Source organism: Myotis yumanensis, unplaced genomic scaffold, assembly GCF_028538775.1.
Source record: "Myotis yumanensis isolate MYYU_CA2020_CCGP unplaced genomic scaffold, mMyoYum1.0.hap1 SCAF_4, whole genome shotgun sequence".
In the NCBI taxonomy this organism is placed as follows: Eukaryota; Metazoa; Chordata; class Mammalia; order Chiroptera; family Vespertilionidae; genus Myotis; species Myotis yumanensis.
In genome coordinates, this window is record NW_027223755.1 from 494,043 (window position 1) to 635,092 (window position 141,050).

Here is a 141,050-nt window from a genome sequence, read left to right on the forward strand (position 1 = left end):
GCGTCCTGTCCTGGGGAGCAGGGCCCATCCCGGGGAGCAGATCCCATCCCAGGGAGCAGCGTCCTGTCCCGGGGAGCAGGGCCCATCCCGGGGAGCAGATCCCATCCCGGGGAGCAGCGTCCTGTCCCGGGGAGCAGGGCCCATCCCGGGGAGCAGATCCCATCCCGGGGAGCAGCGTCCTGTCCCGGGGAGCAGGGCCCATCCCGGGGAGTAGATCCCATCCCAGGGAGCAGCGTCCTGTCCCGGGGAGCAGGGTCCATCCCGGGGAGCAGGGTCCATCCTGGGGAGCAGTGCGGTCCATGGGCTCCCTGCTGCCCACCGCGTGGCCCGTCCCTACGGTGACCTGCACCTGCTGGACAGGAAGAAGGACACGCAGTGGCGGGATCATGTCACCTAAACACCATTAAAAACGGACCGAGGACAACACGAATGTAAATCAGCCACATGATCCAAAGCCCTAGACTCCTGGGGAAGACAAACAGACCTGGGGACAGACAGACAGACAGACCCGGGGACGGACAGACAGACCCGGGGACGGAACAGACAGACAGACAGACCCGGGCACAGACAGACCCGGGGACAGACTGACCCGGGGACGGAACAGACAGACAGACAGACCCGGGGACAGACAGACCCGGGGACAGACTGACCCGGGGACGGAACAGACAGACAGACAGACCCGGGGACAGACTGACCCCGGGCACAGACAGACCCGGGCACAGACAGAGCGCAGGGAGAGGTGGAACCTGGTGGTTGGAAGGAGGAAAGACTTGGTGGCGGAGAAACCGCCCACCTGCCCCGGAAAGGCCGGGCCCTGCGTGTCGGCCCTGGGAGAGGCCCCGCCTGACAGCGACTCCAGGACAAGGTGCAGGCTCTCCTATGAACCAGGGAAACTGTCCTTTAAAAACGCAAATGTGGGGAAAGAAATAAATAAAAATACAAATGTGAGCCCAAGTTGGTGTTGCTCAGTGGATAGAGCGACGGCCTGCGGACTGAAGGGTCCTGGGTTCCATTCTGGTCAGGACACATGCCTGGGCTGTGGGTTCCATCCCCAGTGTGGGGCGTGCAGGAGGCAGCCAGTCAATGATTCTCATCATTGATGTCTCTATCTCTCCCTCTCCCTTCCTCTCTGAAATCAACAAAAAATATATACATATATATACATATATATAATATACAACTGTGAGATAAAAACAACGATTGTCCCTGCATACAATTTAAAAAATTTTGTCCAATGAAATACAAACGTGGGAAGCAGGTGGCTGACTGGGAGAAGATATTAGCCATGACTAAAACCCGCAGGGCGTTCTAAGTAGAATACGCCAACGGCTCCCACAGCCAGCAGAGAGGAAATTGGAAGCCGTCTGGAAAGATGGATAAAAGATGTGAACAGGAGGTGGACAAAGGCTGGCAAATACTGAAGAGACACTTGCCTCACCAGGAGGCAGATAAATAAAAATTAAAGCAAAGGTGACACCCTCTTCACACCCATCAGATTGGCAGAGTGGCAGGGACACGGGAACCAGCGTCCAGGACATTCTAGAAAGCGTTCCGGCCAGACTCGGGGATAAGGAGCTAGTGCCCGATTCAGACTCAGCTGTTATCTCAGAAACTCCCGCACGGGCAGCCAGTCAATGATTCTCTCTCACCATTGGTGCTTCTCTTTCCCTCTCCCTCTTCCTTCCTGTCTGAAACCAATAAAAATACTTTAAAAATAAACATAAAAAAGAAATTCCTGCACAGGTATGAAGGCAGGTTACACAGGATGCTCATCCCAGTGTTGACGGTAGTGTGAGCCTGACATGTGCGAGGGGTGGGTGTGCAAAATGTGGTGGACGTGCCCTGGCTGGTTTGCTCAGTGAATAGAGCATCGGCTTGTGGACTGAAGGGTCCTGGGTCCGATTCTGGTCCAGGGCACATACCTTGGTTGCCGGCTCAATCCGCGGCCCCAGTCAGGGCACATGCAAGAGGCAGCCGATCCATGTGTCTCTCACACATCGATGTTTCACTCTCTCTGTCTCTCCCCCTCCCTTCCTCTCTGAAATCAATAAAAATCTATTTTAAAAAATCAATGGAAAAATATCCTCCAGTGAGGATTAACCAAAGAAATAATGTGGTAGCTGTGGTATGCTATGCAGACAGAAGCAATATATATATTTAACATATATGTACTCAACGGTATAGGCCTATCATAAAAATATAATGCTGAGGAAGAAAGAAGTAAGAACTAGAATACATGGCACATATCATTAATGTAGATTAAAGCACAGAGACATGCAATGCAAAACGATATATTTTACAAGAACATGTGCATGTTTTATAACCTGGATCAAACATATTAAAGTGATGGAAGAAAAATAAGAAAAATAAGATGAGTGAGTAAGGTTCAAAGAAACTAAAATGAACGAACCATTAATAGGCATTACAGAGCAGCTCTTGATAGTAAGCAATGAATTGAGAGTATGAGTAATTAATTTTTCTCCAACTGAAGCCTAATATGAAAAGTTAAAAAAATATAAAATATATGCTTATCTAGCATTAACCACCTTGAAAATATTACAATAAAAGTAACGATAATTGCAAAAAAAAAAAAAGGTAAAAATACACGTAAGGGACAACTGAAATTCTGGGTATTTAAAATTGGCACGAACCCTGGCTGGTTTGGCTCAGGGATAGAGCGTCGGCCTGTGGACTGAAAGGTCCCGGGTTTGATTCCGGTCAAGCCCAGGCTGTGGGCTCAATCCCCAGTGTGGGGCGTGCAGGAGGCAGCCGATGGATGATTCTCTTTCATCATTGATGTTTCTATCTCTCCCTCTCCCTCTCCTTCTCCCTCTCTCTCTGAAATCAATTTAAAAATATTTTTCTAAAAAAGATGGATGAGCTGAAGGGTTCAGAAGGGGATAAAGAAAAACAAAGCAAGTGCCATAAATATGTTATTCTTTCCAAGCCAAGGTGTAACTTTCCATCATTCCAATCAAAACACCAGCGGGATTTTCCTTAGGAAAAAACTGATAGGAAGTCCACTACATATAAGGACAGATTCTATCAAAGAATAACTTCAAAAGGAAGAGCAAAGCCCGCTGGTGTGGTTCCGTGGTTGAACGTCTGCCAGTGGAAATATATTAAAAACAAACAAACAAACAAACAAACAAGACATTTCTGCGGAATCTGTTCTGCGGGAAGCACAGGCAAATCCGTCTCCTGCAGCACCAGCCGGAAAGAGAGGCTTAAAGCAACGGGGCCACGAACGATGTAGGAGAACAGTCACGCGGAGCATGAGATGGGAGCAGCGCTGCTGTGGGTCACGGTGAGCTGACAGGACTGTTCTATTCTCTGTTATAACAAAGGTTCGCAACCTCTTCGGCTGCAGAAACCCACCTTCAGAGCGAGGTCCCGTGTCTGGGGCTCGAGCAGACCCATCTCGGCCCTGGGAAAGCCCCAAGAACCACTCTGGTACTGGCCTCGCCACCTTCGAAGCTGCTGAAATGGGAGTCCCGGAGGCCCCCAAGGGCGGCCTGCGCCTCCAGGAGGTTCTCCCTCCAGGCTGAGCCCGGCCTGTTGGCATGATTAGTGCCCGAACGAAAGCAAGAAGTTCCTTCATCAAGTGGGCATGGACGGAAGAGAACTTTAGGGAGAGACTGCCTGTAATTTCAACCAATGGAGGCGTCAATGGCACTTTTTTAGCGGGGTGGGGGGGGGGGGGCGGGGGGGGGAGACAGAGAGAGTCCCAGGTTCAATTCCGGTCAAGGGCACCTACCTAAGTTGCAGGCTCAATCCCTGGTTCTAATTTGGGAGGCAACTAATTGATGTGTCTCTCTGTCTCTCCCTCTCCCTTCTACTCTCTCTAATCCTTGGGTGAGGATTAACAACAAAAAATAAAATAAAACCAAGGGAAAAGTATCTTCGAGTGAGGATTAACAAACAAACAAAAGAATTGATCTAAAACTTAGTCTGAAAGTAAAAAGAAGACACTGCGCTGTTGAATGAAGACAGATGAACCAACGGAATAGCGTAGGGAGGCCCAATGGAGCCACACACACTGGGCTCCCTGATTTACGAGTCACCGGTGCAGCCCAGTGGAAAAGGATGCCTTATTCTGAATGGTGTTGGAACAACTTAATATTAACATCAACTAAAAAGACCCCAGTGACATACTCTGCCTTATAACACACTCAAAAATTAATGTGAGGTTAAATCACAGATCTAGATGTGAAAAGTAAACCTATAACACTTCTAAAAAAACACGTCAGATAATATCCTCATGGAATTGGGGCAGGTCAAAACGTTATACCGGGGGCACAAATGAATTAGCCATAAAAGAAAGGAACGTTGGCAAATCACACTTCGTCAAAATTAGAAACTTCTGCTCATCAAAAGCCCTGTAAAATAAAATCATATGTCTACAAAGAGAATCGTACGGGGTATTTATAGCCGTTTCACTCGTAATAGTCGAACACGGGAAGTGGCCCACGTGTCTGTGAGCAGAAGGGATAAATAAACCATGTACGTATGGGCGATGACTGGGCAGCTTTTCTATATTTTTGAAATTGTTCGTAATAAGATGTTGGGCAGAAACGTACAGAAGAGGAACCCACACCGAGGGGTGCTAAGAGCTTCTGCGTTGAGCTGGGCATTTCCATCTGGAATGGATTCATGGGCTGGCAAAGACCCGCATCACATTACATAACATCGTTTCTATGTTGTCTTATATAGCATAGCTGCATATTTTCAAATTTAGCATGCATTTTATTGATTTCTTTTTAGAGAGAGAAAGGGGAGGAGAGAGAGAGGGAGAGAGAGGAGCATTGATGTGAGAGAGACACATGATTGGTTGCCCCCACACATGCCCCAACCGGGGATCAAACCTGAAACCTGGACACGTGTCCTTCCCGTGCTGGGCCGGCGCTCCAACATGCTGAGCCACAGGCCAGACAGCGCTGTGTTTTAATAAATCATGAATTTTACTTGATCACATGGTGCCCGTGAGTGGTAGAGCCAAGGCCAGGAGACATTCGATGAGATTTTTAGGGGGATGTGGGGTTGTCTGACTTTTTCACAGTTGCTCTTTGGGTGCAGGTTACCAAGAAGCATAGTTATTTTAAAAACATGGGAAACACAAAAATAACTGTAGTCAGCAGTTAAGTTGGAAATTTCTTATATTCCTGAAACTGTTTCTACAATTTCTTTTCTTTTCTTTTTTTTTTTTTTACCCCAAATGCAGGCCGTATTTTCACAGAAGTAGATGTTAAGTGATTTGAAGTACAAAAAAAGAAGGTAATGATTTCACTTATATGCGGATATAAAACGGAAAGCAACCAATGAACAAACATAAAACTCCCATAGACACAGACCACAGTGGTGGTGACCAGAGGAAGGGGGTGGGGTAGCAAAGGGCAAAGGTGTGAAACATGGCGATGGACGGAGATTGGACTGTGGGTGTAGCATAGAAATGTGCACTTGAACCCTGTGTCATCTCATAGCCAATGTCACCCAAATAAATGTAATTTAGAAAATGAAGGTAATGGGTGGCTTTCCAGTAGGAAGTATGAAGACATTCATTTTTTTACTAGAGGCCCGGTACATGAAATTTGTTCATGTGGGGGGAGGGGGGTCCCCTCAGCCCAGCCTGCACACTCTCCAATCCAGGACTCCTCGGGGTATGTCCGACTGCCGGTTTAGGCCGGGGGATCAGGCTTAAACCAGCAGCTGGACATCCCTTTCACAATCCGGGACCGCTGGCTCCTAACTGCTCACCTGCCTGCCTGCCTGATCACCCCTAACTTCCCCTCACCCCCGACAGCCTGGTCACCCCTAATGGCCCCCCCTGCCGGCCTGGTCGCCCCCAACTGCCCCCCTGTCAGCCTGATCACCCCACACAGCCTGCTGTTCAGTCGTTTGGTTGTCCCTCACGAACCCCCCTGCTGGCCTGGTTGCCCCATGCTGTGTGCTCGTCGTTACTGTTACTGTGATGGTGTCCTGGACAATTTGCATATTCCTCTATTATAGGTATAGATTAATTTAAAATACATTTTTATTGATTTCAGAGAGAAAGGGAGAAGGAGAGAGAGATAGAAACATCAATGATGAGAGCAAATCATGGATCGGCTGCCTCCTGCATGCCCCCCACTGGAGATGGAGCCCGCAACCCGGACATGTGCCCTGACCGGGAATGGAACCATGACCTCCTGGTTCATAGGTCGACGCTCAACCACTGAGCCACGCTGGCCGGGCTGAAGACATCCTTTTAAAAGAAGATGAGGGTCACAATTGGGCTGTGGGGACCGAGGCACTGGTACTGGCCAGGACAGCACAGATCTTTGGGGCTGAGTGACAGGTAGACGGAACAGCCCTTTGCGGGGAATGTTCCCTCTATTCACATTCCCTCCCAGGCCCCTCCCTGAGCCCCAGGGGAGCAGTCCCACCCGGCTGCTGCCTCCATGACTGCAGGGACCTCCTGGACCATCCGCCCCAACCAATCGACGGATCCTCACTCTTGGGGAGTTCGGAAAGCTCCCAGAGAGAGCTGAGTAGCTGTGGTAGGAGCTAGACTCACCAAGAGAAAGCCTCATGCAGGTGCTGCGAGGAGTGGCAGCAGGAGGCAGCCAACCCAGGCATCAGCAGGAGCCAGGAACGCGAGGAGGACCGTGGGTAATTGTGACGGGAGGGGAGGAAGCTGTGTGCATGGAGCTCAGAGGGCTGACAGCTCGTGGGGAGTGTCCTGAATGGACATGTGAGGAAATCGAGGCAGAAAAGCATGAAGTCTCTAGGGCCCTCCTTTGGGCCACTTGACCGGGCCACCTGTCCAGCCCCTGTTCTCCTTCCTGAGGCCACCTGTGCCCCATCCTGGGAGTCTGTGGAGTCTGGCTGTGCCCGAGGGTCCCAGTTGACCCCAATGTCCTATAATTACTTACAGCCTCGGCCCGAGTCGGGACCAGTGCAGGGGTCCCGGGGTCAGCAATAACGGCGTCCCTCCGGGAATGTAAGGCCTCAGGCAGCCGAGCCACGTCATAACCATAACACAGACAGTGAGTGTGCGACCACACAGGGCTCACTACCAGGCTCAGTGGTTCCCAGGACCAGCACGACCGCCCGGCGATGCACGCCGACAAGGACGTGGACGGACGGACACAGAGTCAGCTCGGTCACGGGCCGAGGAGTCCTTCAGGTCGTCACGAGGAGTGACATCGAGTCCTCCTCTCTCGGGGCAGGAGACACCGCGTGTCAAAAGTCCGGGGTTTTTATGTGGCCGAGTAAACCCGCTGGTCCTCATCGGAGGCTGCCAGGCTGTGCCTTCGGGGCTGGTGGGATAAGGTTCTAAGGCAGCGGTTCTCAACCTTCCTAACGCCGTGACCCTTTAATACAGCTCCTCATGTTGTGGTGACCCCCAACTTCATTGTGACAAATCGAACATCATTAAAACATAGTGATTAATCACAAAAACAGTATGTAATTATATGTGTTTTCCGATGGTCTTAGGCGACCCCTGTGAAAGGTCACGAACCACAGGTTGAGAACCACTGTTCTAAGGGTACAGGTCTGGGCGTTCGCTCGCTTGGGAAAGTAGTTTGTTTATGTCACTTCACACAGTTTACAATATTCAAACTTGGGGGGTCTTCTGGCTAATACAATTGTAACTAACACCGAGGGTCCTAGCGCATAACCCCACGGACAGAGGAGAGAGAATGTCCCCCAGAGAGAAAGAGCTGCAGTGAGTTGAGGCTGGAAAACCAGCAGGGACCCCACCAGAAAGGGCCTCCCCAGCCACGGGGCGCCTGACCTTTGTCCCCAGAGCAGGGGTGCACTGAGGTGCTGTCCCCAGGCGAGGGGGTGGCCATGGTGAGGTCTGCATTGACAGAGAGTGCCCTGCGTCTCTGGGGGAGCCACGGGAGGCGGGGCTGGGGGGCAGGGTGATGGCAGCCTGAATGGGGCGGCAACCAGGGACCCAGGGGTGTGGACAAGGTGGAGAGGTACTTGGGAGAACTCAGGACTTGGTGATGAATTGGGTGTGAGGGGCGAGGGAGAGGAAAGACTGGAATGACAGCCTGGGGGCTGGGTTGATGCCCCAGTGGACAGGCCGTGGAGGGAGCCCCTCAGGTGGAGTGGCCTCGGGCGGGCGTGTGGCCTGTGCAGCCTCACAGGGCCCTGTGCCCAGGGGCCCGCTGCTCCTGATAAAGCAGGGGGGCCCCCAAAAATGTCTACACACCCAGTAGCCGATAGCTCAATTGATGTGTCTTTCTTATCAGATTTAACGCATTGGAATTAATCATTATTCAAAGTGTGTAGGCCCGGCCAGTGTGGCTCAGTGGGTGAGCGTCGACCTATGAACCAGGAGGTCAGGGTTCGAATCCAGTCAAGGGCACATGCCCGGGTTGTGGGCTCGATCCCCAGTGTGGGGTGTGCAGGAGGCAGCCCATCCATGATTCTCTCATCACTGATGTTTCTATCTCTCTCTCCCTCTCCCTTCCTTTCCGAAATCAATAAAAATATATGTAAAAACAAAGTGTGTCTACATTTTGGGGGGGACGCCCTGTATTTGAACAAGGAGCTCCACACTGGCTTTGCACTAGGCCCCACAAATTATGGAGTTGGTCCCGCTGTTGTAATGTACCCCGCGAATCACACAAGGACGCCTCAAGAAGTCGAATTAAGGAGTCACATTTATTGCAAATCCGGGACTACGAGGGAGCATTTCTCTCTCTCAAATCTCGTAGTGATAAGATGGCCGCAACACCAGATTTATAGGCAAAGATCACAAAGGTATCAATTACATCTTTGGGTTTGGAATGAGGACCTGGTTTGCACAAAGCAGTTACAGAAGCGAGATTGAGCCGATTAGTTATCTACAAAGATTAATTATAGTTTTGGGTCTTTGGATCACTGAGAAAGACATGATCTGGAGCCATCGAGGCAATTTAGAGTAATTGTGCTGTCCTGGTCTTGGGACCACTGAGTCAACCGGAACGCATTATCTGTGGCCACTGAGGCAATTTAGGATAATTGTGCTGTCCTGGTTCCCAGGTACAGAAGAATGTGCTTGATAACCAGTAAGATCACATAAGTTCAGAAAATCAAAGTAACTTTTCTATTGTTACACAAAGCAAATAAGTACAGAAGCCAAACAGCAGGGTTAAAATATTAAACATTTACCCGAACATGGTTGCATTTGCGGGTGCGGCATTGGGTGGAGCTCAGAGAAATAAGGGTTTGGGGAGGGTTCCCTAAAGTGCTTTCTCAGGGGTGCTGGCAGGTGTGGTGGGAGGGGGAGCAGAGCCCACACAGTGGGGCGTCATGGTCAAGTGAACGGAGGAAATGCCAGGGGAAGCAGGTGGTTAACATGATGAGCTGCACTGTGAACGGGAGCCTCTGGGCCTTGGTCCCTGGCAGTCTCAGGAGCCTCTGGAATTTTGGGGGTGGATATATCTATTATTGCTTTCAGAGAGAAAAGGAGAGATAGAACCATTGCCCAGCTGCTCCCTGCACGCCCCACACTGTGCCCTGACCAGGAATCGAGCCTCGACCTCTGGTCCATAGGTTGCTCTCACCACTGAGCAACACCAGCCGGGCTGCATTGCATTCTTTATAATAAAACTGTCATCACACGTGTAGGGCTGTTGGTGAGTTGTGAGTCACCCTGGTGAAAGGTGGACACTGAGGGGGGAGGAACCCCGTTTTACAGCTGGTCAGAGGGAAGAGCAGTGGTCCCCCAGGCGTGCGGCTGGTGTGTGAGGGGGCAGCCTGAACAAGGGCCTCACCTGGACCTGTGGGGCCTGCACTACCTCCGGAGCTGGGATCAGCGATGGACTGAATTGTAGGTGGTGCTGAGCAGCGGCGTTGTGCAGGGTAGAGGGGTGGCACCCGCCCAGGCCATGCTCCCAGCGGAGGGACCCGGGAGCTGTCCCACACTGTCCTTCCCCTCACCCCTGGCACAGCCTGCACCGAGGCCAGAGCAGCGTGCCCCCCGCCCCCACCCGCCCGGGCAGCTCAGCTCTATGGGTCTGCAAGGCCAGGGCGCCTGTCAGTCGGTCGGTGGATTGGCTCCGTCTGTCCTGCTCCCCTCACTCCCTCACAGGTGGCGCTTCCCAAGCACTCCCCTCCAGCCGCCTGCACACACCCCTCCACTTCCGCCTGTGCCCAGGGAACTGGACCTGGACGGCACCAGGACCCTCCACCCAGGGAACAGCGTGCAGCCTTCCCAGCGTGGCCTGTGCAGGGAGGGTGCGGACTGGCTCTCAGAACCAGGGCCGGGCTGGCAGGGGCGGGCGGGGCCTGCTCTCCCGGCTCGTCCTGCACGGGGTGCAGGGCCTGCACTGACCCTGGCGGCTGCTCACCTCTCCGGCTGCGGAGGCTTCGCGGGGGCTCCCCTGGGAGTTTGGCACTTACCTTTACGCTCTCGAGGAGGCGCTCTTCCTCTTTTCCTCTTTCTTCCTCTTTTCCTCTTTCTTCCTCTTTTCCTCTTTCTTTCTCTTTTCCTTTTTCTTTTCCTTTTTCTTTTTTTGTTAATCCTCACCTGAGGGTTTTTAGAGGGAGTGATGGGAGAGGGAGAGACAGAGAGAAACATCAATGAGAGACACATGGACTGGTTGCCTCGTGCATGCACCCCGACGGGGGCTGGGGATCAAGCTTGTAACCCAGGTACGTGCCCTTGACTGGAATCGAACCCGAGACCCTTCAGCCCGAGGGCCAACATCCTCTCCACTCGGCCAAACGGGGTAGGGCAGGAGGTACTGTTGTTACCATCACTGGGCGGAATTAGAAAGAGAAGTTTAAGGAACTTGCTCGAGATTTAAAGTGGCAGAGAGAGAGGATTCACGTTTCCAGGTTTTAAAAGTTACTACAAAGCTGCAAGGAAGCAAGACAGCAAGGGACTGGCTGAGGGCAGACGGAGAGATCGCTGGGACAGAACTGAGCCCAGGAATAGGCTCTCTCCTTTCTGGTCGACTGACTTCCTGACAGGGTGACCGGACAGTCCACTGGGGAAAGAAGGGAGGAAGCGACGATGAAGCCACGTCAGGCCCACGTGCAAAAGAACGAAGTTGCTATCACAGAGCACAAGCAATTAATTCACAATGGATCACAGGCCCAAGGGCAAGAGCGAAAGCTATAAAACTCTCAGAAGAAAACGTAGCAATAAATCGTCATGAATTTTGATTAGGCAGAGCCTTCTGAGATGTAATAACAAACACATGCAACAAAAGGAAAAATCTATTTAATTGGATTAAGCTGGATTCCCTCCAGATTTAGAACTTTTGTGCTGCAAATGACACCATCAAGACAGTGAGAAGAGCCCAGCCGGTGTGGCTCAGTGGCTGAGCGTCGACCTATGAACCAGGAGGTTGCAGTTCGATTCCTCGTCGGGGCACATGCCCGGGTTGCGGGCTAGTCCCCGGTGTGAGGTGTGCAGGGGGCAGCTGATTAATGATTCTCTCTCATTATTGATGTTCCTATCTCCCTCTCCCTTCCTCTCTGAAATCAATAAAAATATACTTAAAAAAAGACAATTAAGGAAGAAAAAAATACATGTGATCTTCTGGCCCTGGTATAACACTGCTAACATTTGGATGAATTTCCTTCTAGTCTTTCCACTGTTAAAGACAACATCTCCATGTACTCAAAGTGTACGAGGGACCAGCATCTCCGTGGGTTTTGTTGCTGTTTGCTTGTTTTTACTGTGCGTCTCCCCAGCCTTTATCCTAACCTGCTGCCCAGGGCTGGCACACGGCCTTGAAACAGCAGCCACCTGTAGTGGCTGCTGTAAACCAGCAGCCCGGTCGGGTGTCTGGGCCTGTCGGTCACAGCTCGGGCCACGCCTCGGGGAGCAGGTGCTCGCGGTGAGGGAGCTGGAAACATGTGGTAACTGGCACGCCCGAGGCCCATCCCCTCCTCGGCAGAGAATGCACCTGGTCCAGCCACGCTCGGTAGGAGTGTCAGGTGCCAGGGACGTGCCTGCCTAGGCCATGGCACCAGCATCCACGGGGTGTGCTCTAAGAATCGGTGGTTCCACCCGGCCGGGTGGCTCAGTGGCTGAGCATCGACCTGTGAGCCAGGAGGTCGTGGGTTTGATTCCCAGTCAGGGCACATGCCCCGATTCAGGCTCAATCCCCAGTAGGGGGCGTGCAGGAGGCAGCCAGTCAATGCTTCTCTCATCATTGATGTTTCTCTCTCTCTCTCCCTTCCTCTCTGAAATATCTACACTAATAAAAGAGAAATATGGTAATTAGCATACAACCGCTACCCTTTTCATTGGCTAATCAGTGAGTATATGCAAATTAACTGTCAGCCAAGATGGCGGCCGGCAGCCAGGCAGCTGGAAGCGAACATGAGGCTTGCTTGCTGCAGTGACTACGGACTCCGACTCCAACGTTCCCCGCTTCACTTGCCGGCCTCTGAGCTACAACTCTAAGCAACTATGTACTATGTTGCAAATAAGAAGCTAAACAAAAGCCCAGAAACCGGCTTTCAGTCAGCCGGGCTTTAGCAACCCCCTGATCGGCCCTGCTCTGTGCGTGACAGGGGGTGGCGCCGCAACCTCCCCATCGACCCTGCCTTGAGTGTGACAGGGGGCGGTGCCCCAACCCCCCAATTGGCCCTACCCTGAGCGTGACTGAGGGTGGCATCGCAACCTCCCGATCCGCCCTGCTCTGTGCATGACGGGGTGGCACCCCAACTCCCCAATTGGCCCTGCTCTGAGCCTGACCAGGGGCTGCACCTAGGGATTGGGCCTGCCCTCTGCCCCCCGGGGGCAGGCCTAAGCCAGCAGGTCGTTATCTCCCGAGGGATCCCAGACTGCAAGAGGGCACAGGCCGGGCTGGGGGACCCCCCCCCCCCCCCCGCAGTGCACAAATTTTTGTGCACCGGGCCTCTAGTATATATATATATAAAAGAATCCGTGGATCCTGTGGAACGTGGCACCACAGTGGTCCAGCAGGTGCCCAGGGAGCGAAGGGCTAGTGAGTCACCGCCTGAGGCTGATATTAGCAACTCAGAACCTGCTCCTTTGTTGGGCTCAGAAATGGAAGCTGAGGGAAAAGAAAGAGCGAGAGTGATGGGGGGGAGGGAGAGACAGAGAGAGAGAGGAGCGTGCCCCTGTCTCGGGGAAGCGGGTAAGTGACTGATTGGAGAGATCCTGGGAGGTGAGGAGAGTGAAGGAGACAATTCCCTGGCAAGTGAAAGGGCTGAGCTGAGCCCCCTCCTCAGCCTGCAGCGCAGGTGCCTGTGCCCAGAGCCACCTGCCCCTGTGAGAGGCTGAGCCAGGGCTGGTGGCAGCGAGAGAGGGAGAGGGAACCGTGATGGGCTGGCCGTGGCCTCCAGTTCCTGCAACGGGAATACACGGACACACACACGCACACGCACACACACGCTTCTGTGCCTCTCCCTGGAGGACGCCATCAGGGTCAAGAGCTGGTCGGTGTAAAATGCCCATGTCCATGGTCTCTGCCTGACCACTGGCTCTGGTGGCTGGAGGGACCAGAGTGCCCCTAGCGGCCAGGACTGGGAGAGCCGGCAGCCTCGGGGTGAGGGTTGACATTGCAAGGTGACCCCTGGGCTGGTGGACGGGTCCCACCCGGAGGTGAGCTTCCCGGGGCAGAACCGAGGGCGCAGGGAACCAGGACAGCCGCCGACTAGCCTGGCGCGTGAGGACAGGCTCGAAGCAGCTCTTCCCAGCACAGCTCCCCGGTCAGGTCAGAACCAGATGCAGGGCTAAGACCATAAAATCAAGGCCTGGGGCGTGGGCAGGGCTGGGAGGAGGGGGGAGGGGAGAAAATGGCCGATATCTGTAACACGACAGGCCCTAAAAGTAAAGGGGACAAAATAAAACGGGCCTGTGGGCGTCTGGGTGCCGCGGAGAGAGCCCGTGGGAGTCCTGCCTCAGGAGGGGTGAGGGCGCCGGTGAGCAGGGGGCAGAGTCACTGCCTCTCCTGCAGCCTGTGGCGGTGGCAGGTGCTGTGATGAGCCGCACCGAGCCAGGCAGGTGCAGCAGGTAAAGCGTCAGGACGTGGCCCCAGGGGACACACACACACACACATACACACAAACACACACCCACACACCCAGAGCCACTCCCCAGGCCCTCGGGGCACGAGGTGCACGGCACAGCCTGAAGCAGGCACAGTCCCCTCCGGTTAGGCCACCGAGCCACCTGCCCCCAGACAAGGAGGATGCGACCCAGAGAACGTGACCGTTGGAGTCCACACCTCTGTCCTTCAAACCAACCAGGTCCCTCACCCCAACGCGCACGCGTGCACATACACACACTCACACTCACACACTCACTCACTCACACACACTCACTCACACACTTACATACACACTCTCTCACACACACACTCACACACACACACTCTCACACTCACACACACTCACATACACACACACACTCTCACACACACACACACACACACTCTCACACATACACACACACACTCTCACTCACACACTCTCACACTCACACACACACTCACACACACACACTCACACACACATTCACTCACACACACACACTCACACACTCACATACACACACACTCACACACACTCTCTCACACTCACACACACTCACATACACACACACACTCACACACACACACTCTCACACATAAACACACACACTCACACACTCTCACACACACTCACTCACACTCACACACACACACTCACACTCACACACACACACACTCACTCACACATACACACACACTCACACACACACACACACACACACACACACGGCACCCAGTCAATACTGGATCTCACTAGTGACTAGTAGCTAATTATTCTACGGAGGACAGGAGTCCTGGCCAGTTTTCCAGAACATCTGGGTGAGAGGGATTCCTTGTCCAGCCTCTCCTTTGTCCCCGTCAGATGTCTACGCGCGGCTGTGCTCTGGCGCCCACCAGCTGCTGACACACCCCGTTTACTGCCCTGGCAGCTCTGGGAGATGAAGGGCCTGACAGCCCAGTCTCTGCAGGAACCATTAGCGGCATCCACTTTGGCAATTACGTTTACCGTCTCCCACCTGGGACTCGGCCGCGCCTTCGCTCACATGAACGTGTGAGTAACTTATGGATCTGCTGTGTCTGACGCCATGGCTTCTGCAAAAACCATTAGCGGCGTCGGCCTCCGCGGCGAGGCCCAGGCTCGGCTCTGGGAGGAAGCGAGGGGAGACGAGCGATGGGAAGATGACCTAATGCGCAGCAGGAGGCAGCTCTGGGGAAGGAGCGAAGAGGCAGGTCGCATGCGAGCAGATGGAGCGTTAGCTGAGGTTTCTGTGAACGTGAAGGAGTTCTAGGGCGCACCTTCCTTACGATGGCACCGTGTTTGAAATAACGATTCACTGAATCACTGCAGCCATCCAGAGAGAGAACTTTCTGTTCATGGATAAGGAAACTGTGGGTCAGAGAAGTTACTACTTGTCCGAGGTGACCAAGAAAGAGGCCAGGCGGGGTCCACGCCTCGGGCTCCCTATGCTCATGGCCTGCACGGTGCGCGGATTGTCAGTGTCTAGTACAGAAGCCGAGCGCCACTCACTCATCCCCTCGTTCGTTCACAGCTGCATATCGAGTGAGTGTGAGACATGCTCACGTGTCAGGATTAAAACAACGGACTCGGAGACAGACTGTGGCGAAACGAGACTTCAATACGTCCTGCAGGAGCGGGTGTCCCTGTCGCTGCACGGGCACAGGGAGCAGCCATCTCGGGCTCTTTGCCCCTCGGGTGCGGGAGTCCCTCCTCCGGCTCCTCATTGGCCGAGCCTATGGGGTTCAGTTTCCTCACATCACCTGGGTCTCATGGTCCCCCACTGGGCCGGTTAAAAAAGGGGGCTGAGGCCTTTTCTGGTCGCCTCCACGCCCCCGTCTAGCTGAGGCAGCAGGAGGTGTTTCGTCCTGGGTGCCTAGGGGGCTTTCACCGTGATGCTGGCCCACGTCCACAGTTCTCTGTTCTTATATCCTCTCCCCTCCTCCCCTGGGGAAATTCAGTCACCGTTTCCATTAACCGTGGACTCTGCTGGCGATGGATCCCGGAGGCCTAGTTCCTGCGTCAGTGTCTGCCCGGAGCTGAGCCCCGAGCTGAGTACTGGGGATGTTACAGCGAAGAGACGCCTCGCACCTCCAGGACCACATGAATCACCGTCATCCGACCACGTCAACACCTTCAGGAGGCAGGTTCCAGACACGCGTGCCCCCAGAGCTTCGTGGGGAGTCCTGTCCCGAAAGCTGGAATTGCTGACGTGTCTTAGCCGTGGAAGGAGAATCTGCTGTGAGAAGCCTGGTTGACTTGACCCCCCGGCTCCTCGCTGTGCTCACACCAGGTCACACTTCTCAGCTAGCCACAGAGACACCTCACAGGCCGGACTGGAACCTTCTTAGACCTGCCTTGCAACTGACAACCTCGGGTCCGGGCTGCTGTCACTACCTGAGCCAATGAAGCAGAGACGGGGCTGAATCCTGTGTGAGCGTTCACTCCAGTCCTGCCGGCAGCAGGGAGAGCAGCAGGCCACCCACACACGTCTGCTCTGCCCCCCACCATAGGCCAGCTGCTTCTATTGGGCAGAAGGACAGAGATTCCATGGGAAGTGGGAATCTCGGACATGGGACTAGGCAATGGGGCCTGGAGTGGGCTCCGTTGTTTGTGCCAGGAGGTGGTTAATCTTTCCATGATAATAGGCCGTTCTTGAATGAGAATGGACCACATTCCAAGGTTGACTCCCAGGTCCTGGGGGCATACAACTCCCAGGCCGGTTAGAATGTCCTTTCTTTAATCAGACCAAGGCAATCACGGCTAACAGGGCATGATTAATATTTCTTGTAACTATAGCTAGTCCCCAATATTCTATTTTTGCCCCTAACAGTATGGCAGTCTGAGACTCTTCCGATCCATCTCCTCGCCTTCCCCTTCTTATTCCACGTGGCAGATGACATTGTGATCTAGCTGTGCCCCACACCTACGTCTCCCTCCCCTTTGTCCTTCACCGATGTTCCCCCAATAAATCCTTGCACATCGAATCGCATCTTGATGGATCCTGCTTGGAACATCTGAGCTACCACATATGGTCGCTGAAGGCACAGAAGTGGTGTAGATTGTCCAGTGGAGAAAAGAAGGTGCCCAAACCGAACCCCGATGTTACCAGTGAGACGAGGAGACCCCGTTCTTGTCTTCTTGAAGGAGAGACTTCAATCAAGAGACAACGTGTAGAAAAGCAAGCAAGAGTGTATTGACTGCAACAAAAATACGTACCTAGGACCGTGAAACAAGGACCATTGCTCCCCTGGTTGCAAGTCTCATGGGGCCCCTTAGAGGTGAGGGGGTACGTGCGGGGGGGGGGGGGGCTTATTTTTAGGGATTTCAAAGACTGGGCCTTTAGGGGAGGTCTTAGGGGCAGATCAATAGGCTATTCATCAGCTTTATGCTGATGTACCAAAATGAGATTTATTCTCTCAATTTGTCCGTCCTTGGGTGTGGTTGCCCAATGGCATTTAATCAGGTTTCTGTTATCTGTCTCCCTGAGGAGGACGACTTAGGCTATTTGCTCTCTGGTTGGGGAGGAGCAGTGCAAACCGTGTAAGTGTCCTTGGGTTCGGGAAGACAGGGTTCACCCGTGTTAGATTAGGTGGCTCAGGAGGCGGGGAAGGAAATAAAGAGAGTTGATCAGAAAAGGAAGGAAGGAAAGTTTATTCTGCGTCCCCGGGAGACCCAAGGACAGGGCACGTGGATTCACGCCAACAGGGAGGGGGGCGCTTTTTTTATACTGCGGTTGGGTGAGGGGCGGGGACATGAGCTGAGGTATTCTCTGCCGCAGGGATCATCACAGCATTCAACTAAGGAATTCTCTGCTGCAGGGGATGGGCGGGGGTTTTCAGAAAGAAGTCAGTATCTGTGTGGGGGTATGTGGATTCAGGGAGAAGAAGCCGGTATCTGTGTCTGGCACGCTGATCTGTGAAAAATTCCAGGGGGAGTTCATTGTCTCATCACATGTCTGCACGTATCCGATCCTGGGCTCTCTCCGACCTAACAACCAGGTGGCTGCAAACTGCTCACTACCCGTCTTAGTTTCCCTGTTCTGCTTGGGCTGGAGTCCTCTAGCTTCTCACCGTTCCTACAGCACTGAGGGTCACCACTCACAGGGTGGGCAGCGCAAAAGCCTGGAGAAAGAGCCTGAGAAGAAGTGGCCACAGGAGCGAGGTGGGAGCCAGGAGAACGTGGCTCCCCAGAGAGAAGTTTCCACAAGAAGGACAGGGCTGATGCGGCCGAGGTGGACTTGGACGTGTCCTCTGGGTGTGACCAGTGGGTGGAGATCTTAGTGGGGCCACTTCAGTGGACTGAGAAGCCAGCCCAGGGGAAGAGGAGATGTGGGGTGCAGACGCCTCTCCAAGAGCCTGGGCTGTGAAACGGGGGGAACAATGCCAGGGGACATGGAGCTGGGAGTGGGTTTGTTTTTAAGGGGGGGCCACTGGGACGATGAATGACTTCAGGAAGGAGGCGGTAGCAATCGTCTCAGGTAGAAACTATGGTTTAGCTTGAACCCTGCTGTTTGGCATCTGTTCTTATTTGCTTTGTTTAATAATAGAAAAGTTATTTTAATTTTCTGAATTATATAAATCACCCCATTCGATTAAATACCCTATTGATTATAATGTGGATATCCCATTGGTTGTGGTCATACTGGTCTTAGGAAGCACATTTTCCTTTACCTGGGAAGGACAGCACAATTATCCCAAGGTCAGAGGGCTCCAGTTGAAGTATGGTACCTATTTGCTTTGTTTAACAATGGACAGGTTATTTTGATTTTCTGAATTGTATAAATCATCCCATTCGATTGAATGACTATCCCATTGATTGATATCTTACTGGTTATCGAAGCACATTCTTCTGTACCTGGGAAACAGGACAGCACAATTATCCTAAATTGTTTTAGTGGCCACAGATGGTGCGTTCCAGTGGACTCAGTGGTCCCAGGACCAGGACAGCGCAATTACTCTAAATTACCTCTAGATAATGAATTCCTGGCAACTCAGTGGTCTCAAGACCCGAGGGCTCTAGATAAGGTGTTTCTGTCAATTCAGTGACCCCGAGACCCAAAACTGTACTGAACATGCTTAATTCTGCTTCTGTAAACTGCTTTTTTGTGAACCAGGCTCCTCATTCCAAACCCTGGGATGTAATCAATACCTTTGTGATTTTTGCCTATAAGTCTGGTTTTGCCACCATCTTATCACTATGAGATTTGGGAATGGCCCCTCATAGTCCCGGATTGCAATAAATGTGACTCTTTAATTCGACTTCTTGAGGCGTCCTTCTGTGATTCGCGGGGTACACAGTTAACGTGTCCCTGTTACTCAGTGTTCCGAAGACCCAAAAGCTGTAATTTAGATAACAGGCTTAAGTCTGACCAGGTTCCTCATTCCAGACCCGAGGGCTCCAGATAATGTGTTTCTGTCAGTTCAGTGACCCCGAGACCCAAAACTATAATTTAGATAACATGCTGCTTCTGCTTCTGTAACTGCTTTTTTGTGAACCAGGTTCCTCATTCCAAACCCTGGGATGTAATCAATACCTTTGTGATCTTTGCCTATAAATCTGGTGTTGCGGCCATCTTATCACTATGAGATCTGGGAGAGCGAAATGCCCCTCATAGTCCCGGATTTGCAATAAATGTGACTCTTTAATTCGACTTCTTGAGGCGTCCTTGTGTGATTCGCGGGGCACATTACAACATTTTCTCTCACTGGTGCCCAACAGACGAGCTGTAAGGCACAGAAGGCAGGTTCTGCAAGGTTGGCATCTTGCTGGGCACGTGTGATGAAAGAGCCATAGGGGGCCCAGCCAGCTTGGCTCAGAAATGATGATTCAGCTGGTGGGGTGTCTGGAGGGTTAGAGGCGGAATCATTTTAGGTGGCATTGAGAAGCCCAAGGTGTGTCAATTGAAGTAGGTGAAGTGGTGGTATTTGTGGTTGAAAAGGTAAAGAACAAGACACTGAGGTGTTTGGTGGGTCTTTGTGGACAGCGAAGCCAAGGTCAGTGATGACAGACTGGGGAAGAGGGAGATGGTGGACGAGAAGCCCGGTTCATCGTGAATGATGGGAAATCTGGAAGAGTTAGACCAGTAACAGGTGGTGAAGGAAAGTCAGTGAAGCCGGGGGTGGGCCTCGCAGGAAGGGGATTCTACTCAAGGAGGAGAACAAGGCCCCAAGGCATCGTTGCCGGAGGAAGATGCTGCCGAGCAGCCTTGGATCTCAGGTACATCCCCAGTGAAGAGCGAGAAGCACCTTTCCGAAGGCGCACAGTGTCTGCTGGGAAGGCCGGGGTGCAGCTGGGCGAGGAGACCTCAGGGAACCCTCTGTGATGTTGAAAATGGGGTCGATTTTGAAAACAGGGGCTCCCAAGAGCACGGTGGACGGATTTGGGAGAGCAAGGAAAAGCAGTGGTGGAGGCAGGACAGGAAGAAGGAAGGGTGTGGGGAAGAGAGCCTGGGAGAGAAGAGAGCGCAGAGGCTTCATCTCCACGGGGGGACGTTGCCATGGAAGGTGATCATGATGCATAAAGTGGGGTGTCTGGAGGACTTGGCCTCATGAAGAGGAGAGACTCGCCCAACCAGTGTGGCTCGGTGGTTGAGCATTGACCTATGAACCAGGAAGTCAACAGTTTGATTCCCGGTCAAGGGCAGGTGCCTGGGTTGTGGGCTCAATCCCCAGTAGGGGGTGTGCAGGAAGCAGCTGATCGATGATTCTCTCTCATCATTGATGTTTCTACTGCTCTCTTCCTTTCCCTTCCTCTCTTAAATCAATAAAAAAATATATTAAAATTTTTTTTAAGGTAATCAAAAAGATCTATATATAGACCAGTGTTAACGCTCCAGAGAATGGCAGTTTTTCATCTACTTTTATACATTGTAATCAAAGGAGGAGACATAAGTGGGTGACATGAAATCCATTGGTGATAGATTAGGGAGGCGGGAGAAAGCAAAGGGGGGGACCACTGGGGTTGGATAAAAAGTAAAATGATGGACACAGGATTCTTTTACTGGGGTGGGTACAGGATAGTTAACAGTCAACAATTAACGTGATAACAATAACAATGAAGGGATTTGTGTCTCTGTCCTGGCACCCAGGGCATTTGGTTGTGCCCCAAGGGGTCCAGGAAAAAGGGAAGTTACAAGTTACCCTGACATCTCAAGGATGTTATCATAGCTGCAAAATGACAACAGGCTCAGTTAAGGTAAAGGTGACCTTGTCAGGGAAGATACCAGCCTAGGAGGTGAGTCCCGCCATAACTGCGTTTAGTTAAAGTTTAATTTCAGACCATCCCTGTGGTTACTTTAGGTCTTAGAGTTTGCAAGACCACCATGCAGGCCTCCCCTGAGCTTGTCAGGTTAGCCTGTGGCCCCTTTCGTCGACATATTTCTTCCATAATTCTTGTTTGTGTCATAATTCAGCCAGTTTGGGCCCTTGCTTATTAGTACCTGGGAGAGCAGTTTCGTGTACACGAGGCTTCATTTGTCTTTCTCTGACACTTGCTTCTTTAAATCCTAAAATAAGGAGTTAACCAAAGAAATCCCCTGCGTCTTCCTCGGTCCTCGGTGCGATTTGCGTGCTCCGGGAGGCAAAACCCAGCCCCTAGTTGGTGTAATTGACTCAAAAGCCTGATTCTCCTGGAGAAACGGGCTCTTTATAACTCCATTCAAGTAACTGCTCTGACTCAAAAGCTTTTTATGAAATTACCATGTACAACCAAATTGGTGCAGCTGAATCAAATGAATATCGGAGCTTAACATTCTTAATCGCAAACCTTCAATTTAACCAGCCATTTATCATCATCAAAAAGCAATCAATATGTTGATTGTGGTGACAGGCAAAATGGAGATGGAATTATTAGTAATTACCCTGTATTTGCAGCGCAAAGGGATGAAGAAAGAACTAAAAAGAAACTTTAAAGGCCGCTGCAGGGAGGGACTGGCCGCTGTGTTTTCAGAGTCGTGAGCTGTATTGATTGTAGTCTTTAAATAAATTGGATAACACAGGTTACTGTCAAACACGTGCATTATTCATGAAGCAGAGGCTTATGAATATGCAGATGTGGAAATGCATAAACGACTGGCCGGGCGCTCACCAACTCTCGCAGGAAGAGAACGGCTCAGACCCGAAGTGGAAATCAGCGAGGCAAACGCACTCACGTGGGCCACTCACGTGAAACATAAAGAGCATGAGAGATGGGGAACAAAGCCCGAACCCCAAGGCAGGCATTCGGACAAGGAAGGGGGCCCTGGGGGCCTTTTTAGCCTGGGAGCACTGGTGACCCCAGAGTCCTTCTTTTTTCTCTTAAAAATATACTTTTATTGACTTCAGAGCAGAAAGGAGAGGGAGAGATAAGAAACATCAATGATGAGAATCATTGATTGGCTGCCTCCTATACGCCCCCTACTGGAGATTGAGCCCGAAACCCAGGCATGTGCCCTTGACCGGAATCGAACCCGGGACCCTTCAGTCCGCAGGCCGACGCTCTATCCACTGAGCTACACCTGTTAGGGCAACCCTAGGGTCTTTCCTGCAGGCTCCAGGGGCCACTGAGTTTCCATGGCATTTCTGGTGTGGCCCTCGGACCCCTTCCGATCACGGTTTGGAGCTGGATATCGACACCTGTGGTTTGCTTGCTCAGGCCCATGTATGAAAGGATGAGAGAACATTCCGGAGCACCCCATTTCTTTTCTCAGCACGTCTCCACAGTGGCTATAAACTGTATTTTTAAATATTTATGAGCCCTACGTAGAAACTACGTAATCTTTGATATCATTGAGTCTCAGAATGACATATTTCAGTAAAAAATAAAATAGAGCCCTGACCGGTTTGGCTCAGTGGATAGAGCGTCGGCCTGCAGACTGAAGGGTCCCAGGTTCGATTCCGGTCAAGGGCATGTACCTTGGTTGCGGGCACATCCCCAGTGGGGGGTGTGCAGGAGGCAGCTGATCGATGTTTCTCTCTCATCAATGTTTCTAACTCTCTATCCCTCTCCCTTCCTCTCTGTAAAAAAATCAATAAAACATAAAATAAAATAAAATAAAATAGAGAATTTGTCCGAGGGCATCACAGAGAGAGTGCCATGAGGAGGCAGTGATTGGTGACCAGTGAGGGTGCCCAGTCAACGCAGCCGCCTGGGCCTCGGGGGGCTCCTGGGACAGGGGACCTTGAATTTTAAAACATGGGACGGTCTCAGGCAAACTGATGAGCTGGCCACCCTGCGGCAGGTCCTCACTTGAGGGGAGGCAGCTCCTGGGATGTGGGACTTACAGTGTTAAAGGCCGGGAGGCCCTGGGCCCACGGGAGGGTTGGTAACTCTGCCCAAACCACAGAGTGAAAAGCTCAGACTCCCAGGGGGGTGGGGGACCTTCTCATGTTGATCAACTTCCTAGAAGACTAATCTGCGACCTGAAAGCTAACCTATTGATTCACAAATTGTCTACATTTACCTGTGAGTGGGATCTTATGCATGCCCTAGGGCAGAGGTCAGCAAACTGCAGCTGGCGAGCCACATGCGGCTCTTTGGCCCCTTGAGTGTGGCTCTTCCACAAAATACCGCGTGCCACGTACAGTGCGATTGAAACTTCGTGGCCCATGCGCAGAAGTCGGTATTTTGTAGAAGAGCCACACTCAAGGAGCCGCATGTGGCTCCTGAGCCGCAGTTTGCGAACCACTGCCCTAGGGTACCCTGTTCCATTGTCAACATGGCTGAATTTTTTTTTTAAGAATACAGTATACAGCTCTGACTGGTGTTGCTCAGTGGATAGAGCGTTGGCCTGCAGACTGAAAGGTCCCGGGTTCGATTCCCGGTCAAGGGCACCTGTCCAGATTGCAGGCTCGATCCCCAGTAGGGGGCGTGCAGGAGGCAGCCGATCCGTGATTTTCTCTCATCATGGAAGTTTCTATCTCTCTCTCTCTCCCTTCCTCCGTGAAATCAATAAAAATATATTTAAAAAAAAAAAGAATACAGTATATAGCCCTGGCCAGTTTGGCTCAGTGGATAGAGCGTCAGCCTGTGGACTGAAGGGTCCCGGGTTCGATTCTGCTCAAGGGCACATGCCTGGGTTTGCGGGCTCGGTCCCCAGCGTGGGGCGTGCAGGAGGCAGCCAGTCAACGATTCTCTCTCATCATTGATGTTTCTATCTCTCTCTCCCTCTCCCTCTCTGAAATCAATAAAAATATATTTAATAAGTAAACAAATAAATAAATCATTTTAAAACAACAGTGACAAGCAGGCTGGGCTGTCTGCTTGTTCGCAAAGGTGCACCCTCACCATAACTGGTTTGGCTCAGTGGATAGAGTGTCAGCCTGAGGACTGAAAGGTCCCAGGTTGGATTCCGGTCAAGGGCATGTACGTTGGTGGTGGGCACATCCGCAGTGGGGAGTGTGCAGGAGGCAGCTGATGGATATTTCTCTCCCATGGATGTTTCTAGCTCTCTGTCCCTCTCCCTTCCTCTCTGTAAAAAATCAATAAAAAATATATATATTTTTAAAAAGGTGCACCCTCCACTTCGGGGTTCCTTTCCAGCTGCTCAGTCACCAAAGCACATTCGCGTCTCCCCGGTGTCGTCTCCCCGGTGTCCGGCGGGCACGGGGAGCGCCACCCTCGCTGTGTGTTTACGATGACAGCCTGCTCTCCAGCAGCTCCAGGTCCCTTACAGCAGGTCCTGGGGTGTGAAGTGTTGGGTAGCACGTAGACCCGAGCAGTCTGCGGCTTTCAGCGGGGCCTGTGCCCAGTGACAAGGCAGTAGCTGTTCTGACGCTGAATGCCTCGGCTCAAGACAGCAGGAAGGAGACTGCAGTGGGCGGCCGTGGCCGTGGCCGTGGCCGTGGCCGTGGCCGTGACCCTGCTGTGGCTTCAGAAGGCGTTTCCATGGTCGGAGGGTTCTCTAATGGAGATCAGGTATTTTGAAACGGAGCCTCGCCTGATGGATGTTCCCGATGATGGGCATCGCCCCAGGCTCCTCTGGAGCCCGGAGTTGGCCCCCAGCCCTGGCCCCTCCTCTCCTGCCAGCAGGTCCTTCGCCCGCTGGGGAAGCTCTGTACTGGCCGGTGAGCCTGAGGATGAGGGTAGTTGGCAGGAGGCCTTCGGAGTGGGGGCAGACCCATGGGGTGATCCTCGGCCCGTCTTCCTCTCCACCAGACCCTCTGCCCGATTCTCTAAGGCAGGGGCTTGGCCCTGAGCAGAAAACCGTTGGCTCCCTGACTGTCAAGAAGAGAGAGGAGGTATTTCTGAGAAGCCCGAGCCCCAGGTCTGAGCCCGGGTCGGCCGGGGCCAGGCTGCTTCTGTTCCCGCTCTGGCCTCGCTCTAAGCGGCTCCGCCAGCACGTCCTCCCCCGGTCCAGGTCCAGGTGCGTCGGCCGGGAAAGCCGCACCAGGTGCCCAGTGCCCGTGGGGACAGATGCTGAACACCCGACGGCGGGGCTTCGGCCTCCAGAGAAGTGGGTGCAAGTGGAGGGCGGGGCTAGCGCGGGGGCGGGGCCAACTCAGACGTGCAGTCCGCGCAGGGGAGGGGGCGGGGCCAGATCATGGGCGGGGCCAACTCAGGTGCGCAGGGGAGGGGGCGGGGCCAGCTAGGGGCGGGACCAACTCAGGTGCGCAGTCAGCGCAGGGGAGGGGCGGGGCCAGCTAGGGGCGGGGCCAACTCAGGTGTGCAGCCAGCGCAGGGGAGGGGCGGGGCCAGCTAGGGGCGGGGCCAACTCGGGTGCGCAGCCAGCGCGGGGGCGGAGCCAGCTAGGGGCGGGGCCAGCTCAGGTGCGCAGCCAGCACAGGGGAGGGGCGGGGCCAGCTAGGGGCGGGGCCAGCTCAGGTGCGCAGCCAGCGCAGGGGAGGGGCGGAGCCAGCTAGGGGCGGGGCCAGCTCAGGTGCGCAGCCAGCGCAGGGGAGGGGCGGAGCCAGATAGGGGCGGGGCCAGCTAGGGGCGGGGCCAGCTCAGGTGCGCAGCCAGCGCGGGGGCGGGGCCCGCTCAGTTGCGGAGCGGGAGGTCCGCTATGAGGACGACGCTCTAAGTAAGTGGGCTCCCGGGACAGGCGAGGTGGTGCCCGCGGGTGAGGGCGAGGCCGGCCGGCCGGCCGCTGTGATGCGCAGAGCGGGAGCGGGAGCGGGAGGTTGCGGGGCAGAGCGGTCGGGACGGATCCCCGGGAAGGGCCTTGCATGGCGCTCGCGGGCCGGGGCTGACCCCGAGGAGGTGCTCGCTCACCCCAGGCCTTCCGCTCACCTCGTCCGCGTGCCTGCGGCCGGCACTCGTGCTGGGGGCAGCCCGGGCCGGTGAGGAGCTCAGGGCTGGAGACACAGCGGGAAGGGACGCCGTCCGGCGGCCGGCGAGGCGGGGCCTGGGCGGGCTCCCCCCCGGCCCGTGGGCGCCTTGTGCGGGGGCGGCCGGCAGCATCTGTGCCCACCCACTCCGCCTGGGTCCCGTCTCCAGGGGGCCGACCAGGGTCTCGGACCCACAGGGTCTCCGGCGCTGCCAGCTGCTCCTGTGGGGCGGGGGGCGGCGGGGACCGCTGGGCACTGGCCGGTGCCGGCGGGGTCAGCACACCAGCCACAGGGAGAAGCGCGGACACCCCCGAGCGGACCCGGGGCTCCCCCTCAGGTCCTCCGTGACCCGCGGGGACGAACCCAGGGCAGTGAGCGTCCCCAGCGAGCGCTCCGGGGACCCGGCACCTCCCTCTCCCCCTGGACGAGCCACCAGCTCCCCGAGAACCGTCCTCGCGCTCAGATCGGTCTGTGCTGGTGCCCGTGTGAGGACCGTGCAGTCGGGCTACACGGCAGCGCAGTGACTGAGGACGTGGGGAGTGGGTACAAGTGGGACCCTCTGGAGCAATTTGATAAAAACACACCCTGTCAGTCTAATGCGGGCAGGAACGATCGTAACAGGTAGAAAAACTGTGAACATCTACAAGATGTACGTTCTCGCTCTTCCTTAAAGGATCCCCAGCTGGAAATTGTTGGCAATGCATTATGGACCTGGATTAGATTTTTTTTTTTTAAAGTCTGTGAAGGCCCTGACCGGTGTGGCTCAGTGGATAGAGCGTCGGCCTGCGGACTCAAGGGTCCCCGGTTCGATTCCGGTCAAGGGCATGCACCTGGGTTGCGGGCACATCCCCAGTGGTGAGTGTGCAGGAGGCAGCTGGTCGATGTTTCTCTCTCATCCATGTTTCTAGCTCTCTGCCCCTCTCCCTTCCTCTCTGTAAAAAATCAATAAAATATATATATTTTTAAAAAGTCTGTGAAGTACAGTCTCCAAAGGGAAGGCCTGAGCTCTACACAGAGATGTAGAAATAAATGCATGTTGGTGGGTGTTAAGTTAAAAGAGAGTGTTTAACCCACGTGTGGCCTTTATGATTCTCCATTTCGAGGTGATGAGCTCCATGCCCCACTGCTCCGTGTAGGAAATGGGGCATTTGGTTCTTGCTGGGATTTTCCGAGCTCAGAGACAGTGTGCTGTGGGGTAGGCAGTGAAGGGAGAGTAATGTTCATTTGTGATTTTTTCTTTCCTTCTCTCTCCTGACCCTTGTCAAATCATGCTCTCGACGGAGGGCTCTGTTGAGGGCAGAGTGAATCGTTGGCAGGAAATACTCAGCTATTTAAGGTTAAGCCAGTGTGTTCAACTATCCCCACACTCAGCTGTGGAGCGTGTCTGGGAGAGGAAGCTGACATGTTTCGGAGACCTCGCATTTCTGTCGACACCGGGTGAAAGCACCGATAAAAACCCTCGTATGCATCCCTCGTGTGTTTTTCCTCTTCCTGTTAGAGATAGGATGAAAGGCTAGCTCCTGGGCTGGGTGTGTTTACCTTTATCTGTCACCAAATGTATATGAGAAAAGTTTCAACACAAATGAAATCAATGGATTATTTCCTATTTTTAACTCATAATTCTTTTTAAAATATGTTTTTTTATTGATTTTAGAGAGAGAGGAAGGGAGACACAACAATGAGAGAGAAACATGGGTTAATTGCCTCCTGCACGCCCCCTACAGGGGATGGAGCCTGCAACCTGGGCATGTTCTCTGACCAGGAATAGAACCGTGACCTCCTGGTTCATAGGTCGACACTCAGCCACTGAGAAACACCGGCCGGGCTGCTCATGATTCTTATTTCCAAAGCAAATACCAGTGATCAATAGTACATGTGACACGTTTGCCAAAGGAATACTATGCCTTTTATATTCCTTGCAATATAAATAATGTCAATTTTTGCTACACATCACAGCGAATCATAATAAACTAAGTAATGAGGAGCTAAATATTGATTTCTCTTATTTTTATAACTTATTATAAAGTGAATGAATTATCCTAATCTTCGGTTGCCTTCTTTAAAGTACATGGTTTGTAATTTACTTGTCAATGGCTTTTAATATGCTTCAAAATAAGATTCAACGTGCTCATTAGAACTGAAAGATGAAGTCAGACTGCTGAAAGGAAGTGAGCCTGGCTTGGCGCTTAGGTTTGACAAAGAAGAGTCTTTGCTCGTTGGGACAAATGTACAGCTCCAAGATTTTGACAAAAATATTATTTTATTTTATTTTTTAAAATATACTTTTATTGATTTCAGAGAGGAAGGAAAAGGGAAGGAGAGACAGAAGCATCAACGATGAGAGAAAATCATTGATCGGCTGCCTCCTGCACACCCCATACTGGGGATCGAACCCGTAACCGGGCATGTGCCCGACCGGGAATTGAACTGTGACCTCCTTGTTCATATTAGCCACACCGGCTGGGCCAAAAATATATTTTAAATGTGTGACACAATAAATTTTACTTAAAAATACTATATTGGCAAGAAAGTATTAAAATTAATAATATTTTCATTTCCCCTCCTTTTTCTGGGTGTGTTGGGGTAAACAGGTACTTATAAGAGCAAAAATAACTGGTACAATGAACAGTTGTATAAGTCTTGGCAAAGTCTTTTTTTGGTATTTTTCATAAAATCTTAAGTGGATTGTAATGAAGGACTGTAAGGGCTGGATAGTAAATCCTTTTGCCAGTTGGGTAGCTTTTAATTCTTTGCTTTCGGCAAAATTGAAGGCAATCAAAATATCAGTGTAAAACATCGAAAATCATGTGTGACGGAAGATCACAGCATGATACATTACTGAGTTCAAAGAACTGAGTGACGATTTAGTGATAAAACCCTTCCCTTGCCATGTACTTACTGTCCGAATATGGTTTCTCTGAGCTTACTTCTAAACAAAAGGTTAAGGATATAATTGATGCTAAACTCGTGCTCATTCTGGCAGGAAGTAATATTCATCCACAGATCTCTAAACTAATTTTTAAGGTCCCATTCATCTTATTAAGAGATTGACTCCCAATGCAATTTTTATTTTTGTTCAATGCGTTTTAATAAAAATTTGTAATACATATATATTGTTTTAATCAGTTGTGGATTAATAATTATACTGATAATCTAGAGGAAGGCTATTAATTTTGAGTGTCAATTTATAGAGATATTTTTGGTTTACTTATTATTTTTCAATATATTTTATAGATTTTAAAGAGAGGAAGGGAGAGAGATAGAGAGTTAGAAACATCCATGAGAGAGAAACATCTATCAGCTGCCTCCTGCACACCCCCTACTGGGGATCGAGCCGCAACCAAGGTACATGCCCTTGACCAGAATCGAATCCCGGACCCTCCTGTCCTCGGGCCTACGCTCTATCCATTGAGCCAAACTGGTTATGGTGAGATATTTTTGTTTTAGAGCAAGATAGTAGGGGGTCGATAAAAGACTTCAAGCCATGGAGCATAGTTCATTGGGATGAAATCATTCAGGGGAAAGGAAATGGGAAAGTGAGTTCAAGGAGAAAAGGGAATCATAAAATTTTCTATTGTTAAAGAAGAAATGTTCATGTTTTTTTAAAAGAATGATGGGCATATCAAATTGCTATGGTATTTAGATTCCATTGCACCCACTTTAAAGTGTTGTATGAAGACTCTTTTAAAATGACCATGACAGTATGTTAGCAAGGATATCCTTTGCAACTACTTAAACTTAAATGAAAAAATCCGATGTCAGCTCGGACTTGTGGAAAGGGGTACAGTTCTTCAAAACGCTTTTGAGACTATCCCTGAAATGTAGGGTCCCTGAGTTGTAAGAGGGAACGGGCAATGGTGCGCTGGTCTGAGGCAGCGTCTCATGGGGAAGACGGCCTGGGGGCCAGGGTCCCTTCGGTAATGAGTGGGGTGCACTCTCTGCCCACCTCTGCGAGGGCTCCTGCCCTGGTTCCAGGTGCCCTGCAGGTAATCTCCCTTCTGTGAGCCATTTTGTTTAGGCAAAGTTTACCACAATGAATTCCCTTTCTCAGAGCATAGTCGTTCATTCCAACAAAATATACCTGTTTACACAGAATGGGTAGGTTTAGAAAAACGCAAAAAGTGTGATGTGATGGAGAGCTGAACTGTGGGCCTGACGCTCTTATCCCAAGCCACGGGGAAGCTCACAGTGAGCGTGATCTACTTAACGGGACTTATTTGGCTTATGTGGTATTTAAAAAAAAATGTTTAAGTTAGTTGGCAAGTTTTATTATTATTGTTTGTTACAGATTTTTAGAGAGGAGAGGGATAGAGAAAACATCCATGAGAGAGGATCATAGACTGGCTGCCTCCTGCACGCCTCCTACTGGGGATCATGACTGGGAATCGAACTGGTGACCTCCTGGTCCCTGGGCCGACGCTCAACCACTGAGCCACACCGGCTGGGCTCGTTGACAAGTTGTAAAAAGCAGGAGAATTCACATAAAAATCCAGCTTTCCAGCTGGTCCTGGACAATGAGAACGTCTAGGGGCGCTGGGCTGGCACAGGCACGAGGGAGCGCCGGTCTGCTGAGATGTGGGTGGCCCCCATTTTGGGAGCTTACCCTTGCCCTCCTGTTTGCTGCTGCCCCACCTCCCCTCCTTCCTGTGCTGCCCTATGGCCACAGACTGAGTTGACTGTGGGTGTCTGCTACTTCCCATTGGTTGTGGACTCTTAGAGACGGCAGATCTGCATTGCATCGCCGCGGTCCATCCACCTGCATCAGTGGGCCGTGGGTTCCGGTGGCCATGGAGACTCCTGCTGGGACAGGACGTGTCCCTCTAGTCCCTGCTCCTGTGGAGCTCCCGCAACGCGTTCCGGGTAAAGTGCCCTGAAAGCCTGGCTTCCCCCGAGGAAGGTGTGTATTTCCCCCCAAAGACCATGAGAACCAAGCAACTGATTGTGTTTACTTTATTTTTTTGCTTTGGCTCCGGAAAGCTCTAAGCCAGGTTGAGGCTTTTCTCTCTGCCGGAAGCCGGTCCATCCTTGCTGCTTGACACAGTCGCTGCAGGAAAGAAACATCTGCACAGCATATGTTTCAATGGACCTGGCGTATATAGCATACTGTTCTTAATATGTTTGCTCTCCTTAGTGCCATGTGTTTTAACCAAGGTCACCTCTCCGAGAAAGGTTGTTTCCCCAGGTGGGGATTTTTCCCTGAGATTAGGGAGGGGATACAACCCCTTAATTAAGTGCCAGGCGGGTAGTTAAGCTACATAATCTTTACTCCCTGGAATGGAGATAAGAAACGCCCTAACCTTTGTAATAGAAATTGACAGGATTAAAATCAACTGGTATAAATACAGATGTAACAAGACAACAAGAGACAGAACCTAGAAACAGAATCTATCGAGAGAACCTGGCTGAAGAACCTAGAGAGAACCTACACACAGAACCTAGAGACAGAACCTAGTGAGAGAACATGGCAAAAGATCCTGGACAGAACCTGGCTACAGAACTTGGCAGGAGAACCTGGAGAAGCTGGATGGAGAACCTAGCGAGAGAACATGGCACCAGAACTTGGCTACAAAACCTCTGGTGCGAGAACCTTGCTATGCTGATCAACTGACGTAGCCTCCATGTCATTCCTTCTTCGCCAACTCTGTCCACACCTTTGGGGACCCCTGGACCTGCTGGGGCTGGACCCCAGCATGCAGACACTCGACCAAGTTCCTGCGAGTGATGAGCCTGTATTCCTCACATGGCAAATTGGAACCTATGGCTATGGTTACAGTTGGGATTAGCCCTGTTTTTGGTGTGAAGAAACTTTCTTTTCTTAGTTTTAAGTCCCGGGCCCTGTGGTCAAGCTCCAGGCCCTGTGTCATGGCTCTGTCCACAGGGGGTGCTCACCGCCACAGTTCTTAGTTTCAAGCCACTTTAAATTCTTTTCATTATTTTTAAAAATATTTTTATTGATTTCAGGGAGGAAGGGGGGAGAGAGAGAGAGATAGAAACATCAATGATGAGAGAATCATTGATTGGCTGCCTCCTGCACGCCCCCCACTAGGGATCTAGTCTGAAACCCCTGAGCATGTGCCCTTGACCGGAATTGAACCCGGGACACTTGTGCTCTATCCACTCAGCCACAGCATCCAGGGCTCAAGCCACGTTTTACTTTGAAAACTCTACATGCCTCGCTGAGGACAGTGCTACCACATGTCCGAGCCTCTGGCTTCACAGTTCAGCTGGTTCTGAGTTATCTGACTGGACGAAAGGTCACGCGATCTCTCTCGCAGCGGGGAGAGTGTACTTTTCCACGTCTTTATGATGCCTGGAAATGGCTGGAGTGATTTCCCCCTAAAATTTCCACAGATAAATAACTTTAGAGCTGCCTCGGCAAGACGTGCAGAGCGACCCCCTCCCCTCCTACCTGAAGCCCAGTCGGCGGGGAGGCCACCCCGGGTGAAAACCATGAGCGCTGCGGTCTGGACGAAGAAACATCACCTAGCCCGTGAGATGACAGCGGAACCCTCGCCGCTGTCGCCGCTGTCGCGGCCCATCCTGTTTCAGCAGGGGTTGGGGGGGGGAGTCTGGGGTCTGGGAACACTCACCCGTCCAGTCGTTGTAGGGGGGCCCTGCCCTGCTCTCCCCATTGTCCATGGACCATGCAGCGACTTCCCACAATCTGGGACTTTCTTTTGGACAGTCATTTCTGGCCTCTTGCCTCAAGAGGATCCTGTGTCAAGGCGATTCGGAATTGAACTTGTGGGATTTACCTCTGTGGGCCAACGGGTTTTTAGTATTTTTAAAAAATATATTTTTATTGATTTCAGAGAGGGAGAGATGGAAACATCCATGATGAGAATCACTGATCGGCTGCCCCTGCACGCCCCCCACTGGGGATCCAGCCCGCAGCCTGGGCAGGTGCCCCTGCCGGATTCGAACCCGGGACCCTTCAGCCGCAGGCCGACGCTCTACCCACTGAGCCACACCGGCCAGGGAGGTGCTTAGTGTTTCTGTGCACTTTGCTCGAAGTTGCTCAGAATGGATGGGACCTGCCAGGCGTCAGGCTTAGGGCCCCCAGGGGAGCCAGGAAGGGCCTTGGCCGCAGGGGAGCGGCTCACCCGGCTCAGCCCCTGCCTCCCTCCCCGCCGCCACCTGCCCCAAGGAAGGACCAGCTTCCATTTGGCCTAAAGGAAGGTTGGCCTTGGGGTGAGAGGGGTGGGGGGGGGGTCCGGCCCTCCCGCGGGGGTGCGGCTGTGTCCCCGAGTCCCCGCTCCGTCCCGCGCGCACATTTCCGAGCGACGCCTTCGAGGTGCGCGGTCTGTCCGCTCGTCATCGCCCCGCTGCCCGCGGCTGTCGGTGCCCCCGAGCCGGTCTGCGGGGCCGCCTCCCCCGGCCGCCGTGAGGTGAGCCCGGCCCGGCAGGTCCGCCGGGGGACGTCCCGGTGCCGTCCAGGCGCTGTCCTCCGGTCGCCCCGCCCCCGCGCCCGTCCGGCGGCTGGGTGAGGAGCTCCGCGCCGGGGTCCCCGCACCATCCCGCTCGCCCGCCCGCCGGGTCCGTGGTCTGTCCGTTGCCCCTGCGTCCGCGCGCCCCGCTCGCCTCCGTAGGGCAGGAACCTCGCTGCCGCCGGCGCGGGGCCGCGTCGGACCTTCGGGCGGGGGGCGCGGGCGGGGCGGGCGGGGCGCCTGGGGCGGGGCTTCGGGGGGCGGGGCCGGGGCTAGAGGGGGCGGGGCTTCGGGGCCTGGGGCGTGGAGGGCGGGGCTTCGGGGCCTGGGGCGGGGCTTCTGGACGGGGCCGGGCAGGAGGGGCGGGGCCTCTGGGCGGGGGGCGCACGGGGCCGCGGGCCAGGGGCGTGGAGGGCGGGGCGCGCGGGCGGGGAGGCGGGGGCGGGGCCGCGGGCGGGGCGCGGGCGCGGCGGGGCGGGGCCTCGGGCGGGGCGCGGGCGGCGATAGGCCGGGGCGCCATCCGGGGCCTGCTCGGCGCCGCTCGTCGCCCTGAAGGCAGCAACATGGCGGAGGTGAGCGGGGGCCCGGCGGGAGGCGGCTGCGCGGCCCGGCGTCCCCGCGTCTCCGGCGGCCTGGCGTCCGGGCCTCCCCGCGTCCCCGGGCGGCGGCGGGGCGGGCGGACGCGGGCTCCGGGCGGGACTAGGCCGCGGCGGCGGGCGGAGGCGGCGGGCAGGGGAGCCGGCGGGGACGGCGCCGAGTCGCGGCCGCGGTGGACGCGGAGCCCGGCGCTGCCTCGGGGCGTCTGCGGGCGGGGCGGCGGCTGCGGCAGTGCCCGGCGGGAGCGGGGGAGGGCCGCGGGGTCCCGGCCGCGGGCGCGGAGGGGAGCGCAGGGCGGGCGCCGGGTGCGGGGTCGGCGGACACTGCGCTCGCTCCGGCCCTCGGCGGCCTGTCCCCTGCGCGCTGGGGGCGCGTCCCCCGGGACCGGGGAGGCGGCGGTGGAGGGGAGGCCGGGGGACCGGACCCCCGGGAGGGACCGGCGTCTCCGCGCTCGGGACCGAGGGTGGGTCCGTTCCTGTTGGGGGAGACGGTCCGGCTGCGCTCCGGCCTCCGCTCGGCCCGGACCGGGGCCCCGGCGCGGGGTGCGCAGGTGCCGGAGGACGCGGCCGGGACTGGAGGGCCGGGGCTCGGGGTCCCCGAGATGGCGGTGGCGCACCCACAGCCGCGGGTCGGGAGTCGCCGGGCGCCCTGAGCTCGCGTCCGCGCCCCGGGCCGGAGGGTGGCCGGGCGGCCGGGAGGGGCCGCGGCGAGCGCCCCGGCCGGTGTCCCCGCACCTCGGGGCGCCCGCTCACCGCTCGTCTCTTCTCCCCGCAGGCTTCCTTCGGGAGTTCCAGCCCAGGTGCGTCCGCGCTCCCTCCCGGGTCCCGGGTGCGGGGGGCTCGGACCTCAGCTGGGGTCCCCGCCAGTGTGTCCTCGGGGCCTCCTGTCCGTGTGGGGGAGTCCGTGTCCATCTTGGTCGGTGAGCTGCGCTCGGCCCGGAGGAGCTCTCCCAGCCGCGGGCCTCCTGCTCCCCTCGCTGGGGGCGCCGGGCGCGGAGCTGGGAGCAGACCTCACCGGGGTGTCCCCCCTTCCCCCTGCTCCCCCTTCTCCCCCAGCTGGAAACGGCTCGTCCCAAGTCGTCCTCCCAGGCTCAGAGGCTCAGTGTAGACGCTGGTTTGGCGTCTGGGAGACATCGGGGACTTGTCAGAAGTTGCCACTGATTGCCCGCGACACCCCCTCCCCTCATGTTGTCTCCTACGTTTTTCATCGTTGAGCGATGTCTGCAGATCGCGTCCAAAACGGGTTTTGAGAGTCGCATGCAGCCGCCCGAGGCAGAGGGAAGCAGACTTTCTGAGTTTGGCTCAGCAAAGTGGTGACCATTTTTGAGGCGACACCCCGAGACCCTGGAGCGCAGCGTCTCGGCCTCCTGGGGCTCGGGCGCCCCGAGACGATGCGACCCAAGCGAGGCCTGGCCCCAGAGTCCGCAGAGCATCATGGCTACAGGTCGGGGTGCGGGTGAGGGTCTGGCCTGCTGGGCTGAAATGTGAGGGTGGCTTTGTTTCCCCGGCTCCCCGCGGCCCAGCCCCGGACTGGACACCGGGGACGCGGTGGGACAGCCCTGGGGTCACCTCGGAGCAGAGCCTGGATGAGCTCCCCATCCCTTCCCTGCGGGCTCCGCACCGGTCGGCTCCTGGCAGGTCGCTTGGTGTCCAGCCCCCTTTGGGGGTCCCACCGAGTGATCATCGGAGATTGGCGAATAGTCGGCACCAAGGACAGGACATTTTTGGCTCTTTTAAAAGATAGCCGTCTCTGTCTTTACATGTAAAAATGGTTTTAAAACCTTCCTCTAATTTTGAGACAAACATTTTTTTGTTAGAACTGATTTCAGGAAAAGAATATTTATGTGCATGCTGCCAAACATCTGGATGATAATGGAATTTTTCCATTTTGTTCCACTGTCTGCTTTTAAGACATTGCAATCTAAATAAAAAGCAAAAAGACTGTGGTTTTGGTGTTTAAACAAATTTATAACCTGTTTTCAATCGATTAGTCAATTTTAAAGGGAATTTTAGAGCTAGAAGAGACTCTTGAGGTCATTTAAGCGAACCCTGTGTTTTACAAATGAAAAACTGGACGTGGGCCCAGAAATTTAAATGACTGCCTCAGGCCCCCGAAGCCAGGGCTGAGCCAAGAGCAGACCCCGAGGCCCCTCACTGCTGGCTGTTGTTGAATCCCTTCCACTTGACCCGCTGCAAGCCAGTGGTGGGGGACGACGGGGCAGAGCTCTGCCCTCAGAGTGCTAGAAAGTTCCCCCCTCTGTCACCCTGACACGGCCACAGAGGGTTCCAGGAATTCCTCAAAAAAGGACATTTGTAATGGTGGATGTTTTGCTTTTGAGCTATTTAATATTTTTTTCCTTTAAAATTGAGTTAACTCATCTATGTACTTTAACGGGTTTTAAAATGAGCAAATACTATTTTTCAGCATTACAAAGGAAACATCATAATGTAAACCTCCTAGAGAATTAAGTCCCATAGAAATTACGTGTTTTTTGGAGCAAATGATCAGAGTTCTCCGAACTCAGAATCATAAACATTGACTTAAGTCTGTGATTTTTTTCCATAGAGAAAATTCTTAGGTCTAGTTCAGGATTCTATTAATGACCTCACACTGTCCGTAAGTGTTTGAAATTTTAAAATATTGAATAGCTTGACTGAAAGGAGATCAAACTTTAAAAAAAAAAAAATATATATATATATATATATATATTATTGATTTTTTACTGAGAGGAAGAGAGAGGGATAGTGAGTTAGAAACATCAATGAGAGAAACATCAATCAGCTGCCTCCTGCACACCCCCTACTGGGGATGTGCCCGCAACCCAGGTACATGCCCCCGACCGGAATCGAACCCGGGACCCTTCAGTCCGCAAGCCGACGCTCTATCCACTGAGCCAAACCGGTTAGGGCTAGATCAAACTTTTTATGTTGAATGTGTCTTTCCACTTCTCCCTCCATTCACCCCAAGATTCTGATACTTCCCTCTCTGCTCTGAAAGTCACTGGTTTAATCAAAGTAGATTCTGGAGTAAAGCGAATGGAGAAAATCCCGTTTTTCACCATTTGATTTTATTCTCTTGGGATTATGGATCCTATTTTCTTTCCGCTTGGTTTTCAGAGTAACCTGCTAACTTCGTGTTGGCCCTTGAAATGCATGACAGTCATATAAGCAAGTATGACTTGACCAAAACCACTGGCAGCGGGATACACCTTCCAGAGCCTGCAGATGTGGTTTTCTGTGTTCCCCTCAGAGAGCGTAAGAACGTCGTAAAGTTCTAGACCAGTGATGGCGAACCTTCTGAGCTCGGCGTGTCAGCATTTTGAAAAACCCTAACTTAACTCTGGTGCCCTGTCACATATAGAAATTTTTTGATATTTGCAACCATAGTAAAACAAAGATTTATATTTTTGATATTTTATATATTTATCCACTGAGCCAAACCGGTTAGGGCTGATATTTTATATATTTAAATGCCATTTAACAAAGAAAAATCAACCAAAAAAATGAGTTCGTGTGTCACTGTTCTAGACCCAGAGAAGAGCACCTGTCAGTGTAATGCCTTCCGAGGAATGCCGGGAGCTTCAGTGCCGTTGTCGGTATGAAAAGTGACTGATAGGCTCTTGCTGGCGGCATTGTGGACAGCTGCTTATTGCATAGTAACTCGAATGAGTTCCAAAGCCAGATTTCTGTTGTATTTTGCACCTTTTTTTGAGGTTTAGAATTTGGGTAACATTTATATTCTCTTTAGTCCGCAAGCTGATGCTCTTATCAGCTAGGGCTATATTCTCTTCTCCCAAAGTGTTTAGCCTTAGTTTATAACAGATTCTTGTGGAATCTTTCATTCATAATCCTGACATTTTTCCATTGCTTTAGACAAGTGTAACAAACTAACCTCATGAGCAGGTTTGACTTTTCCATTAGAACATTTGTTAGGGCCGCTCCATTTGAAGATCACTTTGCTGCTATTATAAGTCTTCCTCGCATGGATCGGACCCCTTGTGAAAGTTGTTCAGTTACTCTGCCTGCTTCCTTTGCTGGTTTAGATACCTTTTCAGAGCTGTATGGTCTTGCTTTATAAGCTGTAAGGTATATAGTAAATGCGTTCAATAAAGCTCACATGTAAACATTAAAGGAACTGGCAGAAGAACACACATTATTTTCTTTTGTAAATACCCTTGTGGACTTGTAAAGTGATTGTGTTTGTTTTATTCCAGTTGGGTCTTTGTCTTCTGAGGATCATGATTTTGACCCCACGGCTGAGATGTTGGTCCATGACTATGATGACGAAAGAACTCTTGAAGAAGAGGAGATGATGGACGAGGGTAAAAACTTCAGCTCTGAAATTGAAGACTTAGAAAAGGTAAAGGATGGTACTTAATATTTTAATACAAACTTTCAGCAAAGATTTTGAAATTCTATTGTAAATTATTTTACAGTCTGTTTTTGATCTAACTTTTATAGAGTGTCACTGATTTTTCTCATTATTTTGGAGGATAGCCTAATAAGTACATTTTTATTTAATTTTTCAAAATTATTTTACATCTGCTAAGCTAATTTTCAAGTGTACACCAGCCCAGTGAAGGAGGTACCTGGTGATGGCACAGGTGGGCTCCTGGTTGTCAGGTTTAGTTCTGAATCTTAGCCCAGCCTCCATGCGTTAGACCGCACTGCTCTGAGGGTCCAGCTTGCGTTTACCTGCAGGAGATACAGGGAGAAGTCTTCTCCTTCAGATACTGACAGTCTGTGGAATACTCTTAAGAAAATTAAAAGAGAAAAAGTTCTCTGTTTTAAAATGTAAGTTAGTAATATCTCATTTTCTACCCCCCAGTTGTCTTTTAAAAAATAGGCAGGAATAAATGTAGTTTATAACTTTTTAGATCCAAAATCAATATAAATGCAAAGGAATTGGATTTTAAGTCACGTATTTATAGCAGGACTACAGAGAGGCCTACCCTAGGAGTCACCTTGAAAAAATGTAGGATTATACTTATCTATAAATTAGCCCAATTTGCAAGTTTCCAATCAGCCCAGAATAACAAAACCTTTCAGAAATACTATTAAGTACAATAATAATCTTTTGAGGGTTTTTAAATTTATTTTTATTTTTTGTAATCCTCACCCGAGGATATTTTTCCATTGATTTTTTAAAAAAATATATTTTATTGATTTTTCACAGAGAGGTAGGGAGAGGGATAGAGAGTTAGAAACATCAATGAGAGAGAAACATCAATCAGCTGCCTCCCGCACACCTCCCACTGGGGATGTGCCCGCAACCAAGGTACATGCCCTTGGCCGGAATTGAACCTGGGACCCTTCAGTCCATAGGCCGACGCTCTATCCACTGAGCCACACTGGTTAGGGCTGATTTTTTTTTTTTTTTTTTTTTAGGGAGAGTGGAAGAGAGAGGGAAAGACAGAGAAAAATATCGATGTGAGAGAAACACATCAATTGGTTGCCTCCGACCAGGGCCAGGGCCCAAGGAGCCTGCAACCAAGGTACATGCCCTTGATGAGGATCGAACCTGGGACCCCTTTGGTCCACAACCGACGCTCTATCCACTGAGCCAAACTGGCCAGGGATAATCTTTTGAGTTTCCATACCCTTTTTTCTTGTTTGGCATCTTCAGCGTGCGGCTGAGGCTGTAAGCGGCAGAAGGGCAAGACCTTGCTGTGTACCTACACCGGGCACAGCGCCTCTTGGTGCAGGCCCTGCTCAGGCAGTGTCTGGTGACACCACGAGTCCCTGGGACACAGCCTGCCTGTCAGCGCTCCTGTCTCGAGGCGGAGCTCAGCCTTTCCTTTACCCTGTGTGGGGTCTCCCTGCCCCGCACCATCCTTCCTGTGTGTCGGTCTTCCATTCCCTGTACCCACAGTTTATTTGACAGATTAGTGCATGAATGGATTGTTTTAAAGTTATTTATTTGAATAATTATAAGTGGTCCTCTACACTTTAGTAGTTAAATTACCCTTGAACAATGTGGAGTTAGCAGCGGTGATCCCCACACAGTAGAAAATCCAATGTAACTTTTGATTCCCCAAAAACTTAACTAATAACCTACTCTTTTTTTTAAAGATATATTTTTATTGATTTCAGAGAGGAAGGGAGAGAGGGATAGAAACATCAATGATGAGAGTCATTGATTGGCTGCCTCCGGCATGCCCCCCACTGGGGATTGACCCCGAAATATAGGCATTTGCCCTTGACTGGAATCAAACCTGGGACCCTTCGTCCGCAGGCCAATGCTCTATCCACTGAGCAACACCAGCTAGGGCACTAATAACCTACTCTTGACCAGAAGCCGTAATGATAATACACATAGCCAGTTAGCCACATTATGCATGTGTTATACACTGTATTCTTATAACAAAGTATGTTAAAGAAAATAAAATTATAAGGTTTGTCTGCAAGTTTCTAAAAAATTGTCACAAATCTCCAAAAAGTTTTTCCAGTATATATATTGGAAAAAACCCACTTCTGGGCAGACCCATACCATTCAAGCTGTGCTTTAGACTCACATGGACACTACTTTCAGATGGGTCAGTGGGGGGATCAGGACTGGGGGCCACTGTGAGGCATGGCCAGGAAGAGAACTGGGGTCCTGGGACTCGAACCAAGAGCAAAGCCTCAGTTTCCTCATCTGTCAGATGGTGGTAATAATACAAATTTCACTGGATGGTTCCGGAAAATGAAACCAAAACAGTTAGTACAGAAGATAGACAAGTAAATAGTAGGAATACGAAAGGGTCATTGTGTTTTGAACATTAATAATAAATATTGTTGGTGTTAGTAAATGTTCAGCAAAAGTTTCCCATCAGGGGTCTTGTAATTAACATGCAGAATAAACCAAGTGGTAAACGGTCAGTTGCAAGGAAACAAGCAGAAAGTTATGTGAAGTGATTGATTGATTGATTGATTGGAAATGTTTTGAAGGCAGATCTTCATACAGGTATGAAAGCTAGAGAAAAAAGTCTACATTAAAGCAGATCCTTGAGGAATTCCTTAAAAAGTGAAGTGGAACTGGAAAATGGGAAGGAGATGCTAAGTGTTAGGCGTTTGTTAGCACATTGACAGTAGCGCTGGTGCTTGAGGCTGGAAAACTCCGCTGGGCTGTGCCTCGACGCTCCTGGTCGTGGGCTTTCCGGACCTGGGGGGCCGGTGGCTGGGGTGTGCCCTGAGTTCCCTTTGCCCCGCCCGCCTGCCCAGGAAGGAAGCATGCCTCTGGAAGACCTGCTGGCCTTCTACGGCTACGAGCCCGTGCTGCCCGCCGCGGTGGAGCCCAGTGCCCACAGCTCCCCAAGTGAACTTGCCGACCAGCTGCCAGACATGACACTGGACAAGGTAAGTACGTCCCGCAGGAGGCAGTCCAGGCCCATTGCCACCGACTCATGACCTTAGCGCAGCGGAGTCCCTCAGCTCAAGTGGGGCCTTCTCGCCCACTGCTCGCGTCACTCTGGTGACGGGTGTAAGTAGTTTGGCCTTGATCGTGCTACTTTAAAAGTAGTGGCTTCACAAGACTGCATGTTTCAGTGTTCATCCGTGTTTCCCATCTTTCCTGTCGACATATTGTGCCTGAACTGAGATTCTGTCCTAACCCCTGTGGACCCTCCGAACACTTGAATGCCTTGATCAGTAAAGCCCCAGAAGCCTTCAGACCAAGCGGCGCAGGCGGGAGGGTGGGCGCGAAGTTCTGCGTATTGGGCTCTGCGAGGGACAGCGGCCGAGCGGCCGAGGCTCGGTGACGCGCCTGCAGGCTGGTTGGGGGAGGCCTGTCCCGCTGAGGAGGATTCACACAGCCCCTGTCTCTGCTAACAGATCCCTGGGAAGCGTCCCTCGCCTTTCCGAGCTCAGGCAGGGAGAGGAATCCACATCTTGGAACCTCTTCCTGTGAGTGATGTTCCCCCTTTTCAGTCAAATGTGATATTCGTGCACCACAGACCTCAGTGACCGGCGTCCCTCAGCCACACGGAGTGTCTGCTGTCACAGCACGAGTGACCACACTGCCTGCTGCTCTCCACCTCGTGTCACTCGTCAGAGTGGACGTTGGCTGCTCCAGGCTGCTGGGAGGAGGCTTTTGGCTTTGTTTTGAAGTCACCCCTCAGTATCTGTTGGGGCGGGTGGGGGGTTGGAGCTCGCTCCCACGAAGAGAAAGACCCAGGGTGCTCACGTCCCTGTTGTGAAATGCGTCTCCATCGCCCCAGGCTCCGCACTGTCCAGAGCACCCGTCAGACCCAACCCTGGAAACTGCACAGAGTGGTGCTGGCTCGTTTCGGGGGAAAATGACGTGGAAAAAGTCTGTGTGTGTTCAGTACTGGCCGCCTGGCAGGCAGTGCGCGTGCGCAACCCGGGACATTTTTCCCCATTTTATTTTTATTTTTTATTCCCAAATGTTTTTGATCTGCAGTGGGTTGACTTACGGATGCGAAACCCTCAGATACTGAGGGCAGGCTACTATTTATTTATTTATTTGTTTTCGCAGAAAGTGATTTTAATTGTTAACCACTTAAAGTGAGATTATTTCTGTTTTAAAGTGTCTAAAAACTAGTCTGCAGCTTTAGATAAGGCAAATTGTTATAAATGTATAGTTATTAATTAGGCCTAAGTCTTAAATGTCATTAAATATTTACATGACATAAATTACAGAATTTCAAATTCTCAAAACTAAGGGAGCTTCAACTCGTTCTTAATTATATCATAAAACCACAATAATGTTTATGAGTAACGTTATAAAAAGACATTTTTAAAAATTGGGAGATGGGATTATCTCTCACTCCAGCACTGCATTCCTGTTCTTACAGGAGGAAATAGCAAAAGACCTGTTGTCAGGTGACGACGAGGAGACGCAGTCTTCTGCAGACGACCTGACGCCGTCTGTGACTTCCCACGAGGCTTCCGACTTCTTCCCGAGGCCTTTGCGCTGTAAGAAACCCAGTCCCTACTGACCGGAGCGGGACGCTGCTCCAGCTGGAGTACATTTTACTGCCTTCAGTAGTTTGTCAAAATATTCTAAGTTTTTTACTTAATTGACATAAAATGCTATTATAATCTGAATAAGAATATAACCTTTTTTTATTGGGATAGAGGTCAACTAATATTTTATTTAAAAAATCAAAACATTTGCCTAGTTTTGCAAGGCTGCTTTCTTTCCCAAGATTCATCTATTGCTATGATAATCCTAGTTCAACCATGAACTTTTATAGGCATTTTTTGGACTTCAGATAAAAAGCCCTTACTCTCTGTCAACAATAAAAAATTTAAATAAAAAATAAAATAGCCCTTACTCCCCTGGTTTTGAAAACTATCAGTTGCTCAAAAAGCAATTAAAAATATATATTTTTATTGACTTAATTAGGAAGGGGGGAAGAGAGAGAGAGAGAGAGAAACATCACTGATAAGAGAGAATCATTCATCAGCCACCTCCCGCACATCCCCCACTGGGGATTGAACCCACATCCTGGGCATGTGGCCGGACTGGGAATCAGCCGTGACCTCCTGGTTCCTAGGTCGATGCTCAACCCCTGAGCTACACTGGCTGGGCAGCAATTTTTATTTTTAGTGATTTATTTGCTCCTTTTCTTTCCTTTCATTTCTTGTGTTATCCCTTAATATTTATCAGTAATATTTAGACGGTCTTTGAGCAGGAGTAATTTCTTACTGGCAGCTTGCTTATTTCCCAAGTGCTCTGTGGGCGAGCCGTTCAGCTGACAAGCTGGGATACACGTGCACGCTGTGCACAGACTCCCTGACGGCCGAGGGTGCAGCTCCCGTGGGCTCAGGCTATTCTGAGGTGGCCGCATGGTCGGCCTTGTGCCTCCCCAGGCGGTGACTGCACACATGAAGCACGAGGGCGCTGTCCCTGCGGCAGCCGCTGCAGGGCTTGCTCTGATGTGTCAGAGAGGGGAGAAGCTCAAGGGCTTAGGATAGTCTTGCTGATCTCAGTTATTCAGCAAATTTCAGTAAATTCCATGCGCCAGGCCCTCTTCCAAATGCTACAGAAATAGCCAATGAAAATCTCTTTTGAAAATTTAATTTTCTTCTTCTCAGCAAATACTACTTGTGACGGAGATAAAGAATCAGAGATTGAAGATGTTGAAACAGACAGTGGTAACTCACCTGAAGATTTGAGGAAGGTAAATTGAGTTACCATAACTTACTGGGCTATTTGGACCAAAGTATTAAAGTAGCACTTTAAAACATTTTTAAAAATATATATTTTTATTGACTTCAGAGAGGAAGGGAGAGATAGAGATAGAAACATCAATGATGAGAGAGAATCATTGGTTGGCTGCCTCCTGCAAACCCCCTACTGGGGATCGAGCCCACAACCCAGGCATGTGCCCTTGACCGGAATGGAAACCAGGACCCTTCAGTCTGCAGGCCAATGTTCTATCCACTGAGCGAAACCGGCCAGGGCTTAAAACATTTTAAAAATAATTTTTTTAAAAAAAATATATTTTATTGATTTTTTACAGAGAGGAAGGGAGAGGGATAGAGAGTTAGAAACATCGATGAGAGAGAAACATCCATCAGCTGCCTCCTACACGCCCCCCACTGGGGATGTTCCCGCAACCAAGGTACATGCCCTTGACTGGAATCGAACCTAGGACCTTTCAGTCCGCAGGCCGACGCTCTATCCACTGAGCCAAACTGGTTAGGGCTTTAAAAATAATTTAAGAAATTTTGGCCCTGGCCAGTGTGATTCAGTTGGTTGAGCATCGTCCTACACACCAAAAGGTTGAGGGCTCGGTTCCTGGTCAGGGCACATCCCAGGTTGCTGGTTTAGTTCTCAGTGTGGGTGTGTGCAGTCGGCAACCAATCGATGTTGCCCTCTCATATCCATGTTTCTCTCTTCCTCTCCCTCTCTCTCAAAAAAATTGTTTTAGTTTTGTTATTACATGATGATGATTTTTGACCTGCAGTAACCAAGTAATGAGTTGTAAATTTTTTCTAATATTTATTTTTATAATACGTTGTTTTTACTTCTGAATTTCCTGTAGGAAATAATGATCGGTTTACAATATCAGGCTGAGATCCCCCCTTATCTGGGAGAGTATGAGGATGATGAGAACGGTAAGGAGGCTTTTGATTCTTACAGTATTTGGTCGGTTAACCTACCCGTTCGTGTGCTTATTTCCGTGTCTGATTACAAACCAGTGTTGGGAATACACAGATGGACTTGAACCGGGGACACTGGGCTGGCAGAGGAATACTGCATCGGAATTAGCGAGGGCCTGGGGAGGGGGGCAGCTGCTGGCAAATACGACTTGTGACTTGGGGACCAGGCAGGTTTGGCCACCTTTCTCCCGGCGAGTTGCTTCGTCCTGTGGAGCTGTTACAGCAGAACCACACAGCACACGCGTCCTGAGCTCTTCCTCCTCCGGGTCAGGTTGCCCCCAAGGAGAGGGAGGCAGGACTGGCCGCTCCGGGCCATCAGCCCTGGCAGTTCTGGCCACCCTCCCCTAACCCGCCTGCGGGGTGCTGGGCCGATGTCCTGGGAGGCAGGCACGCAGGTCGACTTCAGCGCCCCAGCCTCCCCCCACCACATGCCACACTCCGTGGCGCCGTGCTGTGCTCACACTGTCGTCCTTAGATGCACACGTGGAGGTAGGTGGCCTCCTCAGCCGGCACGCAGGAGAGGGCATGAACCCAACGACTTCCTTTAGTGAAGTGAACACGGCTTTAAACCCTTGTAACGAAGGCTCAGCGTGGCAGCGAGCCGGCTGCTGGTGGGCCTGTTGTGAGTCGTGTCCCAGGGCAGGCACGGAGGGAGAGGAAGTCATGTCCCCCGGGCTCGTGTGCTCACTGTCCCTGGGCTAATGAGGTTCCTTTCTCAGAGTCTGAAGATGGAGACCAGCTCCTTTGGCGTCCCGGTGTGGTGGCGGAGAGCAAAGTGAAGGAGTACCTTGTCGAGGCCGCGTTCAGAACTGGAAATGAGAAAATGGTGGACAGGGTTTCGGCCGGAGCACTCACCAGGGACAATGAGCAGGTGGGCACCCCAGCTTCCGTGGAAGCAGCAGCCGGCATCTCGATTGGCTGCTTTAAGCAAGTATTTCTCAGGCGTCACCTGGACATCCCTCTATTTTATTTTTATTTATTTATTTTGGATATCTCTTTTTCTGATAGGTTTTTTAAAAAACTGGGAATATACTGGTTAAAAAAGAAAACCTCAGACCTAGTGATGCTCACTCTGTATTCATTTCTCTTTGGTCTTTTTTCTGTACATAACGTACGTATCTCTAGGTGCTATTTTATATTCTTTAATCACTTAATCTTAGTTTTGCTTGCCATTGAGAGTTCTTTAATACCTCATTCCTGAGGACTGTTCCATCCTGTAGCTGTAATATCACTTAGACATTATGGGACTTCTAGTTTATTCTTGAACTTCACTCTCCTGGTTGTGTGGGGTGGGTGGGAGTATTGCCCATTAAGGTCCCTTTGAAAACTCTTGTTTTTGTTTTTTTTTTTCTTTTTTTTTTAATTAAATCTTTATTGTTCAGATTACATTTGTTCCTCTTTTTTTCCCCCCCATAACTCCCCTCCTCCCAGTTCCCGCCCCACCCTCCGCCCTCACTCCCCACCCACTGTCCTCATCCATAGGTGCACGATTTTTGTCCAGTCTCTTCCCACATCTCCCACTCCCCTTTCCCCCCCAAGAATAGTCACTCCATTCCCTTTCTATGTCCCTGATTCATTATAGTCACCAGTTCATTCTGTACATCAGATTATTTGTTCACTTGATTCTTAGATTCACTTGTTGATAGATGCATGTTTGTTGTTCATAATTTGTATCTTTACCTTTTTCTTCTTCCTCTTCTTAAAGGAAACCTTTTAGCATTTTGTATAATACTGGTTTGGTGGTGATGAACTCCTTTAGCTTTTCCTTATCTGTGAAGCTCTTTATCTGACCTTCAATTCTGAATGATAGCTTTGCTGGATAAAGTAGTCTTGGTTGTAGGTTCTTGGTATTCATCACTTTGAATATTTCTTGCCACTCCCTTCTGGCCTGCTAAGTTTCTGTTGAGAAATCAGCTGACAGTCGTATGGGTACTCCCTTGTAGGTAATTGAGTCTCTTTCTCTTGCTGCTTTTAAGATTCTCTCATTGTCTTTTGCTCTTGGCATTTTAATTATGATGTGTCTTGGTGTGGTCCTCTTTGGATTCCTTTTGTTTGGGGTTCTCTGCGCTTCCTGGACCTGTAAGTCCATTTCTTTCACCAGGTGGGAGAAGTTTTCTGTCATTATTTCTTCAAATAGGTTTTCAATATCTTGCTCTCTCTCTTCTTCTGGCACCCCTATAATTCTGATATTTGTACGCTTGAAGCTGGCCCAGAGGCTCCTTACACTATCTTCGTATTTTCGGATCCTTTTTTCATTTTGCTTTTCCAGTTGGGTGTTTTTTGCTTCTTCGCATTTCAAATCTTTGACTTGATTCTTGCGCTCCTCTGGTCTGCTGTTGGGTGTCTATATAATATTCTTTATTTCAGTCAGTGTATGCTTAATTTCTAGTTGGTCCTTTATCACAACATCGAGGGTCTCATTAGATTTCTTGAGGCTCTCATCAAGTTTATCGGCAGCTTCTAGCAAATTATTGAAAGCCCTCAAAAGTGCGTTTTTTAGCTCTATATCCTCCATTTCTGTCATGTTTTTTTGTCTCCACATTTTTTATGCTTTCTTGGTGCACCCCCTTGTGGGCTTTGTGCACAGTCTTATTGTAGTTGAGCCTTGATTGTTGTAGTTATCACTGGGAGGAATTGACCTCCAGGCCAATTGGCAGTGAGAATCAGCTGTGTCTGCAGTGGGAGAACTTCTGAGATGAAGACACCCTTCTGGGGCAAGACTTGCTTCAGTGGGGCTTTGGTGCTCACTGAGTCTGCCTCCTGAGTGTGTTCCTTATGAGGAGTTGTAATCTGGATGGTCCCACTCTGACCACTGGGTACACTGGCTCTTGGATCTAAGGAGGTGCTAATTACGCCTCTTCCTGAGGTTACCCAGCAGGAGCTACGAAGAGATATGCAGATTCCCCTTCCTTTTTGGGGGGTTTGGGGGTGCCCAGATGAGGCCCAGCTGTGAAGCAATGCAAGCTGCTGTGGGGCCTTGGGCCTTCTCTTGGAAGTTCTGGGTCTGTCCGGCCCAGCTGCAATTTGTTAGGTAATTTTCAGGTTGCAAAGGACCCGGGCATTCATATGCAAAAGGCTTTGCAGCAGCCTGGATGGGGCGGGGTCTCGGAATCAACAGGGCGGAGCAAGCAGCTATGGCTGACTCTCAGCCCTGCCCTAAGGGGCCCCGCATCTCAGTGTCCTGGTAACTGCTGCCAGCACCTCTGAGGGAAAGCCGCCCGCCCTCAAGTCCCGAGTTCTGCCTGCTGCCAGACCGTCCAGTTTCTCCCTGTATGAGCCCTGGGACCCCAGAGATTTCCCGGAACCGGAGTTCAGAGCAGTCGGGAGCTTGTGACTCCCTCCCGATTCAAAAAAGACAGCCGTGCCCTCAGGTGCCAGCCCCTTTCCCCGCATGCTGGAGCCTCCGTACCTCTGCACTTTACTTTCGTAGCTCCTCTGAGTCTGTGTGCTCTTCTCTTTGCTTCTAGTTGTAGAATTTCCACTCAGCCAGCCTTCCTGTGGTTCTGGATGATGACCGTTCTGTCTTTTGGTTGTATTTTTGAAGTTGTTGTCGGAGGCAGCAATTTCCGGTGTTTACCTATGCCGCCATCTTGGTTTCTCTTTCGCAAACTCTTGTTTTGCCCCTGACCTCATTTTGCTCCTCATGCACTTTTCCCACCAGCCACGGGATCCTGATCAGTGGGCACCCAGGGGTGGGGGCACTTAGGCTTGTTCTCAAGTAACAGAGAAGTCACAGTGACTGAACTTCAGAGTAGTTCTGTCAGCTGTCAAAGGAACTCCCACTGGGTTTTTGTGCTAATATTCCATTAAAACTATAATTAATTTCGGAAGAGTTAGTGCCTTTAGCACATTAGCCCTTACACTTCAAGAATATGATCTGTGATTCTCCATTTTCTTGGACTTTTTTATCACTCAGATGTTTTTGTTTATTTGAATATGACGTGCATCTGATTAACTTAATTCAATATTTTTAAAGTACGTATGTACTCAATGCTATTACAAATGGGATCTCTGTTATATTTATAATTATACGTTGTCTATATAGAGGAATATCAATTATTTTTAAATTTTTTCTCAAGTTGTTGAAACTAATGTGATGATTTCCAGTGGTTTCTCTCAGGTTTTCTAATCTCAGAGCTATTACTGCACCGCACCTGTGCTCCTTTCTCACCATTGTCGTGCCTCTGGCTCCTGTTCTGTCTTAACTGCGTGGCCGTAGCTCTCGGGCCTGTAGTGATAGTGACATGAGCCCTGCTTTTCCGGGAGGTCATGCACCTGAGGGAGGGGTGAGGAACCTGCTTTCTGCCAAGGGCCTGTGGAGATTTATGGCATCATAACAATCAGACGCTGAATTAACTCGCCCCTCATGCCTTGGCAGGGCCCGACCCAATGGGTTCTCAGGCCTCCGACGACCCCGGGCCGGAGGCTCCCAGCCCTGCCCTTAGACTTCACCTTAGGAGTGGGACCAGCCTGGTCCGACACAGCTGTCTTCCTGATAGTGAGGTGGTGACCACCTCCTGATAGCTGGTATAGTTTTTGTTATTTTTTAAAATTAGGAATGGGTACTAATTTATCATATGCTTTTTTAGCAGCTGTTGAGAGTGATAATTAATGCATTGATTATTAACCTATTGATATATTAATAGGTTTACCAATATTGAGCTATCCCTGCCTTTCTTGAAACTTACTTGGGAGGGTGGAGCATTATTTAACTTGTAATTGATTCCCGTCTGCTTCTATTTAGTGTATTCATAATGTCCAACAGGTTTAATAGGCAGAAATTCTAATTTTAGCACGTTTAGCGCCCAGCCTGTTTTGAAAGTGACTGACAGGGCGCTTAACATGTTAAAAAGTGACACTTCATGGTGGATGGAAATGACTGAGACCATTGTAAGCCCGTTTGTTGAAGTGCCCACACTTCTAGTCTCGGCAGTTGCTGCTCTCTCTTATTAAACACTCAAAGGCAGGGAGTAGGGGTGACCAGCGGACTAGAGTTCTCATTTCCCAACTAGAAAAAATAATACAGGTGAGGGGATTCCCCAGTTCGGAAGGCCAGGCAGTGAAGAAAAGGTCAAGAACGATCCTGGTAGATGCTTCTGTGCCGTGGCTGGTAGTGAGAGCGAGCACGGGCCTCCCGGGACACGGCGGTCAGGCTGCAGGCTGAGCAAACCTACCCCAGCATCCTGAAGCGAGAGAGCCTCAGCCAGTGTTGGCCAGGACTTTGCAATACACCGGGTTTTGGTTGCTTGTTGCTTGTTCTTGATGCTGCTAAGTGTGAGTTTTCTGCTGTGCTGTTGACTTGTTTCCCTTTCTCCAGGCGTTATACGAGCTGCTCAAGTGTGACCATGACATCAAGGAGGCAGTCGAGCGGTATTGCCGCAGCGGAAAGGCATCTCCGGGTGAGAGCACTGCGACCAGGGGGACGGGACGGCCCCGGGGTCAGACACGCACAGCTCCTCACGGTCTCTGCTGGCCTTCGGAGCAGATAGTGGTTTCCTTTCTCTGGCCTCTGTTCTTAGACTTACAGAGATTACAGATTAGTCCCTGTCATGACATTTCACAATGCTTAGGTTTTGTTTTGCTTAATCAAAATGCATAATTTTGCCCTAACTGGTTTGGCTCAGTGGATAGAGCATTGGCCTGCGGACTGAAGGGTCCCAGGTTTGATTCTGGTCAAGGGCATGTACCTTGGTTGCGGGCACATCCCCAGTAGGGGGTGTGCAGGAGGCAGCTGATCGACGTTTCTCAATAAAATATATTAAAATTTTTTTAAAAAATGCATAATTTTGATTTCAGTGTTTTTGTCATGACGTGGATAGGTTGCAGGCCCCATAGCTTTCACGAAGTAGGTGAGTTAGTACTTACTGATATTATAGAAATGGCTGGAGCAATACCACAGCTGGAAGCAGTGCATTGAAACCTGTAGGTCAGACAGTATTGAGATGCTTCCTTGTAGAAGCTGCTGGTTTGAAAAACATTATTTTAAGTTTCCTCCTTCGTTCCAAGTATTTCTCCCTGGCCCTGTGGGCTGCGCATGGCGTTGGGGCCTGGTCCCTGGGTCACAGCGACGGGGAGTGTCCTGCCCTGAGTGTTCAGTAGGCGGAGCTCACAGTGTTGGTGTCCGCCAGGGAGCTGCGCGGGTTCAGCCTTTTGATTGAGAGCATGGACTGTTCCTCATTTCCAGAGGATAACTCTGAACACTGACTTTAAATAAATATGTTTTGATTTTATGGTCTAATTTAAAGAACTTAGGGTTTTCATGTAAGACCAAAATAAGGCTTTTTTTCCCCCATAAAGTAAAACATTTTTTCTAATTAAAGTATATGTTCATTGTTTTAAAAAATCAGACCATTAGCATAAATTATAGAAAAACATTCAATTCTTATCCCACCATGCAGAAAAAATAATCGTTGTTTATATTTTGGTGTTCTAGACTTCTGATAAGATCTGTGGTATGCATACTTATTGTAATCCTAACTGAAATCTCAGACATATACAACCTGTGTGTGTGTGTGTGTGAGAGAGAGAGACAGGGGGAGAGAGAGGGAGTGTTTATTGCCTTTTATATGGAAAACATACTGAAACTCAGTGATTCATATAAACGTGTTTTGAGTCTAATGAATTTTATTTTAAAATTTCCTTAGAGGGAATGACTGCATGGACAGAAGAAGAATGCCGGAGCTTTGAACATGCACTCATGATCTTTGGAAAAGACTTTTATCTTATACAGAAGAACAAGGTGAGTTGGGCACATGAGTGCAGAGTGGTTGTTGGTCACTGTGATGATTGTGAGCAGCTGACTGTCACCTGGGCGGAAACCGGCGTGGCCTGCTCACGTGTCCCTGCTCACGTTTCCAGTCCTGCTCTCAGCGTGGGCTTTGCTCCCAGCTGCAGCCTGCTCACGGGGTGGCTGACCGGCCACCTGCGTCCTCTTGGCGCGAGTCGGCATCCTCGACTCAAAAGTGGGTTTACTGAAGTTGCAGGAAGTCGTACTCTCCCACCATTTTCTTGATTTTCATTTATTTCTAAACTGTTTAGAGGTTCGTGGCCTCCGAAACGTTTCTCTTTAGCAAGAAGTGCAGGTGCTGAAGAAACTGGTTCCAAAAGCAACTAAAAGCCCCGACGACGCCCGTGCCAGCAGCACGTGGAGCAGCAGGAGCTCACTGCTGCGGTGCGGGTGCAAACGGTGCCGCCACTTGGGAAGGCGGGTTGGCAGTTTCTCACAAAACTCGTACAGTTGTCATACGACCGTCCGCTGTACTCACTGGTATTGACCTAGAGCAGCTGAACACTTATGTCCACACAAAAACTTTTCCACGACTGCTCATAGCGGCTTTAGTCATAATTGCCAAACGAGGAAGCAATTCAGATGTCCTTGGAGGTGAACGGGTCACCTGTGGTACATTCAGAGAAGGAATATTACTCAGCTCTCTAGCTACAAAAAGTCACTGAGGCTCCTTAAATTCTATTCCTAAGTCAAAGGGTTCAGTCTGGAAAGGCTGCCGACGGCGATTTCAGCGACTGTCTGATTCTCGGAAGGGCAGCTCTGTGGACAGAGGCAGATTATTAGTGGTTCCAGGTTAGTGAGGAGGAGGGATGACGTCGAGCACAGAGGATGCTGGGGCAGGAACCTGCTCTGCGTGACTGCGATGGTGGACAGTGTAGTGTCGTCGTGCCTTTGTCCGGCACCGGGAGTGAACCCAATGTACGCGATGGGCTTTGGGTGATGAACAGTGTGTGTGTGAGTGTGTGTGTCTTCTAATGGTGTGGGGTAGTTTAGTCTCTCCAGGGTTTGCTTTGTTTATTATGATCTTCACCCTAAAAGCACATAGGATTCTGAAGTATTTAGATAGGTAGGTCCATTTTTTTTTAAGGTTTTTTGTTTGAGGATATTTTTCCATTGATTTTAGGGAGAGAGGGAAAGACAGAGAGAAACACGGATGTGAGAGAAACACATCGATGGGTTGCCTCCTGTACGGGCCCTGGTCAGAGCCTGGGCCGGGGAGGAGCCTGCAACCGAGGAATGTACCCTTGACCAGGATCAAACCCGGGACTCTGTTCCGCAGGCCGACGCTCTATCCACTGAGCCACACTGGCTAGGGCAGTGTTGATAGGTTTTTATTAATTGAAGTCCCTAGTTTACACGTGGGCTCACTCTCCGTGCTGAACATTCATTCTGTGGGTTTGGACAAACATGTAATGGTGTGTGTCCACCACTGTCGTGTCACACAGAGCAGTTCCGCTGCCCTGCACACCCTCCCTGCCCTCCCTGCTGTCCCTCCCCACTGATCCCTGGAACCACTCACCTCTCTGCTCTCCGACCCTTTTCCTTTTCCAGAAGGCCGTGGAGCTGGAATCAGATGCCATGCAATGCAGTCTTTTCAGACTGACGTGTTTGGCTTAGCAACAAGTGTTCAAGGTTCCTCCATGTCTCTTCATGACGTGAGAGAGCATTTCTTCTTTTTTTAAAAGAATATATTTGTATTGATTTCAGAGAGGAAGGGTGAGGGAGAGATAGAAACATCAGTGATGAGAATCAATCATTGATTGGCTGCCTCCTGCACGCCCCACATTAGGGATCCAGCCCACAACCCAGGCCTGTGCCCCGACTGAGAATCAAACCTCCTGATTCATAGGCCCGTGCTCAACCACTGAGCCACACTGGCCGAGCAGTACATTTCTCTTGTCATATTTCTTTTTACTCCATCTGTGGATGAACCAGCTTGTTGACCCTGTCACCGGTTAGAGCCGTCGTGGTCACTTCTGGGCTTTGACGATGATGAGTAAAGGCCTGTGACAGCTGTGTGGACGCTTTCCTGTGGACAGGAGCGCTCACCTCCTTCGGCTGGTTTGGGTTCACCAATGGGTGTGATGACTGATCATATGGCCAAACGGATGTTTGGTTTTGCAAGAAACTGTCTTCCCAGTGGCTGCAGCGTTGTGCATGCCTACCAGCAAGGGATGCGTGTTGCCCTGGCCACATCCTGGCCGGCACGTGGTGTGTGTGAGTTATGGCCGTGCTGATAGCGGGCCGTGGGCCTTGTGTTCACTCCCTCTCCCTGAGCACCTGTCACGTGCTGCTGTTCCCCTGCACATCTGTGGGGTCTGGTCTGGTCTCTAGCCCATTCTTTTTTTTTAAAAATACATTTTATTGATTTTTACAGAGAGGAAGGGAGAGGGATAGAGAGTTAGAAACATCGATGAGAGAGAAACATCGACCAGCTGCCTCTTGCACACCCCCCACTGGAGATGTGCCCGCAACCAAGGTACATGCCCTTGACCGGAATCGAACCCGGGACCTTTCAGTCCCCAGGCCGACGCTCTATCCACTGAGCCAAACTGGTCAGGGCCCCATTCTTTTTTTAAAATATATTTTTATTGATATCAGAGGAAGGGAGGAGAGAGAGATAGAAACATCAATAATGAGAGAGAATCATTGATCGGCTGCCTCCTGCATGCCCCCTACTGGGGATCAAGCCTGCAACCCGGGCATGTGCCCTTGACCGGAATCGAACCCGGGACCCTTCAGTCCTCAGGACGACGCTCTATCCACTGAGCCAAAACAACCAGAGCAAGGAGCCTGTATTTTCTACAAAGACTTTAGTGATTTTCATTGAAAGGTATACTTTATCTTTGGTTTAAAAAGCTTGTCCGTATATTATCATCTTAAACCATATCATGCTCACTAATCAGGGTAAGTTATTGACACTTTGTTCTTGGGCACCAGGTCAGCAATGGAGCTGTGTCTGCCTGTCTGAGCTCCTCCCTGCACTGAACATAGGCGCCTGTTCTGATGGGGAGCCAAGAGCCAAACGCGTGCGGAGGGAGCCCCACTTTTAGACAGAAAATCCCCTAAATTCCAGATGCAGTAGGTGCTGGTCCCATCTCCAAGGGGATCCCAAATCTCCTTAGGATCATGGAACCCCTTTGATAGTATGAGGAGGCTGCGGTCCTCTCCGGAAAAGGGGGCCTGCGTGTAACGTCAGGAATTCCTGGCTTCCCCCGGCGCCCATTCATGGCCGGCCCTCGGGTCAGGGACCTGCTGCAGCCAGAGTCAGTGAGGGCAGCGCAGAGAAGTAACGGGGCCGGTGTGTGAGGGCTCCATTGAGGGCAGAGGTGACTGGTAGATGCACATTTATTATAAACTAGTACAGTTTGGTTTAAATAAAAAACAAACCTTGGGCTTTTGAAGGTGGCCTCGTTACTCAGTGTAAACGTGAAGGCGTTTCACCATCACGTTTTCAGGATCTCCTTGTTGGGAGGATGGAGGGTGTCCCGTGGATTGAAGTGACTAGTCCTGTAGAAAAAGAGCTAATAAGGAAAAGAGCATTGGGTCTGTTTTTAAACACCCACCTCTGGCAGGTGAAGACCAGAACGGTGGCGGAGTGCGTGGCGTTCTACTACATGTGGAAGAAGTCTGAGCGCTACGACTACTTCGCGCAGCAGACGCGGTTCGGGAAGAAGCGCTACAACCACCACCCCGGAGTGACGGACTACATGGACCGCCTGGTGGATGAGACAGAAGCTCTGGGGGGGACGGTCAGTTCTCCCTGCTTAACCGCCACCCGCCCTGACCCTGTTCCCGACCCGCAGCTGAACATCCTCAACTCCTTCACCGCAGGGGACTTGACAGGTACAGCGGCCTGCTGCTCAGCTCGGGGCCTGGAGTCCTCTCCTTCACGTCCTCGGACCACACACTTAACCCTTTTCTTTCCTTCCTTTCCAGCCTTGACCGGCAGTGCCGCGCCCCCCGGGGCTGTGAGCTGCGTGGAGGAGGGCTTTCCTCCCCTGGGCAGCATGCCCCGTGGCCCAGTGACTCCCGTGCCTGTGGTGACGGAGGAGCTGCTCGCCCTGCCCAGCAATGGGGAGAGCGACTGCTTTAACCTGTTTGAGACGGGGTTTTACCCCTCGGAGCTGAACCCCATGACCCTGTGCAGTGAGGAGTCCGAAAGGCCAGCAAAGAGATTGAAAATGGGCCTTGCCGTTCCCGAACCCTTTATGAGTGAGGTTTCTGTGAATCACCTGGGTGTGGACTTTGAGAGCCACACACATCACATCGCCAGTGCCAAAATGGCCGTGTCCGTGGCTGACTTTGGCAGCCTGTCCACCAGCGAGGCCAATGGCTTCATCAGTGCCCACGCCCTGCACCAGCACGCCGCCCTCCACTCCGAGTGACCGGCGGCGGCCTGCAGCCCAGTGAGCGCGAGGACACGTTGGGCTGGCTTAGTCTTTCACTGGAAGCTTGAACGTTTTCACTATGACGTCAGTGATGTCAGCATGTATAGAACTCTATCTTGATTTATCAAGAGTATTTTCATTTCTCAGTCCATAAATGTGGAAAACCATGAGCAGCAGAGCTGGGAAGGAAGATTGGACTCCGTGCAGCTTTAAGCTCTGCTCTCTCCCTCACCTCCCAGGCCTCTCCACTCCCCTCCTTTCCAGTCTCTTCTGCTCCCACGTTTAAAACCTGTAGACAGGCCACCAGCTCAAAACCAGCACATGTTCAGGACCGAAGGGAGTGGCTTCTCGTGTAAGTTCCTTTTGCCGTAACGGATGCAGTGGAATAGTGTTTACAGGTGCCGACCCTGATCCCTGCGAAATGTAGCATTTTTTGGTTTTCTTAATTAAGCAAAAGCAGGGGTAGGTTTCTTAAAACTGCACAGACATGCAAAGGTTTTTTAAAATGGAAACTTCTCTCATGTTATTCAGCTAGAGCACTTCCGTTTACAAACAGCACGTCCACCTCTGGGAGCCGGCGAGGGGCTGTGCGCAGAGCGCAGATGCTGGGATGTTTCTGGATTCTCGGCCAGGGCACCTTCCGCAGAATGGCTTGTTTTACTGTCGGGAGATTTATGAACTTCATTGATTGCTACAGATCGGGCGTGTGAAGATGTGTATCCAGATGGGCTATGTCCACCCTGGTCAAGGTTGTGATCGGAAAAGCCACACCGGCCACCGATGGCGGAGTCTGTCCCGGGGCAGTGGCCTGGCGGGCAGGCTCCTGTTTACATTGCGGGACGCGTTGGCAGCTCTGCAGTTCAGCGTGGATGCCGAGGAGGGACGCCGGGGTTCTGCACGCGGCAGGAGAACCTTCAAGTAGACTTATGTGTTTTTTTTTAAATTTGAACAGGTGACAAGAAGAGTGTGAGTTACTACCTGAACTAGAACGGTACTTGACCACTTTCAGTTATAAGCAGGTTTAGGCACTCAGATCCCCTGAGCTCAGTTTTACTCCATCGCAGACATCATGTGACCGAGAGGCTGTTGTCAGAAACCTCGGCCATTGTGCTCCATTGACACGCATCGCAGTGATCAGGTGAACTCACAACATGCAGTGCAGTATTAGGATGGACTGAGCTTGCTTTTCTATTTCAGTTAAGACACTGACTTTTCTGTTTGCACCGCCTTTAGAATCTTCTGTTTCTGCGAGTCTCTGGCTTTGCAGGCGGCTGAGACGTGTGGCCGCATTGCCGATCGTGAGTCTACGTCACCTCGAGGTGGTGCTGGCGCGTAGGTAGATGGTAGCGACCTTAGCCGCGTGGGCAGGGAGGGTATTTATTACACAGACTGTGAACTGCAATGACATCCTGGGTTTGGATGAAGCGTAGTCTTGTTTTCTTTGCAGCATTTTAATGAAGATTGCTTTGAAGTGTTTACACAGTATAGCACATTGACCATAAACTTTAGTTTAGCCCAGTGGACAAAAGTAGGTAAGTTAATAACTTAAAATCAGTCTCTAATTTATAGATCTGAAGCCTAGCATTCCTGTGTGCCCACAGCAGCTAGGGGCAGCCGGGGCTGCGTGCTGCCCATAGCTACTGTCAGCGTTATCTGCGCTGTCAGCGTTGATTGCTGTGGTGGTGTGCTAAGCTTTGGACCTTAATTCTTTTGTTAAGAATCAGTACAACTTCTATGATTTAGTAAGATACTGGCCATAATCTTCCATTGTTACGACTTTAATTTTCACTAGGTTTACAGTGGCTGGTCGGTGTGACGTAATTTACACAGAGATGGTCGAGTGCTAACACCACCCACACTGGGAGCACGCCCATGCCCGGCACCACGGTCTAGTCAGTGTAGCTATGCACCGCTGGGGCTCGATCAGGATGGAAACGCTGTTTCTTATCGCAGGTTTTGATGATCAGCAAGTGGAATGGACACGTCTGAATAAAGATTTTTGACCAAAATTCAGAAAATGATATGAGAGAAACATAAACTCCAGCTAGTTTCATAGATGTTTAAATGCCAAGCTGGCTCAGCCTCTTAGAGAGTGCTGGCAGGCTGGCCATGTTTACTTTTAATTCCTTATTAAAATGAGGCAATAATCTGCAAGATTTTTGTATATATGTGTAAATTCTTCCTATCTTTTTAGATCTGATTCCGTATTTTTTGACTGCGTCTGCCATGTATAATACCATTTTTGTGCATGCTTGGTGTGACATACATAAACTATACCACTTTGTCCATGTAAAATAGCTATTTATTGAATTTTCTTTTAAAAGCTGGATTGACTGTTTCCCCCTCTCCATTGAGGCATCTTAACACAGAATTTGTTACTGTTTATCAGAAGAATTGCGTTTGAGAGCATGAAGATAATGGATTTGCAGTCAGATGAAGAGACAACGATGCCTTTATTATCAAGTGCTAAGCACAATTCTGTGACAAACGGTGATAAATTCTTTTTGTTTTTTTCCTTCGCTGCGTTATTTTCATACGAACAAACCAAAAATCCATGGTGAGCGGTTGCAGTGTGGGCCGATGCGTCTTTTCTGCGGAGACGGGGACAGTGGTGGGTGCGATGGTGCTGCGACTCGAGCAATACTTCCCGGCAGCTGAGCTGGCACTGCTCAGCGCCTGCTCCTCGGTCAGCTGCTGAATTTACTTGAAGGATGTAGAGTAATTTTACACGATACTAAAGTGTGTACAATTAGGTCAAAGCATTGTGCAATGGTTTCCTAGTAATTTGTACGATTGAGGGTCCTGAGTGTTTGGACGTCGGCTCTCACAGAGCAGTGATTTTAACTATTGAATTTAACCAAAGTCTCCAGTGACTCTTGCAACTCTGAATGTAAACCATTTAATGGAGGAACCTGACCACCAGGAGATTGTTTGCCCAGTTTCAAAGCACATTGTCTACAAATGGAGAATGAAATAATTTATAAGAATATTGACATTACTATGTTTTTTAAAAAGTTCTTAATTTTTCACTAAAAGGAGGAAGCTATTAGTTTTATTAAATATGGTAGATATTAAAATTCCTCTTAGAAAACCAGTGATCCAATGGTCCCAGTTTGAGCTAAGTACCCTGTGAGTGAAATGAATTAGTGACAATCAGAACAAGTCTTAGTAACAGATATTCAAGAGGAAGTTGCTATTGTTGCATTGATTTTAATATTTGTACATAAACACTGATTTTTTTGAGCATTATTTTGTATTTGTTGTACTTTAATACCTGTACAGTTCCAGAAATAAACATCTGGAAATCTTTTTTTTCTTTCTTGGCTTGTGTGAATATTTGCCACAAATAGGTTTTATTTAATAAGTCTTAAGCTATGACACACAGGTAGATATTTAACCACTATTAAATTAGTTTTAGATGGAGTAAATAAGGTATTTGGTCGATGAAGTAAGTTTTCTGTAAATTCTCTATAATAATTTTCATTTATAATAAAACTAGCCATCCCAAAGTGAGGATTATGCTTTAAATTTAATTCAGGAAATATTTAATGAACATCTTAATATTTCAAACACTGTTCTAAGTGGCTTCTAAGAAGACATGATACCTGAAATTTGGTCACATTATTTGACATATTTATGGTAGTTTTCTTCGTAATAGTCACATTCGGTCGACTCTAGAAGGACTTCCCTAAGCCTTTATCTTTCCCAGGCGTCCCCCACACCCCTGCTCTGACCAGAGCTTTCTCTGTGGCTCCCTTAGTCTCTCTGATCTGATGGCACACGATGTCCGGATTCTGTGTAAGGACAGGAGAGGGAAGATGGAAACGAAACCCTGACTCCCCAGCTCTGGTTACTTGTCTAAAACCACATTCCTTCACCCGCAGACACCAGCGAGCTAGCTGTGCAGGGCTCGGGGACACTGCCCTCCGGGCGGCGTCTGAAGGCAGCCAAGTGCCCCCTGAGAGCTACCCAGTGTTTCAGGCCTTCAGGGGCAGGAGCAGAATCATCTGGTGACTTCCAGGCCTCATCCCTTTGGGCCACAATCGCGGTCAATGGCAGGCTCTGAGCCTGGGGCTTCGCTGCCCTCTCCCAGGCCTCTGGCCCTGATGCACACGGGCTCATTAGCCGCACTCGGCATTCACACGAGTCGGGGACGCCACGTGGAGACAGGAGCGCTCGTGCCGGTCTCCCCCACATGCCAAACGGTCTCATGCTGCTTTAATCTCTGTGTAAATGTGCAAATGGAGAAAATGGTATGACCCCCCGCCCGTTTCTCCCTTAGCTAAAACAATCTCTACACACACACCAATTAACTCATGGGAACAAAAAATGGCTTTAGCTTATTCTAGAAAAACATTTTTCAGAAGTTCATATACATCAACAGTAAGATAATTGCTGATAACTTGGCTAACATTTTATAACCACACATGTATATGGACACAAGATATATTAAAAGAAAAATTAAATTATAAATTCAGGCAGTAGGTTTTAATTACTGTATTTAGGTGAAAATGAAAATTGGAATAGCACTGCAAATTTGAAATTCAGCAAATAATTTTTACCATGGAATTGAAACAAAATAGAAATAAATCCCCACTCTGGAATTCAGAAGTGATTAACCAAAATATTAACATGAACTGAATAGAAAACCGGATCCTTATTCAGAGTCAGCTGACAACTGTGTAGTAGTTTGAGAAAAGCTCTTCTCCTTGTCCGACGTCCCTGAGAGCAACGAGAACGACGCAGCGCAGCGGCCTGAAAGCAAGACACACCCGCGTTAGTGCTGGCAGAGGGCCGGGTCCTGGAACCAGTACGGTGTCACATCCCTTACCATCTTCGTTGATGCACTTGATCTCCATGAGGCAATAGCTGTCCCTGACGGAAGTGTTTAAAAGTAGACTATATGTCATTTAAAAAGATCACAGGCCAATGAGTTTATTTTTAAATTTTTAAAATTTTCTTTTTTAAAATATATTTTTATTGATTTCAGAGAAGAAGGGAGAGAGGGGAGAGAGAGGGAGAGAGAAACATCAATGATGAGAGAGAATCATTGATCGGCTGCCTCCTGCCTACTGGGGATCGAGCCCGCAACTCGGGCATGTGCCCTTGACTAGAATCAAACCCGGAACCCATCAGACCGCAGGCTGATGTTCTATTCACTGAGCCACACCAGCGAGGGCAGATCAACAAGTTCACACAACTGACTACTTCTGAACACTGATGCTCAGGCCCTCAAAACTGGTATCACAAAAAAAGCATTTAAAAGTGATATTCATTATAAGTTTAGCATTTTAAAATTAATTTGTATGTTTGTATTCTGCAAAGCTAGAAACATTACTTAAAATTAATTGGATTAAAAAATAATTTTTATGGACACAACAAGACATGTCATCTTTTTTTGTTTTGTTAATCCTCACCTGAGGATACCTTTTCCATTGATTTTTTTTTTAGAGAGAGAGTGGGAGGGGGGAGAGAGAGACACATTGATGTGAGAGAGACACATCGACTAGTTGCTTTCTGCACATACCCTATTGGTCTGGGGATCGAACCTGCAACCCAGCATGTGCCCTTCATGGGGAATCGAACCCGAGACCGACTGTTCCATGTGCGGCCGACTCTCTAACCACTGAGCACACCGGCCAGGGCAAGAGGTGTAATCTTCAATGTTCCTACTCATGTAGCGTTTCCTGTACTGGTTGGGTAGTAACGCGTTATGCCCCAGAGGATGTTAAAGAAAACGTAAATACCCAACACACACGGAGAAAAGTTACCAAGTTTTAAGTACAGGGAACAGTCTTCAGCTTTAAATACCATTCATTTCAAAAGGACACTAGGACCCACACAAATTAAGTTTGCTAACAAATGGCAACTCAGTGAAGTGATACAAAGATTACATTTCCTACAGCATTGCTGGTAACTCCACAGAATCATTTATTAAAAACTGTTACTTGAGTATTCTAGTAGACTTACGGGGCAGAAAATTGCTATACTGTAATACAAATGTTATCTTCTGAGTATTTCCCTTTTTTCACTATTTTTAAAATTTTATTTTTTAATTTAAATATAGTTTGGCCTACGCTTTTTTTCACGATCAGGTTTCCAAATCTAATAGTGGAAAGAGCAGAAGAAATCACGGGTAATTCGGCCCCTTCAGCCAGGTCCTCTCATGTCAGGTGGAGACGCGATCCTTAAATGACTAGAGTAAAAACGTTTTTTGTAGCTGGAAGAAACAACAGAATCACTTGAAAAAAACTTTAAGGCTGACACTTACAAAGTACTACCTAGAATAAAGATGGGCAATAAGAAGGAGGATGAGCAAATAAGCTCATGGAGAATTTTTATTTTCAAGTAAGTTTACATGAACACATCAAGGTGTGAAGAATGTAAAATCTAAGTTCTTTTTCACAGCTGGACAAGCAGGAGGCTCACCTTTGCTGGGCACAGCTGTAGGTGTTGTTGGGCAGGTACTGCCTCAGTTCCACAGGGAAGCTCGCGGGCACGTCGAACTCCTGATAGCAGACGTTCGCCGGTCTGTCTGGGGGCACGGATGTAATTTTTAGACACAGCCATTTCACTCGCCGTGGAAAACAGCACTGAATTATGACACTTGTATGAGTTTCTAAATTATGAGAACATGCTCAAATTAATAATCCCTATTATGTTGTAGGCACTGCTAGGCTTTCTATGTAAAAAACATATATATAAAGTGTCCCCCCCAAAATGCATATGCACTTTGAATAATTATAAGGGCAGAGTTTATTAAAATGCGTTTCATTTTCAAAATGTCATAGAAATCAGCTGTTAGTGTATCTACGTTTTTGGGATGCCTGTGTGTGTGTGTTCACTCTGCCTCTCTCTCACCCCATGGTGCCCACTTACCATTGGAGCAATTGTTGACATACTGGCCTACCGCCAGAGGGTTCTGCATTTCTGATGTTAGCCAAGTGCTATCGCTCATTCTTAAAGGGCCAAGTCGGTCCCTTCCATTGCAAGATCTGAAACAGGTGAGAGCATTAGCCAAGAGGTTGTTCTTCTGAATCTTAAAATTCAAAAATACAAAATTAACCCTACAACTGAGAAAGTGCAATTTCTCTTACAAAACCACGTTAGTCAATAGGGCAACCAAGGCTACTGGTCATATCATTGCTGTGTGTGGTTTGTCTCCTCTAGTGAAGTTTACACATAGGCACCAACTTACCTGTACACGGCTTTCGAGATTCCCTTGTCATTTCCATCAATGAGCACGCCATCCAAGCATCTAAAAATAAATGGATTTCCAATCGACTGGAAAAAGATTGGCTCATATTTCTGATACACTGTACCTGTCATGCAACAAGACAAAGGGATATTACAGCAACATGTAAAACCCACTAACACCATGGTAAGGACCTTTCTCTGGAACATATACATAACACGTAAGAACTTGTTTTAATTTCTCACACTTTTCTCCAATATTTTACCTCCAAGTTGGATCATCACATGCTCTTTGGCAATTTCACCCTTTGAAGGGGGCCCAATAGCAGATAGAGCACAGAACCAACGTGTCTGCACAGCTGGAAATATGCCTTGGTTAATTCTTGTATGTGGCCTGATAGGGGATCACACCTGCAACCCTAACCCTAACCCCAAATCCTAACCCTAAATCCTAACCCTAACCCTAAATCCTAATTTTAACCCTAAATCCTAACCCTGACCCTAACCCTAACTCCTAACCCTAACTCCTAACCCTGACCCTAACCCTGAATCCTAATCCTAAATCCTAACCCTAACCCTATGAGCTACCCAGCCAGAGCTGCTTTGTGTGTTTTTTCAGTATGTATATATTCTTGATTTCAGAGAGGAAGGGAGAAGGAGAGATAGAAACATCAATGAGAATCATTGATTGGCTGCCTCCTGCACACCCCCTTCTGGGGATGGAGCCCACAACCTGGGCCTGTGCCCTGACCGGAAATTGAACCGTGACCTCCTGGTTCATAGGTCGAGGCTCAACCCCTGAGCCATCCGGCCGGGCTGCTTTGTGGTTTTTGTTCGTTTGTTTTAGTGAAGGGTGATTAGACATCTACCAAAGCCTCTTCTAAGAATTGTGTTTTGTCAATGACAATAATGTAGCCATACACGGAACAGATGAGCCTGGCCTTCCGGTCGTCCCTCCTTTCTCTGGCAAAGGAGAAAGGACACACGCCGGCGCTGCTGGTTCCAGGCTGTGGATCTACTGCACTTGTTTCAGTGTTAGTTTGTTGCTGGCTTGTTCCGTTCAGTCTTTACAGTTAATTGTGTGAAAGAACGTGAGCCTCCCTTGCTTAGGGATGGCAATTAGAAAATGGTCAAAGGACGTTTTGGAAATGTAGGTCTGACTTACACATCCACATGTATTTTCCATTTTGCCAAACCCTACACCAGCTTAACACATGACACATCTTAGCGTCCTAGTTCAGCGGTCGCCAACCTTCCAGGCCTCCCGGACCACCAGTGCTCCGCCGACCACCGGCCGTTGTCCGCTGAACTAGTTCATCATCTCCTGCAACGAAGCTGCTTACTTTCCAAAGTAGAAATGGCAGGAAGGCCTTGATTCAGTAATATATTTATTTATTTTTAATATATTTTTATTGATTTCAGAGAGGGAGAGAAACATCAATGATGAGAGAGAATCACTGATCAGCTGCCTCCTGCACGCCCCTTACTGGGGATCGAGCCTGCAACCCAGGCCTGTGCCCTGACCAGAATGGAACCTGGGACCCTTCAGTCCGCAGAGGGACACTCTATCCACTGAGCAACACCGGCCGGGGCTATTCAGTGATTGATGAGTTTAAGTTCTACCTTTTATGTTTCAACCCCGCTGTTTTACATTTATCTAAACCAAACCGACTTATTCTCTAGTGCTTTCTAAGTAACGTCTGATCAAAGCAGGCCGCACCACCTCCTCCTAAATTTAAACACTGAGTAGAAACATGTCCTGAAAAGAAGAGAGAGCGCGCGTGTCCCCACCAGTGCGCAGGGCTTTCTAGCATAAGGTCACGAACAAGCAGCTCTTTTCCGAACTGGGGTTTAACAATCGGAGGGAATCAGTCTTCCCTGCACATTCTCGGGGCCAGGGGGACAGCTGGTTCTGGTTTTGAACTTGCTCATCAGCACGAGGACGCCCGGCCGCGCGCCCGGCGCCCTTACCCGGGTACATGCCGACCACGGCGCCCCGCGGGGCCCGTCCTGCCGCCACGAAGACGCCCCTCCCGGCGGCCGCCAGGGAGCTGGCCGCGCGGGCCACGCGGAAGCCCAGGGTCTGGTACAGAACGTCTTGGGGTGTGAAGCCGAGCACGGGCGCCCCCCGAGGCTGAGCCGACAGCAGGTCTTGGTACTTGGACCGAACCGGTTCCGGGAGCGCCGCCAGGACGTCCCGCTGCCGGGGGAGGGCGTTGGCGAACAGCGCCCGGAAGACGGCGAGCAGCGTCCGCAGGACCTCGGCGTCCGGGACCACTTTGTCCTCAAGCTCCGCGGGGACGTAGCGCAGGGTCCTGCAACGGAAGAGGCGTTGGCCGCCGCCTCCGGGGCCTCCCCTGCCCGATCCGCCTCCGCGCCTCCGGGGCCTCCCCGCCGGAGGGCTGGGCGCTAAGGATCCCATAGGAGAGCGGTTCTCAACCTGGGGGTCGCGATCCCTTTCACAGGGGTCGCCTAAGACCATCGGAAAACACACATATAATTACACATTGTTTTGTGATTAATCACTGTGCTTTAATTATGTTAAATTTGTAACAATGAAAATACATCCTGCAGATCAGGTATTTACATGACGATTCATAACAGCAACAAAATCACAGCGATGAAGTAGCAACGAGAATAATTTTACGGTCGGGGGTCCCCACAACATGCGCAGCTGCATTAAAGGGTCGCGCATTGGGAAGGTTGAGAACCGCTGCCCTACAGGACGGGGTGGCGCCGCCCAGCTCCCAGCGGCGGGACCCAGCGCGGACGCCCGGGCGCCCAAGGCCCGTCCGCGCCGGCGCCGCTGGCCCCACCCTCGTCCCCCGCCAGGGAACCGGCGGGGCGACCTTAGGGAGGCCGGGCGAGGCGCCGGGAGGGGGGCAGCACACACAGCGGTCACGTGAGGCCACTGAGCATCGTCACGTGACGGCTCTTCGGGGCGTGGCTTCCGGCACCACGTTCAGTGGCGTCCCGCGCGCTGTCGCTCCCCGGGAGGGCGCCCCCGAGGCCGCGGCGCTTTCCTGTCCGCGAAGGGAGGCGAAGGGAGGCGAAGGGAGGTGACGCTCAGCCGGGAACGGGTCACTCATCGCTGCCGTGGGCGCCCCGAGGGCTCGTCCCCGCGCGCTCACCACTCCGTGAGGCGTCGCCCCGCTGACCCGTGTTGGCACCCACACTCCGCGTGTTAGGGTCTTCCGGCTCCTTCCTAGGCACCCGCCACTCCGGGCCGGTCCCCGCACCGCGGGCGGAGGTGCTTCCACCGCGTCAGCACCTCGGTTTAGCTTTCCGAGGGGCTCCAGCTCCCCGCGCTGCAGGCGTTTTCCTCCTTCTCAAAAGTTCAGTATTTTCCCAGGAGCCGGCAACCCAGTCCCCGCCGCCCGCGGGCGACCCCTACCGGCAGACCTGGCAGCGCGGGGCACGACGGGAAATAGGCCCCAGGCCACGCCCACCCGAAGCCGCACGCCCCCGAGCGGCCCCCAGCCCACCGACTCCGGCGTTCTCAGCCGTAGCCCCGCCCACCTCGGGCCCCGCCCACACGAGCCTGCGGCCTCAGACCCACCGGCAGCCGGAAGCTCCTCCTCCCAGAGGCTCCGCCCACCAAGGCTCCACCCACCCAGGCCTGCGGCCACCGGAAGCTCTGCTGCCTGAGGCTCCGCCCGCCGCGGGCCTCAGGGCGCGGCCGCGGGGGCGCCTCCCGGCTTTAGGGGCCCCCGCCCCGCGAGCCCCCGTCCTCACCTGGGGTTGTGACTGATGTTCAGCGCGACCCAAGGGACGAAGCGGTACCTGTAGCGGCGCCACCAGCCCCGCAGGCCCCGCAGCAGGCGGCCCGGCATGGCGGCCCCGCGGCGCCCGGACCCCGGCGCGCCCGGCGGGGGCGGAGCGGCGGCGCGAGTCCCGCCCTCGGCTCGGCGCTGGGCCAGGCCGGCGCGCCCCGGGCTCCGGGCCTCTGTCCCGGCGGCTCTGGGGGTCGGGCTCCGGCCGGTGGTCAAGTTGACGCGGGGGTCGTCCCCGCCGCCGCCATCCCGACCGGAAGCGGCTGGTCTCATTCGGAGCTGGAAGCGCGGGTGTCGGCCGGTCGGCCTTCGGTCCGCACGGGGAGGAGGCTCTTCAGGGAGCGTTTCCGCGCCGCCCCCGCCCCACCCGCCCGGGTGCAGAGGCGTGTCGAGCCGCGGCTCGAAGGGAAAACGCCGAGCGGGGACTGGGCGCGGAGGAAGGCCTCGGGCCCCGGGCTCTGCCGCCCCCACCGCCCCGAGGGCTGGGCCCTGGCGCCGGCAGCCCGGCCTCCGCGGTGAGCCCGTCGCGGCGGCGCGTGGACAGGAAGCCCCCGGAGGCCGCTCTCCGCCGCCGCCTCTCGTTGCTCTCGGAGAAGCCGGTTCCGGGCCGGGCTCCCGACGCCGCGCGCCCCTCCCGGTCTCCCTCCTTTTTGTCTCCGGAGCCTGGACCCGGGTCAGAGGTCGAAAGGCCGCACCCAGCGCACGAGGTGATGGAGCGCTGCAGTCGTGAGTTCCTTTCCGCCGTCCAGACGGCAGGAAATGGCACACACACCTGGATTTCCAGCTGCTTCTGGAAATTTGGAGGCTTTGGGACACGGCTTCCCCGCTTCATCCCATGGCCACCCGGCCCCTTGGACACCAGTTGGCACGAACACCTGCTGAGGACACTCCGGCCCCACGGGCGTGAGCCTGCACCCGGGCGCCCGGCACCGGCCTCGGCACAGCCCTGTCGCCCGGCACTGCCCCTTCCTCTTCCAGATGCAGAGAGGAGGCTCCCGAAGTCACGGGCTGGTTACCCGGCCCGCAAGTGGCAGAGCCAGATCCAACCCCGGTTCTGCCTGAGGCTCAGTGGCCACCAGGCCCATCAGCACCTCCCGACTGCAGTCACCATGAAGTGAGACGACCTGCAAAGCGGCGCTGACACAGGAAGACGGCAGCTCCTGTTCCTGTCGGCCACTGTTTCCGACGGCAGCCTGTTGGGGTCTGCTCTACAGCAGCAGGATTGCCGCACTCACAGGTGCACTCACTGGCATTTCCGTGCAGGCGTGAGGCCCAACGTTGTGCGATTCTGTGTAGCCTGCAGTTAATATTTTCCTAAGATGACGAACACGTGCCCTTCATACAGAAACCTAACCCAGAAACGCGGAGGGCTGGTGAGCTCAGCTCCTCAGTAATGCCTCTCACCGCGCGTTTCTGATTCGTGTGAGAAACTGCTGAGCAGAGCTGTGAAGGACAAAGTAGAAACTGCAACCACCACAGGTATGATCTGAGACTGAACCTGCGCAGCCGCGTGAGCTGTGCAGCTGGACCTGCAGCAGGAACGAAATCACGTCTCCGCTTTGGTCAGATGGAGTCGTCGCTGTGCGGCGAGGGAACCTTCGTTCTCCCCACAAGCGAAACAAGGAGGGCAGATGTCATGCTTTTAAAAAATGCCATATTTAAAAAATTAAAAAAAAAATACCATAGTGTATCAAAAGAGAGATGTGAATAGAACTGATTGAAGTGGACCTATGGTGTCTGGAGCTGGGATATTTATGTGGACGTGTATAACGTAAATGGGCAGGGAGAACTCAGGAGTAGCTCTGGACGGAATGAGACTGAAGAAACAGGACACCTGAGAGCAGCATGTGACTGGTTTGGCTCTCTCTCTCAAGGACATAACTGGGCAGCTGGCCTCGGGAGATGAGAGTTCTTTGTGGCGCTCTCAACCTCCTTCTAAGTATGAAATTATTTCAAAGTCAGTAAAAGTAACCACCTTTGTCCAAAAACTTTTATTTACTATAAAGACAAAACACCAAAATAGGTACAAATACTATAAAATTGGTTCAATGGGGTAAAAATTTTAATTAAAATATCTGGATATATTTAAAATAACAAAGGATACATTTTAAGCCAAATTTTCTTAACCCAGAGATTTTTTTTGTAACATTTGCTTTACACAGTAAGGTGCTAATAGAAGTTAGCCCTTAAGCCCTGGAAGTCTTAGGAATCATAGTCACACAGCAAATATAATTTCATGTGAAAGTGAACTTTGGTAGAAGAAAAATCTATAGGACACCTGAGGTAGTAGAAACTGGAATAAACAGCAGTAGACGTTATTTACAACTTGAGTACCAAATAACATTAAGAACAAAAATAATTACACAATACAATTTTCAGTCCAGCTTTGATCCAAAGAAAATAAGAATATTACATCACATTTGCATTGAAAACAAAAACGAAACGAAACACCACAATTACCAGCAAGCTGAGGGACCTGCACACACACTCAATGGGCTTCGACATGCCGCGCTGTCTGAGCTTGCGCTCTGGCGGGCATGGTGATCTGCAGAGTAATACTGATGCGCTGCGGTTCCTCATGTACACAGTTCACGCTGCTGTCAGAACGGATTCGTCTGACCAGTGATCTTCCAGTAATAAAATGGCAAGAGTGCATCCTTTAAAGCCTGCACGTGGGACTCGAGACAATCTCATTAGACTGCGAAAATGCCAAGTATTCAACACAGAGGAAATAAAAAAGAAAGTCAAGTACAACACATTTAGAGCTACCAAACTTCACATTTCGGTACTATTTTTAACTCTTCAAATATTGCCAATCTTCCAAAACAAAGGAATGTAAAATTTCACTAAGAAACACATTCACATTTTTAAAAACTGCCTTTTAAAAATTATATGCAATATATCCCTGTAAACTTACCTGGTAAGTTATTTGTGACTTCCAATTTGTGATGTACATTTAAAATGTAATCTGTGTAGCTTATTTAGTTTATCCTGAGTCTTTGAGAATAACCAATTCTAGTTCACCCTGCCATGATCCAACTGGCTTCTGAAGAGTTAAAACTTAATCAGTACTTGATTTAGAGACTCACACACACAAAAAAAAGGATAAAGAGCTGCCATTTTCCTTCAGGATCCGAATTCAACTGAGACGAAAACCATTAGATAATTGTGCAGGATCCAGTGAATTAGTTTGTAATTGAAATTCAATTCACTTTTCTATGAGGACATTTTCCAAGTTCAAAGCAAACGTCTAGTTTAAAAACACTATTACTCATTGGTGGTTGAGGAATGAAGTTAATTTTCCTTTCATTCTCCACCAGGGCCGCCTGTGAAGAGAAGGAAAACAGCAGCTCCGTGCTCACCAGCAGTGGCGATTTCCACACAAGTGAGACTTAGTTGGTGAAGCTTCCTACAAATGAAACCAATTACAGAAACTCAGATTCCAAGGTAATCTTGATCTTGGCTGTGCTGCCTCACAGAGAACAGTTGCTTTTCTCTGAATTCACGTTTAACCTGCACCAGAAGAGCAGTGACGGACTCGATGAAGGTAGTAGTAAAACCCAATTTTAAAAAAACAAACAAAATTCTGTATTAAAAAAACTCTTGCCACAGCAAGATATTCAACAAACTAGTTCACGCTTAGTTCTATTTTTTTTTTTCTGGATTGAAAAGATCACCTTTCCCTGAATATTAAACAAAAAATGAAGGTGAAATGAAAACATAGAACCATAATTTCCAAAAACGAAATGAATGGGCCAACAGTAAAATGCACAATGAGCCACAATTGCCCAGGCTTTTAAAAAATAAAGGTCAACTGTGGGTCATAAAGAAGTTATCAACTTTAAAAAATATATTTCTTTAACTGCTACTTATAGCATAGTCTGACCTAAAAAGAGGCAGATACTGATTTATATTGCCAGTGACAAAAAACTGCATGAAAGCAGACCCCTGCTTGTGATTGCGATACGAAATGGAAGAGTAGTTGAGACAGTAAAACAGATCCTGAGCCCCTCAGCTGCTAATATTGCTGAAAAAGTGCTCTGAGAGAAATAATCATAAAACTATGCTTCTGTTACTTAGTCATGCAAACTCCTTGCTGTCCTGTTGCTGAGGGCCAGTCCCTGAAAGGCACGGTTTGCAGTTCGGCACAGGTGTGGGCTCTGCAGACTCAGCTTAGGTACAGACATGATTTGTCAATCACATACTTAGGTAAGGGCTCCCCACGGGCTTGTTCATAGCTGTTCAGCGGCAGGAAGGCCAGCGGATTATCACTGTGGTCCCCACTGACGTGTTCCTCTTACTGAGCATCCGTCTCTGTGCATCTGTCTGCACAGCTGGCTACCACGTGGTGCGGAAGACCGGGTGCTTCAGCAGCTCCCTTGATGGAGGTCTGTCCTGAGGTTGAAGTTCTAAGCAGCGAAGAGCCACGTCGCGTAACCCGGGAGACAAGTGTGACGGGATCGATGGGGCGGTCGTCGCACTCGCGATCTGTGGGAGAAACACCAGGCTGAAGCGTTCCATGCGGGACTCCTGACCCAGAAGTGCCGGCATGGAGTTCGTGGCCTCTGCACATACGCCCTCCACATGGAGGGGCAAACCAGGGGGAACACTCTGCTAACGGTGTGAGGCAGAAACTCGCCATTGGACGGAAGGATCTTTCTAAGAATCCTTCAAACTTTAGGGCATTAGCACTTGATCAACTGCATCCTGTCAGGTGGATCTGCTCCGTCCCTTACTGTCTCAGATGCAGGCCAAGTGCATCTAAATGATCAGAGGGGAAGTGCTCACTCGATGAACTCGCTCTCCTAGACACTGTCTCCGCGGCTCCCTGCACAGCGTCTACTGTTTCAGCACAGAGAGCGAGAAAGGCTCAGCCCTGCCAGTCAGGCAGCCGAGGAAGACAGGAGGCACAGGATGACAGGCAGAGGCCACGCACAGGAGTGGAGTGTGTGTGTGTGTGTGGGAGTCAGTGTGTGTGCTGGGCGCTTTACTCAGGCCTAGGGCTCATTCTACGTGTCCTCATCCCCGTCCTGTGAAGTAGGTGCTGTATCACCCCACCTTATAAACAAACAACCGCAACAAAACGGGAGACAGAACAAGGAATTTCCTGGTCAGTGGCTACCACAGGATGGAGCAGGGCTGATGGGCCTGTGCGACTCCCAAGCCCAATCTTTTACCAGCACGTGGCCGACTCAAAGCTAACTATCTGAATCACTGCACTGATCTCTGGTGGAAAAGAACAGAATGGACGTGAGTTGTCAGAAAGGTAGAACGGACAGGACTTGGAAACTGACTTTAATTTTTACAATTGATTTTAGAGAGAGAGGAAGGGGGAGGAGGGGAAGAGAGAGAGAAAGGAACATCAATTTGTTGTTCCACTTATTGATGCATTCATTGGTTGCTTTTTGTGCCGATTGGGGATTGAACCTTGGAGTATTGGGACAACTGAGCTACCCGGCCAGGGCAAAGGTGTGTTTTTAAAATGTAGAAAATAGTAAACTGGAATCTAGAAAACGTGTGGGTTGTATACAGTATGTGAAGAACTTCAAGTTTTTAAATTTGAAAGTCTGACAGGGATATCTATGTGCCTATTCCAGCCGGGAGCAATGGTTCAGTGTGTGCTAATTCATTGTCTGCAATAACTTCACAGAACGTCACTGCCTGGAGGAGTGAGGCTGGCTGTCCATGCCGCCAACCCTGACCTGCCATGGGCGGTTCTGCAGGTGTGCACAGTTATTTCAGGAAAGGTGTGCCTTCACGTCAGACTGACAGTTAAGGAGAACCCATGAATATCTGCTTGCTGCCTATTTTAGCAGAAGGAAATTGTTTTTATCTCATAATTACCTTAAATATCAAAGCGAGATGATTGGAGTGTTTCTCTGCGTTCCAAGGTGGTTTAGCACAAGCCATTTCGATGATGGCACAGCCGACACTCCACACATCACAGCTCCTCCCATACTGCTGTCCTCGGAGAACCTAAAGGAAAGCGGAGTTTTACTTAAAAAACAGAAAGCCACCCTGTAGTTATGGAATCTAGTTTTTTACTTCAGAGCAAAACAAGATACAAATAGCAACTCTGCAGATGAGCTGACGTCTCATTTATTTCATTAAAGAGCTTATTAACCTATGGGACACAACGATATTTTGGAGAATTGTGAGATTCAGAAGAGTCACAAGAAATCACAGAATTTCAGTGCTGCCCAGTGCACTTAGTAAGCTATGGGGAAGAGGGCAGCGAGAATCACTGTGTGAGCGCCAGGAGACTGACCACGAAGTAGAGGCCAAGTTCAGAACAGCAACAGCAGCGCCTGCTCACACTTCTCCTCTGCGGGAGGACATGCCTCTGTGCTCACGTCCCTCTGGAGCAGAGCGAACAGTGTAAAAAGTCTCTAACAGGTACACTTTGTTTACTACAAAACAACTGCTATGAATTACCCAACAAGACTTCATTACAAATAGCCTTTAAGCAACTCTATTAAAACCTATCTTTTAAAATTTTGTTAAGACAAAAACGGAAAGGCAGGGATTAAGGGTGTGAAATTAAGGATATTATTAAAGCCTCATGCTTAGGGTCATGGGCTTCTAACTGGTAAGCACAGATTGGATAACACTGCAAACTGATTTGGTATATTTTCTCCTGCCACACACGAAGCTGCTTCTCACCTCAGGCGCCATAAACGCGATTGTCCCCAGCAATTGTCCCTGAAACTCTCCTGCGCCAGTTCCCTTTGATGCCAGCCTGGCTGCCGCTCCGAAGTCTGCGATTCGCAGTCTCTGACCCGTGCTGTCAATGAGGAGGTTAGCACCTGTCGAGGAAAACGGCAAGTGAGCATGTATGTTAAACACAAAAGGGCAGATGACACACTCTAAAATACTACCAATGACCCAGGACAAAGACGAGGGAGAGTGGACCACATGGCAGAGGCTCGGTCACTCCCCCTCTGGGCTCACTCGTTCCTGCTGAAGACACACAGGTCTCCGCAGGGTGAAACAAGCACAACCTCAGCCTCAGCAGGACGGCTGACAAGGCATCAGGCACAAGGGGACAGGCAGAGGTTCAGCGAAACGAGGCAAGTGCTGAACCTTCAATAGAATGGTTCCCTGCCCCGGCTGGTGTGGCTCAGTGGATAGAGCGTCGGCCTGCGGACCAAAGGGTCCCGGGTTTGATTCCGGTCAAGGGCATGGACCTCGGTTGCAGGTTCCTCCCCAGCCCAGGCCCTGGTCGGGGCACGTGCAGGAGGCAACCAATTGATGTGTCTCTCTCACACTGACATTTCTGTCTGTCTTTCCCTTTCCCTTCCACTCTCTCTAAAATCAATGGAAAAATATCCTCTGGTGAGAATTAAAAAAAAAAAAAGGAAGAAAGAAAAAAAAAAAGAATGACTCTCAACAAAAATCTTTCCTCAAAGTTCAAATTTTAGCATCATTTACATTTTCAGACAAAATTTTGTTGAAGCATACTGACCTGGACCAATTTAAACTGTAGTTTCATAATTACAGCTTTAATAAAAATTATTATTAAACTACTTAAATACATTATGTCAAAATCAAAGCTGCTGTTAATCAAACTGCAAAAGATTGGAAAGGATTTTTCTTGAAAGTTTATAACATTGCCATTATTCTAAATAAAACTGGGAACAGGAACTTTTGGGGAGGCAGTACATTCTAAGATCAAGAGAGGGACTGGAGAGCTGACTCTGTCCGTGGTTTCCGATCAGTGGCTCCAGAAAAGTCACAGCCTCTCTGAGGAAGTCAGGTCACGTGACCCTGAAGATTCCTTCACGTCTGGTGATTTGAGTGACTCAGGAGAAACAATCCTCTAGTTGATTTCACGTTAGAAACTATCAACAAAGGTCCAAGTTTTAAAATTACAATTGTTTTCTACTTATTGCTAGTGAATAACAATGAAAGAATCCCTACCTTTGACATCTCTGTGGATGATCTGGTTTTCATGGAGATATGAGAGGCCACGGAGTAACTGCTCAGTGTAGTTAATGACCACTGATTCCTTGAAGGCTCCATATTTACTGAGCAAATGAGCCACAGATCCCCCTACAAGACAAACATAAACCGGTAATAATTAAGGCAGAATTAAAATTATTTGTTACCTTTTGGTTACATAAGGTTGCACTTGATGACCTCATGTTCACTTTTGAAATGTTCATTTATATTCTGCATCAGGAAGTGCAACTGATTTAAAAACTAATATGTTTAACTAATCTCAGAACCTATTAGGTATTTTCATGGAACCCTCATGAACTAGTTTTCTGAAAGGTCAGGATTTCAGAAAGCTTTCAAAGTTAACACTTTTGGGTGAAACTATTTCTGAAATGTACAATTCACTTCTCTGTCTTTTTGACCAAGATATACAAAATGTCTATTTTAAAAAAGTATGTTTTTATTGATTTCAGAGAAGAAGGGAGAGGGAGAGAGAGAAACATCAATGATGAGAGAATCATTGATTGGCTGCCTCCTACACGCCCCCTACTGGGGATTGAGCCGGCAACCTGGGCATGTGCCCTTGACCGGACTTGAACCCAGGACCCTTCAGTCCACAGGCCGACGCTCTATCCACTGAGCCAAACTAGCTAGGGCCAAAATGTTTTTCTTAATGACCTGAGTAAACAGTGCTAACATGTTATTTAGCAGAAGGGAAAGAGAACAGTACGAAGCAGAAGACCCAGAGTTGGGCTTGATATCCTACTATTTATTAGCTCTGATCTGGGGCAAGCCACAAACTCAGGGAGCCTCATTTAAAAGTATTTATAATCATCAACCAAATATAACAATCAACCCAACTACAACCAGCATCAGAGACTATACTAAAGAACTGATGTGCAGAGGCGGAGATCAAGGCGCAGATCCTGGGCTCCCCTACTCCCCTGAGCACCCTGGAACTACACCGATCTACAGAGCAACCACTGCCAAGAATGACCTGAGGACTAGCTGAGTAGAATTCCTACATCCAAGGATATAAAGAAGACACAGAGAAACAAGTAGTAGGGGCAGAGCTGTGGTCTGATCAGGACCCACACCCAGCTTTATGCCACGAGGGAACTGCACCAGGAGGATGAGTTCTCCCTCACATTATGGGGAACAGAGCCAGTCAGCCTGAGGGTAGACCTTACCCACTGGCCTGCCCACAGCACTCATGGCCCAACTACACAGGAGGGTGCACTCAACCCACACACGGAACAGCCTGAAGCACCTGACTTGTGATCAAGGAAGATGACGACACTGGGCCCCACGAAACATCTTCTACATAAGACCACTCTTAGAAGACCGGGAAGTGCAGCTCGTCTACCTAACACTAATCAATGGACGGATCATCCTGATAGAAAATCAACAGGAAACAGTGGCCTTACATGATACATTAGACTTCATGGACTTAATTGATATTTTAAAAGCATTTCACCCAAAAGCAGCAGAATATGCCTTCTTTTCAAGTGCACAGGACAGACCAGATATTGGGCCACAAAAGAAGTCTGAATACATTGAGAAGATTGGAATCATATCAAGCATCTTCTCCAACCAGAGCAGTATGAAACTAGAAATCAACTACAGGAAGAAAACTGGGAAAAACACATACATGCGGAGACTAAACAACATGCTACTAAACAATCAAAGAGGAAATAAAAACAGTATCATGAGACAAAATAATCAAAATAGTATGTTATTGGCATAAAAACAGATATATAAATCAATGGAACAAACTAGGAAGATCAGAAATTAACCCACACTTATATGGTCAATTAATCTATGACAAAGGAGGCAGGAATATACAATAGGGAAAAAAGCAGTCCCTTTAATAAATGGTGTTAGGGAAACTGGACCACTCTCTTCTGCCATATACAAATACATAAACTCAAAACTGCTTAAAAATCGAAATGTAAGACCTGAAACCATAAAACTTCTAGAAGAAAACATAGGCATAAACTCTTTGACATCAGTCTTAGCAATATTTTTTTGGATGTTTCCCTCAGGAAAGGGCAACAAAAGAAAAAAATAAACAAAATGGGACTACATCAAAGAAAGTTTTTGCACAGTAAAGGAAACCAACAAAATGAAAAGGCGACCCACTGAATGGGAGAAGATATTCACAAATGATACTTTTTATAAAGGGTTAAGATCCAAAATATATAAAGAACTCATATAACTCAACACCAAAAAACTAAACAATAAATAAAAAGAAAACCAAACAATCCTATTAAAACATGGGCCGAGGACTTGAAGAGACATTTCTTCAAAGAGGACATACAGATGGTGAACAGACATAAGACAAGATGCCCAACAATCACTAATCATCAGGGAAATGAAAATCAAAACCACAGTGAGATGCACCTGTACACCTGTCAGAATGGTTACCAAGAAGACAACAAACAGTAAGTGCTGGTGAGGATGTGAGAAAAGGCAGCCCTGTGCACTGCTGGTGGGAATGCAGACTGCTGCAGCCACTGTGGAAAAGTGTAGTTTCCTCAAAAATAAATAAATGAATAAATAAAATTACATATGGTCCAACAATTCTCCTTTTATCTGAAGAAGAAAGTACTAATTTGAAAAGATATATGTACCCCTATGTTCATTGTAGCACTATTAACAATACCTAAGATATGGAAGCAACCTAGGTGTCCAACGATAGACGAATGGCTAAAGATGGTGTATAGATAGATAATGAAATACTAGTCACAAAAAATGAAATTTTGCCATTTGTGACAACATGGATGCACCTAGAGTATTATGCTAAGTGAAATGCGTCCGAGAAAGACAAACACCATCTGATTTCACTTACATGTGGAATCTAAAGAACAAAATAAATGAGCAAACAAAACAGAAATAGACTCACAGACAGAATCAGCTGATGGTTGTCAGAGAAGAGGGCGGTGGGAGGATGTTTAGAAAAGGTGAAGGGAAATAAGAGGTATAAACTTAGTTATAAGTCACAGGGATGTAGTGTATAGGATAGGAACAATCGTCAATATCTTAATTTTGTATGGTGACAGATGGTTACTAAACTTAGTGTGGTGATCATAATGAAAAGTATATAAATGCTGAACCACTATGCTGTACACCTGTATATATACTGTATGTCAAGTGTACTTCAATTAAAAAGAAGAGCTGATTTGTAAATAGATATATACTCTCCAAACACAAAAGGTCTAAGAAGTTAAACCAAGCACTTATCTAGTTATTCCATCCTAAGTCTGTTTTACTGTGTACACTGCATAATACAAGAAAAACAGTCTTCATCTCTAGCTGGTTTGGCTCAGTGGATACTGAAGGGTCCTGGGTTTGATTCCAGTCAAGGGCACATGCCCGGGTTGCAGTAGGGGGCGTGCAGGAAGCAGCTGATCAATGGTTCGCTCTCATCATTGATGTTTCTATCTCTCTCTTCCTCTCTGAAATCAATAAAAATATATTTAAAAAAACTAAAAAAACATAGTCTTCACTTGCTGAAGTAGATGACAAGGTTCAACTTTATGCTTCAGTGCTAGTTTACCTATAATAAAATTTTCAAGTTACACATTAATCAATTTTAGTTTCATACTGTCATGTTAAATCATCTCTTAAACCTGTCCAATTAATGAAGGCTACCTGGGAAAATACGGATCCTGTATCTACCAGGTTTCAAAAAATTATTCCTATAAAACAGTGTACACAATCATTTTAAAAGAAACACTGAAAAAGTTTAAAAGGTAGGGGTAATGAATGTTTTACTTAAGTGAAAGACAACAAAAATATTTACAGCCTGTCATACTACATTAGAGGTGATTTGTGCAAACTATTTAATAAAAATAAGTGTTCGTTAAAACGTTTTTCCTAAATATCAAGCAGAAAGTTAAATCCGTGTACGATGTTTGTGACTTAGACCATGAACACACCTGCCATCCACTCGATGAAGAGGTTGTAATTGCTCTTCTCGCAGGTGGCCCCCAGCATCCTGATGATGTTTGGGTGGTTCAGGTGGCTCATCATCCTGATCTCCTCTCTCAGCGCCTCCACGACTTCCTCCTGCTCCGACGACGTGTTTCTGACATACGTCACCTGTGGCAGTAACACGTTCACAGTTTTCTTTCTGCTCAGCTTCTGTTCACAGTTCTCACTAACCATCTGATCTAAGTGGATAAATGCACATTAGCTTCTATATCAATAGCAAATGGCATTTATGCTCATGGGTGCCGTGCAGACACTTTACAAAAAACTCTTTTAAATAAGAATCTAACTTTAGAAGCAATGAAATATAAGGAAAGTGACCCCAAAAAAGGAATATAACCCATCTTCCCAAACTGAAGACAGAGTGAAAGTGAGAAAAGCCCAATGACTTTAAGATGGAAGCTTTATGGTTTTCTCATCTGATCAGCATGCTCACTACAGAAAGTGAACCCCGGAGCCAGGACGGCCTGCACCCGGGCCTCGCGGGGGAGGAGGAAGCTGCTCTGGGGGTGACAAGCACAGCAGCGGCCCGGCCGGCAGAGGCCCTGGAGTGCGTCTCCCACAGTCCTGCTCCAACAGTAACAGAGCTCACGGGCTGTGCCAATGTCTGCTCTGACCTTCAGGTCTCTGAACACTTAGAGAACTAAGCACAGGCACACAGGACGCACCATTCTTCTTCGCTCACGCTCCATCGTGACAGCCGCTTACCTGCTTCACAGCCATTAAGGTCCCGGTCCCCACGTCCTGAGCCTGGTAGCAGGAGGAGAAGGCCCCGAGGCCGATCTGCTGGCCCTTCAGCCAGTCCGCGTCCTCCCGGTACGGCAGCTTCGCTTTGGTGTGTCCTGGGAGGGTCTCGGGCGTCTGTGCAGCAAAGGAAAGCAGCTCTTTACTGTTAAGAGGAGGCTGTGCAGTGAGCCTGGCCAACACTACTCCTGTCGGTCTGGCTTCCCGAGCCCCCTCTGAACTGCTCCTGAGTGGACAGTGCTGGGCGCCATGAACAGTATCCACCAGCAACGCCTCTGAAACAGGCAGGACTTATCTGTTCCAACAGCGACACAAACACTAATTCTACAGGAAAGACCCGCTTCTAGCGATGAACTCGCGCCTGAACCGGGTTAACCTCACGTGGTCGGAGGACGCGCCCGGCCTCCCAGGAGCGCACTTACGTCCTGCTGGATGATGATGACGTCCTCTCCGTTCTCCACCTGCAGCTGAGGCACCACGGGGAGGGCGTCCTGAGAGGCGGACATCGCCATGGCGATCGCCAGAGCTTCCTCCTCCTCGGCCTCCATCTTCTCTTTGCACTTCTGATTGTGACTCACGTCGTCTTGGTAGGTGTCGTCGTGCTCGTCCTTCTCAGGAGAGAGGACGGCCACCTCTGACTTGAACGTCACCGTGGTGTCGGCGGAGGGCAGGGACGCCTCGAGCAGGTCCTCGATGCTGGAGCTGAGCTCGGTGCTGGCGTCCAGCCGGCTCTTGTCCTCCACGGGGGTGAACACCGTCTCCTCGCTGGGGATCACGGCGCTGCTGCCGCTGCCGCTGCTGAAGCTGTCGCCGCCCTCGGAGGCCCCGTGCAGGTCCAGGGTCATGCTGCCTGTCGCGGCGTCGGCCTGTCTCCCGGGGCTGCCGGGGGAGGGCCGCGAGGGCTTGGGCCTGTGTATACGACTGCAGGGCAGGGGCCGGGACTGCGTGAAGATGGGGGAGAGCTTGTCCGAGTCTCTGTTTTCGGAACAGTGTCTCTGGAACGGCAGGGAGAACTTGCGCTGTGGCGGCGGCGACGCGGAGGGTACGTTGTAGGGAACGAATCCCTGAGGTCTGTGCTTGGAGGCGTCCCCGGGGCCCGCTGGTGCGGTCTGGGCCGACGAAGCCGGGGTGGACGAGGGCGGGAGCACTGGTTGGGAGTGAGGGGACAGGGGAGAGGAGCTCAGACACTGGCTGAGGGGCCTGCCCTTGGCTTGCACCGCTGGCTTTGGCTGCTCCGTCGTTGCTGAAGGAGGAGACCCCAGGGCAGTGCTGGACGGCCGACCAGAGATGTCCTCCGAGCTGGCGCTCAGCCTCGCAGGGCACAGTCCTCTTCCAGTTTTCTCCGCACGGTCTGGGCCCTGCAGGGGGCTGCTCCCTGGGGCCTCTGGGTGGCTCTCAGGGGCCGACGCCTGCAGGAAGCTGTCACGCCGGCCGTCCCAGGCATCCTCGAGGCCCAGCTGGACGGCCTCGGCAATGTCCACCTCCTCCGCGATCGCCATCAGGCGGCGGCGCATCCGGGCGAAGTGGGTGGAGCTGGAAGCACTCAGCATCTCCAACAGCTTCACGAACACGGGGGGCACAGCGGTGACCATCCTCGCGGAACTCAGGTAGACCCTGCGCGCGAGCTTCCCGACCACCGCGTGGGCGTGGTCGATGGACTGCAGGGCGAAGGCGAGCAGCGACAGCAGCTTCTTATACCTGCAGAAAACACGTGTCAGCCAGGTAATCACTGCAGAGCACACGCAAACGAAGAGACGGTAATAATGATGCGTGTGCGCTCCAAAAAGATCATCAAGGTCCAGGTGTATTTAAGTCACTAGCCTAGACTTTGGTCGTTGTTAGTCAAACATTAGTAACCTACATGTTCCTCTCATTTCTGGGTCCCCTGAATCTAGACCGTGTCCTTGGGGCGGGGGGCGGGCGGTGGGGAGGCACAGGACAGGCACCCCCGGGAGAGAGTACCTGACGTCCACGGGCTCGGCGGGGGCCGCCTCGGCGCCGACGGTGTGCGGGTAGAACTCGGCGGGGAACTCCAGCAGCAGCCGGTCCACCAGGCAGAGGCGGCCCAGCAGCTCCTGCCAGTTGTTGGACTCCATCTGGTTCCCAAGAATACAACTGAGGACGTAATCCACGCCCCCAATCCCAATGGAGCCTGCAGAGGAAGGTGCGAGTAAGAAACTGGAACGGGACGTTAACATAGAAACAAACGTGACCGAACGGCACAAGTGCCCTGGGCTGTGTTCGTTTAAGAACCCCTCTCCTGGATTCAGGTCGTTTCTAACGGGAGCTGATGGGGTCGAGGTCCACCATCACTTGGAAATCCCGTGACTGCCCACGGGGGGGATTAGACAGCTCGCTAAGGACCAGGCCAGCCACGCCAAGTTGAAGTGAAGAGTCATTACCAGCTTTCAGTATTTCTCTGCCAACCGCCAGCTCCCCGGCCTGGCCTCTGCACAGCTCCAGCAGCGTGGACACGGACAGCTGGCTGGTGCGGCTGCAACGACAGGCGGCAGACGGGCTTGGGTGAGACACGCGGAGGGAGCAGGAGGGCCAGGCCTCGGGAGAAGGGAGGCTCCCAGGACTGTGCCCTCCACCTCAGAGCCTGTGTTCACGTCGCCATACGTCACACGCGCACGCCGTTCACCCCACTCAGTGTCACCCCAGGACCTCCCGGGCTGACCGCAGAGCCGCCGGAGCAGCCAGCGGATACGGTAAAGGGCGTGTTCTCACGCTCACATCTCGTTAAAACAAAACTGAAGCTCCTCCCAGTGTTTCTTATGAGGTTCGTTCAAGTGGCCAGGCAGGCACCCCACTGTGAGAAGGCAGAGAGCGGGCAGCAGCACACATGCCACAGAAGCCACGAGTCTCAGACAACGCCTGCCCCACTGCTGACGACGACATGGTCTCCTATGCGCTTGGCAAGCTGCCGCTCGCCCCCGGCTCTCAGACGTGTGTTCTCTCTGAGCAACGAGAACACCCTGCACACAGGCCGTCTGGCCGTGAGCAGCAGCTGTGAGCAGGGGCGGCGGGCGGAAGGCCGGAGCCAGCACCTGGTTCTGAGACCTCTACGGATGGGGACTCGGGACAGTCAATGCTGTCACCGTGGAGGTCTGGGGGACACAGAGACGGGCCGCTCAACACCTGCTCCCTAGCCGTGCTGCTCAGTGAGGGTTCCCCACTCGACGGGAAGGAACCGAGTCTGACCAGCACCACCGCGCTCACCTGGGCCGTCCCCACCTCCCTCCTCGTGCGTCTCTGCCCCGTTAGGGCTGTTCTCATCCCTTGTCGATGTTCAAGGATGATGCAGGGATAGATGGGACTGGGGGTGGGGTCGTTTGACATAAATAGAGTAAAAGTTCATTACACAGAAAGGCTTTTGTGGGGTCCTGAAAACAAGGCGAAGCAGGTGCAGTGATTTCATTGGTCCCTATGCTGTGGACTCCTCCCTAAGATGCGGTCACACCTGTGGTATGTACACGGCTGGCGTCCTTCCAGCGAGACTTCAGACGGGGATATCTCTACAGGGGACCCCACAGCCTCACCGAGTCTCATGCATCCGACCCTCCCGGGCGAGACTGGCCCATCGGGCGGCCTTACCTGTTGGCGTCTGCACACTTGACCAGGATGGTGTCCACGACCGGCCGCAGGAGCCTCTGCAGCTTGATCCGCTCGGCCAGGCTGTGGCAGGGCGTGTACACGAGCATGGCCCGCAGGGTTTTCTGAGGACGGAACGGAGGGTCAGTGCAACTACGTTCAAGAAACATCAGCGACACCGCGCTCCTCAGGCAACGTGAGAAGCACAACAAGCGGCGACAGGAACAGATGACAACCACACGAAGTAATGACCGAAAGGCCAATGGGTGGCTAGGAGGGAACTCTGAGCTGTTTCTGCACCTTTTTCAAGTCTGATTAGTTTCAAAGTAAAGTCAAAAACAGATTTAAAAAAAAAAAAGGATAGGAGCTGCCCTGATGGAGCTCCCGCGGCCGAAGCAGGAGGAACCTGCTCATTCAAGTGTCCTATGTGGACACTAACGCATGAGGTCACTCAATTCTGGCCCCAAATGCAGGTTCAGAGCCACTGCGGGCACCACTCAACCAGAAGATGCCTTAGGCCAGTGGTTCTCAACCTTCCTAACGCCACAACCCTTTAATACAGTTCCTCATGCTGTGGTGACCCCCAACTTCATTGTTACAAATTGAACATCATTAAAGCATAGTGATGAATCACAAAAACAATATGTAATTATATGTGTTTTCCGATGGTCTTAGGCGACCCCTGTGAAAGGGTCCTTCGACCCCAAAGGGATCGCGACCCACAGGTTGAGAACCGCTGCCTTAGGCACAGCGGTTTAGGAGGGTCAGAAAGAGACTGCAAGTGGGAGCAGGAAAAACAATGAGTTTTCAAGCCAAACCGGGTAGGACTTCTTCTACCGCAAGTTCTGCACTGGGGGTACCGTGCCCTCAGGACTTCAGCAGACCCGACTGGGAGGAGAGGGTGCTCCCAGGACTGTGGGTGGAGGCCAGGGGTGCGGCTGAGCATCCTACCCGCCCAGGACAGCCCTGCCTCCCACAAAGAGCCACGTGGCTCCATGGTGCAGAGGCCGAGGACCTGCGCCCACCCTGCTCTCCACTCAGAGGGAGAAGGTCAGACCAGCCTCCACAGATCCACGCATGGAGACAGCTTCCCACGGCGTGAGCCAGGACAACAACGCGGCTGTGGTCTAGGTCATGGGACCTCATCTGTGAGAACACCCGAGTCCACAGTGCTCACTAAGCCGTCCCCTCAATGGCTACTCAGACGCATTTACCCGTCACCGGTCACTGCTAGCACCCCACAAGTCCTGTGAGCTGGGTCGTGGGAAGTAAGGAAAATGTAAAGATGTGGACAGCGAGACAGGCTGCTCTGGAGGGGAGAGTGAGCAGTCTGCGAGGAAGCCCCACCCGGTTAAACAGTGGAACCCGATGGAGGGTGAAATGGAAATGGCAATTTCCCGGGATTACGGAATGAAAACAAAATGTGGATTTTCCCGAGTTAAATTAGGTGATGTGTTACTGGGTCTTAAAAACGCGACTAGAAACAATCGAACACCAGCCACCCGCCCACACGTGGTTAGGGAGGGAAGCTACTTACTAAAGCGGCAACGTACACTTTGTAGACAGGGTCGGCGCAGACCATGGACAGCACGCTGCAGCAGGCCCCCACCACGTCGCCCGCGGGCGGGGAGGGCGCGCTGCTGGCCCCGGCCCCCGGGCTGCTCCGGCCCCCGCCCCCCGAGTGCCCGGTGCTCTCCCCGTGGGCCAGCAGCAGCGCCCCGCTGACGTCGTGGGAGAGTCGCCGCAGAGCCATCTCGCGGACGTTCCAGTTTCTAGAAAACAAGCAGCCAACGAGCTCCGTCCCAAACACCTGCAACCAAACACAGCACCTCAGTGGAAGAAAGGAGCGGCCGGAGTCTCCTCTCATCACCAGGGAAAACTGGCCTTTCTTTCATATATGTGTGTCTACATATGTGTGTGTTTGAGACTTCAGAGAGAGGAAGGAAGAGAGGGATAGAAACATCACTGATAAGAGAGAATCATGGACCGGCTGCCTCCTGCACATCCCTTCTGGGGATCAAGTCCGCAACCCGGGCTTGTGCCCTGACCGGAAATTGAACCCTGACCTCCTGGTTCATAGTTCCATACTCAACCACTGAGCCACGCCGCTGTAATTTTTTAGATGTTATTTTTAATTGATAAATTGGGCATTTCTTTTCTTAAAAAATATCTTTATTGATTTCATAGAAGGGAGAGGGAGAGATAGAAACATCAATGATTACAGAGAATCATGGATCGGCTGCCTCCTGCATGTCCCACACTGGGGATTGAGCCTGTAACCTGGGCATGTGCCTTGACCGTGAATTGAACCCTGGCCTCCCGGTTCACAGGCTGACATTCAACCACTGAGCCTCGCCAGCCGGGAGACTGGGTATTTTTTAAACCTTCACCGCACCACACAATTTCGAGTACGTCCAGCCACTTAAAAACCGTAAGGAGGACCCTGCCGGGCGGCTCAGCTAATCGGAGTATCGCCCTGTGCTCTAAAAGGCTCAAGCGGGCCCTAACCGGTTTGGCTCAGTGGATAGAGCGTCGGCCTGCGAACTGAAGGGTCCCAGGTTCGATTCCGGTCAAGGGCATGTACCTTGGTTGTGGGCGCATCCCCAGGGGGGGGTGTGCAGGAGGCAGCTGATCGATGTTTCTCTCTCATCAATGTTTCTAACTCTCTATCCCTCTCCCTTCCTGTTGGTTAAAAATCAATAAAATATATTAAAAAAAAATAAAAGGCTCAAGAGGGAGACAATCGATTGATGTCTGTCTCTCTCTCTCTCTCTGAAATCAATTAAAAAATTATAAGAAGGAATTTTAGCCTCAGGTTGAACTGTAATTATCAGCTGCGGTGAACTCAGGAGTAACTCCAGTGAGTGGATGGGCACACGAGTGTCACACTTATTTCTGTGCTCCTCTGCTTAACAGCAACATGGCAGGGAAGGCCCAGCTCCGTGTTTGCGTCATGGGAGTTTACGGAGAAAAACAAACAAGATCAAGAAAAGTCGCCTCAGGAAAGGCCCCAAGGGTGGGTGGGAGGGGCCTTGTCCCACAGGTGACTGTGGTGAGTCCAAGGCTTTTACGTGAATTCGTCTTGTACAAGAGTTAGATAAACTAGACAGAACAGGCGGGACTGTAACTAAGGAGTGAAAAACCAAGACCAGCGAGGGTGAAGCGGCGTCTGTGTGAAGGTGCGTGTCATCACCTGTGAAGCCACTGAGAACCCGGCAGGAAGGGGACTGGGTCTCGAGATGACGGGCCAATCAGCTACAAGTAAATTTAACACCTACGATAACTTACATGGAAGATTTCTAAATATCAGAGATGAAGAGGCAGTTCTGGGGAAAACAAATGATGTATTTACCTGTGTGTTTGTTATAAAAGTGACATAAAAGCAAACGAATCAACTAGAAATAGGGGACCGATTCTGCGCCCGGCATGTTAGCGTATGGCTAAGCCCCAGTTCTGTCTCCTGGGACCTTCTTCCTAAGAAACTGGGAACGTGCAGCCTCGTCCAACCTAGAGCTTCTGCAAAACCAACCAGACCACGGCCTGGAATCACCAATATCTCCGTGTCGACACCAGAGCTCTCTGGGGGCTCGGAAAGGGGCAGGCGAGGGCCTATGCAAATGCCATGAGTGAACCAGGCAAAAGAAATCAGATACACTCACTGAGTTTGCAGATGTTACTAGATTCGTAATAGATTGCTGAGAACAGAGAATTCAAAAGCTGCAGGATATGCAGTGAAAAAGGGAAGAAATCCTAACGGTGAAAAAGCTTGATGAGTTACTGTGCCTGTTCACAAATGTAAGTGCAGGAAACAGAACTTAGCAGATTATCAAAAACATTCCACTCCTTTGTCTCCTGAAGACACTGTCTGCTTTGAACTCTATTTAAAACTAACGGACTAAACAACCAAGCAACTGAAATTCCAACTGACCGAGGACAAAAAGCATCAGTCGGCAGAGAAGGGGGAGGAAGGAAACCCTTCCTATGAAAACGGCCGAGGAGAGACGCCGCCCGTCGGCTCTCACACACTCGCCCGTCAGCTCTCACACACTCGACAGCGAAGCACCTGCTACAGCGGGCGGGCGGCACGGGGAGGAGGAGCAACAGGTGAGAACAATGACGAACCCAGCGGGATGGACTGGACACGGGCAGGAGGGCCCTGAGGCCTGGAGCCTGGACAACCGCTCGTCTCTGCTCAGACAGGAGTTTCTGGAGACGCTGACGCGGACGCTCCATGAAGCGGCACAGCCCCAACACCAAAGGGGCCAATGTCTCCAGGCAGAGCAAGCCCGTCCTTACTGTCAACACCCGGAGACACTCGGGCTCACCTGGATCCAGGGCTCAGCCAGGTCTCTGTAGGCAGCAGGGATGTGCTGAGCCCCGTAGTGCGTGAGGCCGGAGCTGCCTTCCGGGTCCCTGTGCTGCGGTCCCGCCAGTGGAGGCTGTGCTGGGGGCTGCGGGGCCGCCCGCAGGGAGGACGGGGAATCCGCGGGGCTGGACAGCTCGTGACTAAGTGAAAAAGCAACAACTTGCTAACGATAACCAACAGATGCAATAACACCCGGGACCCTGCGGCCGTTCTGAGACTCACCTGTAGAAATCGTGGGACCGCCACTTGGACCTGCAGAGGGGACAGATCAGAGGCTCCCTGTTCCTTCGACATTCCTCTGCCCCTGGGAAAAGAATAAACTGCATTATTCGTCGTTATGTGTCGCGATTGTGCACAGTGGCGAGTACAGGGTCACAGACAGAGGGAACCTCGGACGCAGCACCGACCCGAAAGCAAAGCAGCAGCAAGTGCCACGTCATCAGTGATCACACGGCTCTGCTACTGTGTTTCAAACCGTCTGCCACTCGGTGCCCTGGCCCATCCTCCCGCCCTCGCTCTGAGGTTGATCTGTGATCCGTCCACCCCCCGCCCCTGCGTGTGCGCCTTCCAGATCCTAGTTGTGCTTCCTCTCCGCACTCCGTCCGTCCGGCCTCCCTCGGGACTCCATCTCTATCTACCACAGCTCAGCTCCTGACGGGCCGAACCCCCAAGCCGTGCACTCGTCAGGGGCCCTAACCACAGTCAGTGGAGGGAGGGAGGACCCTGTACAGGTCACGGAGGGAGGCTGTGGCGCCACCTACAGATGGACATGCAGTGGTGGTGCAGCTTGTTGCGGCAGCCGTCCTCGCACACGGTCAGGCTCTCCTCGTCCAGCATGCCCAGCAGGCAGATGGGGCACAGCTGCTCCTCCTCGTCCTTGAGGCTGCAGGGGCGAGAGGCAGGGCGAGAGGGCAGCGTCAGCTGGGCGAGGGGCCGAGCCAGCGCCACAGGCATGTGGCCTCCGAGTGCGACTGAGGAACCCGCTTGGCAGCACCGTGTGCGAGCCCGTCACTTCATCTTCCTTCAGACTCACACCGTGCGCATCTGCAGGCCTCTCCTGGCTACGGATACGATGTAGGAACTACAGCTTCAGAGGTAAGTAACCCGACATCCTGCCTGGCATCTTCTGAATAAACAAACTGCTGTGACTCTGCGCGCACACGCCGCACGCCCACACCTCAAGGCTGCGAGGGCTCAGCAGTCCGCACCCGAGTGAAGGCCCCTTCACACCTCTGCTGGGTGTGGGAAGGGCCCATCGCTCCTAGAACACATCTCTAACGCACACACCTTCACCTGGGCTTCCAGGAACATGGCGTGAAGGAACAGAGACAACACGCGCGCCTGGGCGTGTCCACTGCAGTGCTATCAGCACAGCGGGAAAAGCCAACCACATGCACATCAGGAGGTTAAGAAAGGCAGGTGCCCAGACACGCTGGTGGGAGGAGAGCGGCACAGCCACCGCCAGGCACCAGGACGCCTTTACAAGGACCAGGGCCCACAAACAGTGACCAGGGAGATGCCCGCGGAGACCATGTGGGGATGAAAGCAGATTTCTGAGTGAAAGAGTCAGAGGAAGACAAGGATCACACCATCTCACTCATATGTAGAATCTAATGGGAAAAATAAACTGATGAACAAAATAGATCGAGACATGGAAGCATGAAAGACCGCGGAATCTCAGAGGGAAGGGGTCGGGGGGAGAGAGATCGACCAAAGGACTAGATGCACAGATGCCCAGCCGTGGACCGACAGCAGAGCAGTGAGGGCCTGGGGAGGGGCCAATGGGGGAAGCGAAGGGGGAACATCTGTAATACTTTCAACAGTAAAGATAAAAGAAAAGAAAGCAGCATGATAGAACCCAAACTTGTATAGGATGGTACCATTTGTGGCAAAATCGCCACTTTATTGTGTATACTTGAATTATATTGTCTACATATATGGATATTCCTAATACACAAAGTGCTTTAAAAATCAGTAAGAAAAATACTAATAACGCACTAGTAAAATGGGCAAAGAAGATAAAAAGGCAATAAAACCAATAACCATGAGAAAAGGACCAAGTGCATATTGAATTAATGAATCCATTTGCCCTTTGGGGCGAATATTCTGACAGATACGATGGATTAGGCTGTGACGTGCCCTGGTCCCGACAGACACGGCTGGGAGAGGGCGGCCCCCACGACCCGCGGGCGGTGCAGCCGGCGAGAGGGCTCTCGGGACCTTCATGATGTGCTGAGTGGCTTCTGAAACCATCTGAGCAGAGGGCAGGGACTAGTATTAGCCTGTGGCCAGGGTGTCAATAAAGTTTTATTGGAACAGAGTCACCTCTGTCCACTCCCAGCTCATCTGTGGCTCCTTCAGCTACCAGGGCAGAGCTGAGCAGCATGGGCGAGGCTCACCGCCCTCCAAGCCCAAAGTATTTAACAAGTGAAGTCCCTGCAATAACACCACCTATCAGTACCCGGCACAGCTTTTACTCATCCCAACAGTTAGCACCTGCAGTGCCTTTTACATATAAAAATGGGGTTCATGCATGTAGTTAGAGCCTGGACTCTGCTTCATGCTGTTCAATATTCTTCACAAGTGTAACTTTAACGGCCGCACGAACGATTCAGAACAGGAGCGTGCTTCAACCTTTCTCTCTGGGTGTCTAAGCTGTTCCCAATTTTAATATCAGGAGACACAGCCGTCTCTGCCGGTCTGTGCATTTCTCAGATTAAAACTTTCTTCTTAAAGAGAAGCACGGGCCTCGCTGGTGTGAATGTCCTTGCCCAGTGGACGGAGCGTTTCAGTGCCTGGCCAGTACCCACCTGCTCTCCGCACTGGCCGTGGCCGCGCTCGGCGAGGACAGCGTGTGGGAGCTGGACATGCGGGACACGAACTTCTGGATGGTGCTACGAGAGGGAGCTTTGATCCTCGAGCTACGCCTGCTGTGATATTTCTGGAACAAACTCTCAACCTACCATTGAAGAGAGAGTTGCAATGACATTTGTGCCATAATATACACAGGAACAGTCCGAGAGGTTGAATTATTTGTGTTTTGTTTCAAAGTTTTTCATGAAGACACCTAAGAGCTTCAGAATGAAGAACACACACACCTTACCACGGACAGTGTGACTACAGCCGGCAGCGTTTATGGCTTTAACACACACCTTACCACAGACAGTGTGACTACAGCCGGCAGCGTTTATGGCTTTAACACACACCTTACCACGGACAGTGTGACTACAGCCGGCAGCGTTTATGGCTTTAACACACAGCTTACCATGGACAGTGTAACTACAGCCGGCAGCATTTACTGGTTTTCAGACTAGAAGACTAATTCATCAATGGATTATAAGAGAACTACTTATAGCCTGGAACCTACTAAATGACAGCTTAAATTGAGAGCTCATGGAAAATTTTTAGAAATATATCATAAAAATTTGTTGACAAGTTTACTCTAAAGCATTTATTTAAAATTACCTCAAAATTCTTCAAAGTTTTCCTCCACAACATTGGGTCGGAAGGTTCCAGCTGAAACACGCGGAGCATGACGAACAGCAGGTGGATGCAGAACGCACCACGCCCGCAGCTGCAGTTCTGCGGGGACACGGGGATGTGCTCTAGAAGGCTCAGCGGGCACTTCTTTAAAAGTATCTCCAAGTCTATTGTACTCAAGTTTCTATTAATTGACAGGCAAGAAAGTCTACAGCTATCTCCACAAATTAATCTCTGATTTTTGGTAAATTTATTAAATAGAACAAACTTGTAGTCTAAAGTACATTAAGTCAAGAGTAAAAAGCTTCATAAATACATTAAAAATAGGTATTAGCCGGCCTTAGCTGGTGTGCTCAGTGGTTAGAGCATTGGCCCGCCACCAGAGTCTTGGGTTTGATTCCCAGTCAAGGGCACGTACTTGGGTTGCAGTTTATTAAAAAAATAATTTTTTATTGTTGAAAGTATTACATGTGTCCTTTTTTTTAATCCCTTTGACCCCTTTCTGCCTGCCCCCCCCCCCCCCATTGTCTGTGTCCATGGTTATGCATATGAATTGCAGGTTTGATCCTCAGCCCGGGTCAGGGCATGTGTGGGAGGCAACCAATGATGTCTCTCTCCCCGACTTTCCACTCTCTCTAAAATCGATGGGAAAAATATCCTCGGGTGAGGATAAAAAAACAACAAAAATTGTTTATTAGCCCAAAATATATTCTAAACTCACGCGTTCGTTAGTTTACTGAATTTCAGAAAGCTGTAGTGCATAACCTGAGCGGGTGGCGGTCGGAATAGAGACCACGCGGACCAACCTGCGGCCCGATGAACACGCGGTACTTGTTGTCTGGGCTGTCGCCTCCGATCAGGAAGGAGTTGGGGCCGATCTGCTGCAGCAGGTAGAGCCGGGCCCGCATCACCTTGTTCACCCGGCGGCTGGTCTCCTCGGGGCTGTACGGCGAGAAGCCGTCGGGGGACGGGGCTCTGCGCGGAGGCGTGGTCCTCCCGCTCTGAGACGGCACAGCATCGCGTGTATTAGGGGAACGGCTCACTTCTCCAAGGAAACAACCCCCCATGTCCTGCCAGCCGCCAGGGGCATTTCACATCTGACATCCCGGGACAGGACGCGTGTCCGACGCACCTGAGCCCACCCTCTCCCAGGCGGGCGGGCGGTTACACACGCGTCTGAGGGTCCCAGAAACAACACGTTTGCTAAACACGAGCTTACCGGCACCGGGGACGCGCGCTTCCTCCTCACTCCGGGAGACTCGGCCTTCACCGGGCGCCCGGCCGGAGAGCTGCCGGGGGACGGGCTGCGGCGGCCTTTGGGAGCTGGGCACACGCTCGCCTGGGCCTCTCCTTGCGACTCAGCCGCCACGCTATTCATTTCAGATCCATCTCCTTTGACAGGGATTGGCTTTACCACCTACAGGAAATGCCAGAGTCTGGTGACTTAAAAACACAGGAAGTAAACCTGAACGTCACAGACAAGAAACGAACCCAGAGAGGCTCACTGCACACATTTAACGGCAGCTCATCCGCTGTCACTGAGCAGGACTGCAACCCCGAAGGCAAGATGTTTCCCCGACAGCCGTTGGGGAAACGTTTACCAAACCCGCCGTTCCCAAACCTGGGCTTTCAGACCCGGCCCAGCCGCGAGCCAGTGCTGACCCTGCAGCCTCAGGCCAGTCCCAGCTCAGCCGGCCAGCCCGTCCCCCTCTCCTCCGTCCACTGGCCATCGAGCATCTGCAGTGCGGCCAGTGTGACCGAGGAATGAAATTCTTACTTTTATTCATGTTTAAAGTTAAACAGGCACATGGGGTGAATTCAGGGCTAATCACTGGGCAGGGCTGTGGCTGAGGGGTTTCCAATACCAAATGAACGGTTTGCTTGGTAACTTTTATGATTCTAGCCACTTCCCTGCCCACCGACACACACACACACACACACACGCGCGCACACACATGCACACACGTGCGCACACTCCAGCTCCTTCGTAAAGAAGGAGCAGACACCGTGGTGAGCACGGGCCCTGGCCCTCCGTGAGGCGGAGGCGGCACGTCGGGTCTGAGGCAGGCCTGCCCACCTTGCTGCGCGCGGCTTTCCTGCGCCTCACAGACGTGCTTTCCACAAACGAAGGCGCCCCCTCCACCTGCAGAAAGACCTCGGCTGCTCCGCTGGGTGGCTGGGGCCGACCCGGCGTCTCTGAGGCCGCCTGGACTTTACAGGGGAAACCACGGCCCCTCCTAACCTGGGCTCTGGGCTGCTGCCCCCACCTGGGCATCTTTTTAACTGATCTCAAACCCGAGTCTACTTCATGTTTTCTGATTTCCTGAAAGATTCCTGGAATTAAGATCCTTGGATCCTACCTTAGCGATAAAGCATCAGAAGAAAATTTGAAAGACTGCTTTTCTTTTTAAAGTTCTAAGACCAGTGGAACTCTAAGGCTTTCAGGGCTGGCAGGAGGGGGCAGTGCTGCCCAAGCATTCCGGCCCGCAGGCTCCCGCTCCTGGCTCCCACCCAAGCAAACCGCCTGTGCACTTGGACTGAAGTCCCACCAGCCCCCAGCCGACGCCCCTTCCTCCCGCCCTGCGGCCCCACTCACCACCGGGCCCCTGCGGCTCCTGCGCTCCAGCCACTCGTGCCGCCAGGCGGGCATGCAGGTGGCCTTCAGCCTCTCGCGGATCACGCGCTCCTCCGGCCGGTCCTCCATCCTGTGCAGCCCCCGCAGCGTGTCCTTGCTCTCCATCTCCGGCCTGCAGTGGGCGGGGCAGAAGGTGACAGGTGAGAAAGAATCTGTGAGAACAAGTAAAACAAGAGTTTATACTTTCCATGGACACGTAACTAAAAAGGTCACGGCTACACCCGGGCACTTCAGAGGGCGTGTGAGCATCACTGGCCCACGTCCTGCTCGCTGCAGAGTTCACAGGCGCCGGCGCTGGGGCTGCCTGGGAGCACGGCTTCACGCCTCTAAACAGGAAGGCCCCAACCAGTGGTCGGCAAACTCATTAGTCAGCAGAGCCAAGCATCAACAGGACAACGATTGAAATTTCTTTTGAGAGCCACATTTTTTAAACTTAAACTACATAGGTAGGTACATTGTTATTAACTTAATTAGGGTCCTCCTAAGGCTTAGGAAGAGCCACACTCAAGGGGCCAAAGAGCCGCATGTGGCTTGCGAGCCGCAGTTTGCCGACCACGGCCCCAACCCGTCTTGCTCGCCAGCACTCACCCAGGGAAACTCAGAAATGCTCAAGCAGAACCCTACGCGTCCACTCTAACTTTGATGTATTTCTTAGATGGTTCGTCCTGAGCTTGGGAACACTGTTAGTCCACAGCCAGTGGCGGGAGAGACACGGACGGGTCCTAAGGGATCGGGTGATGACCTGGGGGGCACACACTTCTCCCTCCCAGCAGCCCCCCCAGGCGGCACTGCCGGGGCCTGGGCCCGGGAGCCGTGGCAGGGACACAGCTGGGGGTGGCGGGACCTGGGCCGAAGCTGGTGGGCTTGAGTCAGCGCGGCGGCTGTCACTTCTAACCACCGAGTCCTGGGAACAAGGCCGGGCCCAGGTGTACTCAGCACACGTGACACCACGCAGCCGTTTAACCCACAGTTTCCCTGTCCCTCTGGGACATAAAAGATTCCAAAGAAAACAGGAAGAACGTTCGAAGGACTTTCCTATTTCTAAATTAGCGCACAGTAAAGGCGCTCTGCAATCCCTGCAGACACAACAACAGGAAGTTCACAAAAGGCGGAGAGCCACTGGGCCGGGCCAGACCACCGAGGCAGCGGCTTCCGATCGCCCTTCAGCAGAGTGCGGCGCAGACCCACGTGCTCACGGCACACGCCACGCGCGCAGGGATGTGTGCGGGCGCCCGTGTGGTGAGAACGCAGTGTGTGTGCTACAGATCTCCGCCGCTGGCAGAGGTCAGAGACGGACACAAACTCCGGAACCGCAGCGAGGAAGGGACGCGGTGCAGAAGCAGACACGAACGAAGAAGGAGTCTGGGCTGCTTTCTCTCATGAATCGCATTTTTGTTTGATTCTCCTCAAGACTCCGATGACGAGAAGGCACTTTTCTTGACCACAACATCCAGGAGTCTGCGCGTGAGGCGGCTGCCTCCCGGGGAGGTCCCCTTGGCAACTCCGCGGGCTCCGGGGTCGCCAGTCACCGATGGAGGCAAAGGGCGCGCGCGTGGACCGCCCGGCGGACGAGCGGAGACTGGAGTGAGCGCCACGCCCCGCTGGGCTCCTGCCCGAGACCCGCTAAGCCGAGACCGGACATGGCAACGCCTCTGCCCTCCTCACCCCTCGGCCCCCGAGGAACCCAGCACCCGCGGCGGGTCCATCACAGCCTCCCTCCCGGCTGTGCCTGTGCCCAGGCGGGTCCGGGACGCACCCCGGGGACAGCCGTCCGCAGTGGCGCTGAGACGTCCCCATACACCCCGTGCGCTCACAGGGGAACGTAGGACAACCCTCCACGTGAGTGTGACTACCCCGGGCACCACGAGCCGGGGCAGTGAGAGCACAAGCATCCATGTGGGCGCCGGTCAGGACGACGCTAAAACCTGCGGGGGAGGGGGACTCGAGGCCACAGACACACCAGCTGGCGGGGAGCAGCCAGGCTCGGCCGAGACGCGCAGGGTCAGCAAAGCCCACAGGGACCTGGGAAAATCGGGCAGATCAAGGTCGGGGCCGAGGAAGTGAAGGTCCTAGGAGAGCAGCACCTGCAGTGAGAAAACACTGTTGTGAGCAGCAGCCAAGGAGACAACCTCGCCGTCAGCACAAACACAGATCAGAGACGAGCCAGCGTGCGGTCAGGCCTGTGACGGCCGAAGCCCCATGAGCTCACCGACCTGACACAGGTTAGGAACGGAATCGATGGGAATGTTCACACGACAAGTCAAACAGTCAGGCCTGGACAGACATTGGTTTTGTGAGTTTGTAAGAGGCGCCATGTCACAGATCAGATGACACCTCAGCGACGGAAAGAGAAGGCCCTGCAGGCCCAATGGGCCAAGGCCGCCAGAAGCCGCCAGCTGTCCCGGACGCCGCTCCTCCAACTCAACCCTTTTCAGAAACGCTGCTACTCAAGCACTAGTCACCTCGGCCCGGCCCAGGGCAGACCCGGCTCTCACCTCCGGCTCTCACCTCGCCAGCACCTGGGACCCCACAGGCTCAGTGACCTGCCTCGCACTGGCCCACAGCCTCAGGCGCTCTGAGATCTTTGATATTCGGAGCTGAACGTTCCATTGTTGACTCCACCTTTGCTGTGTCTTTGATGCTTGACAAGAACCTTCAGAAACCTTTGGAGAAGCGGGGCCTGTGAGCAGCCTCTTCCTTAACCTCCGAACACGGACAGGATGTGAGCGAGGAAAAGGATGCAACCTGCTACAGTGTTTGTCTAAACGCGTGTTTCCTTTCAAGAATCCCCCTGGGTGCTGGGATGTGTAAGAGACGAGTGATAAACATGGCGGGAGGGTCAGACGCCCTCCCCCCACGCGGGCAAGGCAGCGTGTCCGCCTCCAGCCCAGGGGCGGGTGCAGGCTGCAGCCACCTCCCGGGACCCTCCCTGTCGCCCTCTGGCTCAGCTGGTCCACAGGTGCAGCAGGAAAACCCAGAGCAGAAGCCTATGCCGGCCGTGTGCCCTCAACACAGACCCTCAGCTCCCCAGACCCAGCACCGCGAACAACCGCGGGAGAGACTGACAGGCGGCCCGGGAGACGGGAGCGTCGCTGGCACAGCCCACGAGAGAAGGGTGCCAGCGGAGGCCCTGACTGTCACCAAGGCCTGTCCCCGGCCCAGCCACTCCCTCTGCCGAGGACTTAGGTCTGCGGTGAAGACGATGACATCAGCCAAAGACGCCCCGACGAGCCATATTCTCTTAAAAAGTCTGGACGCCGAGAGGAGAGCCCCAGCGTGTGGGACTGAAAGGGGCCCCTTCGCACGCGGAGATCCACCGACCGCACCACCGGCCTCCGTAGGAAACACCTCTGCATGCCCAGCCTGAGGGACGAGGGACGAGGGGGCGGGAACAATGGTGCCTGGCGCCTACCTGAGCCAAACACGGCCCATGTGCCAACGGCCGCTAGGCCTCGTGAAGTTCCCCGTAGAACCGAGTGCGTCGCCGGCTCCGCGCTCGCCTCTCCCTGAGACACCACCTTCTTCTCGTCAGGCGTGTGGGTCTGCAACCCAGCAACCTCCCGGTGACCTGCGGCCCAGCCGTGGGGACAGCGCCCGCACGGTCCCCTCGGGGACAGGGTCCCAGGAGATCCTGACCGTGTCCTGTGCTCCCAGCCCTCCAGGGCCTGGACTCACTGTGCCCAGCGGGGCTCCCTGAGCAACGGGACCCCGTGAGCACCTGGAGCGGGAGGGGGCTTTCGGCTGGCAAGGTGCCGGCTCACGCTGCTCCGATGCTGTCGGCACAGCTGGTTTGGAGACACAAACTCCCCCTGAGACACCTGCCGCCTGGCTGACCCCCGGGAGGGCTCAGGAGGGAGCAGACGCCCTGGCACGTGTGGCATCCACTGCAGCCCCCGCTCAGAAGCAAGAACTCAAGGTGAACCGCGTCCAGCAACCTTCCCTCGCTAGGTGGCGCCCTTCCCCCGAGGATGGAAGGGAAGGCTGCGCACGCGGGCGCCCACCTGAGACCAGGCCGCCTCCTGCCACCCTCGCCCTTGCCCCCGAGGGGCCCAGGTGCTCATAGCTGTGCCCATTCCTTCCCGAGCCAAGAGCCACGCCTGAGGAGGACCAGCACTGACCGATGCCTTTTAAACCGGACGGTTCAGCCTGTATGTGCCCATCACCCCCAGGTCCTCGTTTTAACGAATTCAGTTATAAAAGAACAAGACAAGTGACTGCTTCACACACAAGCACATCATCGTGTGGCTTCCGCTTCCAAACACGGCGGCCGCTGTTCACTGCTGTGCGAGTGAACCTTCTCCTGACCTAGAGTAACCTTGACTCATGTCCTTGTCCTTCGGCTGATGCTAACTCAGAGCCTCTCAGCTGGAAAATGGAAACAAAGCCGGTGCTCAGTGGGCGGGACCGCCATCCGGGGCACCAGAAGGTTGTGGGTTCGAGTCCCAATCAGGGCACATAGCCAGGCTGCGGGTCCCTGGTCAGGGCGTGTGCGAAAGGCAGCCAATCGATGTTTCTCTCCTCTCTCCCATCTCTCTCTGTTTCTCTCCAAAATCAACACAAACATATCCTCTCGTGAGGCTCTAATAAGATAGAACGTGAGGAAGGAGACCCGCCTGCCCTCCTGGGACCCTGGTCCCACGTCCCCTCAGGCTCAGGGCCACCCTCCTCGGAGCAGCTGTCGCAGACGCCGCCTCTAGCCCTCGCACTCAGTCTGAGTGTCGTCCCCGCCCCACGGGCAGGGGGCCCCGAAGGGCCACCAGTGCCCACACCTGGCTGGGCGGTGCCTGAGGGCGGCCGTGGGCCCTGACTCCTGTCCCCGCCCTCACAGAGCAGCTGGGAGAGGAGGCTCAGTGAGGGGACGCCCCCCCCTCCAGTCTCCATCTCCCATTTCCTGTCCTCACTCCGACAGCCCTGGCCCGTCTGCACCCACACACACGGCTGGGAGGAGGCTCCAGGCCAGAAAGATCTGGAAGACGTTCGATGAGCTTCCGGAGGCCCTGGTAACAGTAGCCACCACAGTTCTCGGCAAACTGCAGAGAGAAGCTGCGGCTGTCCTGTGGCCAATGGGAAAGGGGCCCAGAAACTCCCCGTGAGTCTGTGCCCGAGAGGGACCCGCAGACCAGACGACACCCGGCTGGGAGCCAGGCGACGGGGAGAACTGGAGGGGCTGGGACCCACGTCCAGGGGTGGGGGGTCTGGGCTGGAGGGGCTGGCACCCACACCCAGGCTCCCTGGACCGGCCTCGCCCGTCGGGGGTGCAGCTGGCAGGTGCACGGAAACCACAGAAGCACGAAGAGCAGGCACCTGCCCGAACGCCAGCTCCGCCCGCTGGGGGAGCAGAGCAGCAGCTGGGGCTGAGGGCACAGGGCAGCTCAGGGTCAAGCCCACGGGAACCGGGAACACGAGGCCGGCGACTGGGACCAGCCCTGCCCCGTCCCGGGTCCTGCTCGTCACACACTTTGCTGAGGGGCCGACGCTCACCAGTAGCGGAGCCGCGTTGGCAGCAGCTTTCCCGCCATTCGCTGCTCGGACCCGAGATGGTGAACGTCCCCCGTGCAGGGGCCTGGCTGTCTGTGGCCACAGGCGAGGCCGAGTCACCACTCCCGAGGTGACGAGACCAACGCCAACTGCCCGTCAGCGTCCCCCCTCCGCTGCCGACCACGGACGCACCGCGGCTGCGCGACGGCCAGGCACCCACAGGAGCAGGGCCGACACCGCTTTCCTAACACAGACCCTGTCACCACGAAGGCGCCCATGGAGCAGCCGCCCAGGGGCCGCCACCCGTGCCTTCAGCACAAGTCTGACCGGAGCAGGCGGCCCACACCGACCCGGTTAGAACGGGTCAGGACAGCATTTCTGCAGGACGATGGGGAAGAGGGGAGAAGGCAGGGGCTGGACAGAGAGCCACCTCTGAGCACGTGGGCCGCGGGCAGGGCCTCCCCCCCCAGTGGGCCCCGAGCACGGCAGCACACGCTTCGGTCACAACGCGGTCCCCACGCGAGCGGGAGTCCCTGTCATCACTGGTACCCGGGGCCTGGCACGCAGCCAACGCTTCCTCAATTTGTTGAATGAATGAATGTTTTGTTCCCGCATCAGCTGCAATGATGAACTCAGAGAAGACTGCTATGGAGCATTTAGTAACCATGGAGACGCCATCAAGGCCGCTCCCGGGCACCCCGGCCGCCCTGTGAGTCAGGGTTTCAGGAGCGGCTGCTACTTCACGGGAACCCTCCTTCCCCACCTTTCAGCCTGGGCTTCTGCCATCTTCCTGCCTCAAAACAACCCAACCCGACCAGCCCGAGGCTTCTTGCTGCACCAAGCCTTGGCTCCCTGTGTCCCCCCCCCCCCCGCTCCCTCCCCCTGGTCCTGCTCTGGCCTCTCAAGGGGCACCTGGCACCCCCTAAGGGAGCACCGGGCTCCAACACGGGCACCCGCACACCCGCCGCGTGGAGACCGTCTGCCGCCTGCTGTTCCCGCCCCGGGACCGGTGCTGAGCACCTTCTCCTGGGACAAGGTCCCCGCCCCCCGCCCCCCAGGGCCACCTGTCCTGGCATCTCGGGCTCCCCAGGGCTTCCCTGCTCTCCCCCGGGAAACCCCGCACCCTCAGAGGGAGGAGTCAGGGTTGACAAGAGGAACCTGGGCCTACGGATCAAGGAACTCAGTGCCCACAGGACCCACCTGCTCATTCCTCCTCAGCCCGGCACCAGGGGCCTTCGGCCGGAGCTGGCGTCACAGGCGTAAACAGAGCTGAGGGACGTCCCCCATGGATCGTCTCACACTCTGCCTGCCTGTAAGATTCCGTCAATCAGTTCCAGGACCTGAGCGGAGCCGCTCCTGGCTGTGGGGGTGGGGTCTGACCTCTCGCAGGAGAACTGCCTAAAGCGCTCACTCTCCTGCTTCTGTCCTGCTGTCCCATCACCCGGCGCAGGGACCGCCGGCCGCCCTCTCGCCCACACGCTCCGGGCACAGCCCAGCACTCACCCTCGGTTTCCTGCAAGTTTCCCTGAAACCAGGGGCCGGCCTCCGAGCCCGGCTGCCAGCGGCCACGCCAACCCCCGGGCAGCACACGCTCGTGCGGCCAACGGGACAGCAGACACGGCACTAACGTAAGTGAAGACCACACGGGGACGTCAGGGACGGTGGAGGGAAGGATGCTTCCTGGCCCGGAGAGGGTGTCATTTTACCCGAGTGACCTCTCTCGAGGTCAACACAAAGGTCATCTCCTTTGTCTGCCAGAGGCCGGGTGGAGGGCCTGCGGGTTTGGAGAGACGCAGGTCGGGAGGACCGTGGGTGGGTGGGGGGCCTGTGTGTTCTCTCAGAGCTCCCAGGGTCTTCTAGTCCCCAGGGAACATGCCTGAGAAGGCACTGGGGGCATGTGCTACCTGTGTTACGGGGAAGAGCAAACAACAGACGAGTGACAGTCACCAGGCAGAACTCTGTACTGAATGTCGGCCTTAGACTAATATCCGCCTGACGAGGGCACGGGCAGTGGGCTCAGGGAGCCGCGTGACGAGGGCACGGGCAGCGGGCTCAGGGAGCCGTGTGACGAGGGCACGGGCAGCGGGCTCAGGGAGCCGTGTGACGAGGGCACGGGCAGCGGGCTCAGGGAGCCGTGTGACGAGGGCACCGGAGAGCGGGCTCAGGGAGCCGTGTGACGCGTGCACCTGGCTTGGTCACTGCTGTCACTGCTGCTCCTGGCACGAGGCTGCTGGTGGAGGTGGGCTTGGCACAGGCCTGGCCGCCGGCACAGTTAGAAACGCTCTGGCTTCAGCTGATAGAAAGCGTGGCTCACGTGTCCACACCCACAGGTAACGACACCCTGTGGGCCAAGGTAACAACATGAGGAAGGACACGAGCCTGGAGATAAAAGTGAGGGTTAGGAACCCAACGTGAAAAGCGGATTTGATCACGTTTGCAAGCCCTGTCGAAGCTCAGTAAGTGATCTGTCATGAGGTTTGTCTCTAAGAAAGGCCTGAGCAGCGGTGGGGGGGGGGGGGGGGGGGAAGGGGGGGGGCGGGGGGCCCGCACGACAGGAACCTGGCTCTCCAGAGTCCTGTGTACCCAGCTCGCTGCACGCCCGCGCCAGCGAGACCCCAACATGTGCCGCTGGGAGGGAGAAGGCAGCACCGGAGCAAGGTGTGCACATGCGCTGGGTAAGAAACAAACAGAAAAGCAAGGCCACTTCCTCAGTGTACGGCCAACCGCACGCTCTCCTCAGACATCAGTAATTAATCTAATGTGTTTTTAGTAATTAAAACCTGTGATACGGGCGTCGGGAGGAGCCCTCAGCAAGAAGCAAGCACGTTACACGCAGATCCCGAGCACGTTACACGCGGATCCTGAGCACGTTACACACGTTACACGGATCCTGAACATGTTACACGCAGATCCCGAGCACGTTACACGGATCCCGAGCACATTACACACGTTACACGGATCCCGAGCACGTCTCTGTAGCAAGCTGCTCGCTAGAGAGAGGCTGACTCCTGCACTGGTGGCTGCATCCTCACCAGAGCTCTGCCCGGAAGTGGGAGGGAGGAGAGAAGGCAGGAAGTTGCTGAGCACAAGCCTTTCTCTTTGAGCTGCCACCTGGACCCGCCCCCACCAGGCCGGCCCTGCTCGCCTGTCTCCGCTCCATTTAACTCGCCCAGAAGGCCTCCGGCAGCGGAGGGAACGCCACTGTCCACTCGGGAAACGGCCGGTCACTCGGTGCGTGTGCAGAGGACAGGCTGGCTGCCTCGTTTACAGGTGACGCAACTGGCAGCCAGCTGTCAGGTCGCAGCACAGGCCCCGCCACCCAGGCTCAGAGGACTTTGCTCTGTTCCTTATCAGCCGCATCTGGCTCATGAGCAGTGTCTGCTCCCAGGTCTGCGTGACCCGTCCCGCAATCAGGGCGAGGAAGGACGTGGGTGGGGGCAGCGGGAGGGGCGGGTCCCCGTCACCACCAGGAACCGGGACCCCAGTGGTGCCCGCTGGGCGCCGTGCTCAGCAAGAAAGCCGGCGGCGTCCGTCGGTCCAGAGGGTGCAGAACCGCGAGGGCTCAGTTCTGTGCGAATGTGCTTCCGGCTGGTGCAACCTCGTGACTGAAACAGTTAACAGTCCTGCTCCAGGTCTATTTGAAAGTCACAAGTTTCTAGAACTTGAGCCCCAAGTTAGAGTAAAAAGAAAAAGGCTGATCGTGCAATTCACACTGCCCAGAACATGCCTCTGTCCAGATGATGTGACAAGAACCCCAAACACAATTAAACCTGCGGCGTCACGATTCGGAAACAATGTAACCCAGTGTCACTAAAACCGTATCTTATGTACACATTGCACACAGACGCTGTAACGATGCACAACAAAGCACACACGTCCACACACATGTACATACGTCTACACACATGTACATACGTCTACACACATGTACACACTGTACATGTGAAAGGGCTTTGTAAACAACAGGAAAAGCCAGGGGACTGCTCTGCCCACAGAGGTGATCCCCGGAAAGGTCCCTTCCTCACATTGAAGTCGAGGGAAAGAGAGAGTTTTTAATTGTAAAGTTACCAAAATTAGATTTAAACTGTTTTCAAAACTGCTCTCCCAGTCTATTTACTGAACACACACACCTCCTTCGCCCTGATGTGTTTCCTCCACTTTGCAAAATACTCCTCTCCCAGCAGCTGTTTTTTTAATATTTTCTCATCATTTGATATGTTAACAACTATGACTTTTCTCTTTTCTGAGCCTTCACTGCTTTCCATTTGTGTTTTTTTTTTTTTTTTTAAATATATTTTATTGATTTTTTACAGAGAGGAAGGGAGAGAGATAGATAGTTAGAAACATCGATGGGAGAGAAACATCGACCAGCTGCCTCCTGCACATCTCCCACGGGGGATGTGCCCGCAAACCAGGTACATGCCCTTGACCGGAATCGAACCCGGGACCTTTCAGTCCGCAGGCCGACGCTCTATCCACTGAGCCAAACCGGTTTTGGCCATTTGTGTTTTCTTTATAGTTGGCACCAGGTTTAAAATTCCATGAGTTTGTAAGTTCAAAAAATGAATTGTTTCAATAGTTAAAATAAATTTAGCCGCAAGAAATGTTTCAAATTAAATTGGGAAGTTGCTAGAGCGTGAAGGGAGCCCAGACGTCAGGAGAGCGGACCTCTTCTTGTCACAGGGGAGGAAGTGAGGCCCAGGAGGACCTGCCCCACCCCCCCCAGGGGTGCTCCCCCTCCATCAATCTCTAACAATGGGGACCCGGCGGCTCTCAGGGCGGCACAGCCTGTGCCACTGCCTTCCTGGGCCTCGCTCCTCCCTCACCTGTGAGGTCACGAGCGTTTGTTTACTGAGCGCCTCCTCCCTCACCTACTCACCCCACTCTCCCATTCCCAGAGGGGAAAGTGGAGGCGCAGAGGCGGGGCCTCCCTGGGCCGAGGGCGGGAAGGCCGGCGGGCTGACTCCCGGGCCCGGCTCCGAACCGCGTCCTTGCACCCGTGCCCGCTCAAAGGCGACCAACCCAGCAGCCGCGCCAGCGCAGGACCAGGCTGGGCCGAGGGGCTGCCCCACGGTTCCCAGGCTGCTGGGGCGACAGGCCTGGCCCAGCCCCGCGCCCTGGCCGCCCACACCAGCCGAGGCAGCCCTTCTCCGGGCCTCCTGACCCACTTCCGAGTGCCCTGTGGTTACCTGACAGGTGACAAAGGCTTTCTTCTGTCCTCAGGGGACACCTGGGGGCTGGCCAGGGAGCACGGGGCACCGAGGCCGCAGGAAGCGCTGTGTTCGCTGAGGGCCCGGGGCGCCTGCCCCCTGCTCTCCACGAGGGGACGGACCCAGCAGGCCTCCCCCAGGTCCCCTCCCCCAGGCGGCCCTCGCCACGCCCCCACCCCGAGGCCACGAAACTGCCGGCCCTTCCACCTGCTGACCTCTCTGCATTCCTCAGGGCCTGGCAGGCCCCAGCCTCCCTCCCAGGAAACGCTGCCTCCGCCAGTCCCATCCACAGGCCCCTGGGGGACCCAGCCCCGCTCCGAGTGCCCTCGGCCCAGGGTGCAAGTCCAAGTCCGACAGCAGCCACGCTCTGCTGGGCACCAAGCACTGCCCCGAGGCCGCAGCTCTGCAATGTCAGCACCAAGAGCAGGAAGCCCACCGCTCAGGCGCCTGCGTCAGAGCCTCAACGCAGCAGCACAGCGGGCCCACGCGTGTTCCAGAGAGAGGAACCCATGGAAGCTCTTGGAGGAAAAGAGGGTGAGTTGGGGAGCGATAGGGCGAGGGGACCGAGGGCGGCCAGCAGGGCTCTGCCCTCACTCTCTAAGAGGCGGGTCCCTGAGACGAACACAGAAGAAACAACAGACGACCACCGACCACCATCCCTGAAACTCCACCCACAACACCACGTGGAGGGAAGCAGCCGCAGGAAGTCAGAGCGAAGCTCCTCACACAGACGCTCACAGACCAGCACGGGAAGCGAACACCGCTCTCCGCCAGGGCGCTGGGACGCCCGCACACCAGAGCCAACGGGACCGGCCAGCGCTGCTCAGGGCTATGGCCATGTGACCACGTCCGGACGCATGTCCTTTGACTCGGCAATTCCACTTCTGAACATTTTACAGAACTAAACGCAAACATCCACACGCAACGGTAGTCCCTGAAGCCGAGCGTAACAACCGAGAACACACGACATAAATGTCTAAAACCAGGAAACCGGTTCACAAGCCGTCCACACGGTGGAATACTACGCAGCCATGAAAAAGACAGCTCCATGCCCGTCATCCAAACCACCACCAGGACTGCTGAGAAGCAAGCAGCTCCAGCAGGCTGCACAGTGCAATCCTTCCTGTTAGGTGACGAAGACACACATTTAAAAATAACTCCTGTTGCTTTCAGGATTGAGCGATCACTTTATGAAGATGTTTTATCCTACGAATTCTGAATCCCACACGTAAGGACTTTGTGTAACGGCAGGAGGCGCGCTGACCCAGAGTAACTGACACACGTTCTCAAAATTCAAAGTGAACGGAGATGAGAACGCTCGCGAGTTTGCAGGTACATTAACGTCTACAGTAATCCAGCACGTCTTCAAAACCCAAGGTTCAATGAAAGTCATCTGGCTCACTGCCCAGGGAGAGCTGAGGAGAGTTGAGGAACACCACAGAGTCCAGGCAACAAGTAACAGACGCACCAACCATTCTGAAGGAGAGGAACAGAGAGGACTGGGAAACGTGTGTCTCTAAACATCACTTTAGAGCGTGAAGACACTCCTGCCGCCGCCCAGTCTCACCAGGAGACGTCAGTATATTCCTGGTGACCAATTACTAAGTTTCTAAAGAAACTGCAGAGCACAGCATGGCCAACAGACAAAGCCACACACGTTCCCACGTACACAGCCCGCAGGCGTTCCTCACGAGCAGCGCCCGGCCCGACGGTGGGGATTCTAAGGGCAGGAGCCCCTCGTGTCCCCGAGGCCCCAGGAGCCGCTCCCCCGGGTCAGCCAGGCGTTTGCTCCTCTCGGCACCAGGGGCTGCCGGCTTCCCAGCTCAGCTCCCCAGCGGGAGAAATGGGACAACCCTGGACCGGGCCTCGGTCGCCATGCACACGGGATCTCACTCATTTCACCAAGGACCTGGCTGCCCAAGAGGCAGTGCTGTGATGTGTCCACGCAGAGCCCCGAGGCCGTGCAGGTGTGTGAACTCCGGGCCGACGCCAGGTGGCCCCCGTCTGAGGGAGCACGTCCTCTCTCCTGGCTCTCAGGGCCTCGCCCACGGCCAGCCCTTCTCAGGGCTGCTGCCTCTCAGGGACTGCACGCCAGGCTGCAAGAACACTCCCCGAAGGAGGTGTCCGCGAGGCCGAGCCGCCCCGGAGCCCAGGTCCAAGTGTCAATCAGAGAATTTCAAAGCCAGTACGGTTACAGCCTCTGGCGGCCAGGGCTCCCCTCCCGGCGCTGAGCTCGGTAAGGGCTGCGGGCTCAGCTACCAGCACCTGGGCCCTCGGCTCCTCCAGGCTCCTGGAACCTCATGCAGTGCTAGCCCAGCAAATCCTTGCTTTTAAAAAAAAATACATTTTTAATGATTTCAGAGAGGAAGGGAGAGAGAGAGAGAAGCATCAATGATGAGAGAGAATCATGGATCGGCTGCCTCCTGCACGCCCCCCACTGGGGATCAAGCCCACAGTCTGGGCAGGTGCTCTGACCGGGAACTGAACCCTGACCTCCTGGTTCATAGGTCGACACTCAACCCCTGAGCCACACCAGCCAAGCGAAATCCTTGCGTTAATGCCAACGCGAACTTCTACTTGTCCCAAGTGGAATGACGGTCAGGAACAAATTAACATATTTGGGGTGAAGTACAGCGATTAGGACAAGATCCGAAATGTGGTCTGAAGTTTACACGACGTTCTGAGGACTTGACGGAAGGAATCGTCACATTAACGCTAACACCTGGTGCCTATACGTGTGTATGGACACATGGACACACGCACACACATGGACACACGCACACACGGACACACGCTCAGCTCCCATGGGCGTGCAGAATTACACGCAGCGCAGTCCTCTCCGCCCTGCAGCACACTGATCCCTCCACGCCCGGCCCGGCCGCCCTCGCGGGAGGCACCGAGGGTGAGAGGCACCGGCGAGTCTAACAGCCAGGCCCTCCCGGGTGTCCACCCGCAGGAACCTGGTAGCGCCGACTGCTAGGCTTTCCCGGGAACCTCAGCTGGGCCCCCGCTGCGTGGACGGAAGGGGAAGAACAGGTGGCCCCCACGTGCACGTGCCAGGCTGCCAGCACCTCGTCCACTGAGTCAACAGGTATCTGCTGAGGGCTGCTCGGTGCCAGGGCTCCTGCCAGACGCTGGGTCCCACCCACCACGGGCGCTGCCCCTCGGGTCTGTGCCTGGGAAGGGTGTGAGATAGCCTGTAAGGTCACACCAGTGAGCTAAGATGGAATGATGAGGGCGGACTAGGGAGTGTTCCCGGCAGCGGGTGTGGGCGTGCAAAGGCCCGGTGGCAGGCGGTGCTGCTGTCTGAGGCCCTGAGAGAGAACCATCCTGTGGAAGCAGGGGCCAGGCCGCGGGGACTCCCCAGGCACGTCACAGATTCTCTGGGCTTTTCCAAATGGAAACACTGGGAGGTTTTTAAGTTAAATTACTCCATTTACTAATTTTTAAAAACGAGCTTCTTTTCCCAGAGGAAAAATACGATAACCAGGTTTATTTTAAATGATCCCTTTGGCTACAAACATGGAGAGCAGACTGTAAGGGCAGCGAGCGGGTCGCAGGCCACACGCCCGCGAGGCCCGAAGCCTCCAGGAGGGCCGTGACAATCCCGGGCCAAAGGCATCGCCGAGACTGGCGGGGGCAGAGGAGCCGACGAGCCTGGGACCCATCTGCTCACGTGTCGTCCACGGGGACGACGGGCACGAGGCAGGACGGTCAGGCTCACACCGGGAGGCCCACCTTCAGCCCAAACGCCAGGCACTTTCCGACGGCAGAGCCTCCATTCCCAGCACCTGACCCTCCAGCACGGCTCCAGCTGCACTCAGGTGCTGAGCTGGCGACTTTCACTTCATAAAACCAGTCACTGTCACCGTCTCCTACTCGTCAGACAGCAAGTGCTCACACCCAACCTCCTGGGAAACAGGCCTGGCCGGCGCCTGAGCAGACACGGACCACACCAGTGGCTACTGCCGCCTTCGGACCCACCGGTTTCAACACGGCACCTGGAGAAAACGAGTCCCTCCTAACCCACGGCACCTGGTACCGTTCCCGGGGCCAGACTGCAGCCCGGGGTCAGTGAGGACAGCGAGGACGCCGGCCCCGCCGGCAGGGGGCTCAGTGGTGTAGCAGGTAAAGGACCACATCTGTGGTCGGGAGTGAAGCCTCCGCCCTCGCCCACCCCTCACCGGGCGCTGTGCCAGGGCGGGGCCTCCTCCAGCCTCCAGAGGCCTGGCGTCCATGAGGAATGCCCAGGTGGCAGTCCTTTCAGGAAAAGGGGCTCACTGGGCCTCGAGCACCCACAGCTCCTGACCCATCTCAACCCTGGAAACCGCCCGCGGCTGGTTCTCAGGCTCCTCCACTCTCAGCAGCGGAGCCGGGCCACCCGCTGTGCCTCACCCTCGCGCTCACGTTACGTTTCCTCGTGTTGTTCTCAGCCAGCAGAGCTGGTTTCTCCTAAGAAAGACAGATTTAGAACCGGGACGGCAAGCGCTGAGCTTCTCGCCCGCCACCCCCACTTCTGCTCTCTCCCCTGAGCTTCCTGGGGGGCTAAGAGCACAGGCACAAGTGCTGGGAAACCACCTGGTACCGAGACTGCGTCTTCCATCCAGTGGCAACGAAGCCCTGACCCGCGTCCGTCCCAGGAACCAGGAGGCCAGAGGCAGAGAGGAACGCTGCCCCTCCACCACTAACCTGGGGGCCCCGACTCCCCAGAAGTCAGAGGGGCACAGTGTGGGCCGTGCGCTGAGTCCGAGCACACGTGTCTGATCTGGGGGCCCTTGTGTCACTGCAGTGGACGTGGGGTTGTATGTAACACGTGTTCGTCCAGTGATCTACCAGCAGGACGGGTCCATGGGGTGCCTTTTCCTCCTCACGCAGACCAGACCGAGGCCAACGCTGGGCGGACGGTCTGAAGCCGACCCGGGGCAGGCAGCCCAGGGAGCGTTCTCTCCGTGAGGGACGTCAACGTCTCCCGTAACATGAATCAGCAGGAGCGAGACATCGACCAGGCGCTCCACCCACTCCGCCTCCCGGGCCGCCAGGGGGGCGAGGCTGGCTGCACTGCGGCGCGGGCCGGGCCACAGGCGCGAGCGAGGGGGCTGGCGCTGGTCCCGCAGAGAAACCTGCCAGCTGTGACAGGGCAGCTCCCGCCTGAGGCCTGTGAGTCTGGTTGTTAATTTGAAAGAGAAACGGAGGCAGCACAGAGCCAGGGGGTGGGGTGGGGTGGGGTGGTGTCCGCGCAGTCAGGACGGACCTGAGCCCAGCTCCTGGGCTGTGTGACGGCTTCAGCATCGCGCACGAGTTCTCGCCTCAAACACGGAGTCGGTGCAGCGGTGATGACGCCACAGGAAGGGTGACCACGGAAAAGGCCCTGCACACCCTACTGCTCCCTCAGCGAGCTCCGGCCACGGCAACGCCCTCTTCTCGCCCCTGGAAGGGGCCGCTGGCTCTCCGCCGGTTCCTGACAATCTCACTCCCGTTTAAAACGTCCTTCAAGTCTTTCTGAGAGACAACGTGGGCTCACCCCTGGCCCAGTCCCTCCATCAACCTTCCACCGCTCCCCTGCTCAGCGTTGTCTAACTTGGGCTTCGGGCGTGAGGCGGCCAGGACGGAGGACAAGCCGAGCCCAGGACAGGCCTGTCAGGCTGACACCAGCGAAGCGTCGCAGGTGAGAGGCGGAGCGGCTCCAGGGCTCCGTGACGGCCGGTCACTTTCCCACGCCACCGCGGCCAAACGCCTCTCACCCGGCGCGGGGGCGGGAATGCATCGGCTGCCCTGTCCTTTCTCACTCGGAGCACTGAGTGCCCCGTTTTCCCCTCGGGGGACCCGTCCCGGGAACTGCCTGGCCACCCCGTCATTTCTCCTGGCAGCTGGGCCAGCAGGCCGCTCAGACGCCAGGCAAGCTGCAGCTGGCCCAGCCCGGCTGGAGGCGACGGCCACGCCTCCTTCCCTGTGTGGCAACCTTCCTGCCACAGGTCACAGGTCGGACGGTGTCTGGGACGTGCACCCTCTGCTCGAGGAGGAGGACTGCTTCCTGCCTGTGCCTGGGGAGTGGAGCTGCTGAGCACGGAGATCGCGCGCGGAGGAATGCCGGCGGACCAGTCCCCTCGCCAGCATCAGATAGGAAAGGAAAACAGGAGCTGGCACCAACTCGGCTCTCACATTTCTCTGTCAGAGTCACATTTAATAAGGTCAATCTCTGAAGAATGCATCAATTCCCTACCTGGCTCAAAACAGAGCCCACTCGGAGACCACTCAGCTACAAAACACACACGTTCGTGGAAGGCTTCTATGATCTTATAAGATCGCCAACTTAAACATTTTTACTCTAGGTAATCATGTTTCTATACCTCCTTCAGTAAAAAGACGTTTTTTTTGAAATCACTACATTGTATTTTTAGCCTCCCAGCGTCCAACAGGAAGTGAAAGCTGAGTGCCATGAGGTATAAAGCAGCCTACGAAACAGCTTCAGTTTTAAACAAAAACCAACATTTACAAGCGCAGACACCTCCTCCGTTCCCGGGCCAGCAAACTGATAGCCAGGCTTTTTTGTTACAAAAATAGGATGGAGTAATTATATCCACCAAACTCACAATAGCCTGCTCACTGGAGAGTAACACTGTAATTTTTCTTCAAAGACAGTACATTGGAAGAAAAAAGCCCCTAATTCTGTAAAATAAGGAAAAATTCCAAACCCTTGGGCGCCACTTACAGGCACAAAGCCTCCACTGACTCCAGCTGCGACCCCAGGACCAGGGGCAGCCTGGAACCTTCTATTTTTAATACGAGTATTATTTATGCAATTCACACTTCACAAATGCATTTTCTACACGTTCCATGTCTACATCCAAAGGTTAAACACGGAGGGAAGTTCTGGAATAGAACGTCCTGGAACGCTCTGCAGACACAAGGGTCCCGGACCCGAACCGCTACTGCAACATGAAAACGGTCCCGATGGAGTTCCCTCCTGGAGTATGAATGTCACTATTGTCAAGAACATTAAAATGCAGAGTTCAAATGAGACTTTACTGAGCAGCTCACAATGAAAGTGTTTATACCAACAGATTCAAGTGAATTTTAACCCTCTTGACAAGGAGATGGGGTGTGGGGGGTGGGGGGGAAGCCGCTGTATTTCAAAGGCTGGAGAATAAACCTTTTACCACAAATAAAATCTTCAGGGATGACATTCGGGCGAGCAAGCGAGCATTCTGGTGAGTGAGACTCATTCTTAAGAGATGACTTGCTGATAAGCCATCATCGCATGGACTTTGCGGTGATAATGCACCGTCCGCACGGAGGGGAGAGCCGGTTATCAACGCAAACGTCACAGCGGCGGCGGCTCCCGCAGCTCCTTCCACCGATGCCCGCACGGGCGGGCGCCGGCTGCACCCACAAACAGTGGTCCCCCCCAGAGCCGGTACAATGACCAGGTTCGGGGTTCGCGTTTTCTTCCGGAGCTTGTCGGTAGCTGGGTGCTTTCAAAGGATCACTCTCGCCACGTCCGCCCCAACCGCACGGACCGGGAGCGCGGGGGCGCGTCCCCGAGAGGCCGGCCCGGCGCGGACAGGAAGCTCGGCCGGTGCCCGGCCTCGGTGCGCAGCGCAGCGCCGGTGACCATGTTGTTGGGGTTGGGGTTGGGGTTGGGGTTGGTGTGCGCGCGCGCAGACGGCCTCCAAGTAAAACACGGAGGTTTTCAATAATCAAGTTTAAAAAAAGTGCCAAATCACTTGGCAGATGAACCGGAGCCCCAGCCGGCCCCGGGCAGCCGCGGACTCCGGTAAAGGTCAGAGCGGCTCGGGGCGGGGCGGCCGCCACGGAGGCGCTCCCAGCGGCTCCAAACGCCCGGACCCCGGGGCACACGCCGCTCGGACCCGGGGCACGGCGACGCTGCCCCCGGGAAGGAACGTCCTGGCACAGGGAGGTGTGCAGGTGCCTGGACGCGCCCGGCCAGACGCGGGTGCGAGCTCCCCGCCCCGCGGACGGGCCGTCCCAGCGGCTGCCCGGCCCGGGGTCCCGGCCTCACGGGGCGGCTGCGGGGACGGTCGCCGCCGGGACCCGGAAAGGCGGACACACGCGGTCCCGCGCCCGGCGCGCCAACGGCCGACCAAGTCGCCGCGGTCCTCGTGGTGCAGCCGCGTCCCCGGAGCAGCGGGCGCCCGCGTCCGGAACCAGGGCCGGTCCCGCCGCCGTGACAGGCGCCCCCGAGGCCCGGCCCGTGTCCGCCCCGGGCTGGCCGGTCCCGGTCGCGGGCCTCCCGCTGCCTCTGCGCCCCCGGGACACCGCCGGGAGGGGGTCCCCGGGGCCCCCGCGCACGCCTGTCACTCGGCCGCGAACAATCACGGATCCGGACCCGGAGGGCGCGCAGCCCCGCGCCCCGTCCCCGTCCCCGCCCCGCGCCCCGTCCCGTCCCGCGGCTCACCCGGCGGCTGCAGGCGGCGGCTCCGCGGGCTCGGTCCCTGCGGCGCTCGCGTCTCCGCGGTCCCCCGGCTCCGGGGCGTGGGCGCCGGCGCGGCTGGCGGCTCCGGGGGGCGGCGGCTCGGGCACGGGCTGCGCAGCGCTGCCGCCCGCGGGCTCGGGCGCCGGGGACGGGGACCGGGGCGGGGACGGGGCCGGCGGCGGGTCCAGCTCCACGCTCCGCACCTTGCGCAGCTGCCGCCGCCGCCAGTCCGCGCCCCGCGCCCCGCCCGCCTGCAGGGACCCCCCGCCCGCCTCCGCGCCCGCCAGTCCCGACGACGACGCGCGAGTCCCCGCCGCCGCCGCCATTTTCTGTCGCGGCCGCGTCCGCCAGGCGGAGGGCGGGGCGGGGGCGGGGCCGGGGCGGCGGGGCCGGGCCTTCTGCGCAGCCGCGGGGGGAGCGCGGCCCGGCCGGACGCAGGCGCGCGAGGCGGGGCTCCGGGGGCGGGGCTCCGGGGGCGGGGCTCCGGGGCCGGAACGGGCTGCAGGTGGGCGGACGCCGCGCGCGGGGGCGGGACAGGGCTGGGGGGTCGGGGACAGAGGGGTTCCGGGGACCGGCCGGAGGCAGAGGAGACGCACGTGCGCGGGGGGCGGGGGACAAGGACTCGGGACCGGACACGGGGGGCGGGGACCCCGAGGGCGGGGGGCCCGGGGGAGCGCGCAGGTGGAGGGGACGCCGTGCGCGCCGCCGCCAGTCGGTGCGGCCGCCCCGCGACGGGACTGCGCTCGGACCGGGTGTGCGGTGCGCGCGGGGGCCGCCGGCGACGTGTTCACTTGGCCGTCCGCCTGGGCGTCGGGGACCCGCGCGGACCAGCCCCCTCCCCGCCCCCCGGACGGGCCCGACCCGCCGACCTCGGACCTGCGCGCGCGTGTTTGGAGCCCCGAGTCCCCCGCCCCGCCCGGAGCTGCGGATACACTTTGGGTCCCGGACCCGCGTGCCCAGCCGCAGCCCCGAGTCCGGGACCCGATCCGCGCCCGCGGGGACACCTGCCCGGTGCGCACGGCGCCGCGGCGTCGGGGGAGGGACGAGGCGGGAGGGGCGCCCTCGGCCAGGTCTCCCCCGGCCCCCGCCCGCCCGCCACGTCCCTGCGCCCCGCCCCGCCCCGCGGGCCCCCGCCAGCCCCGGGGGAGGGACAGGCCGGAGGGGCCCGGGTGCCGGGCGGAGGGAGCGCACCTTTACGAGTTCGCGGTTTTCCCCCTTCGTGGGGCGCGCGGAGCCGCTGCGTCGCGTTCCTGTTTCCCGTCCCCCCAGCGCCGCGTCGGCGACGGGAAACCTCCCGCCACCCCACCCACCGGGGCCCCGCGCCCGGACCCCGCGAAACCCCGAGACGGCGGGGGCGGGTCCCCCTGAGCCGGAGTCCGAACCGCCCGCAGCGCCGCCCCGACCTGTTGGCGGTGGATGGCACCGAGGGGGCGGGGCCCGGGGTTCCTCGCGCCCCGCGTTCCTCGCGGCCTCGTGTCTGCGTCTCCCCACATCTGCCCGCGGCCACGGGAGGCAGTCACACCGCGCGGGGCGCGTCCCGAGAGTCTAGGGGCGCCCGTTCCGGCCTCGAGGCCTCGTGCGGCTGCAGTGACCGCGCTCCACGGTGGCACGTGTGTCCCCCCCAACCAGGGGGCAGTCCTGCCCGCGGCCACGCCCGCGAGGCCCGACGGGGAGACCGTCCTCCCTTCAGTTTAAACCCCAAACCTTCCGTGCGCGCAGGCACCTGCGACCCAGAGGACCGGGCGCCCCGCCTTTCCGGGCCGATCGGGGAGCAGCCGCGGAAGGGGCTCCCGCAAAACCACGTGCCCTTCCACCTCCCGTGTCCGTCGCGATGAGAACTGGCCCCGGGGACCGGGTTCCGATGCCACCCCGCCCCCTGGCCGGGCTCCCTGACCTCCGGCCGCCGCTCCCCCGGACCTGGCTCGGCGCCGGTCTTCTGCCCGGTTTCGGGGCTTTGAGTCATTTTCTCCGTAATCTTTTATGCAAATATTTGGGTTGTCCTTATGCATCTAGAGAGACACTGAGAAAAAATGTGAAAAAAATAAAGGACACGCTGGACGGATGGGTGTTCTTCCCCTGAGTGGGGTCCGCCTGGGGGGGGAGGATTCAGCCCCGGCTGCTCCCACCTTCCCCTCAGCTCCGGGAGCTGGGCTCCCGCTCCCAACGGCATGTGTCCAGCCGCCTGCACCCATTTCTTTTTTAAAATAGATTTTTATTGATTTCAGGGAGGAAGGGAGAGGGAGAGAGAAACATCAGTGATAGCAGAGAACCATGGATCGGTTGCCTCCTGCACGTCCCCTACGGGATCCAGCCCACAACCCTGGCCTGTGCCCTTGACCAGAATCGAACCCGGGACCTTCAGTCCGCGGGCCGACGCTCTACCCACTGAGCCACACCAGCCGGGGCCATTGGTTTCTTTGAGAACATCAAGGAGACCTGTCTCTCCAGGCTGCTTGTGCGGGGAGAGCTCCCCGAGCTCCGAGCTCCCGTCCTCTCCGACAACCGCTGCGATGACCTCCGTGTCAGGTGCTGTGACCTCAGTGGCCTTGGCCCCACCGTTTCCCAGGTCACTCCTCCCCTAGCGCTTCTGGGAACCGCCCAGGTTGCCTGGGTGCCCACGGGCTCACGCGGAGGGCCCGCGTCCCGTTGCTGCCTCTCCTCCTGGTGCACAGATGTCCCCGAGGTTGCCGTGGGCAGATCTCACGTTGCTGGCAGGAAGTACCTACTGAGCCCGTGCAAGGCGTTTGCGTCTCCTCTGAGGATGTTTGTTGTTTTCCGTCCTTTCGGAATTAAGTAGATAAAACGTTCCCTTCTAGAAATAGTCGTATCAGTGGGTGTTTATCGAGCGAAATGACATTTCAGATCCATCGGTGTGTGTGTGTGTGTGTGTGTGTGTGTGTTCACGCCTCTGTGAGATCGAGGTGGTGGGTACACAAAGGGTAAGGATGTCATCTTACTCTCTCAGGCTGGAAAGGAATGTCCTGGAACACACCAGGGAAGTTGGGGCTGGAACTTGGCTCCTCCATGTTCTTTCCACCGAATTTCCCAGGTGTTTCCAGATGTTCAAAGTCAGAAAATCTCGTCACCTATGGGATAATGGGTCCCCAACAAGGACACTGTAGGTGACATGATAGTAGAAAGTTCCTTAGCCAGTTTGTGCTGAGCTGCCTCATCAGTGACACCCGCATTCGCGGGACAGGGTGCCCGTGCGGACGGCCCACGCCCACGGCACCTGCTCACCTGTCCTCCCACCACGTGAGCTACGGGCCCCAGGAGAATCCGCCATACTCGTCCCTGAGCCTGGTTACGCCTATTAGACTGTCCTAAGGGAATTTAATTAAATTCTATTACATTGATTATTAAATTATTAAAAGATCAGTGTGTGAGTGGAAAAAGGAAGGTGCTCCAATGAGAACAGCTACGTGCTTTCAAAGATGAATGGTCAGGAGACTCGGAGAAAGTCTGTCGAAGTAGTTGTGGGAATGATGACTGTAAAAGACGAGAAAACTGCATTTAAGTCTACAAGGACTTCCTTTGCAAGCACCTTTTCACTTTGCTTTACAGAAACTAGATGTGGCCTAGCCGGCGTGGCTCAGTGGTTGAGCATCGACCTATGAACCAGGAGATCACAGTTTGATTCCCGGTCAGGGCACAGGCCCGGGTTGTGGGCTCGATCCCCAGTGTGGAGCGTGCAGGAGGCAGCCGATCCATGATTCTCTCTCATGATTGATGCTTCCATCTCTCCCTCTCCCTTCCTCTCTGAAATCAATAAAAATATATTTAAAATAATAAAAGAAACTAGATGTGAAAATTACAGACAATGATATTTGTAAGAAAGAGATATGGGACTCTAGTGAACCCGCACGCAAAAGACCGAGGCACCCCAGCCCTACACGGGGTGAAAGTCCCCAAACCACAAAACAGAACCTTGGTATTTATATTTTAAATTAAAATATTTAAGATCTACAGGGTGGGGCAAAAGTAGGTTTACAGTGGTGAGTACACAAAACAGGGTTTATTCTTGTGTTATTACTTATTAATTCTTCCAGATTTTCCATACGAACAAGTATAAACCTGTGGGGAGTGGCTACAGCGTTCGGACAGGATACAGGTCCCAGGTTGGAGGGCAAAGCCCTCCCAGCACAATCATAGCCGAATGGCTATGGTTGTAAGCTTCGCCTTATAGTCTGACCCTGCAGTCCTAGGAAGCTAAGGGATGTGGGCTATGGGGGGTGGTGGGGGGTGAGCAGCAAGTGCTGCCTAAACAAGGCTTGATAGAGTCCAGAGAATGGCAACCACAGGAAAGAAGCAGGTTTGAAACTCGAAAGAACATTGTAAACTTCTTGCCCTTGTTTTGCTTCGTCTGCTCCGACCATAAAATAACGCTCAGACTTACAGGCGGGGTCACTGCTCCCTCGTCCAGGCACAGTGGTCCACCCGGCCCCAGCCGTATTCTCCCGTTCGTCTTCTTCAATCCTTCACCGCCCTCCTCAGGTTCACCCCTGGCCGTGCGGGACCTCCTCTTGCCCTGCCCTGCCCTTCACATGTAAATATACGTGCTTCCCTTGCGTTAACCAGCCACCTGAACATTCTGCGTGCATTTGCACGGACTTAAAACCAGAAACTAAATTTCACAGTAAATAATGAAAAACAGTTGAACTGGGATTTTATATTTTAAAGTAAAACTGCGACTCATGAGCATCTGATGCGTCCAACGGGAGGATCCCGCTTGCCTTCCTGCTCACGCTGAGTCTCCCGGTTCTGTGAGTGAGCGCGTTGGGTGCTGGTTTTTGATGTCTGATGAGATACCCGTTCTCTGTTTGACTTTGTAGCTTAATCATGACGATCACTTTTGGCAAAAAAAAATATTAGAAACTGCATACATTTCCCCCAGGTTCTCTGCCACAGTCAGCGACTGTCTGTGAATTGCGACCTTGCTGGGTTCTCTCCCTTTAGGACCCACCGGTCCGACTCCTGAACCCGCCAGGCGGTGGAGGAGAGGAGTATTCATGAGGCTAATTAAAAAGACGGAAAAGCCAAGGAAGAAGTTAACCAGGGGGTCTCGGCAGGAGTTGTTTTCCTGTGGGCAGACACTTGGCCCAGTGCAGGTTTACACCCCTGGCATTGGCAGCTCGCCGAGCAGTTTGTCACACTCTGACCTACGTACCAGCTCTCACCCGTGGGGCGGATGACTCGGGAGTGCGTTCGACGGTGGTTTCTAGACTCCCCCCCAGGTCCCCACATTGGGGGCCAGCTCAGAAATGCACCCCGTCAGCTGTCCTCCCTGCCTCCCTCCCTCCTCCTCTGCCGGCGTCTCCTTCACCCGCCACATCCACTCCACACGGAATCCTCCACAAGGCCTGCTTCTAGGGCAGTGGTTCTCACCCTTCTGGCCTTTAAATACGGTTCCTCGTGTTGTGACCCAACCATACCATTATTTTCGTTGCTACTTCATAACTGTCATGTTGCTACTGTGATGAATCGTCATGTAAATATCTGAGATGCAGGATGGTCCTAGGCGACCCCTGTGAAAGGGTCGTTCAACCGCCAAAGGGGTCGTGGCCCACAGGTTGAGAACCGCTGCTCTAGGGGACCTCAGGGCTGGGACTCGGGGCTTCCTGCCCCTGCCGTGGGCCCGGGCGGGTGGGGACTTTCGCTTTCACTTCCGTAGTGTGTCTTACACGTTAAAACGGGCGTGTTTCCTTTTTAAAGTAACACAGTGCATGACAGATAACCAGCCTTAACTGTAAATAACGCTACGCAGCCTTCGCACTTCGGGCTGCAATGACACGTTCCTGCCCGCGCTCCGCCCGCCGGGAGTTCACAGAGCGCTCGGCCGAGTTAAAAAGCCATGACACCTCCTGGCACGGCCGGTCCTGAGCCTGAGCCCACCGCCGGCCTTCCCGCTCTGCCCACAGACAACTCCAGAGAAACAGCTTCCCAGGGTCGCTTCTAGAGCCGTTCCCTCGGGGTCTGACTGCGGCCAGCGCCGTGAGGGGTGCTCATCCGGGGTGTGCTTCCAGATAAAGAAACGCAGACGCCGAGATGGAGTGACCGGCGGGCCGCTCAGGCCGCGATGGAGTGACCGGGGGACAGCTCAGGCCGCGATGGAGTGACCGGGGGACCGCTCAGGCCGCGATGGAGTGACCGGGGGACCGCTCAGGCCGCGATGGAGTGACCGGGGGACCGCTCAGGCCGCGATGGAGTGACCGGGGGACAGCTCAGGCCGCGATGGAGTGACCGGGGGACAGCTCAGGCCGCGATGGAGTGACCGGGGGACAGCTCAGGCCGCGATGGAGTGACCGGGGGACCGCTCAGGCCGCGATGGAGTGACCGGGGGACCGCTCAGGCCGCGATGGAGTGACCGGGGGACAGCTCAGGCCGCGATGGAGTGACCGGGGGACAGCTCAGGCCGCAATGGAGTGACCGGGGGACCGCTCAGGCCGCGATGGAGTGACCGGGGGACAGCTCAGGCGCTGCGCCTGCTCCCGCTGCCGGGCCTGGGGGGACGCCGGCTGGAACGAGGGTGTGAGACCAGGGAGGCAGGCGGGCAGGAGGGACCCTCAGGCGCCCACATCGGGGAGAGGGCTCCTGCGGGGAGCACGGGGGGGGGGGGTGCGGATTGCAGCTGCCAGCGCCTCTCCTGCTGCTGCCTCTTAGCCAACCCCCTCGCGTCCCCAGAAAGCCAGTCAGGAATGAGCACGGCCGTGCCCTGGCCCAGATACATAAAAATAACGTTACTGTACACGACCCGCAGCAAGCCAGATTCTCTGCATTTTTTTCCAATTTCCAAAAATAGTTGGGACTTTCTGCCAGCGAGCGGGGCTTGGATTCCCAGGAAGAGCACGTCGGCGTGGAAACACGGAGCCGCTGGAGAGCGGCTCTCAGGCCTCTGCCCTCCGCCTCTGCCTCTGCCCTCTGCCCGCTGAAAGCCGAGCAGAGCGTCCGTCCGTGCAGGGCAGACGGCGGCCGTGGCGGCAGGGAGACGGCTGGTCCGTGGAAACATCGGCCGTCTTTCCTGTCCCGGGATTCGGCCCTTTCCTTACCGGTTTGAGGACTCGCTCATCCGAAGGCGCAGAAGCCTCTGCCACTGTCCAAGCCACAGGACCAGATGCCGATTGCCGAGCCTCCCTTGCAGCTAGAATCTGGGTCCGTGGCGTTGGCTCCCCGTTGAGGGCCACAGGGCGCTGAGATGTTTGGTTCAACAGCGTCCAGGGAAGACGGTTCCGGAAACGCTTCTTTGGACTCTCTCTTCCCACCGCAGTTGTCCGTCTCCACCCAGTGGCTCACGGAGCGTCGGCCACAGGAACGTCCGTGCTTCTCCCCGACGAATCCGGGGCTTCCACTGGGGACGAAGGCGCTGTTCTCTCGCCACCTCGGCAGCTCACACCTGAGCGCCCACAGGAAGCGTCGGCCGGTCAGCCCTCAGCTCTGCCCGTGGGGACGGGGCAGGAACGATGGTCGCGATGGTCTCAGCTGGACCATCCGAGCCCACGCGGCCGCAGCCGGGTCTCACCGCAGAATCGAGACTTGACGGGGATGGAGGCACCGCGGCCGCGCTGTGGCCGGTGCCGGTTCCTCTCGAAGGGCTTGGGTTTAGTTTACCTGCCACTCGTTACTAATTTACCTTCTGCTGTGACGGAGGCCAAAGGAGACAAGCCCAGGGCCCAGCCTCAGAGGCGTCCGGACGCAAATGGACGGTTACCCCGTCTCTGGCAATCGGTCCCAGGCGAGCCCAGGCCAGCTGGCCGGCCCCTCGCCGCTCTCTGCAGACTGTGAGTCTGTGGGAACGCGGGCTGAGCCGCGAGGCTGAGCTTATCTGGTCTCATGCTTATTAGCTGCTGTATCGCTTTCCACACGGACAACTGTAACCCACTGGCGCCCCGTCCTGTGCACAGAATAAGGGTCAGGCAATGCTTCCGAAGTTACCAAACTGGTTGGAAAAACAAAGTGAGGATTTTGAAATCCTAATTTACAAATGGCTTATCTTCTTATTAACCATTAGAAGTCACTCACAAAAGTCGTGTGTGTGTTGTGATCACTAGCATCTCCTGGAGGAGACACAATACAACAGAAGAGATGTGGTCAGTTTCACAGATGACGGAGCAAAGGGGACCCAGAATCAGGGAACCGGAGGTGCCCCGTGTCATGTGTAAGTGGGCTGTGTAACCCCCATGGATACGATGTATCTATTTGTATATAAGTGGGCTGTGTAACCCCCATGGATACGATGTATCTATTTGTATATAAGTGGGCTGTGTAACCCCCATGGATACGATGTATCTATTTGTATATAAGTGGGCTGTGTAACCCCCATGGATACGATGTATCTATTTGTATATAAGTGGGCTGTGTAACCCCCATGGATACGATGTATCTATTTGTATATAAGTGGGCTGTGTAACCCCCATGGATACGATGTATCTATTTGTATATAAGTGGGCTGTGTAACCCCCATGGATACGATGTATCTATTTGTATATAAGTGGGATGTGTAACCCCCATGGATACGATGTATCTATAGGTGTGGAAACATATAAGGAACTTTTTTTCTGGTCTGACAATCATGAACAGTGGGTTAGATTTCATTTAATGTCCAGTTGAAAGCTGTTCAGTGGAGCCTTCTAACCATTGACTACGGACAGTTTCTTTTTAACATAAGCAGTGCTCTCTGGGAGTGAGGAGAGAGCCCTTCAGATTTCCCCTGTTCTTTCTATAGTGAAGGACCGAATCACGCTACTTTAAAATTCACGATCACTGCCCATTCTGCTAGTCACAGCTTTGGGAAGGCGGGGAGCGACCACAGTTAGAGCTGGAGGAGAGCATTATGGGGGATCTCAGGAGTCCAGGTAGACTCCCCGTTAGCATGTGTCCACTGCCCAGTCATGGCAGCAGTTTAGTCTGGGCAGCAATGGTTCTAGTTTAAAACATTCTAAAACGTAAAAAAGCACGTAAAGGTCCACAGAACAAGGAGATGTTGAACGCTAACAAATTACTTGCGGCCACATCCCCTGGGGAGTCACGGGTGACCCACCCCCAGAGCTTCACGGGCTGCTGCAGATTCGGGGTGCGGGAAGCTTAGAGCTTCACGGGGCCTCCTGCAGATTCGGGGTGCGGGAAGCTTAGAGCTTCACGGGGCCTCCTGCAGATTCGGGGTGCGGGAAACTTAGAGCTTCACGGGGCCTCCTGTAGATTCGGGGTGCAGGAAGCCCCAGAGCTCCACGGCTGCTGCAGATTCGGGGTGCGGGAAGCTTAGAGCTTCACGGCTGCTGCAGATTCGGGGTGCGGGAAGCTTAGAGCTTCACGGGGCCTCCTGCAGATTCGGGGTGCGGGACCCCCCAGAGCTTCACGGGGCCTCCTGCAGATTCGGGGTGCGGGACTCCCCAGAGCTTCACGGCTACTGCAGATTCGGGGTGCGGGAAGCCCCAGAGCTCCACGGCTGCTGCAGATTCGGGGTGCGGGACGCCCTTCCGCAGAGCCACGGCTACTCCTGTGGTTCGCTGCTTCCTGTTGCCTTGTCCTCCCCCACGGACTGATGACCTGTACATGTAAATATACGTGTTAGCATGTACATATTCGTGTTATACGTGTTATGTATATATGCGCGTTATACACGTGTTATCATGTATATATTCGTGTTATACGTGTTATGTATATATTCGTGTTATGCACGTGTTATCATGTATATATTCGTGTTATACACGTGTTATCATGTACATATTCGTGTTATACGTGTTATCATGTACATATTCGTGTTATACGTGTTATCATGTAGATATTCGTGTTATACATGTGTTATCATGTATACATTCGTGTTATACACGTGTTATCATGTACGTATTCGTGTTATACGTGTTATCATGTACGTATTCGTGTTATACGTGTTATCATGTATACATTCGTGTTATACACGTGTTATCATGTATACATTCGTGTTATACACGTGTTATCATGTATATATTCGTGTTATACACGTGTTATCATGTACACATTCGTGTTATACGTGTTATCATGTATATGTTCGTGTTATACACGTGTTATCATGTACATATTCGTGTTATACGTGTTATCATGTATATATTCGTGTTATACACGTGTTATCATGTATATATTCGTGTTATACACGTGTTATCATGTATACATTCGTGTTATACACGTGTTATCATGTGTGTATTCGTGTTATACACGTGTTATCATGTGTGTATTCGTGTTATACACGTGTTATCATGTACGTATTCGTGTTATACGTGTTATCATGTACATATTCGTGTTATACGTGTTATCATGTATATGTTCATGTTATACACGTGTTATCATGTATTCGTGTTATACACGTGTTATCATGTATATATTCGTGTTATACACGTGTTATCATGTACACGTTCGTGTTATACGTGTTATCATGTATATGTTCGTGTTATACATGTGTTATCATGTACATATTCGTGTTATACGTGTTATCATGTATATATTCGTGTTATACGTGTTATCATGTATACATTCGTGTTATACACGTGCTGTCATGTACACATTCGTGTTATACACGTGTTATCATGTATGTATTCGTGTTATACACGTGTTATCATGTATGCATTCGTGTTATGCACATGTTATCATGTATGTATTCATGTTATACACGTGTTATCATGCACACATCCGTGTTATACACGTGTTGTCATGTACACATCCGTGTTATACACGTGTTGTCATGTACACATCCGTGTTATACACGTGTTGTCATGTATATATTCGTGTTATACACATGTTATTTATATATTCCGACCTGACGACAGCCCGGCCCTCGGTGCTTTGGTTCGGCAGCAGCACCAGGGCCGCCTCAGCCGACCGGACGGCGAGGAGACCGAGGGCGATGTGCGGAGCCCAGCGGCCACCCGCGCCCCCAAAAGAAACGCCCCCATTGTCTCCGGCACAGAAATCGCTGATTCCCCACAACCAGGCGCTGTCCGTTGACTGTTATAAACAGCCTAATGCACAGCCGCGGTCTGAGGGCTTATAACCGCTGCCCAGAGGCCTGGGGAAGGGACGGGCATGGCCATAGCAGGAGCGGGTGCCCGTGAGCCGGGTGGCTGTGAGCCGGGTGGCTGTGAGCCGGGGCCCCAGCGGAAGCCTCCCCAGGCTGGGTGCTCCGAAGGGGCTGGTGCCTGGCAGGGCTCACTGTCCCCCTCAAGTCCACGGCCCTCCCTTCCCTGTTTTCCATCCCTGCCCACCAGCCCGCTCTCCCACAGGCACCTGGGGGCTCCTCTCCCCGCTGTCCTGGGGCCCCCAGGCTCCCTCTGCTCTGTGCCAGAGGCCCCTGTGCCCCGGGGCAGCTCTGGTGGGACAGACTCTGCACCTATAAGGCGCCCTGTCCAGACCCCAGGCCCCAGACAGGGTGCGGGGACCCCAGGCTGCAGCCTGTCCTTCCAGGCCCGGCGGCTGCGGGCGGAGCGGGAATGGCCTGGAGAATCGGGAGGAAGGAGAAGAGCCAGGGAGGGCAGGTCAGACCGGCCCAGGCAGGGCCCTGTGCTGAGGGAGTCTCCTTCCTCCGGGGAACGTGGAGGCCGCGGGAGCGGAAGGCGCAGGCCATGTGCCCAGCGTGGCTCCCACCCCCGGAGCTCAGCCCCCACGACGGGCCTGCCCCGCACGAAGACGTCCTCTCTGAGCAGCAGCAGAACTGGATTCGGGCCAGCAACCCCTCCCTTTCCGCACCCCCCCCCCCCCCCCCGTGGGTCCGCCCGCCGCGCCGGCCCTGTGTCCGTGGCCACCTGTCTCCTCGGCCTCCCAGGGATGGTTCATGCCAAGGACCAGGACTTACGGGCGGAGCCGCTGGGCGCGCCGGGGGTTTCAGTCTCTGAAGCAGCAGGTTCCTTTCCCCGCAGGCCCTGCCGGGCGTCACGGCCCCGCCTGACCCTGTGGCCAGTGGAATCCCGGTTGGTGACGGCATGGCCGTGGGCCAGGAGGGCTTGCCCGGAGCAGCAGTCACGGGTCACACACAAGTCCATCTGGGAGGGAAGAACGGACGCTTGTGGGTCTAAGATCAGCGTGATCTCTGCTCCTCCCCGGAGGCCCCGGTCCCGGCCCGAGTGCTGGGACCCGGTGTGGACAGGAGCCTGGTTGGGCGGCATGTGCCGGGAGCAGCCTTGGTGCTGCGTCCCACAGCCTCCCCGTCCACTTCCTCAGCCGCCCGGTCCGCCCGCCCCCCAGCTGCCCACCTGTGCCGGCCTCCATGAACAGCAGCACCTGGCAGGGTGTCTGCCCAGACAGCTCAGCATTTTTATTTATTTGTTTTAAATATATATTTTTATTGATTTCAGAGAGGAAGGGAGAGGGAGAGAGAAACATCCATGATGAGAGAGAATCATTGATCAACTGCCTCCTGCACGCCCCTCACTGGGGATCAAGCCCGCAACCCGGGCCTGTGCCCTGACTGGGAATCGAACTGTGACCTCCTGGTTCCTAGGTTGATGCTCAACCACTGACCCACCCAGCCCGGTCAGCTTAACATTTTAAAAAAAGGAATCTTAAGTGCTCAAGTCCCATCAGGATATGGGGGTGCCTGTGGGGAGCGGCTATCGCAGTTGGACAGGTTCAAGCCTGGGACTGATGAGAGGGCACGGTCCTCGCATGGCAAAGCCACGTGCAGGTCCCAGCACAATTACAGCCAAAGGCTCTGGCTGTGAGCCTGACCTGATGGTCCGAACCTGTGGGCCCACGTGGCTGAGTGACGTGGGCGGCGGGAGGGGCAGCAAGTAAACAAAGCTGGACCAGGTGCATGTGACTGAGTGGATTCGAAACCGCGAGAACGTTGTAAACATCTTGACCTGCCCTTGCTTTGCCTCGTGGGATCGGCTATAAAATAAACACGCGGCCTGCAGGCCGTGGCGCTGTCTCTCCATCAGCGAGGGCAGCGTCCCACCCAGCCCAGCTTCATTCCCTTGTCTGTCTTTTCTCATCCTTCACCCCCCCCACCGTCTCAGGTTCACCCATGGCCGTGAGGGCTCGGCACAGGTGCCCGTGGGGCTGAGTGCGGAGTCTCCCCCGTGGCCCCACGCCCTCGTCAGCCCAGCTGCCCTCCACGTGGCCTCAATCAGGGTCCCTCCTGTGGCTGTAAAAGGGCGACGGCTTAGGCTTGGGAGGGGGATGGTGGGAACTGGCAAAGCCTCGAGGGGCTGCCCCCAGCCCCGGGGTTACCGTCCACGCTGTCCCCACAGCCTCCGCTCGGCCTCCTGGACACCGTGAGCCACGCCACGTGGCTGCTCTGCGTGTTCTGCGTGTGCCGTGGACTTTATTTTGTTTTGCGAAGAAGCAAATGGACAGAAGCATGTGGGCTGGGGGAGGGTAGGGGCGTGGGGAAGGTGGGGAGGGTGGGACGTTAATTCCAGGTGCTTTGCAAACGGGACTCGGCCGGAGGACCCGCCAGCGCGGTTCCTGCAGGGAAGGCCTTGCCATATGCTCCCCGCGTCGTAGGCAGTGGTTTGGGGCAGCGTCACCTGCTAAGGGGCCGTGTGGACGGAGCTGCAGCCATGCAGCGGCTGAGAGCAGGGATTTCACAGGCCTCCTCCCCCTCCCTCCGGAGCATTCCGCCGGCCGACGCTCAGGGGTCGGGAAACGTGTCCGGGTCAGGCTTGCTCACCGGAGCCAAGTGCCACCTTCTCACGCGTGGACCGGCTGCTCCCGCGGCCCCGCCCCCCGGGGTCCCGAGCACACGCCTGGGCTGTGAGGGTGAGGAGCGGAGGCGCCCTGTGGCCTCTCTGAGCCGCTGGACACGCGGGGGAGGCGCCCGGCAGGTGCTGCCTTCTATAAACGGACGATTTATAAACGGAGCCGACAACTGGGCAAACAGCGGGGGAGGGGCTGGCATTCCTGCGGCCGGGCCTGTGGCCTCGCTGCCGGCTCTGCGCCGGGGAAGGGGCCGGGGCTGCCCAGTGGGCCAGGGGACTGACCAGGTCAGCGGGCTCAGCCCCTGGGCCTGCGGCCTCCTCCCTCCCTCACTGGACGGAGCTACCCCTCCCTCCGCGGGGCGAGCAGGAGCGGGAGCGGGAATGGCCTGGAGAGGGCGGGGCGCCGGGAGGTGGGAGTTTAGACTCGGCCCAGGCAGGTCCCCGTGAGGCCAAAGGTGGTGTTTCCACCAGTGACCCGGTCGTGGGGGGCAGTGCCCCGAGGGCTGGGAGCGTCAGACACACGCAGCACACGCATCTCAGTCCCCCTCGGCTGTGTCCATGGCTCTGCGTGTCGGCGTGTCTGTGGTCGGGCTGCCTGCACGGGGACAGGCCTCCGCCCTCAGGGGTCCTGTTACAAAGCGTCCCCTTTGCCTCTTGACATCACGCCGCAGTGTCCACGGCTTCTGGTCATTCCTGGGACGAGTGTCCGCGGAGAGCCACTTGCTGTGGTCCCTGGGCCGAGGGCGCCCACGGCTCCTGTGGCCACACCTGCTTGTTGGGCCGCGGGCCTGGCTCTCTCTCCGGGGAGCGGACTGCAGACCTGGGCCTTCTGATGGGCGTGGGCGTCACAGGCCCGGGGAGGGGGTGGGCTATGAGCCGGTGCATGGGCCACACAGGCCGCGTGGGGCTGGAGGCGGCGGCCGCTCTGGGGGTCCAGACGGGACTGCTGGTGCCAGTGATGGGCCCCCCCACATCCGAGTGGGACCGAGGCACCGAGGTGGACTCTCGCTGGTGGTGGGCAGCTCGTGTGCGTGGACACGCATCCAGGCACACGCAGGAGACCACATGTGGTCAGACACCAGGCCGGTGACAAGGCGACAGGTCGGAACGAGGGGTGTGGAAATCCCCCGGCGGCAGGGGAGGCCCGGGAAGCACGGTGTGTGTGTGTGTGTGTGTGCGTGTGTGCGTGTGTGTGTGTGCGCGCCGGGAGGAGCTGCTGTCTTGTAGAAGCGACTCCTCACGGGGACGGGCCGTGTGAATGGGGACCTGACCTTCCTCCCTCCCAGCCTCCATTTCCTCCTCTGCACGGGCCCGGCCACAGCGCCCGTGTTGGGGAGCGGCATTCTCAGGCACTGAGGGCCCGGGGGGGGGGGGGGGGGGCGGGGGGGGGCGGAGAAACCGCTGGTGGGGGGTAGCGTCGTCCCTGTGACCGTTCCCTGTCACATGGAAACATCAGGCGGATCCATGAGGGCCTTCGCCACAGCAGCACGGGGAGCCCTGGGCTCAGCCCCACCCCGGTGCTCAGCCTCGCTCCGGGGGCGCCCCCTCGACGTGGGGAGGCTGCACGCGGGACCGGGACAGCCAGCGCCGCCGAGGACCAGGACGTGGACCGGGCACCGCCCTGCCCAGCAGCTCCCGCCGCGGCCATCGACCCCAGGCTGCGCCCGGGACAGCGAGCGAGTGAGACACGCCGCTCAGGCCAGGAGGGCGGCTCTGCGGCGACAGACACTCCCGGGCTCGGAGGGACCGTCAGGGCTCAGAAAACGCCGAGTAGGCCGCGTGCACAGGGCGCTTGTGGGGAAGAAATGGGGAAAGGGGGAGATGCCGCGCTCCGCCCGGGGCCTCTCTCACGTGGACGCCGCTCACGTGGGAAAGAGCCCTGTCCACGCTCTGCATTTGACACGGATCAGGAGCTTAAACCTGTGTGAAGACGTTCCTGTCCCTGGGAATGGTGTGTGCGTGTGTGCATGCGCGTGTGCGTGTGCGTGCTCATGTGTATGTGCGTATGCATGTGTGTATGTAGGCATGTGCGTGTGTTTGCATGTGCGTGTGTGCGTGTATGCATATGCACGTGTGCGCATGTGCATGTATGTGTATGCACGCATGCATGTGTGTATGCGCATGCATGTGTGTGCATGTATGCACATGCATGTGTTTGCATGTGCGTGTGTGCAGATGCGTTTGCACGTGCGCGTGTACATATGCATGTGTGTGTTTGCATGTGCGTGTGTGCATATGCATGTGTGTGTGTTTGCAGGTGAATGTCCAGTCGCTGAGGGCGTGACGCCGTCACAGGTCTGCGCAGCGAGGCCAGCCTGCAGGACGGCTAACCCTGGGGGACGGGCCCTTTCCCGGAGGGGAGGGCTCTCTGGCTGTGCATCGCACGGCCGTGGTGAGAAACACCGCCGCTGCGGCTTCGTGCGTGGTTTGCCCCGTGGGCACGTCTTCCCGACCTTCTCCGTCCGGGTTTCTCACGGGAACGAACGGGCTGCGCTGAGCGTCTGACCTGGAAACGCCGGAGAAGCGCCGTGAAGCGAGTGCAGACACAGACGGAGCCGCGTCCATCAGGAGGGAGCCCGTCATGTGCTGGCCTGGGAGCCCACAAAGGACGGCGGTGACGGAGGCTTTGAAAATGCGGCTTAAAGGGCGTTTTCACGGCCACGGAGATGAGGCCGTCACAGCGAGTGAGGGAAAGCAGAGCACAAAGCTATTTGGGAGCAAATCCAGAGAAAAAGGAAAAGACTGAAATTAATAAAAAGAAAGATGAACGGTGATCATGCAGGTGGCGGGGTTAGGTGTGCTTTTAATTCTCTTCGACTTTTCTGTATGTTCTACAACGGGCAGTTTCAAATTTATTGTCATAGATTTGTTTTAAAGGAGAAAAGAAAAAGTGTCAAACTTGCGGCCACCACGGATATTCCTGTGGCCCAGCCAATATGACGGTACGTGAGAAATGTTTTAATACAAATTTCGTAACCTAATTTTTATAATGTCCTGTTATATATAATTATTAATAACGAACGACAATGTTCGCTAACGACGGATGACTATCATCGTGTTGCATTCGTTTCTCTCACGCGCCTTAAGGCAGGCGCACCATTTCCCTCCACGAACACCAGCAGCGAATGTTCTAGCAGCCGACGGCCACAGCATTAGTCCTGGACTGCCTTGTGTGGTGTGCGCAACAGGAAATACCTCGCTTTCAGAGAACAAGAAAAATAGGTTTCTTTGTGTTACTCATTAATTTGTGCAGTTATTAATGTTTAAGAAAAATATTAATTTTTGTTAAAATGCCCTATTCTATGTTAACGATGACTCATTTATTTCAGCCCTTTGTAATCAGCGTGTCTCCATCGCAATAAACCTACGTTTCTAGGAAAATGGAAGCTTTTGTTTTTTTGCGCCACATGAACTTACACCTTGTCTATCCGCCCGTCCTAGCCTTTGATTGACAGGCTCTAACTCTGCCGTGGAAACCACCGCCGAGGAGGGGCTGCTGCTCAGAGGCCCCGGACCGGCCCAAGCGCAGGGGTGGGAACCGGGTCCGGTGCAGGCAGCCCGGCCCCCAAGCCCGGCCTGCTCCTGCCATCGCCCGCCCCCCTAGGGTCCCTTTCCTCCCGGAGGCGGGTCCTGACGTCCAGGAGCCAGCACCGGCTCCTGGCAGAGGCCCCCTCGGTTGCCTGGGGAGCGGGTTTGTTTCGGGGTCGCCGCCGTCCTGAGTGGTTTCGGGCGGCGCTGGGTGGGCCTCCTGGTTCTCCCAGTGCACCCATGGGCGCCAGGACCCGCGGAGGCCGGCTGGGGTAAGGCTGTAACCGACAGCCACGGCCGGCTGCTGTCCCTCCCTGAGCCAGTGAGGCAGAGACGGGGCTGAGTCCTGTGTGAGCGTCACTCCATGCTGCCGGCCGCAGGGAGAGCAGGAAGCCACCCGCCCGTCTGCTCTGCCCCCATCAGCCGGCTGCTCGTATCGGGGAGGACAGATCCCAGGGAAAGTGGGCATCACAGGCGTGGAAGTGGGCACGGGATGATGGTTACAGGTTCCAGGTCGCAGAGGGCGGTGCCTCCGGGACGGATGGTCACAGCGAGGTTGTCTTTCCGTGACGGCAGCTCTCGGATGGGAGGACGGACGGCCTTCGGAGGGGAGCTCCCGGCCCCAGGCGTGCAGCTCCCGCAGGTGAGAAGGTGCTTTGCAATCGGAACGGAGGTGACTAGCTCTGCTGGTAACTGGCTGGGCCCAGTGCTCCGGTTCTGCCCCAGCAAAGCCTGGACGCCTGGAGCTTGGGTTCGGAGACGGGGACCAGATTAAAAAAATCAGGGCTCACAAAGCAGCTGATGAGGGGCTGTGGGTATTTTGGTGAAGTAATTGTTGTTGTTAATCTTCACCAGATAATATTTTCCCCATTGATTTTTAGAGGGGGGGGGGGGCGGGAGAGAGGGAGATGTGGATGAGAGAGACACAGCAATTGGTTGCCTCCCAAATGCGCCCCAGTGGAGCCGGGGAACAAACACAACCCAGGTATGTGCCCTGGACCGGGAGTCGAACCCGGGACCCTTTGGTGTGAAGGCGGACGCTCTAATCACTGAGCAGACAGGCCAGGGCCATGTTTGCGGGAAATAATTTATTGAAAATAATCTCTGTTATAGATTCTGGGTTCTCGGCGCGGAAGGAACAAATCTTTGCTCCAAATGTGATTTGCAAATGGGGGACGCTGGGTGCGTGAGCTCCGGGCACGCGGCCTCCTGGTCCCCGAGGGCCTGGCCGCCCGCAGCCCTGGGCCCCCGGGCAGGGAACAGCCCGATCTCGCAGCTGCGCCCGCTCCCGGGCCGGATGCCTTCTCGGCGCCGAGGCTCCGTGTTCTTCGCGCTGAGCTCCTGGCGAGGACGTGGCCTCCGGCAGCCGCGGCGGGAAGGGAGACAGTGACAATGGGGCTCAGGGACCGCCTGCGCCTTCATGGGTTCTGGGCTGAGTGGGCGGGGCTAGGATTGGGCGGGAGCTGTGAGTGGGCGGGGACTGTGAGTGGGCGGGGACTGTGAGTGGGCGGGGACTGTGGGTGGGCGGGGACTGTGAGTGGGCGGGGACTGTGAGTGGGCGGGGACTGTGAGTGGGCGGGGACTGTGGGTGGGCGGGGACTGGGTGGGTGGGCAGGACTGTGGGTGGGCGGGGACTGTGAGTGGGCGGGGACTGTGAGTGGGCGGGGACTGTGAGTGGGCGGGGACTGTGAGTGGGCGGGGACTGTGGGTGGGCGGGGACTGTGGGTGGGCGAGGACTGTGGGTGGGCGGGGACTGTGGGTGGGCGGGGACTGTGGGTGGGCGGGGACTGTGGGTGGGCGGGGACTGTGGGTGGGCGGGGACTGTGAGTGGGCGGGGACTGTGGGTGGGCGGGGACTGTGGGTGGGCAGGACTGTGGGTGGGCGGGGGACTGTGAGTGGGCGGGGACTGTGAGTGGGCGGGGACTGTGAGTGGGCGGGGACTGTGGGTGGGCGAGGACTGTGGGTGGGCGGGGACTGTGGGTGGGCGGGGACTGTGAGTGGGCGGGGACTGTGAGTGGGCGGGGACTGTGGGTGGGCGGGGACTGTGAGTGGGCGGGGACTGTGGGTGGGCGGGGACTGTGGGGGGCTGGAAACTCACCGGGCTGTGCCTCTCCTTCCACGTCAGGCGGACAGGCCCCGCGTGGCCCTCGCTCTGATTTCTTTAAAAAGCCGGGATCTCCATTTCAGGAAGGGAGATCTTTTGATTTGTAAACATTGGTCATGGAAGCTTTTTAAAAGGGTGATTTGCAGGCCAAGCACCAGGCTTCCAGGCTGCTGGGTGCCTCGAAGCACACGCTTCAGTCCGCGCGAAACCCCGACGGAGCGGACACACCGCCCGGACCGCTGCTCCCGGGACTCAGGTTCTGGCGGGACCTGGGACTCAGGGCCCCGAACTCCCGATTCGTCCCAGCTCTTCGCAGCGGGTCCGCTGGGTTTGCCCTTGCAGGGGTGTGGGTCTCAGCCCCCCACCTGGGCCACAGCGCCCCGAGCCGGACAGCGTCCCGCTAACGCCCCGCGGTGGCCCGGGACCTCCCGCGGGACGCGAGGCCTTAGGTCATCCAGGCCCCGAATCCCTGGGCAGAGCGTGCGGGACCGCGGGCGGGAATGAGCCGCCCTGCCTGCTAGTCCCTGGAGCGGGGTCTGCAGTGTATACAGCTGGCACTCAATAGAGCCTGCTTCTCTCACGCCCATCCTCCCTGTCCCGTCCTGCCCCCCGGACGCGGGTGCAGTGGTGAGCAGCCCGGGTGGGGGGCCCCTGGCAGGAGCCGCCGAAGGCCGATTCTCCACGGGCAGTGGCTGTCGCCGTGTCTGTGAGATGGGACGGTGGGTGCCAGGCTGGTGTTTCATAAACCAAGTTCCCAGGAAGCTCGGAGCTGAATCCTGTCCCTGACACAACAGCTGCATCCTGGTCCGGGAGCCGGTGATGCTGGCCAGCGGCTCAGTGACACCTGCCCCGGGTCCCACCCGCGCCCAGGGCCTCAGGGGAGACCTGCAGGAGGTGGATGCCCGGAAGCTAACTCAGCCCAGGAAGCCTCTCTGCCCCCGATGCCCGGCCTCCTGCCCGCCCCCAGCCCCCACCCACCACCCATCACCCACAGGGCCATTGAACTCGGGAAGTTAGTGCGGAAGGAAGTCAGCCCCGCACGGCAGTGCCGGCCTCCATGAGGAGAGGCCCGGCGCCCCCCACCCCGGACCCACCTGGGCACAGAGCCCGCCGCAGCGCGAGCCCAGGTAACGCGACCCGCTCCCAGGCCGCCCCGGGAGGGCCGCCTCTCCCGGCAAAGGTTACTGTCTCCCTTTTCTCCTGATGACAAAGGCCGACTGCAAACCCGAAACCTGCTGGGAACTGCCTCCCACACGGGCCGCCCTGAGCGCCATAAAGGAGGCTTGTCTCCCAGGCAGCTGCGGCGGAGGCCTGCGACCAGGGGAGCCCGTGGGGCTTGGGGAGGTGGCTGTGTGGCCGTGGCCAGGCCTGAGTCACGCAGGGCGTTCCAGTGGCGCAGAGAAGGGCAAACCGCACCCCACGCACGTTAGCGGAAAGGAGGGGAGGGGTGAGCGAGAGGGAGGGAGAGAGACAGAGATAGACACACACACACACACACACACACACACGGTGTGGCCGACCCGAATCCTCCCGACGAGCTGGCCGCTCCCTGACTAAGGGGCCTGCTTTCCTGGGCGGCTCCCGCTCAGCTGAAGGTTGGCCTCCCGACAGTTGTGGCCGCCGGGCTCTGCTCCTGATCTGGGAGAGCCCTGTGGGTCCCAGGAGGTTCCTGAACGGGAGGAGGACACCCCTGCCCTGGTCCCTCCAGCCCCCGGCTGCCGGGATCTGGTGAGAGGCCGGAGCGGCCCTGAGTCCCCAGGCCTCCGAGGCCCCGTGAGGACAGACCAGGAAACAGCTCAGCCCTGCAGACTGCTGAGCTGCAGCCGCCAGCCTCCCGACCTGCCTCCTCACAGCCCTCCTCCTCCTCCTCACAACCCTTCTCCTCTTCCCTCTCCTCCCCCCCTCCTCCTCCCCCTCCTCCTCCTCCTCACAACCCTTCTCCTCTTCCCTCTCCCCCCCTCCTCCTCCTCCTCCCTTTCCTCTTCCTTCTCCTCCTCCTCCTCCTCCTCCTCCTCCTCCTCCTCCTTCCTGAGAGACATCAATCAGCTGCCTCCTGCACACCCCCCACTGGGGATGGAGCCTGCAACCCGGGCATGTGCCCTGACCGAGAATCAAACTGTGACCTGGTTAATAGGTCGTCGCTAGACCACTAAGCCGCGCCGGCCAAGCTGCTGTCACCTGTAGCCGGGCGAGAGCAGCCTGGCACAGTAACGAAAAGCTAACCCTCCGCTCACTCATCAGGAAACATTTACTGTGCGGTGAAGCCTCAGCGGTGGGGTGTGAGATAGGAATTCGGGGTCCACGTTGGTAGGTGGTGCTGGTTGCCAGCCTCCATCACGGCCCCCAACAACCCCATGTCCTGGGGTTCAACCTTCACAGAACCCGTGGCAGCCGGCCAGGCGCTGCGACTGGGGAGGTGCCGCAGGAGATGGGCCTCACCTTCCAGATTGGGGTATGAAAGCTTGTGGCTTCCATCTTGAGCATGGCCTCTCTCTCTCTCTCTCTCTCCCCCCCCATCTCTCTCTCTCTCTCTGGGGGCTGCAGCCTGGGCAGCAGCCAGACTGTGTCTTCATGGGTGAGGCCGAGCCAGACGCCCAGGTGAGCTGCTCTGGGCTCGTTTCCCTCAGAACCCGCAGGGCAGTGAGCTGGCTCTCAGCGGGCGCTTGGGGGATGATGTGTTACGTGGCGACAATAAACCTCAGCATCTCGCCCTCCTTTCACGCTGCATTTCCTTCAAAGCAGCAACGCACTCAGGATAAAGACAAGACCGACCAACCAACCACACAGGAGTCGCCCGAAAAGAAAGGTGGGACTCGGACCGCAGGCTGGGAACGCCTTGACCTTGAGCTTGACCTTGGCGGCTAGAGAGCAACAGGGCGAATGGACACACCTTTCAGTTGTATTTCAGACCCGTCCTTATTATTATTATTATAATTTAAAACCTTCCTCCTCTGGGCAGCTTGCGTGATGGGGAAATCAGACAAGATTTCATCAGCGTGACCCTCCCCGGCCCCCGGTCCCCGGGAGGAGCCAGGCTGCTGGGCTTGGCCAACAGTAACGGGAACTTGAGTTTCAAAACCTTCCACCCAATAATGTTTCAAATCCGTAGCCCTGAGGACGAGGAGACAACGAAATGTAGCAAACTGGATTGAAGTTGACCAACACTGGCTTCGGAATTCTCTTGCCTTTTTTGGGCAAAGAGCTGTGTACGGCCTCCACCGAGGGAGCCCCCTTTCCGTCCGCGGAGCCGGGCCTGCCAGGGCCGGAGCCTTATCTGCCCGCGCCGTCCCCGCGGCTCCCACGCTGAGCGGAACAGGAAGAGGGTTTTGCTTGGGTTTCGGTGTCAGCACTGCCACACCCTGAAGGGAACATTTTAAAGTAAAAAACATCTAAAAATAACACCTCAAAACGTGTTGTTCGTGATAGAATGTGGGCACGAACGCAAAGTGGATTTAATAAAAGATGTTAGCAGAACGCGGTCTCGCTCCTCGATGCTCTGCTCACGCCCACATTTCCTCCCCCTCCCTCGTCACCAGCCGCCGCCACCAAGCCCCTGGCATCCCCAAAGCCCGTTAAAATTCCATTAAAATCACCTTCTGGGGACTGTTACAGCTGTGCCCTCACGTTAGGAATTTGAAAAACGGCACCGGTTCAGTTATTCTGATGTTCCAGTTTGGGGTGGGGGCGGGGGGCGCAGAACGAGAGAGACGACACAGATCATAAGGACGGAGCCGCCGTCCGCTGTGTGTGATCGCGAGAGACATCAGACGCCCTCGCACAGCAGGGCTTGTCCGCCCGCCAGCCAGCTCCTTGGAGCGGAACGCAGGAGCCAAGGGATCGGCTGCAGCCCACCCCTTGGCACGCCCCCACGTGTCACTGTGTTAATGGAAGAACGATTCCGATTTTAGAGCGAAATTACCCTGAAGATAAATCAAACCTCAGTGAACCAGTTCACAAGAATGAGGGAGTTGAAACGGAACACGTACCAGGACATTGGAGACTGAACTGACTTGAAACAAAGTCGAAAAAAAACGATAAAAAAATAGCTGTGTCTCTAGTAAGCGTTTCCCCCAAACTCTGCTCTAAGCGCAGGCCCGGTGCGGAGCGGCCGAGCGGACGACGTCGAGCAGTGGTTCTCAACCTTCCTAACGCCGTGACCCTTTAATGCAGCTCCTCATGTTGTGGGGACCCCCAACCATAAAATTATCTTCGTTGCTACTTCATCACTGTAATGTTGCTGCTGTGATGAATCGTCATGTAAATATCTGATATGCAGGATGTATTTTCATTGTGACAAATTGAACATAATTAAAGCGTAGCGATGAATCACAAAAACAATATGTAATGATGTATGTGTTTTCCGATGGTCTTAGGCGACCCCTGTGAAAGGGTCGTTCGACCCCCAGATTGAGAGCCGCCGACGTAGAGAAAACGGGTTTAAACGTGAGCAGATGGGCCAGGAGGACGCGGGTTTGACGGGCGCTTCCAGATCTGTGTTTAAGGAGAAAGAAAACGGCTCAGCCGGGGGCCCCGGGCAGCGCCCCGCGTTCTCCGTGGTCTGTTCCTAAAACTCCCCTTTCACCGGACAGACGAGCAGGCCGTGCACATCTGTAACAGCGTTTTTAAATAATCCGGCTAAAAAAGAGCAAGAAGAGGTTTTTGGAAACAGGTTAGCATGTAAGTGGACTTATATAAACCATCAATTGTCTTGTCTAATTGATCAGCAGCTTTCATTTGTAACAGTTTGTGGCATTTGGGGGGAAAAATCTGTGATTGTTGAAGTGGAGGATGTTATAAATACAAAGAGAAGAAAAATATTAAAAAACATATTTTCTAAAAAAACCAAAAAGAAACAAGGTAGGAAGACGAATGACTGTCTTCCTTTGAAACGGGCAGATGGACCCTTGGCTCGGTCTTCTTCGTATCCTGGGGACAAATAAAGGGCACCCACGCCCGCCTGGTCAGCCCACAACACGGGCACGAGGTCCCGGCACGCCAGGAGCTCATGCTTTTGGCCAAAGGAAAGGTTTGCAGACCAGGGCGTCCCGGGCTGCGGTGGTAGAGGCGGTGACGTGACAGGCCAATGCTGCTTTTTAAAATGAAAAATGAAAGCATTTAAATTATGGCATAAAACACACACAGCATAGAATTTACTTCTTAACCATTTCACGTAGACGGTTCAGGCCCTGGACAGTGTTGCCCAGTGGTTATAGCGTTCTCACATGCACCGAGGGGTTGTGGGTTCGATTTCCGGTCAGGGAACATGCCCAGGTTCTGGGTTTGATCCCGGTCGTGTTAAATACATGGACTCACATTGCTGACCAAGGCTATTTTTCAGGTGTAGCTGCAAGACAAGGCTTACCTCTGCACCGTAACGCGGGCGCTGCTTCCAGGGGAAAGAAGCCACGGCCCGGGCGGTTGGGTTTGGTGTCGATGCTGAACAGGATCTTGGCTTCACGACAGCTCCATTTCAGAGGCGGGTGGACTTCCCGGAGACTCGGTTCCTCACCTGTGAAATGGGTCCACTGATAACCTCTCAGCAGATCCGTGTGCGGAGCGACTGGGAAAACATGGAATGATCGGCCCCGTGTCCTCTTCCACCGCCCACGGTTCTGAAGCTCTAACAAGCATCGCACCCTCGGGAGGAGCCGTGACAGTGCCTGCTGCGCCTGGAGGTGGAGCGCGGGGGAGCGGCTGGCCCTGGCCCGAGCCCGAACTCCCCCACAGCCCCGCGCGACGCAGGGGACCGCCGCCAAGCGGGGGAGACCGGGCTTTCTGAGGCGGGGCCCTAGGCAGCGGTTTCACACCCGTTACAGAAACCAGAGGTGAGCCCGGCCGGCGGGGCTCAGTGGCTGAGTGTCCACCTATGAAACCGGGAGGTCACGGTTCGATTCCCGGTCAGGGCACAGGCCCGGGTTGCGGGCTCCGTCCCCAGTGGGGGGGCGTGCAGGAGGCAGCCGGTCCATGATTCCTTCTCATCCCTGATGTTTCTCTCTCTTCCTCTCCCTTCCTCTGTGAAGTCAATAAAAACATATGAAGTAAATCAATAAAAGGTTCAAGCTTCGGCCTAAAGAGGACAGGTCTGGGGTCTGTGCTGGGGGGACATTAGTGTGTCTGATCGGGGGTGTCGGCTTCATGGCGGGGTGGGGTGGGTGGTGCTGGTGTTGGTGCAGTCGCAGGAGGGCAGCCGGACAAACTCGTTTAGGAGATGCTCCCGATGTGGCCTGGAGCCCCCGCGTCCCCCTCCCCCTCCCCCCCCCCCCCCCCCCCCGCACGGCGAGGGGCACAAAGGCCCTGTGTGAGGACGGTGATGGGAGCTCCCGGGCGCGGGTGCTAAGGAGAAGCGGGTGGGACTGTCCAGGGAGGGTGGGCGGTGTGAGCGTGGGCGTGTGCACGAGGAGCCTGAATGGAGGCTTTATGGACGGACGGCGTGGGCGCGGGGAGGACCTGGCCGGTGGGGTGGACGGGGGAAGGGGCGGGGGGGGGGGCAGGCCGAGGAAGAAAGCCTTCCTTGGACTCGAGGACTCTGGGCCCGGTCCAGGCGGGAATGAAAGGGGGGATGGGAGGGAGACGGGGCGGCTCGGGGAAATGCCGGAGAACCAGAGCCTTGGTCATCTCCCCGGGAACATGGCCACCAGTCCACGGAGGAGTCCCGCATGGCCAGCCCCTGGGGGCCGCCTTCCTCCGGGCGACTGCCTCCATCTCGGCTCCCCCACGTCCCCTGGACGCCGGCCCAGCTCGTCCTGAGTGTGGAGAACTGAGTGAGAGGAAGGGAGAGGGAGAGAGGGAGAAACTCTGATGAGAGAGAAGCATCAACGATGAGAGAATCATGGATCGGCTGCCTCCTGCACGCCCCCCACTGGGGATCAAGCCCGCACCCCGGGCGTGTGTCCTGACCGGGAATCGAACCCTGACCTCCTGGTTCATAGGTCGATGCTCAACCACTGAGCCACAGCAGCCGGGTGCTGAGGTTAGCTTCTGAGAACAGTTGGGGGGAACACGGCAGAATGTCATCGATTTATTTTGATTGAAAGCAGTTTGCTGATCCACACGTGTTCAGAGCAGCACCATTCACAGTAGCAAGAGGTGGGAGCAACCCAATGCCCACTGACAGGTGAGTGAGTGGCAGATACACACAACAGGGTCTTATTCAGCCTCGAAGGGAGGGGTCTTCTGATGCAGCTACAACAGGGATGGGCCTGGAGGACGTGGTGCTGAGGAACGAGGCCGTCGCACAAGGACAAACGCCACGCGATCGCACAGATACGAGGTGGTAAAGTAGCCAGTCACAGAAACAGAAAGCGGGATGGCGGTGCGAAGGCCGGGGGAGGGGGTGGGAGTTGGTTAACGGGGACAGGGTTTCAGTTTTGCAAGATGAGAGGGTTCGGGAAATTGATTGCACAGCAACACGAATATTCTTAATCCTGAGCCGTCCACTTAAAATGAGTTACGATGGTAAGTTCTGTTACATGTACTTACCCCAACAAACAAATAACATCCTATATAATAAAAGGCTAATATGCAAATAGACCAAACGGCAGAACCGAACAACCAATCAAAGCATAATATGCTGATGATATGCTAAGGCTGCTCAACCGCTCACTATGACGTGCACTGACCACCAGGGGGCAGATGCTCTGACCGATAGGTTAGCTTGCTGCTGGGGTCTGGCCCATCTCGGGACTGAGCGAGATGGGCTGGACACGCCCTGGAGCCCTTCCATGGTCCCTCCCTGGCCCGATCGTGCAGCAGTGGGGTCCCTCAGCCTGGCCTGTGCCCTCTCGCAATCCGGGACCCCTCGGGGGATGTCGGAGAGCTGGTTTCGGCCCGATCCCGCAGGCCACTCCCCTTGGGAGGGCGCCAGACGCAGGGCTCGTGGCTGGGAGTGCTGCTGCAGCGCGAGCCTCTCCAGATGGGGACTGACTGGGTGCGAGCCCGCAGCAGGCACAGGGGCCGGGATGAGCGGGAGCGGCAGGTGGGAGCTGCAGGCGGCGTTGGACTGCGGGTTTCGGCCCGATCCCCGCAGGACACCCAGAGGGACCCCACCCGTGCACGAATTTGTGCACCGGGCCTCTGGTTCTCCAATAATGACCAGAGCACTGAGCACAGGTCTTACGGCAAATACCATCGCTGTCCACACGCTAAGGAAACGCTAACCATCTCTCTTCAGGGGGATTGTCAACGTGGTTTTCTTATTCTCGGTGCTAAGTTATACCCTGAGGTTACGTGCGCCTGTGGGAGGAAAGAGGGCGGAGGTTATACCTGCGATGCAGGGATAGTTAACACTGTTAACGCCTTTAGCACAGTAACCACACACACGGTTGCTTTGCTCTTTGGAAAACAT

General features: G+C 54.1%; 3 protein-coding genes and 1 long non-coding RNA gene across 9 annotated transcripts; 2 read left to right on the plus strand and 2 right to left on the minus strand.

Moving 5' to 3' along the window:
• The first annotated feature begins 34,211 nt into the window (after positions 1 to 34,211).
• MIER3 (MIER family member 3) lies at positions 34,212 to 59,890 on the plus strand. 3 transcript variants are annotated; one of them, XM_070411722.1, is made up of 13 exons: positions 34,212 to 34,260; positions 35,060 to 35,084; positions 38,499 to 38,644; positions 41,488 to 41,622; positions 42,097 to 42,168; positions 43,080 to 43,200; positions 44,326 to 44,411; positions 45,279 to 45,351; positions 46,116 to 46,267; positions 50,714 to 50,795; positions 52,041 to 52,135; positions 55,759 to 56,029; positions 56,123 to 59,890. In XM_070411722.1, exons 1-13 carry the CDS (start codon positions 34,252 to 34,254, stop codon positions 56,569 to 56,571), a joined length of 1,716 nt encoding a protein of 571 aa, XP_070267823.1. In that variant the 5' UTR covers positions 34,212 to 34,251; the 3' UTR covers positions 56,572 to 59,890. The 3 variants fall into 3 exon arrangements, with proteins under 3 accessions (XP_070267823.1, XP_070267824.1, XP_070267825.1); XM_070411723.1 differs by lacking the exon at positions 42,097 to 42,168; XM_070411724.1 differs by lacking the exons at positions 34,212 to 34,260; positions 35,060 to 35,084 and adding an exon at positions 37,834 to 37,880.
• A 1,150-nt stretch (positions 59,891 to 61,040) lies between these two features.
• On the minus strand, positions 61,041 to 67,885 carry SETD9 (SET domain containing 9). 3 transcript variants are annotated; one of them, XM_070411725.1, is made up of 6 exons: positions 67,504 to 67,630; positions 65,740 to 66,083; positions 63,773 to 63,896; positions 63,454 to 63,569; positions 63,004 to 63,109; positions 61,041 to 61,329 (listed from the first exon to the last, which is right to left on the minus strand). In XM_070411725.1, exons 1-6 carry the CDS (start codon positions 67,599 to 67,601, stop codon positions 61,242 to 61,244), a joined length of 876 nt encoding a protein of 291 aa, XP_070267826.1. In that variant the 5' UTR covers positions 67,602 to 67,630; the 3' UTR covers positions 61,041 to 61,241. The 3 variants fall into 3 exon arrangements, with proteins under 3 accessions (XP_070267826.1, XP_070267828.1, XP_070267827.1); XM_070411727.1 differs by lacking the exon at positions 67,504 to 67,630 and having other exon boundaries at positions 65,740 to 67,176; XM_070411726.1 differs by lacking the exon at positions 61,041 to 61,329 and having other exon boundaries at positions 63,000 to 63,109; positions 67,504 to 67,885.
• A 1,141-nt stretch (positions 67,886 to 69,026) lies between these two features.
• Positions 69,027 to 78,976, plus strand: LOC139008462 (uncharacterized). The gene is made up of 2 exons (XR_011471144.1): positions 69,027 to 69,480; positions 70,862 to 78,976. It is a non-coding gene; the product is annotated as an uncharacterized lncRNA (long non-coding RNA).
• MAP3K1 (mitogen-activated protein kinase kinase kinase 1) lies at positions 69,514 to 113,739 on the minus strand. 2 transcript variants are annotated; one of them, XM_070411720.1, is made up of 20 exons: positions 113,396 to 113,739; positions 94,253 to 94,403; positions 92,876 to 93,073; positions 92,463 to 92,657; positions 91,642 to 91,758; positions 90,987 to 91,135; positions 88,938 to 89,059; positions 88,399 to 88,480; positions 88,136 to 88,316; positions 85,348 to 85,620; positions 83,814 to 83,935; positions 82,619 to 82,710; positions 82,179 to 82,368; positions 80,639 to 81,914; positions 80,181 to 80,333; positions 79,421 to 79,583; positions 75,462 to 75,593; positions 74,205 to 74,347; positions 73,386 to 73,517; positions 69,514 to 72,029 (listed from the first exon to the last, which is right to left on the minus strand). In XM_070411720.1, the coding sequence occupies exons 1-20, from the start codon at positions 113,737 to 113,739 to the stop codon at positions 71,880 to 71,882; spliced, it is 4,365 nt and encodes a 1,454-aa protein (XP_070267821.1). In that variant the 3' UTR covers positions 69,514 to 71,879. The 2 variants fall into 2 exon arrangements, with proteins under 2 accessions (XP_070267821.1, XP_070267822.1); XM_070411721.1 differs by lacking the exons at positions 69,514 to 72,029; positions 73,386 to 73,517; positions 74,205 to 74,347; positions 75,462 to 75,593 and having other exon boundaries at positions 79,581 to 79,654.
• Positions 113,740 to 141,050: the final 27,311 nt, after the last annotated feature.

Coding starts and splice junctions, on each gene's coding strand:
- MIER3 (XM_070411722.1), top strand. Junction 41,623..42,096: donor CAGACATGACACTGGACAAG/GTAAGTACGTCC, acceptor CTCTGCTAACAG/ATCCCTGGGAAGCGTCCCTC. Junction 56,030..56,122: donor CACCGCAGGGGACTTGACAG/GTACAGCGGCCT, acceptor CTTCCTTTCCAG/CCTTGACCGGCAGTGCCGCG.
- SETD9 (XM_070411726.1), bottom strand. CDS start 67,814: ATGAGACCAGCCGCTTCCGGTCGGGATGGCGGCGGCGGGGACGACCCC. Junction 66,084..67,503: donor AACATCAGTCACAACCCCAG/GTGAGGACGGGG, acceptor CTTCCGTTGCAG/GACCCTGCGCTACGTCCCCG. Junction 63,897..65,739: donor CGTGGTCGGCATGTACCCGG/GTAAGGGCGCCG, acceptor GTTGCATGACAG/GTACAGTGTATCAGAAATAT.
- MAP3K1 (XM_070411720.1), bottom strand. CDS start 113,739: ATGGCGGCGGCGGCGGGGACTCGCGCGTCGTCGTCGGGACTGGCGGGC. Junction 85,621..88,135: donor TGGCTGAGCCCTGGATCCAG/GTGAGCCCGAGT, acceptor GTTTGGTTGCAG/GTGTTTGGGACGGAGCTCGT. Junction 81,915..82,178: donor GCCGAGCCCGTGGACGTCAG/GTACTCTCTCCC, acceptor TGTTTTCTGCAG/GTATAAGAAGCTGCTGTCGC.